General features: G+C 35.0%; 1 protein-coding gene across 1 annotated transcript; it reads left to right on the forward strand.

The window, feature by feature from the left end:
• Positions 1-4,229: 4,229 nt before the first annotated feature.
• On the forward strand, positions 4,230-116,835 carry LOC129949999 (tyrosine-protein kinase Drl). The gene is made up of 11 exons (XM_056061757.1): positions 4,230-5,241; positions 34,778-36,399; positions 72,626-72,753; positions 73,207-73,444; positions 73,633-73,801; positions 75,912-76,075; positions 76,293-76,435; positions 106,582-106,934; positions 106,997-107,137; positions 113,899-114,195; positions 114,258-116,835. The coding sequence occupies exons 2-11, from the start codon at positions 36,288-36,290 to the stop codon at positions 114,367-114,369; spliced, it is 1,857 nt and encodes a 618-aa protein (XP_055917732.1). The 5' UTR covers positions 4,230-5,241; positions 34,778-36,287; the 3' UTR covers positions 114,370-116,835.
• The last annotated feature ends 27,344 nt before the right edge of the window (positions 116,836-144,179 follow it).

Here is a 144,179-nt window from a genome sequence, read left to right on the forward strand (position 1 = left end):
TTTGAGCCTATTAGACCATGGGAAGAAACAAAATAAAACATAATTCCCGAAAACTATTTAGATCATCTTGTAGGAGTAAACAGTCGTCAAGTTAATCAGTACGTTTGAAAATTTTAATGTCATCAGCGTAAATTAAAACAGATCAGTGTTTTATAATAAAAGCTAAGTCGTTAACGTACAAAATTAACAGTCAAGGTCCTAAGTGGCTACCTTGTGGTAGGCCAGAGTTTGTATACAAATATGATGACCTCTCATTCCTAAAAACTACGCTGCATGATTTATTATATAAGTACGACAAAAACCAACTAACAAACATATCGTTAAAGCCTTGGGATCTAAGTTTGGAAGTTAATGTTTTATGGCACAATTTATCAAAAGCCTTACTGAAGTCCGGAAGAGACAGTCAACTTGTGTCCGTTCTCAAACGAATCTAAACAAAAGGAACTAAAATGAAAGAGGTTAGTAACTGTTGACTTGTTTCGAACAAAACCATATTGACTGTCATAAATTATAGGCTTACAATTTAACGATATGACTTTACAAATAATGGACTCAAATAACTTAGGGATGATGGACAGTTTTGCAATGGGACGATAATTTTTATTTCATTTTTACTACCCTTTTTATGTATCGGTGTTATGTACGAACTCTTCCAAATTTCAGAAAAAATTGAAGATTTGAGCGTTTCATTAAAAAGAATATGAAGAGGATAGGATAAATAGGATGGGCATTTTTTTTAAATGTAAAAAGGTACACCATCTGGACCAAGGCTATAACAAACGTCAAGTTCTGAAGCTTTTTCGAACGATTTTATCTTCAGGAATCCAAAGACTAATTGAATTCAAATGAGGGCCCTTTTATGAGAGAGCCAATGACTCGGGCGTTTGACAGGAGTTCGCTACTTCAAAAGTCTAACGTTGATTTCTCTGACCTGAAGCCACATTGGTACGTGTCGGTCGATCAAAGTGTTGAAGAAAGGTTTAAGATGCTCACATATTATGTGGGACATAGACCACTCTTTTTAAGATTTAGCATATTGAGCTATTGACCAGTCTTCGGGCAAACTTTCCTCTACCACACTAGGTTGATGAGCTGGTGCATGGAACCTCACATCCATATTGGAAAAGTTCCATGGTAGACTGTTAACCTCTTCGATACTGGGCGCTGGAACTCGATCTTCATTGACTGGTCTCATGGCTCTTTTCTCGTTTTTTTCGTCTACATGATGCTATTCAGCAGCTATTGGAAGTATTTCGATTCCCTGTGCTTCGATGTCTAGATTTTGTGACTGTTTCAAAAATCCTACGTGACGGTTCTATAAACAGATGTTATTTTCTAGACAGCTTTGTAAAAGATGCGTGTATTGGTGCTGGTCTCCTAGAGATACCGATCTGAGAAGCTGCGGATGCTCTTTATTTTATCTTTGCACGGAGCTCCTCTCTAGCTGCTATTGCTTTCCGTTGCAGAACTTGTATTTGTGCATTTTCCTTCTCCTGCTTCAGCACCGCACATTAATCATTATTCCAAGGATTCTTTTTCTTTGGTGGCTGAAAGCATATGTGGTAGTTTTGGCCACTTCCTTAATGATATCGTGCATCTTTAATGATTGATGCATTTTTCACCAAAAATTTAAAATTGGTTCAAGGACCAGAATATCTTCACAAGAAATTCTTTAAACTTTAATTATTGATAACACATTTTTCGAAATTATTAAAATGACAAATTGTTACAATGTTAAATATAATTATTTTAAGACTCACCGATTTGAAATTCCCAATGCGAATCGTATCACTGCCTCCTGTAATCTTAATTCAAAGTCACGAAGCACTTGTGAAAACCCTGCATGTTTATAAGACTTCTAAATTCAACCTTTTTCATGTAAACAGCTGTAGAATCCTTACAGAATTTCAAAAAATGTTCTTACATTCATGTTGAGATAAGCCGCTGATACAGTCCTTCCATTTTAAATCAGAACAAGATTTAATCTAAAACAAAAAAAGCTCAAGAAACAATAAACGTATAAAAAATGTTTCATTATTCACAAAACATCAAAATTCTTCACAGATTTTGTCTTTTATCCTTTTTTGTTCTTTGTTGGATGCCTTGTTTAAAAAAAAACTCACCCTTTAAATCAATTTATTCCATTGAACTCCACCCATTGATCCTTAATTAGATGCTAAATCTACCAAAATAGGGTTCACTCCCAAAAGTCCAAATTCCTCTTTCATCGAAGCGAAACATCGTAGTTAAACAACAACATCTTATCACAACACGCACACTAAAACAACACAACACAGAACAAAGAAAAAAATATGTGTATAAGAAAACAACCCCCAACCCTGCACGCATTGTGCTATTAGTGATTTTATTTAACATCATCCCAAACAAAAAAAAAAAGGGACCCTTTGACGCGTACCATACGACGAGAAAGACGAAGGACGACGACGACGACGAATAGAGAATAAATTATACCAAATTACCGTTTGCTCAATTGACCTTTTCATGACAAATTTACTCCATGAAATTTTAATTTCCTGTTAAAATCGGTTCTTTTTTTCGTTTTTGTTGTTGCTTCTCCTAAATACCAAAAAATCCAACCCTTGCATAAATTGAAAGTCCACCGCCTACCGCCACACCCCCTGTGGGTCCTTTTTTGCTTCTATCTGTAATTAAGAAACTTTTAAATTCTTAATTGATTCCTGCCAATGCCAAAGATGCCCGCAACCAACATCAGAATCAAGCTAGAGAACGATGATTTTTAGCCCCCAGAAAGGGCTCTGTGTTGAATTCACATTCTTACATAGGGAATGTATACTTTTTCGTAGGAAAAAGTTTTCATATTTCTAATTTCGTTCAGTTGTGTATAGAAAAATTCAATTATCCTTAAGGGCCTTTGTAATCACATCGCAGAAAAGAAATGTGCAACCCTATTCAAACCCTTTGTCCCTATATTCATTCTGGAGAGGTTAAAAAACGAAGCGAACAAGCTTTAAGGATTCTCTGTCAACACACACACCGTCAACAGCGCCGCTGTCACTCAGTGATGTAACAATAAAAAATCTGTCACTTACACTGTGGTTAAACAAAGTGACAAAATCCTTGCCACGTGACAGAAAACTTAATTAATTCTGTCTGTCTGTCTGTCTTACCTTTGGTGATTCATAAAGGATCATATATACATACATATCCTTTATATAGTATATAGTATACCACCAACTAATAGCACTTTGAACTAAGTGGCAATGGTACGAAACGAAAGTCATTAAGATCCATTAATCCACCCCTAAGTACACGAAACACACCCATCATCGTCGTCGTCGTCCTCCTGTCAACCCATCCACCTACACCCGCTTTATTCATCATCCACCACCAAAACAAATCGACTGCAAATCCTTTTCTTCAACAAAACGCACATACGCTCAAAGTGCAATATTTCACACCAACCCTTAACGAATAACGGTGAACAAAAACAAAATAAAATAAAAACCAAGTCTTGTCACTTGAGCAAATAAAGAAAATCCCTGCCTCTTATCCAATGTAAACAAATCGTCTTACAATTGCACGTGCTATGGTCCTCTGACCGACGACCGGTTCTGTTGGACAAGCCAAGCCAAGTCAAGCTGAGCCCAGCCCAGACATCGGCCTCGTCTTTATTTTTTAAACAGTTTCTAGGTCTTTTACTAAAAACCTAATCTGTGTATCCTTGTTCTTGGATTGCTTCTTGAAGGGAGTGCCAGTCAAACGTGTAAATCAAATAAAAAAGTGCACTCGAATGCGAACTAAATCGTGCAATAATCGTCCTTCTTCACACTACACACACTCGCTCACTCACACACACGGATACGCATCCTGTTCGCTAACGATAAGTAATTCAATGGGGGTACTTGTAACAGCCCGGCGGTAGTAGCAGGGGGTAGGTTGCGAAATGATTGACACTCATCCCCTCGTTGAACGGAAATTAAAACTCCAGGAATGTTGGTCTTCTTCTTCTACTCAAAATGCAACAGTTGAATCCTGATGTGTAAGGACATTTGAGAGTATCTACAGAGAGCGAGAGAAAGTGAGCAACTCAAGGCCGCTAACAAAATAGAGAGACCAACTTCACAGCGCATGTGACCTCACTTACCAAAAAGGGGAAACATTGTCACTTCTTGAATCCTGATGAGAACTTTGTAGAGCCGTGTGATGACTATCAACTTATAACGGTTAATCGTTATCCACCCAAAGTTTCAGGATTCAGTTTGTCGTGAATATCTGCTCGAAACGGTTGTATAGCGCCAGTAAGTTCAAAAAATACAAAACAAATTACCCCCAACATAGAATCCCCTTTGCGACCAAAACGAACGAACAAACAAACGACCGACCCCCCTTAAACTCAATCTCTGGAGCCTTGTTTTGAATATTGTTTTTTTTTTTGGTGCAAAACTGACGTGCGATTATTTAACTTTTCAGTCCTTGTTCGTCCTTCGGAAACGTTCATTTGTCAAAATTTCCATGTCTCACGTGAAAGTTGGCAATAACGCTTAAGACCATCAAGTATTAGTGATGTGCAAAAGGAGTGTGTGATACTTCGCTTGTATAGTTCATAATATAAGTTCGTACATTCGTGTGTAGGTACGCCAAAGGTACCAACGTCGACGAAGACGACGACGAACACAGAAGAAGTTATTAATTAAGGATATTCATGCTATCATTCGTCATCCGGTTACAAACCACCAAAAATAAAAAGGATTACGTTTTGTGTGTTTAGATATACGAGTATTTTGTCCTGGATTTAATTAAGTGGGTCTTTAAAGCAATGGAGTTAGTGGTGTAATCCGAGATGTTAAAGTCCTTTTTGTTGTAGAGGTACGTCTACAACGACAAAGTCAACGTCAACGGCGGTGATGACGACGACGACGACAACGACAACGTGTGTTTAAAGATTGGTGATGAAAAATGATCCTTTAATGTTAAGCAGTATATAAAAGGGTGCAAAAAAATTATTATTATTAAAAGGATATACCGTATATATAGCTACACCTACCCCATCAAAAAATAAAAATGAAAAAGGCAGAAAAATAAAATCAAAGTGCGTGATATAAATTTTGTCGGTGTCAAATTGAAAAGGGATAACACGTTGTTGTTTTTGTTATTTTTGTCCGTTTGGTTTGGTTTTGATTTCGTTCTTATGGCAAAACAAACACATTTATATTCAAGCAAAATGGCAAAAGGATATAAAGGAGCTGGCAGTTAAAATGTGTAAGGATATTATACAAAATGTTGTTTTTTTAAGTTTTTTTTTCTCGAAACAGAAAAAGGATATTATGCCCACCCAAACAATTCTCTGTTTATTTTCATTTTGTTTGTGTAAAAGGATACTCTCTGACTAATGGTGTTAACCCATCACATCATGTCGTTGTCCTTTTTTTTAAGTTGTGTTTTTTTTTTAATAGAGACATCCATATCCTTCTTTGGGTTCATGAACTCTGATTTGAATAAGATTATTGGTCTTGACAAGATGATGATGATGGTGGTTTTTGCAGTGGGATGGTTTGAATAAGTTGAAAGGTGTTGTTCTTAGGAATTTGTTATTGTCTCTTGTTGGTATTAAGTTTGAATTTGAAATTTGTTTTGGAATTTTAGGAGATTATTTGGATTTAACCAAGAGTAACCAATTTGTTTATCGGAGTGAATGGTAGTATTTTGACTTCAACAGGTTAAAATACTAATCACAACTTTGGGATCGAGTTAATTTGACCCGTTGAAAAAAACAAACATCAAACTTTAAAAAAAAACTTTGAGGTAAAAGTCATCTACTCATACAATTATATCTAAATTATGAGAAAGATATTATTGTTGTTAATGAACCTCAATGTGCTTTCTAACGTTTAAAAAACTTGCACAAAAATACGTACTCTTGCATTTTCACAGGTCTTATCGTGATGATACAGACAACGTTGTATTTCTTTTGCATCAAACGATATATTAGAAGTCGTGAAGATTAAGAATAAATTTATGTAGATACATTTATGAAAAGTTAAATATTATAAAAAAGTGCGTATACGTACCAGTGCACTTTCTAGGAGATAATTTGATAACTTTATTCTAATGCTAACTTAGTCGTGAGTGTTTATTGTTTTACTTTAACGATCATATAGTCTTCAAAAAAACATGATTTTCATGGTACCATAGTAATAGGTTTTAAGCATAAACAAAGTTATGATTTTCTTTGTTATTCCTCCAGAGTTAAAATTTTTTTAAATTTAATTTCGTAATTCCCAATAAATGATTGTACCTTTTCTTTAAATGTTTTTCAAAATTTGACTTTATAACAACTTCAAAATGTGACTAAAAATAAAGTGTTTTGAAATCTTTCAAACAAGACTATAATCAATTTTTATACTCACGACTTGACTGATCAAACTTGACATTTTCATAGCAAGAAATACGATGAAATGAAATTCTATAATTTTGTACGTTTTTTCAGAAAGCGATTAATTTAATCTTTACTTAAATAACTAATCAATTTCACTAAAAATTAAACTACAATTGGTTTCCAAAAAAGGATATTTGCATTTTTAAAAATATTTATTGAAGATGGAAATTTTTCGAACAACTATTTTCTAAATAATTCGTTTTTAGAAGCCATAAAAAAAACACTTTCAAGTCACTACAATGTCTTTTTGAATTTCGATAGGAGGGTAAAAAGATTTTGAAATTTCAAATTTCAACGTTCGTCGTAAACATCTCAAGAACCACTTAAGACATTGACCTCAAATAATTTCTGTCTTACAGATAGTAACATCGAACGATGCAAAACGGACTTTCAAAAAATTGCGTGGTTGTTTTTTATTACTATAGTCATTTAAAAAAAGAAAACATTTTGGTCCACTTCAAAAAACTTAGGAACCAATATAGCGACTTTGATTATGTTATAATTTACGAGTGTATAATGAGACGTAATTCCAAATTAATAACGTTTAAGAAAAAATGCAATTAACGGTTTTTAGTATAAACCAAAAATAATATTTGTCTCTTCTAATATTTTACCTACAAAAAATTATATTAACTTGAAAAAATTGTATGCAATGGAGAATATTTTTCTTGAAATCTGGTAAAATTTTGAGAACAATCAAAGCAACTGTTTTAAAAACAAAAATAAGAACCTGAAAAAACTACTAAAAATTGTTAAACATTGCTTTTCGACACGAATATCTTGGCAATAATTAAAGATATTGCCTTCAAAATAGTTCAATCTTATATATGTAAAGATAGTTTTTAATATTTGTTTAAATTTTTAGAAATTTTCCAAAGTCAGTTTTATTTTCATAAAAAGCGTAAATCAGTAAAAATTGAAGTTTGATTCTAATACCTCGAAAACAGATAAAGATTTATAAATCTTTATCTGTTTTGTTTGCATTCGTAAAAATGTTCGAATTTGAGATTTTAATCAAGTCGAAAAAAGTGGGTCCCCCGATTCAGTCCGTATGTTTGCCCATGACCCTACTGCCAAGACCATTGACTAGATCGAGTTGAAATTTGGAAATTAAGGTTTTAAGACGATTGAAATTAACTAAAAATGACAATTTAAATTTTGTGGTCCTAGATCAAAAATTCGAATTTTCTCAGAAACGATACGATAGATTTTAATAAAATTTTCTCTTTTCTAAAATGTTCTTTTTAACTTCCCATAGGAAGTTATTGTAACGGGTCCGATTTTTCAAATTGAAAATTTTGACATTTCTCGACGTTTCAAGGTCCCTAGAGTCGAAACAAAAGATTTTTACAAAGATGTCTGTTCGTGCGTGTGTACGTACGTCTGTACGTCCGTACGTCCGTACGTTCGCGACGTTTTTTTCGTTGTCTATAGCTCAAGAACCAGAAGAGATATCGACTTCAAATAAATTTTGTTATGCAGATAATTAGACAGAAAGATGCAGAAAGGGCTCTCAAGAAAATTGCGTGGGTGGTTTTTTTACCATAGCAGTTTGAAAAAAAGGTAAAAATTTTGGTTAACCATAAATATCTTACGAACCAAAAACGCTAGAGACTTGAATTAAATTTTATATAATATAATGTAACGTGATACTAAACAGGTATATTTTTTGAAAAAAATCAATATAACGGTTTTTTTTTATAAATCAATAAAACTGAAAAAAAAAATTTGTCACCTTCAAAATTTTATGACTGAAATATGATATCTTCTCCAAAACAATTTTGTGCAACGAAAAATAATGTTTTTGATATCTGATAAAATTTTGAGAAAAATCTAATTGACAGTTTTTTTTTTTTTTTAAATAAAAATCTAAAAAAAACATTACTCAAAGTTGGTAAAAATTTAATATCGATTTAAATATCCTTTCAAAAACTTGAAATTTAGGCTTCAAACTTATTTTATCTTATAGGGAATATTGTTTTCAACATTTCGAAAAATTTTGAGATATATCGAATTTACAGTTTTTTTTATAAAAAATAAAAACCTAAAAAAAATGTGTATAAGTTATTAAAAATTAATTTTCGACTCAAATATCTCTTTAAAAATTTGAAATATTGGCTTCAAACTAATTTTATCTTATAAGAAATATTGTTTTCAATATTCGATCAAATTTTGAAAAAATTCGAATTGACAGTTTTTTTACAAAAAATTAAACTCTAAAAAAACAATTCTAATATTTGGTAAAAATTTACTTTCAATTTAAATAGCTTTTCAAAAATTAAAAATATTAGCTTCAAACTTATTTTATTTCACAGAAAATATTGTTTTCGATATTCAAAATTTTATATAAAAATCCAACAGTCCGTTTTTTCATTAAAAAAAAATCTACAAAAAAAAAATACGCAAATTTGGTAAAAATTGAAACGAGTACATATAGACAAACTTTTAGGCAAGACCAATCGACAGACTGGATGGGAAGTTATCAGTGTGGGTCGCATCCCAGCCTCTTTTTTAACTTGTCTTCGGTCAATAAAAAAAAAGAGGCTGGGATACGACCCATGCTGATAACTTTCCACCCGTCTATCGATTTGTTTTCTTTAGTAAGTTTTTGTGTTTTGTTAAAAAAGGTGTAAGTTAAATTATTTAAAAAATTATTCCCACAAATATTTTCCATATGATGAAATAGTTTGATTTCAAAATCTATTTTAGTTAACGAGATTTTCAGTCGAAAACAAATTTTTACCTATTTTAGTAGCATTTTCTAAAAGTTTTTATTTTTTAATTTTTTATGAAAAAAACTAACTGTTGGATTTTTATACAAAATTTACAGAATGTCGAAAACAATATTTTCTGTGATATAAAGTTATTTTGAAGTCAATGTTTTTGTTTTAATTTTTGGAAAGAAACTCGTGTCGAAAATAAATTTTTACCAAGTTTTATTCATTTTTTTAAATCAATTTTTACGAACTTATTAATTTTTTTAGGTTTTATTCTTTATTAAATCTTTTTTTAAATTGCTATGGTAAAAATACGCCCACTCATTTTTTTAGTCTTTTTTGCATTTTTCTGCATTATTAACTGCATAGCAAAATGTACTTGAAGTCGATATCTCTACTGGTTCTTGAGCTATGGACTACGAAAAAAACTTCCTGAACGTACGGCCGTACGAACACACGCACGCACAGACGTCTCTCTATTTTGGCTCAAGACACTTTGAAACGTCGAGACATTTCAAAATTTTCAATTCGACAAATCGGACCGATTACAATAACTTTTTATGGGAAATTAAAAATATGTACTTTCATAGAACCGTTATTTTGCATATAAGTTTTCTCAAGAACTAATGAACCAATTTAAATAATTTTCTCTGCACAAACTGGTTTAATAATGTTTGATGATCGAAAATGTCATTGTTTATTTTTTGGATTTAACAAAAAAACATTAAGCTCTAAGAAACTGCATACTAACAATATTTTTAAACTCAACACCAGCTGTTTTAGTGGTGCTCTGATATTGCTGTCAGGGGACTTCGTCGAAGATTGACTGTCATTCCTCGATCAACTGCTACTGATGAAATAAACGCCTGTTTGAAGTCATCAGTTCTCTGGAGATATGTACGAAAATTGACACTGAACATTAAAATGTGTATTCACCTACATAATGATGCAACTGCCCATGAGTTATCAAAGCAATTGTTAGAAATTGGTGCTGGCAAAATACTGATCGACAGTACCAACGGATTGATCTCTTTACCGAACAATTTTTGTACAATTGCGCAATCTATAGATAAGTTGATTGTATTTCTCCGAATATTCTTCAGAATTACAGAAATCATGATTGGTTGAGAGAACGCACCATTTTAGCACCGAAGAACATTCATATCAATGCCATTAATTTTTAAATTCAAGCGAAACTGCCAGGTGTAGTCACGATATATGAATCAATTGACAGTGCTATGAATCAAGATGAGGCAATAAATTATCCAATTGAATTTTTAAATTCATTGGAATCGGCTGGTATACCACCGCATTGCTTGAATCTGAAAATTGGTTCTTTTATTATATTATTGCGAAATATTAATCCACCAAAACTGTGTAATGGCACAAGATTGGCAGTGAAAAAGTTATTACCAAATTTGTTTGAAGCTACAATCTTAACTGGAAAATCAAAAGGAGAAGTGTGTTTGATACCGAGTATCAGTATGATTCCAACTGATATGCCATTTGAATCCAAAAGATTTCAATATCATGTGCGTTTATCATTTGCGATGTTCATAAATAAAGCCCAAGGGCAAACACTTCATGTTTGTGGTGTCAATTTGGAGGAATCATGTTTTTCACATGGCCAACTTTATGTTGCTTGTTCCAGAGCCGGACAACCAACTATTTATTTATTCATGCTCAAAATGGAAAAACTAAAATTATTGCTTATCTAACTGTTTTCGACTAACCCATATAGACCCCTCATAATATGAGTAAACAATTCGTTTTTAGTTTTTACTCTTTGCTGATAAATATAATATAAACAATATATCATTTGTGTAGCAATTTAAAATATTTTTTTGTTTGAATAAATTAACCTAATAATATTTTTTTTGTTAATATGCCTTATACGTAGCGAAGCACGTACCGAGTTACTAGTAATATATAAATAAAACAAACGGTTTTGGATATCAATTAAGTTCTTTATATCTGTGAAAGTACATTCGATGACATTATGTATAAAAATCGATTTCTTTTGCATGGCCAACACAGGCACTCTTGCTGAAGTTTAGACACTGAACCCAATTTACGACGGTTTTCAATCATAGATCGCCCTTTACTGGTGCAATTTCACGTTCAATATTCGTACGAAGTTTATCAATCATCACTGGTTTATTGCCATAGGCTTGACGTAGCCCCCCAGGAAATAGTCTTACGGCGTCAAATCGCACGACCGAGGCGGCCAAGTGACTTTACCATTTAGTGAGATAACACGTTCTCCAAATTTGTTTTCCAATAAATTGATTGTGACATTTGCTGTGTGGCTTGTGGTGCCCTCCTGTTGTAACCACATGTTCTCCAAGTCCATATCATCCAATGGGGGACAAGAATATTCGGTTATCATTGAACTGTAGTAATTCCTATTCACAGTAACGTGTGGTCTTGATCATCACGGAAGAAGTACGGCCCAATGGCAACGCTGGCCCATAAACCACACCAAACCGTAATTTTGTATTGATGCAATGTACGTGTGGATTGCAGCCTGACCAATACCGCACTATTTAGTTTATTGGCAAAGCCATTCAGCCAGAAATGAGCCTCATGCTATTACGAATATGACGACCCTAAATTGTTCGTAACGCTCTTAACGTCGAGGCCACTGACTCCGAATTTAGCAAGTAAATTTTAATAATTTTGACTCATTGTTGGCTCGTATATCTTTCTATCATAAAATGGCAAACCTTACTGAATACTAATGTCAAAAGAGCTTCAAAATTTATGTCGTCGTTTGCTGTCCCTGTTGCTCTACTTTTATAGCGTCCCTGTTAAAAAACACTGTATTAAAAATAAATGTTGCTCCAAAATTTTAATAAAGCTTCTATAAATTTAGATAGGTGGTGTTTTAGACTTGGGTAAAAAATGTCTTTAAAATTTTGTGTCATTAATATTTTAAAATAGCTTTTGATTCCTACATATTTTTGTTTATTTTTAAAATTTTAAAATAAAATCCAGTTTGAAATTCAAGTACAAGTATTTTTGAAGATTCACTTAAGGAAAATTAATTCTAAAAAAAATTAGGAAGGAATTAATTAGACATTTTGCCTTACTACTAGGTGTCATCTACGTACTTACACTTTTCTCTTCCCTTTTCTTCTAAATACATATGAAGCTAATGTTTAACGATTTTATCGCTATCATTTTGTTGACTTACTTAATCTTTAAAAAAAAGTTCTTCATAGCAAGGGATGTGACAATATTCACCCTTGAAGCAATCAATACATAAGCCTATAAAATTATTTCTAATTTCATCATGGAAAAATGTTTATTTTCTTGAAACATTTTAAATGAAGAACCGAACTTAAAATTAAAGTTTAAAATGTATATAAACTTAAATTCAAGCTTTTTTTCAATAGCTTCGTATTATTTGTCTGAAAACAAAATTAAATCCCAACATTGAAATAATAAAAATATCACAGCAAAAACAAACGACCAATATTATTATATGTATATACTTCAATTTTGTTCTCCATATACACATCACATACATATGTATATATTTTCACTAATATGTATACAGATGTATGTCCTGTCCATATCTACGTATGTGTCTAGGCACCCTTTATCTTTTTGGTTCTCCATTGTGAAGGCTTGAATTTCATTTTAATAACCAAAGGCTATAAATCAAAATTATTATTGCATCTTTCCAGTGATATATTTATATTCTGGCGGGTGGCATAAGGGGCCTGCCGTCCTGACTTGGTTCTGACTCTGACTCTGACTCCGACTCCCACTCACTCTCGGGTTCTATAATGTATGTATTTTTTAATGTATACATCTCCCCGAACGAGTGACGACGATGACACAAAGGGTCCTTGGAGGGGTAAATTTTGAGCCTCAAGTGGATGCTGCCGGTGGTTGTGGTGTCTGCCATTCCACGCCATGCCATGTACCGCCACCGCCGCCATTGCCGTCCAAACTGTTGATTTGTACCTTTTTGCTCCTGATGATGATGGCTGGGATCATCTTTCTCTGGAAGGAAGGTAGGGGCATTTTTTTGAAGCTCCTGCTTTTTGTTGTGATTTATGTTTCCACCAAACACACACCACCTGTATACACTACACACATCATTCGTCCCTGATGTTTTACACTCAGTTGCAAAGTCAATAGGGAGGATGATGATGATCCTGTTTTTTTTTTGTTGTATTCTCTCAAAATTTGTGGCAACAAAATGTCGATTTATTTTAGGACAACCAAATTTTGTTTAGGTTGCGACACGGGGGGTGGAGGTGTCAAAGTGAAGTTGTGGCTTTAATAACATGATTTGGCTTTAAAATTATTTTCACATAAATATTCAGCAGGAGCCGTACAACATTCCGCATTATTGTTGTTGCGATGATATTTTGTGAGTTTCAACTTGTGGATGGTTTTTGGGGAGCTTATTGTTGAAAGGTTGTTTGAGAAGACAGAGACCCCACACCTCCCCGGAAATACTGAATGGTCGTTAGTTTTAATTTATGAAAAATTTATTGCATAATAATTTTATGACTGAGAGAACTTACTGTTTCCTGGCTTTGTGTTTTTGTTCGTTTGTTATGGGTGCCAGGACAGGACCCACAGCGCATTTTGCTCCCCATTGTATTTGTGCGTGTGACAATATGCACCTGGTCCTGGGGTTTTGCAACCCCATATAATATTCGAATTAAAGTCACAGGAGTCACCAGACTTCTCGGTTTTGCTACAATTTTATGAATTTTATAAAAGGCTATGGCGATGCCAGTGGGTGGTGTTATAAATTTGTTGAAAATTAATTGAGATTAAATCAGAAGAATGGGGTATTTTAATGGGCCTTTATAAAATGCACACATTAAATATATATACGTGTATACCGTTGGTGAATATGTACCTTGCTAAAGGACCATATAACTATGTAAGTCCAGTAAAGGCAGTGAGTCGTGAAATTACCATCAACTGCGAAAATAAGCATTTTGGTGTCATTTATGTGAATGCCATTCTCTTTCTCTACAAGGCTCTTGGTTGGCTTGGCTTGGCTCTGAGCTCTGTTGATGGTGCTGAATTTGGATGGAGGTATTTTTATGACATTTAATGTTCTCAATTTCAATTATAATGACCACAAACAGGATGGGAAAAGTCGTGAGAATGGGTTGGGTATGCTTTATGGACAGATATTATTATTATTTTCTTCTTTTTTTTAAACGGGATGTTTACAAAGTGCATTGTGAACATAAAAGCCCCATTTGGCTGTCCATTCTTTTGGGTAAAATGGTTAGCATACTTATATACTGTATGGAATACTTTCTATGAAAAACCACTAATGGCTTATAATGGTAAATCAATTTTGTTTTATATTTGCGATAAATATTTTTTCCTTAGAATATAATATTCATAAATTAGAGAAGAAGTATAATTTATGTGAGTATGCTAATATTTTATCTGGGAGAAGAATCAATAGGAGAGTAGTTAAAGTGAGTAGGGTCCTCGATTGTTGAACATTTTTATAGATTTGAATGAAAAAAAGTGATAGTTATTATTTCAAAAAACAGTGTTATTGGGGTTTCTTTATGAAGCTAAAATTCAATGTTGGTTTTGGGAAACTTTAACATAGAGTGTTTCTTAGCGTCACGAGAATTTTTGATGGTCTTTTCAGAACTATCTCTTTGAACATGAATAATTTATATTTTATTAGGAGATTATTTGATTAAAGCAACTATCATTACCAGTCCCGCGGCCGGTCAGCTCGCACATGTTCCGCGGATCCCGCTGATACCAACATATTTGCAAATACCTTTTAAAAGGTTATTTAAGGAAAGAGTGCTTTTCCCACTGGCAAATGTATGTGGCACTTTCTCGAGTAGGATCTTCTGAAAATCAATACGCTTTGTTGCCAGCAACCAAAATCTCAGAATACGTAGTGTACAGGGAGGCTTTAAGATAAGCATATAATTTTTCTAATTAAGTGATTCGTGGTTGTTTTAATTAGCATGCTTATAACTTAAATATCTGTACCTATTACCCGTACGAACCAGGGACGGGTCGCTAGTACGTATATATTTTGTATGGGGCTTTGCTAAGCTATATGGCCTATGCCAAAAAATTAACAAATTGTCAAGGATTTGAAGAAAACAATGACAAAATTGTGTGATATGCAACTCGAAGCCCCTTTCCAAAGATCGGTGCAGTCGGGAATATGCAGAAAATCATATTTAATAAAATAAAAGGGTGGTTACATTTTAAGGCCGATTTTGATTTTGAACTAAAACAGATTATTAAGGAAGTTATTGTCATTCATCTTTATTATTATAATATTGGTATGGTTCAAATATGTATGGAAAAAAATATTGACTAAATAGACGCCGCGGTCTTGGCGACACACCTCCATTCGATTATCCAAACTTTCGATGACGCATGATTGAGATTATATGCCGTGAATGTGCCCAAAAAGTGCATCCTTTAGCTCTTGAATTATTGCTGACTTATCGGCATACAACTTTTATTTCAAATAACCTCAAAGAAAGAAGTCCAACGGTTTCCAAGCCCATTATGTTGACGGCCCAATGACATCGCCACCATGTGAGATAACATGGTCATTATATTTGTCACCCAAAAAAAATGTTGTTTCGTAAGTTGTAAAGCAAGTGGCACCGTCTTGTTGAAAACACATATCGTCCACATCCATATCCTCCAAATCGGGCCATAAAAAGGACGTTATCATATCACGATAGGGAACACCATTCACGGTATGGCATTATTTTGGAAAAAATACGGCCCGATGATACCGCCAGCCTATAAACCGCACCAAACAGTCACTCTTTGGGGGTGCATTGGTTTTTCGATAATCGCTATTGGATTATCATTCGCCTGAATGCGACAATTCTGATAATTGAGGAATCCACTAAGGTGAAAATGTGCTTCTTCGAAAAATGATCATAAACTGTTACCATTTCTTGTCACCATTGTGACCATTGACAACACTTGAAATGATCAAGAAGCTTTAGTTCTTGAGTCCATTGCTCCTTGTCGGTGTGTTAATGCAAGATATTATCCATAACGTTTATCAACGACAAGCATGAGAGGTGCAATTGTTGAACACGATGACGAGTTGAGGTGGCCGGCACTTCAGCCGCGAACAGAAGCAATATTTCCTGTAGTACGACCTGCACAAGACTTCACTGGTGTTTTCATATCTCTTAAGAACCTGGTTTGATCAAATTTGTGCACGATTTTTCCATATGCACGCACATTAGACGATTAAATTGACCGAAAAAAACAGGAATTGCACTATATATATTTTTTGAATAAATTTCACTCATTGTTGTGGAGCTTTCCATTGTTTAAATTGATATAGACTGAAATAGAGAAATATCAAATTAAATGCAGAAAAAAAACTTCACGTTTAGGTGTGGTTCACATTCAACATCGGCCCTTAAAATTTACCTTTTAATTTAAATGTCATTTCATCTCAGAAAAAAATGCTGATTTATTTCAGTTTTTTTTTTCGAAAATCGAGAGGTTTCAATTTTTTAAAATAGTTTTTGTATGCAGGCCTTACCATTAGGTAAGGTTAAAGTGGCTTAGGCCAGTTTAATGGACCATTGTGATACCACATGAATCTTGAAGCTTCCTCCTATAAGCTCAATGGAAACAGTTTGAGCCCCTTACGAAACGTGAGAGGCTGATTAAGCTGATATGATTTAGATCGTCTAGATCCTTAAAGAAGAACTCTCCTAGTTAATTCTTGAGTTTTTGACCTAGAGCAAGGCATGTACAGAGAAGGTGAAAAACTATTTCCTCCTCCTCGCCCATACAGCTTCTTCAAAAGTCATTTGAAAATACGCCTATTTTCCTATTAGCTTTTAAGCGATCTGCTTGAGAGAGCAAGCACCTTAAACCCTTTAAATCTAGTGTTGGCCAGATGTTTTCCGCGACCTGACAAGTGGTGATGTTGTTCCATCTGGTGATTGCCTTCTTCATAGCGTCTTGCATTAGTAACAGTTTACAAGTAGCGATTAGTATGCCAGTATGTGCCTAACGTACCGTTCCTGGCGAGTTTATTTTCCTTACGGTTACCTGGAATGTCTCTATGGCAGGCACCCAGCAAAGGTTATAGTAAAGATCTGGGAGGTATAAAAATCTGGAAATTTCTATCGAATTGCAGTTGGGGGATGGTGTAGTCTGAGTGCTTAGGAATTTATTCTAAATACCTAAGAATTACTGAGGGGCCAATTTTGTGCTAAGTCCACTGCGACGAAGCTTTGAAGCGAATAGCGAGCTTGTAGCTATTTGTTTGCTAAATATGTCCAGAGGTGTTAGGTAGAGTAAGGTCCCCAGTGCCGCAGATGGGGTCATGTAAAGCGATCCGCATATACATAGGCAAGCTCAACGTTGGACTTTATTTAATTGTTCGCGGTTTAAAGCTTTCTTTTAAGCAGTCCACCATACTGCCACACCGTACATTAAAATCGGTTTGATTACCGATGTGTATAGCCAATGCGTGATTGTGGGTTGTAAACCCCCTTAATTACCAATAATTTCTTTTGCAAGAAAAGAGAGCTACAGCTTTTTTGACTCTTCCCTGTACATTGCGTATAAAGTTTTAGCATGCATGCCTTTAAAAAAGCTAAACTCAATCGACCTAATGGTTCAGGCTGTAGGGGTGAGGACAGACAAACAGACAGATGCACGTAGAGAATCACTGGACCCACGTTTTCCAATAAGTGAAGAGGTCACAACTTCTTCCTTGACGCTGTTAACTTGTCAGTAGAACATAGTGAGCCAAATTATTAAGCATGATCTTATAAAAAACATATAGTCAATAAAGGGTTTATAGATTAAAAGGTTTACTTCCAATAAATGTTAAATAATGCGGAGTCTCAATATTTCTTAAGCAAAATAAGCATTCATCAAGCCGCTCTTTGTTGTTTTTTTTCCAAATGATTTACTTGGAAAGTATGATAAAGCCTTAAAGTGCATATAAATAATATTTTGGTGATCTTTAGCCCTGAGCTAATACGTTTTACCAACAGCAGGGTTTACATCTTGTTCCATATTATTTTTGTCTTGTTTTGAAACGAATAGATGGAATAGAATAATATTTCAAAATCATATTAATTTATAACCCCTTACTATACAAAAGTCTTCATCTATTTCTTCGTTTTGTACATTTTCAAACTCCTTAAAATGTTCATATTATTGTCTATTTTCAAAATAAACAATTCAAAATGATTATTTAATTGACTTCTAAATAGTTCAAAGGACCCAAAAACCATTTCACTATATTGTTAAATTTCGCATCGAAATTAAGACCCTTAAATTCCTCCCCCTCTTACAAAATACAAAACTATAAAGCACTCAACTTCAAATTGAAATTGGCAAAGTTTTCATCTCTTTGTGTTGAAGAAGACTTTATTAGTCTTTCTATTCATCTTCCAATCTACCTCCCCCAATCCGCACTAAATATTTAAACAGCAATATTCCTGATTCAGATTGATATATCAAGGAAGAAGATAGATACATCATCTCTTTCGATGAATAAATAGATTCATTGTTGTTTATGCGACATCACACAGATACTTATTATCCTTATCCATATCCTATCCATGGCCTGTCTGATGGGCTGACATCAGAAAGCACAGATGGCCAAGCCAGACTTTGTATTTGTCCTTCCCCAGTGTTTATAGTTTTTCTCTTCCGGTTGAGTCGAAATGAAAACTCCAAAGGCTCAGAGAGCAATAAATAATTCTTCCTTCGATATAACTGCATATAGATACATAACGTACAGCATACATAAATTACGACTTTCAACATGAGTAAGGCCATATTATACAAGGGTCGGCTTCCGAAATGAAGAATAAGTTAGTTTTTTTCTTTCTTGTCCTTTTTTCAAATCAGCAGCATCATCATCAGGCACAGGCACAAGCACAGGCAGGGTTGAAGAGCATCCCCCAATGGGATACATTTCGCTCTACTGCATTCCCGTTTGTCTAGTCCAAACCATTTTCCAATAAAAAGTTGATTTTGCGTTCTGCCAGTGATGCTCCATCTCCAACTCCAGCTCCATCTCCAGAACTAAGTTCGACGAGGCAACAAGGCCCCAAGTGTAAGGACAAGAACTACAAACAAAAAAGCCGAATAAATAATTTGCCCACGTTCCTAGTCTTCGTTGTCCTCGTCGTCATCCTCGTCCTTGTCGACAAAGTTGCCATCATCATGGCCATCACCACCAAAGTTTCTATACACAAAACGGGCGAGAGAGACTTCTCCTAGAAGAATGATTTTTTTAATTAGTTCCTCTGGAACGGTGGGTACTTTCGCGATTTATTCCCCGCCAAACTGAGAAAACAACGGCTCCTGCGACACGAACGCGACGCGACCTTAAATCTCTAACAACACTGCAAATAATACCTACCTACATTTCTCGAAAAGGATGACAACGAGGACTCGACGCGACGAGACGCATGGCGCACGGCGGCCGACGAAAAGGATCAGACACAAAGAAAAACAATGTAAATAAATTCACTGTGAGCCAAACGGAAGGACGCAACCTTAACTATTCATGGCGGCCGGATGTTGATGGGAGAAAGAGCTTCTTTAAAGTGGGCCGATCGATTACTTAAATTTCCTCTGTTTTGTTCAACAAAAAAAGAAAAACTTCCAGGAAAATGTTTTCTCTGTTTATTTAAAACACGGTTGTCAACCTTCACAAATCGTTTTTGACATTCGTATCTCCTTTTACAACTTTGTCCTGTCTATCTGTGTACCGTTTTGTGTTGTTGGTCAGTCGTGGGAAAACCTTTTAGTTTGGAGAGTGAATTTTTGAATTTGGCTGTGGACAAAGTTGAGATTTTATAGCTGAGAAATTTCAATGGGATTCTAGTATTTGTTTTGGAAGAGGGTCGAAACGGATAAACACATAAATGTCATCAATTCACCGAGAACAATAAAACTTTTTATTTTTGTTTTATTTTTATTTTTATTCAACAATATTGTCGTCCTTGTATATTGCGGTGTATAGAACAAGGCTTAAACAATATCCCAGACATTTTTTGAATGTAGGAAGGTAGCAAGGTGCATTATATTCCATTGTTTGGATGGTGTTTTTAAATTCAAAGCACGTCCGTCGTCGGTAGGTCGTCGCTTGTCGCTCGTTGTCGGCAGTCCTCGTCAGTAGTCAGATTGGTCCTTGAAAAATGTGACCGGAAAATCATATACAACCTACCTTCCTCCTTTCTACTTTCAATTCGACTTCCAGTATGGATAGGCACTTATTTTGTATTAAAAAAAAGGTATGTCAGAGTTAAAATGTTGTGCCACTTGGTCTGCTATATACTCGACTCGTATATAGTTTCGAAAATAGTTTGAGTGGGAAAGTTTGGAATTTTGAAAGTTTTGGCTTTGGCTTAGATTGCGTGATGCTCTGATAGAAAATAAGTTTTAGAATTATTGCATATCGAAAACTTAAAGTATGCATTTTTTTTGTGTTTTGTTGATAAAAGATTTTCGGAAGTCGAGTAAACTATGGGTCGTCGTTAATAATTGTGTTTTTTTTTTGTTGAGATTTATGAGGAAAACTCATTTAAGTGATAATTTTTAAGTGAAAACTTTTAAGTTTATTTGTTAAAATACTTTTTCGAAGCTTATGTTTTTGTTTATTAAAATTCCAAAAGTTTTGATGTCCTTAGAAGATTCACACATATTTGGGGCTAGCGTAAGCAAAATTTTTTTTAGAAGTTATGACAAAAGTTCGTAATAATATTTTCAAATACATATTAAAAGCAATTTAGAATGACTCACGATAAGGTCATATTTTTCAAAGACTCATGACACAAAAATAGTTAGAGGATTTTTTCATCATAACTTAACAACGTCGCCGAAAGATGAACCTTGTATAGCAGTAGTTGTGAACGACTTTATCAATTTTGAAAACATTTTCAAGAGCACAAAAAATATTAACACATAAATTGTAGATTAAAGTTGCTGCAACAATCTTATATTAATTTTGTTTTCTATAAAGAGTTTTCTGATAGGGACTTCTGAACTTTCAAGTAGTAGTTGATAGGCACCATATTGTTAAAACTATATATATGTCGAATTGGTTTCTGTTTCTCTATTAACAACACGTAAAAATGATAAAAAGACGTCAACTAAATAAAACTGTCTGTTTTTACAATGTTCCAATTGCTTTTAACATCATACGGTCCCAAAATTCATATAACTGAGAGCACAATTTAAAGAGTACCATGCCCAAATTTACAGCCTCAGAATCAGAAGCAATTGGACTTTGAGCAAGATTTTCATCGAAAAAAAATATTTCATCAATGCTGCTTTTGGGTAAATGGCTACCTGCACAAAAGTCATGTGATTTAAGACACAGTGTTGGACTTTTTCTTGCATTGGGTGTTTTTTAAACAGCATATAGATAGGTAGATAAGTTGGCATTTAATTAATAATTTGGAATGGCATTTACTTTTACTTGCGACTTAAAAGAACTAAATCACATTACAATGGTAGGGCATAGGTCAGTCTGTGTACCCTAAGCCATTGGGTTCATTGAGTTACAACTTTTGAATCAAGATTTTAAACATGTTTGAGTTAGGCGTTATTATAATTGTGTTCCTGACCGAAATCAACAGTAGTCACGAAACAAATTTTGTTGGTCAAAAATCTAAAACTCGAATGTTCTCAAAAACGGCCCGATAGATTTTTATGAAATTTGGAAACTGAATTCACAAATATAAACAATCGTTTTTTTTTATAAAAACAAGCTCTTATATTGTGGATGTATAAAATTAATTGGAAACACAAAAACCTCTAATAATTTTCGAATAAAAATTGATAAATCAAGATTTGTTTTAAAAAATCCATAACCATTTAAATTTTTGAATATAAACTAATTTTGCAGGTTTATTTTTTAATTTTAGATCCTTTTTTTTAGACAAACTCTTGGGATACAAAAACAATTTGGTCATGCATTTTATTTTCTAAAGATTCAGTTTTGCCAGTTATTTGGTCTTATTTAAATTTGTCATTTTTTAAAACCTTAGCCATTACTACAAATTGAAATTGATACACGATTCACTTAAACATTAAAAACTAAAAATTCACTACAAAAATGGAGCACATTTTGGAGTCACAATTTGCAGTTTTGTAAATCACGATTGGAGATCAATATTTTGTTATTTAACATCTTAAGAATTTGGTTGGGGTCACAGGAAAAACTAGTATATAAAGGGTTTTTCAATTGGCGCGGGTAGATTTTGGCGCCCTGTGGTGGCCTTTTTGTTTTGGTGACATCTGTCAAATCTTTTGTTTATTAATCAGTTTCTTATCCAAAATCATCATGGCAAGTTACACGATTGAACAGCATGTTCAAACTTTATCGTCAAAATGAGTCTTCGTTACCGCAAACTTTGCTCGCATTGCGCCAATTTTAGGGTAGACGTGGTGGCCCGTCACAGTCAACTATTTAACGTTTGAAAACCATTTGAGAAGACCGGTTCATCTGACACCCGTACGTTGAATGAAAGCAAAAGCGCGAGAACATTTCCGCGGTCCGTTCGCAGACTTCAACTTGGGGAATTTTGCGTCGGGACTTGAACCTGCACCCGTATCCAAATATCCAACTGATTTAGGCTTCGAATCGTTTGGAAGAGCGCAGCAACTTAGACTGAAAAATCATCTTTAATGACAAGGCGTATTTTTAGATGAATGGCTGTAGTAACAATCACAATTGCCGTATATGGGAGACAACAACCCACGCGAGGTTAACCAGGTGATAATGCATCCTCAAAAAGATACCGTTTGGTGTGAATTTTGGTCCGGTGGCGTAGTTGGTAAGTACTTTTTTGAGTTCGACGTTAGTAAGACGGTCACCGTTAACAGCGAGCGATACATAACAATGATAAGTAATTTCTTATTGCCCAAGTTGAACCATATATACCTAGACGCCATGTGGTTTCATCAGGATGGTGCTACGTGCCACATAGTAAACGCCATTCCATTCCATTTTAACATCTACCCGCCCTTATTAAAAAAGCTTTTACATTTTTTGAATTTTTATATTTTTTTAAATTACTATTTCATTAATTTTTTGAAGACTCATCATTTGTTCAATAGGGGCTGAGTTCTGTCCACCCTAAAGAATTGTTGTATTGATAGCTTGAATTGCAGTTTCAGCCATTATTCTGGGAGCAGAAGTCATATTTCCAATGCCTTCATTGGAACAACATTTTGTTGGAGAGAGTTGATATGGATTCTAGACCGCGTGTTAATTGATGCTTTCAGGTCGGATGGTAGAAGCTACCAATATTTTTTGATTAGATCTGCCTGCAATTCATCTGATGCTTTAGATACAAAAACAGGTATAACTAGGGTCCTTGCATAAGTTTAACCTATCAATTGGTTGATGTGATCATTCCAGTTCAATGTTCTAGATTTTTACTGGAATTTACGAATTCTAATGGGTTCTCATTTAAAATTATGGAAGGAAAGTATGTTTGGTCTAATTCTTTTCTTGATATAATAAGGTATTTGCTTGCGTTGAGAATCAACACATTTCAAGACGCCCAGTAAGATATCTTTTCTAGTTCTTGATTCAATCTTCAAGTATACCATATTAAGGACAGCTTTCGTAAATTTGAATGTCATCGGTATAAAAATGTTTCGATACTTCATTTATAATGAAACCGATTTCATTCACATATAATGCAAATAGAAGAGGGGATAAAATTGATCCTTGGGGAACTCCTTGTTGAATCGGAATAAAATCGTTGAGATTTTCATTTAAGAAAACAGCTTGCTTTCTATCATTCAAAAAGAAAGAAAGTAGTTCAATAGTTTCTGAAGATATGTTGAATTTGCGATGCAGTTTATTTAAAAGGATCGAGTGCTTCAATATGTCGAATGCTTTTGAAAAGTCTAGTAGGACTAAGAAAGTTATTTTGTCAATATCGAGTTCAGTCCTTATGTCTTCCATCATTTTAGTTAGTGGGGTAATACAGCTATGGTGTGAACGAAACCCCAATTGAACATCGACTAAAAAGTTGTTGCGACTGAAGAAGCTGCTTAATTGTTTTTGCATTATCCTTTCACAAACTTTAGATATAAAAGGAAGTATTGAAATCGGTCTTAATTCATTACAAAGCGAGTTTTTGGGGATAGGAAATATTTTTGCTTATTGATTTTTTTAATTTAGCATTTAAATTTTTGAAGATAAACCAATTTTGCAGGTTTATTTTTAAATATATTGTTTTTTTAATAAGGGCGGGTAGATGATGTGTGTTAGTGTCATGGCGTTTGTTGTGTGGCACGTAGCACCGTACTGCTGGAACCACTTGTCGTCTAGGTCCATATGGTTCAATTCGGCCAAATGAAATCAGTTATCATCGTTATGTAGCTCTCGCTTTTAAAGATGACCGCCTCACTAACGTCATTTTCAAAAAATTACGGACCAATTACGACACCGCGCATCGCCGGCCGGCCCAAAATCCACACCAAACGGTAACTTCTTGGTAAATCTAGCGTGTTTTGGTGTCGTCCCATAAACGGCTTTTTTTTCTTTTTCACATGACCATTCATCAAAAAATGAGCCTCATCACTAAATATGATTTGTTGGCCATAATTGGGAATTTCTTCCAAACGATTCGAAGCCCAGTCAGCGAACAAACGACAATGTCTATGGTCATGAACTTTAAGCTCCTGGGTCAGTTGGATCTTGTACGGGTATAGGCCTAGGTCCCGATGCAAAATTTGCCAAGTTGAAGTCTACGAAAGGCCGAGTTCTTATGCACGGCGAGGAATAGACTGCTTCGGGTTCTGCTGTGCACTTTCACGGACCACGGCGATGTTCTCGGGTGATCTTGCGTTCCTTGAACGTACTGGTGTACGTTGACTGAATTTTGTACTAAACCGGTCGTCCCAAATTTGGCCACCAAACGTTGAAGAGTCGATTGTGAAGGACCACCACAATAAATTTGGTCGGAAATATGTACACTCTCGTAGATTTTTAAAATTTTTAAATCGCAAGTTCTCGTAGTTTTTGAAAACACAACATTTGTTCAGTGTAGTGGCTGAGTTCTGTTCAGCGCATAGAATATCTGTATTGAAAATTTGTTTATTGGAGTTTCAACCCTTATTTTGGAAGCATTAATGATAAATTTTCTCATTGTTATAAATGGTTTCGCGTACCCAATGCCTTCATTCGGAATGGATTTGTGGACAGACATTTTATTTAAGAGAGTTGATATGGATTCTAGACCGCGTGTTAGTTGATGCTTTGAGTTCGGATGGTACTAAAGTTAGCTCCTCTTCATCTTACCAATCATTTTAAGCTACCAATATTTTTTGAACTGAATCCGCCTGCAATTGCTAGCCAAATTGCATTTCGGATATAAAATGCTTTAATTTATAATTCAAGGTCGGATTCCTCACATCTAACTAAGATTGCCAATAGACCTTTTTTGCAGTGCAGTGCCGTTATCACTTATTAATTCCCTATCTTTTGGATGAAAACGAGTTTTATGGAAAGAGTAAGAAAGCTTTTGTTACAAATCCTTTCGAATTTTAAAAGAGTCGTACCTAAAATACAAAAGACCGTATACAAAAAGGACCTACATGTGGACGGCTAACTTTTGTTGTTTTGTTTCATCGGAAATATTTTTTAAAAGATTGCTAATATCATCCAAGTATTTGTATCTTCCTTGAATACAACAAGCATTTAATCAAAATTTTTGGAAAATCTTTGAATTAAAAATTTTCCGACTAAGAAAAGCCTAACTTTTTTAAAACCCCACCGGGATTTTGAACTGACGATTCTATAAAACCTACAAGATTTTTGGTGGGTATAAGTTTACAGTATTACAAGGACTCATCAGCCTTAAAAATTTGATTGGGGGCCAAATCAACATATCTGACTTCTTCTTTATAGAATTAATCTATAAGCTGTTGTTTATTGAAAGCCTTTCTCCAAAAGTTTTCAACAGGTGATTTTTGTGTCTCTTTCTAAAAAAATTGTTACTTAACTATTTTTCGCACTAAAAGATCCTGGTCACTCTTTAATTTCTTCATGCTCTTGTTTTTAGGACTTCGCTGGAAATGGAAACATTTGCTTTATTTCATTAAGGAATCATTGTTTTAAGCAATTTCAACCTTAGGGTATTCGCCAAATTTTAATGTAATCCTTCTTTCAGATCCACATTTAGCATGGTATAAATTTAGCTGTTGTGTAAATCGGAGTTGCGGTAATCAAGAAAATACTGTAATTCTTAATAAAAAGTGAAGATTTCAAAATTAATGACTTCAGACCTCGGTGTTTAACTTTGAAGTACAAAAACAATTGTACTTATTTTTTTTAGAGTATAATTACAATTGATTTCAACTTGAACTTGAAAAATGTAACTGCTAATAAGTTCCTGGATTTTCTATCTCTCAATTAACTTCACATTGTTTAACAGATTTTGAGTTCTACAGAAATTAAACATATGTGAGAATGTATTTCAGCAAATAATACTTTGCATCAGCTAAACAATAAACAACAACTTAAGTTGTGACAGTTAATAAATATGCTTACAATGGGCCATTAAACTGGCCTAAGTGTGTCCGTTTCCATCTTGGACAGCCACTATAACCTAACAAATATCCTAGTAGTCGAATTTATTAATACCAAAAATACTAACGACACAAATCTCAAAAGAAAAAAATATGCTTAACGCAATTAATATACAATTACACGTCACATATATGTAGGTTCTTAAAATTAAAACAAAAAACACCCCTTTAAAACCCTTTATTTGAGTCGATATTAATTAAAATAAATCATCTTCATTTTTCTAATCAAATAAATCAGCATAAATTCTTCGATTTTTTATTTCTTTTTTGCTTTTTCTCATTCCATAAAACTAATCATCATCATCAGCGTATTCCTTTATGACCCAAATTCACAAGCTTATGCATCATCAATTAGGGAATATTTGCCGCATCTTAATAACCCATTACCCCATTTATCTTGTCAAGTCATCTTCTTTTTTTCTCTTGTTTTTAGGTTGATAGAAAGAAAAGATATCCCAATGAATAATTCTATAATTTCACCAAGAAACAAAAGCAACACCAACAAAAAATCTCAGTCAAATCTCTGCCTCATTTTTCCCCAAAGACAATTTTTCAGAATTGGATATTTTCCATCAGGGCTCTAGGGGATGTATTTGTATGTGGGACGAGGTTTGGATAAATAGAAAAAAGCCGAGACAAGATTCTCCTTAATCTACAAAAATGGCAGTAGACAGAGCCAATATGATTCAATTCAATCACGAGATATCACCATTCCATTGTCTTCGCTTGCGAAGGATCCATCAGTTCCAAATCCTCTGTCTAAATACACCCCCCAAAGCGCACCCTCTACCATATTAGACCCACAATCATTACACAATCGATCATCCTTGTCACACATACACAAATATAAAATAAAATATAGAAAGCCACCCCTTCCATCCCTCCCCAAAAAGAAAAATGATAAAGAGGAAGCCTCCCGTACTCTGCAAAATTTCATTAATAATTCAAAAGACAAATTGCACAACCATCGGAGCCAAAGCTAAAGCCAAAGCCAAGCAGCAGACCCTGAGCCTTTATTCTCATCATCCATTTTATAACGTTAACACAAATACCATCATAACGAAAACGAATACGAACCCTGCTCCTGTGTCCTGAATTCACCGTCGTCGTCGCGTCGCGTCGTTCGACGGTTTTAACTCCAATGAATTGCGGAACTTTACCATCAACGAAGCTATTGATTAACCATTTAGGACAGCACTTGCAGTCTTTAATTATCTCCGTGGCATGGCGCACAGTCTGCTTTCGTTGGTGATGGTTCTGCCAAAATTAAGGGATGAAATAAAATAATACCGGCACGCTGGTTCTGGTGCTGGTGATATGATGTGAGCAGTGGTCTGAAGGGGAGGTGAGGTAGGAGTATAGAAAATTCCAATCCAATTTGGTTACTTTTAGCAGAACCGAACTGAACTGAACACAGAGCAGAACTAGAGAGGTAGGTAGGATAGCTTGATGCAGAGTGAATGTTGCAAAAAGCCCCCTGGGGGTGATATTAAGCGTTTTGTGTGTAGGCTTAGTACGTATAGTGTATAACGCTCATTTATGCATGACAGTAGCTCATATGCATGATACCAACAACACAAGAACACAAAACGAGCAGGGGAGTCCTTGAAGTTTATCGCTTTAACAACTCAATGAACTGCTCGAAATTTGTTTAAATTACTTTGCCGGCATTTTTGGAAGCGGATTTTAATTGAGGAGGGGAGATTTTTCAGTCGTGGTGGAGAAAGGGTATGTATAGGTAGAACTATTATGGGGTTGCTTAAAAGTAAATGGGTTGCTATAAAGACAAGGTTACAGCCTCTAGACAAAAACTGGGAATACTCCTTTGCACTTCTTATATGAGGCAGCAGCAGTTCCTGGAATTGCGCAGGGAAACGCTCTCAGTAAATTTTTATATATACCATCTCTGTTATTACGCTCAGATCAGTTAAGTCGGTTCTTCTTTTGTTTGGTACTGGAAGCTGCGGTAAGGCCTTGAGGGCGTCTTTCATATTTCTTTAATAGGATGTGGCGCATCCTTATACGGTACGGTACGTATATAGAGTTGTCCTGGGTAACTCCTGGGTACACTACGTAGTGATAATTGAGATATCAACCCTGCGGTGCTTGCAGGTTACTAGTCGAATGTTGCAGACCTGGCGGATTTATGACTGCGTTTTTGGGTGAAACTCCACCATATTCATCTGGCATGGACGCAAACAGAGTGCCCCCAAGGACTTTCGAATGAGGACATCGTGCAGGTTGTAGGACTCTATCCATCTGCACTGTGCGTTCCTATTACTGGGGATGCTTATTCCTGGAAGAAGAATTTATGTAAATTGTTGTTGATTGCAATGAAGGATGTTAAAATGTATGTTTGTGTACTTTGCAAGGACTCTTGGGTTGTGTTTGGTTTTCGTGGACAGGACAGAGGGAGAAAACTCCAACTACGTGGAAATCTTCTTTCTTCTGTTAGTGAAGTGTTTTATTTTTCTTTATTTTATTCCCATTTTCTTTTTTTTTCGTTACTCCTCCTGCCCCAGGGGTTAATGATGATGATGATGAAGCAGAAGGTAACTTTTTCTCTTTTTGGCCGTGTTCATTGCTCGGAAAAAAAAACACTTCTATAAATAAGCAAACAAAAGCAAAGTGTAAAATGCCCTTTTGATTTTTCTGTTCAACAGTTAACTTATTGTTGTTACTTTTGATTTATTTTTTTCCTCATTTTTTTCCTATTTATACTATTTTCCTTTTTCTTTGTTAGGGTGTGTGTGTTGGGGTGATTCTGGATTTAGAGCAGGGTTTTGGGGACACGATACGAAGCGAAGGACTCTGACAAGTGCTTATTTTCAATTTAAATGTTGTTTACTTTACTTTTATTTTTTGTTAATTTATATTTTTCTTAAGTTTATTTGTTATTTGTTGTTTTTGAGTATTTTTGTGTGAAAAGTTTTCTGCTTATTCTTTGAAAATTGATGTCAACGCATTTCTCAGACAATTATTCTTCGAAATAAATATAATTTATATTTGTTTGTTTGTTTCTATTTTTTTTTTTGATTTCTTTGAACATTTTTTAAGGTGGGACAAAGAAAAAGGAGGACTTTTGTTTGCTTTAAGAGGTATACAATAACATAAGTCTTGGGTGTTCAATGAGAATATTATTGGAAATATAAAAGACGAATCATTATTTTAATGACTTGCAAAGTTCTAATGATGAAACGTTTTTTAACTTCAAAGAAACACAAATTCGAAGAAATTCTTTTGAACATTTTCATTTGCACTTCAGGTCGCTAGACGCATTAATATTGTACTTTACTAATGATGATAAAGAACGCATCAATAACGATTTTTCTCAAGTTGAGTAAGAAATGCTAACAAAGCGAAGGTACCTATTTGTAACGAATTAATTTACAATAGAAACTTATAGGGAAATATTATAACTTGGGCATTTTTTTAATATTGCTCTTGAAAATTTCTTGGTATAGACTTTAAAAAACTATGTTTTTTTATAGGTTTGAGATATATCTTCTTTGTTTACATTAAGGACCTTTTGTCTTCAGCTTCTTATTAATTTAATTGTTTCGCTGACTTGTTCAAGGTTTTTGAACAAAATCCAAAAAAGAGGTTTGAAACTTTTACATCGTTCCAATACCGTTGCAATATTCCATGCACTTTTGCATCCACCTTCCGTTGTATGTACTTTCACAAATGCCTCTAATTTTACCTCAATTTCAAAAGAAAACACTACTGCATGTCCATTACATACCCACATAAAGTTTCTGAAGAAATATGTATTGAATAGCTTGCGCCATTTGATGCCTGCTTTAAGTTCACAGTGACTTTTAACAGAATGTTTCATATAGGGAAGTTACATTTAAGCACACGAAATACCCTTAGTTAAAATACCAAATTCTTTTGCTATCGACTCTTTCTGAGTGCATGACAGATCAGCTTAGGCCACTCATTCGTTTTGCTGTTAAGGGAGGCAGGTATCACGTACATAGCTTGTCCTGCCAGTCTGAGCACCGGTTATCTTCTGTTTTGCTGTTAAGGGCTGGAAGGCTAATGCAGCCAAACAACAGGCACGCAAAGCGGGGCTGCATAAAAGGACGAGAGCTGTTCATGAACTCTATGAGCAGAACAGGTGAGAAAAACACCAACTTCTCAGACAGAAAAAGAGAGGGCATGAGAAGCGTGCGGTCGAAGATGTTGAGAGGTTTAAAAGCAAGAATGAAGTTCGAAAGTTTTATGAACAGGTGAAACGAAATTTACAGGTACATAAACCTAGAATCCAAGGCTGCAAAGACGAAAGTGGAAACATCATAGTGGAACCGCAGTCAATGCTGAGGATATGGAAGAACCACTTCTGCAGACCGTATAACTGCGACGACAAACGAAATTCCACTGTCAGGCAGGATGATCCATTCAACATTGACGACGAAAGCCAACAATCCCGTCCTCCCGACTTAGACGAAGTAAAGATTGCCATATCTATGCTGAAGTCTAATAATTACGCTGGAGCGGATGGCTTGAATGCCGAGCTCTTTAAAGTAGCTGGAGATAAGTTGGTTAGGAGCACGCACTAACTTATCAGTAAGATATCGTCAGGAGAAAGCATGCCCGATGAATGGAACCTCAGTATTGTTTACCCGATCAACTATAGAGGAATCAGTCTACTTAACATCGCCTATAAAATCTTCTTTGCCGAAATATGTGAACGTCTAAAGCCCATCGTCAACAACCTGATAGGTCCTTATCAGTGTGGTCTTAGACCAGGAAAGTCCACACTCGATCTAATATCCACATTACGGCAGATTCTGGAAATCCCCCAAAAACACCAACCATATTTTCATCGATTTCAAGGCCGCATATGACAGCATCTACAGGAACGAGCTGTATAAAGCCATGATAAGTTTTAGCATCCCCGCAAAACTCGTCCTCATTGAAAACATTTTAACAGAACCTTTCGATGTCAAAAAAGGTTTTAGACAAAATGATGCGCTGTCATGCGTGCAGAGCTCACACGTCAACACTAGAGGCACTATCTTTCAAAAGTCTATGCAATACTACTTCGTCTACCTATAGGCTCCGCTGTAAAAGTGGAAAACAACAACAGCGCTGAGATCAAACGCAAAATAACTCTTGCTAACCGCTGTTTTTCGGGCTAAGAAAGCAATTGAGTAGCAAAGTCCTCTCTCGGGGACCAAAGTGTCGCTATATAAGACCCTTATTATAACCGTCCTGCTATACAGTGCAGAAGCATGGACTATTACAAAATAGGATGAAAGCACGAGAGAAAATTCTTCGTGTGATCTACGGCCCCGTATGCATCGAAGGGGAGTGGAGGATAAGATGGAACGACGAACTGTACGGGCTGTTCAGCGAGGTAGACTTAGCCAGAAGGGTAAATGTCCAACGACTTACATGGCTGGGTCACTTAGACCGCATGGAAACCAATGCTCCGGCCCGGAAAGTCTTCGAATCCACGCCCACAGGACAGCGCAGTAGAGTCTTCCTCTAGCTAGGGACCGAGCTAGATGGAAAATTGTATTGGGTGAGGCCCTAGTTCACACAGGACTGTAGCGCCACCTTAAGTAAGTAAGTGAGTGGATTCTTATAAAAAATATTACGGAATTTCGGAAACTATATTTTTAAAAGAAATTAGTTTGCAGTCAATATTTTTTTTATTTTTGTAAAGATATTTGTTGAAAGTAAATTTTTACCAACTTTTAATATTTTTTTTAACCTTTTTTATATTTTATAAAAAAAACTGTAAAATCGATTTTTCTTAAAATATTACCAGGTGTCAAAAACCTTATTAATCGTTGCATACAATTATTTCAGAGATGTGGTCATTTTTTGTTCTTTAAATATTCGAGGGGTTTGTTTTTTTTGTAAATTGTTTTTCCAAAAAAATGCGTCTTTATTATCACGATACATTGTATTTTAAAATACAAAATTTAGTTGAAGTAGATAACGTTATTAGTTCGTGAGTTATTTTGGGCCAACCAATTTTTTTTTAATTGCTGCGGTTAAAAAAACACCCACTCAAATTTTCAATTGGACAAACCGGACCGATTACAATAACTTACTATGGGAAGTTAAAAACCACTGTGGATACAAATTTTTCGTCAGCTTTGGTCATGCAAATTTTTTTTAAGTGTCAAACGTGTTGGTGGCCCTTCACAGTCGACTCTTCAACGTTTGGTGGCCAAATTTGAGACGACCAGTTCAGTAAACACTCATTCAACAACCTTAGCCAAGATCAGCCGAGAACATCACCACGGTACGTAAAAGAGTACAGCAGAACCTTAGTCTATTTCTCGCCGCCCACAAAAACTCTGCCTTCCGCTAGACTTTTTCCTGTGAGTTTTCTTGAAGTCACAGGTCTTCGCAAATAAACCAAAACTGGCCGAATCCCTAAACATGAACATAACACAGGCCATTGCTCAAACTCAACAGGATCTATGCGGAATAATAATTGAAAATTATTCGGTTCCGTGCCACCGTAAAAAGCGAAGGCGGGCATTTGAACTATGTCATACTCTTACTTAATGGCATACATACATGCGGCTTTCAAATAAAAAATAATTGTATTAATACCTCACACACAGCTTGTTTTATTCCATTTCAACAACTCACCCACCTTTATTGAAAAAACTTTTATAAATTTTATAAATCAATACAAAATTAAATAAATAGAAGAGGTCCCAAATGGTAACCTTGAGGTACTTCCATTTTAAATGAAGCTGGTTCATTAATTAACTGTACCAATGCAATTACATTGACCTTTGTGAATTAAATACAACTTAAAGTTAACAACAACAAAGTTAAATAAGTTTGATTTCAAAATTTGTTTTTGTTCCGGAGAAATGTTTGTCGAAAATCAGTTTTTACGCATTGTTTGGTCGATTGTTATTTTATTTTACCAAATGTTCATTACAATGTTTTTTTTTACATTGAAAATAACATTTTTCGTAGAGCTACAAAATTCACTTCATAAGTTGTTTTTTCGTTGGCCTAACGAAATTTCAATTTGGGCAACAAAGAATTGAGTAATTTCGGGAATTTAATTAAAACTTTCATAATTTAATGATAGTTATTTTAAGATTTTCAAATTTCATACGGTAACGAATACTTTTCAATGTAAAATTTTATACGGGAACGAAGAATTTTACGTCGTTATTTAAAATAAAGTTGCTGAATCAATGTATAAGCTAAATCATTTACGAAGCACTTCATTGGTGTATGAAACCTTTTTCATCAATACAACGAAGGTTTTCATCGGATTAGAATTTATTAAACATTTGTTGGGCCAACGAATTTTTTCGTTGTATTTTTGTTATGATTTGAGTCAATGTGGAGAATCAAATTAGCTTGAAGCCAATTTCATACATTTTTGACTTAACATTCGATTCGAAAATCAATATTTACCATCTTTTAGTAATCATCTTAAAGGTTTTTAATATTTTATAAGAAGACCGTAGATTCGATTTTCCAACAAAAAAAAAAATACCATTTGTCACAAACGTTACTTTTGGATGTTTTCCATTTTTTTTAAGTACATATAATCATTTAAGATAAGATATATTTTTATTCATGCTATTTCTATCTGATGTCAAAGCATATGTGAAAAGATCGATTAAAGTCGATATCCGTATTGCTTCTCGAGATATTTGGGGTCAACCAATTTAGTTTTTCTTAAATTTGAAAATTCAAACCAATTTAAATAACTTCTAAAATCATGCTTTTAAAATAAACATACAATTTTTAACCTCTTCTCCGTAGAACTTTATGTATACAAAATTCATCTAACTTCACCTTAAAATTGTTCTTTTTTGGCATGATGTTAACTCCACCGCTTTATTTCTAAAAGATTTTGTATTCAAAAACATTTAGATTAAACCTTGTGAGTGACAAACAATTTAAAAATTTTGATGAACTTCCAAAACCCATCCTTCTATGCAAATATGTATATTGTACATTTATATTTACATCTAAGCTTGTAAAAAATAAAGAAAAATAAAATAACAACTTTTCTATTTTTCTCCCTTTTTAGATCGTCAACACTGATGCCAACATAAGGAAATCATTAAAATACATGAAAAACATTCATCACAACGCTTTTTGAAAATGCTAAACCAAATAATCCCATTGCTCCTCTCACTGACAGATGACGTGCCTTCTTTAAAAAACTTAATAAAAAATACGACACAAATACAACAAAAACGACAACTCAAACATAACACACACACTACCAAACAATAAATACAAAAGTAAAAAAGTAGAAACAACAGCGAGCGACATCAGAGCAGCAAGCAGAGATGAAAAATTGCAAATATTTCAAAAAATCCCAGCGTGTCCAGTGGTCAGACAGACGGAAAGACTGCGGTTGTCATCCGTGTCAGTGAAGAAGATGAGGTGAACCCTATATCCAACTGCCATATCCAGGAGAGACAAATCGAAAAAAGGAAACAAAAAGAAAAAAAAATAAACGACAACAAGAGCAACTGGAAAAAAACATCCTTCCAGGATATACACAGTTTTACATATGATGTTTGCACGGACAAAATTCACAAACAAGCACCACCGACACCATATCCAGCCATTGCCGGATGGCCTGAGGATATTGCGAAATCAAACGGAACGAACCCCAAATTTAAGCGAGACAGAGGCAGAAATAGAGTCAGCATCAGACTCAGGATCAGAGGCACAGCAACAGCATAGCATCACTAGGCAACCGTGTTCAACGTAGGAAGGTATACGCTTCCTTTACCTACCAGAACTTGTGTGGGTCAATAAATCGCAAAAAGATATCCACTGCTGATGTGCATATCTGTAACTGTATTCCTCCTGCTCTAGCCAGAACCAGGACCAGAACCAGAACCAGAGAAAAGTGCAACAAAATCAAACGAACAACTTTGACAAAGAAATCAAACCGTTCCTAGAGCTTAACCACGCTACACAACCACCACTGGCTATCTCTCCCAGCCAAGCTGTATCTCTATCGATATCCTTGCAGTAACAGTAGCAATAGCAACAGAAGTAGCTGTAGTGAGAAATGTAATTCCTAAGTTTATAGAGGACGATATTTATACACACACCCACACACACTTACTCTTATACTCACTCACATTCACATACGTATGCGTTTGTATGTATGTACGGTGCATATATTGACCATAAGCCAGGTGGAAGTGAAACTCAAATAGCACAGCAATCCTGCATCCTGCTAAAGTTTGTACAAAGTTTGAATCAGGACAAGCGGAAGGATAAACAAAGGAAGAGCCTTATCGTAAACCGCACACATAAGCTCACACTACCTATCCTATCCTATACTATCCTATCCGGCGACAACGATACACATAAGGAATAAATTGGCTATAAAGCTCATCGGGCTTCGTCGTCGGTCGTCGGTTGTCTATAGTTTATAGTCTATAGTCGTAGTCATAGTTTAAGTCATAGTCGTAGTTATAGTTATCGTCGTCGTGTAGTCTCCATCGTCTCGTCGTCAGTGCATCGTCATCGTCATCGTCGATTAACTATATCAGAAAACCCTCCTTGCAAACATGACCAAATTCTGGATTTACTTTTGGGGAACCATGGTAACGTGGTATCCATGCTTATCCAATGGATATCTTAACGTGTTCATTAGTCACAAGGAGGTCATGAAGCTTATGGGTAAGTTTTTATTTTTTGTTTTACATTAGATTCTATCTATCTATCTTTCTATCTATACATTGGTAAGGCTTTTTAAGAAAAAATAAAGACTAAGCTTTAACCTGAAGCTAAATGCGAATACTCAACCTAGAATAATATTAATCCTACATGACCGCCAGAACAATACAACTTTATTTTATTGCGTACTCTAGCGGTTAAAATGAATTGTCTGCTGGCCTTTAAAAGAATTCAAATTAATCCTTATCCTTAGTAAACATGTTGAGAAAGTCATCGACAAAATATGACGTATACGTCAACATCTTGTGGATGTGAAGTTTGCTCAAAAGTGGGCATCTTCTTGTTTTTGAAAGAAAGTTCTAAAATTTATAAATGCTATTTTAAGTTCTATTTTTTTTTTAAATCATATGACAAATATGATGGCATGTGAAGTCCCTTCATGAGCACCTTTCTGTCAGTACTTTTTTAAGAAAATCCTTAAGGACTTGAATAAAAGAATCACTTGTATATTACGAAATTTAATCGAAAAATGTCTACTTTCCTAAAAAAAAAGAAACATAATGGGCTTGATTTGAAGTTTCAAAAATTATTGCAATTATTGCCTTTTAGTTGTTTCTAAAAAAGTGATTTACCCCGTGTTTGATTGATGTCAGGGATCGAGGGGACCTACAATCTTAAACCGAATCCAAACGGCATATTAAAAAAAGCACTTTTCATGGCAAAACCTACTCTGGGAATATTTGTCAATTCTCAACAAGAAGCAGAACCCTTTAAAAAAAACTTTAAGTTGGCACAGGCAGGAATTGAACCCAAAGCATCTTGTCGGCAGTCGCACGCACTAACCTTAATTTCACTTCCTTGAATTTGAGCAAGTTATTATGTAATAGCTTTGATGAAAAGATTTTTGTATGTATGACTATTTTACTTGATGGCTTAAACTGTTGTAACATAATTTTGGTTAGTAGTGTTCCAATTTATTTCACCATTGTGTACATAGCCTTAAAGTTATAGATTCGGAGTAGGTAATAACAAATGTCAAATTATTATGAATAAATCTCTCTCTTCTCTGTAAACCATCAAACGAACTGGACGTCTTTTATTTCGAAGCTTTGGTAATCTGCATAATATAAAGTAATCATATTACTTTTACAACAGGTTATGGGCCTATTGCACCAAAAAAATATTAATTAATTCATTCAGATTAATATTTTAAGATTTTTTGCTAATTTTTATATAATTTTCTTAAGGAGACGGGGAAGCGTCTTGGAAGAATAATTCTAACGTGAGCAAAAAATGGGAAAACCAAAGAAGCTTCTAGGCAGAAGTAATTTTGATGAGTGGAAGGTGGAAGCCAAGGCCTATCTTGCTACAAAAGGCCATTGGAAGTGCTTCGACGGGACAGAGTTAGATGTTGATAAAAACTTTTTGGCAATACAAATGCTTAATTTGCTACTTTCGTCCTCGCTTTACACGTACACAGAAAAGTGTACAAGTGCAAGAGATGCTTGGGTGTCAATTTGTGCTGCATTTGAGGACACTGGCATTGGTCGTCGTGTCGATTTGCTAAAGCAAATGGTAGGGCTTAGGCAAACAGACTGTTCTTCAATGGAAGAGTATGTGCATAAAATGGTCTTGATGTCCATGAAGGTCAAAAAGGCTGGTCTGGAGATAGGAGACGAGGTTGTGGCGGCACTCATGTTGGCTGGTTTGCCAGATGAGTATCGTCCTATGGTAATGGCTATAGAAAATACAAAGGACAAATTAACCCTAGATTTTGTTCAAAATCGTTTACTTCAAGAAGTTACTTCTAAAGATGAAAGTGTAGATTCTGCTTTTATTGCCAATAAGCGTAACAATTTCCAAAGGAAGAAACCTCAGGTACACAAAGTTAGGGGGAACAAATCTGTGACGTGCTATGTATGTGATGAAGTTGGTCATTTTGCCAACAAGTGCCCAAACAAAAAGAAAAAGCAGGATCAGCTGTTTCTATGTTCCTCTTTGCCGCAAGATAAATCTTCACAGGAATGGTATATAGATTCAGGTGCTTCGGCACACATGACGATGAATAAAGCTTTTATGTTAGACATGCGCCAACCAAAACAAAGGGAAATCGTTGTGGGTGATAATTCTCATTTAGCTGTTGAGCGCACTGGGGACATTAAGATATGCATTGGAAACGACAGCTCATCTTATAACCGAAATGTACTAGTCAAAGATGTTTTGCACATTCCAGAAATCTGTGCGAATTTGATGTCGGTTAGTCAGATGGCGAAGCATGGTAACACATTAGTCTTTGACAAAGACAGTTGTAAGATCTTTGATGCAAACAAATCATTAATCGCAACGGCACCACTTATCGATGATTTATACAAACTAAGCTGTTTAACGGATCAAACAGCAGTTGCCATGGTGGCGGCTGACAAAAGTTTGTGGCATCGGCGACTGGGGCATGCAGGTGAAACTAGCTTGAGGAGGATAAAAGAAGCGGTGAAAGGTGTAGATTTTGTGGAGGGTACTGGCGAGAAATGTGTGACATGTGTGCAGGGAAAACAAGTTCGACTTTCGTTCGGAACCAGTGAAAATCATGCACAAGAGGTGTTGGAGATAATCCACAGCGATGTAGCGTTTATGCCTGTGCGTTCGTTTGGTGGTGCAAAATATTTTGTTACCTTTATTGACGACTTCAGCCGTAAGGTTTTCTTATACCCAATGAAGAACAAAAATGAGGTATTTGGCATCTTCAAAAATTTTAAAAATTTTGTCGAGAACCAGCAAGGTCGCACTATAAAATGTCTTCGCACAGACAATGGTACAGAGTACTGTAATAAACAATTTGATCAGTATACGTCAGACCATGGCATCTTGCATCAACGTACAGTCCCACATACACCCGAGCAAAATGGGATGGCGGAACGCATGAACCGCACAATAATGGAAAAAGTTCGTTGCATGCTTTTTGATAGTGGTCTAGGTAGTAGTTTTTGGGCTGAAGCTGCCGTAACTGCTGCATACTTGATTAATCGAATTCCATGTCGATCTATATTATATTATACACCAGAAGAGCGATGGACGAAGCAAAAACCTGACTTGTCTATGCTGCGTGTGTTCGGCTGCCAGGCTATGGCACATGTGCCAAAAGTTCAGCGTAACAAACTGTCTCCAAAAGTGACTGAGTGTATTATGGTCGGATATAGCGAAGAGTCGAAGGGGTATAGATTATATGATCCAAAAGCTAAAAAAGTTACTTCAAAGTCAATTAACTCTTCTGTTTCTTCCTTAAAGGTTTCAAAGGGTCATAAGGAAAGTTGTCAAAACTTGGCTCAATATGATTCCAGTGATAATAGTGACTCAGATGATGAATCCAGTGAGGCTGTTCCAGATCAATTGACTGAATTGCCAATGGATGCGGTACCAGAACAGAGCAATTCCTTAGATGATTCCGTGATTTTCACAAGTCAGGAAAACAAGAATACTTCCTTAATAGAAATCAATGATGACATGGGAATTAAACATACCGAATTCAGTGAGGCAGTGAACAACGAGAATTCGTCATATTCATCTGTCAATGAAACCGATTTTGGTGTTGCTGCTAGTGAGTTGTTGGTTGTACCCTATCCAGTAACACATAGTGAAAGTCATGCAAGTACAAAGTGTCCTTCCAACACGAGAGTTACCCACAGTTTATACGCTATGTTAGCAGAGGCAACTAAAGACGTGAGTGAACCCAGAACCTTCGAAGAAGCGAGGCAGTGCGAGGAGAAGGCGGAATGGGAGAAGGCGATGAAAGCCGAATATGAATCACTGAAAGCCAACAATACTTGGGAGTTATGTGATTTACCTGCTGGTCGAAAAGCGATAGACAGTAAATGGGTGTTTAAGGTGAAAAGAAATGCTTCTGGTGTTATCGAGCGCTACAAGGCTCGACTCGTTATCAAAGGCTATAGTCAGGTAAGAGGGATAGATTATGACGAAACATACTCGCCTGTAGCACGTTATTCGTCGATTCGGTTTCTGTTGGCAATGGCGGTCAAGTTTAAGATGATAATACACCAGATGGATGCAGTGACAGCGTTTCTTCAAGGCGAACTATCAGATGAAGTTTATATGCGTCAACCAGGTGATAAATCGGCAAAGGTCTGTCGTCTTAAGCGAGCTCTTTATGGCCTAAAGCAATCCAGTCGAGTCTGGAACGATAAACTTAATGATGTTCTAGTGCGAGAAATGAAGTTCAAACGATCTTCCATCGATCAATGCATTTATTTCAAGCACTCGTATCAAAACACCATCATTCTTGCTGTTTGGGTTGACGATAAAATGATATTCGCGAGTAACTCTACTATGTGCACGAAATTAAAAAGGGATTTATCCAAACATTTTATGATGAAGGATCTAGGTGCAGCTTCATCATTACTAGGTATGAACATTACATACAACATAGATGGATCACTTTCAATTGATCAGCACCACTACATTTCTACTATTATCAAGCGATTCAACATGCAAAATAGTAATCCTGTCTGCACACCGATGGATCCAAACCAAAAACTGTCAGAAGAAATGTGTCCCAAAACAGATGCGGAATATCGAGAAATGGCTGATGTTCCATATCAGGAAGCAGTGGGGTGTATTATGTATGCTGCACAAATCAGTCGTCCGGATATATGTTTTGCCGTTAGCGCTCTTAGCAGATACAACACCAATTATGGCAGATCACACTGGGGAGCTGTAAAAAGAGTGCTACGATATTTAAAGGGTACCATCGGTTATAAGCTAACTTTTTATCCAAAGGAAGATCATGGACTAGTTGGTTTCTGCGATGCAGATTGGGCAGGAGATCTTGACAAGCGACGTTCAACCACTGGTTACGTGTTTCGAGTTCAGGGTGGAGCAATTTCTTGGGCAACTCGTCGTCAACCAACTATTGCGTTATCTTCAACCGAAGCTGAATTTATGTCAATGGTATCAGCTATCCAAGAAGCACTTTGGTTAAAGCGCTTCGAGTGTGAAATATTCTTAGAGGCATCGAAGAAAATTACTTTGTACTGTGACAACCAAGGAGCACTCCACTTGGCAAAGAATAAAAACTATCATGCTCGAACAAAGCATATTGATGTGCGAAAATATTTTATCCAAGAGCATTTGGATCGAAATGTCGAAGAAGAAATTGGTCTGAACTTGCAGTATAAGCCAACAAATCAAATGATAGCAGACATCTTAACAAAGTCGGTAAATTCTCTAAATTTAACTAAATTTATATCTGAATTTGGATTAGGCAATTGATTGATTTTTTATTTTTATTTTGAGTAATCTTTTTAAGTATATACATATGTATACAATACATACAAACATTTTTTTTTGAATTTCTTTAATATATTATTGTAACACTAGTGAGGCTGTTGTAACATAATTTTGGTTAGTAATGTTCCAATTTATTTCACCATTGTGTACATAGCCTTAAAGTTATAGATTCGGAGTAGGTAATAACAAATGTCAAATTATTATGAATAAATCTCTCTCTTCTCTGTAAACCATCAAACGAACTGGACGTCTTTTATTTCGAAGCTTTGGTAATCTGCATAATATAAAGTAATCATATTACTTTTACAACATAAACGCATTTGGCAGAGTTTTGCCATTAAGCTTTCTTATCATAAATGTGCACATTTAGTATCGATAATTGCCTGTTTCATAATCTTAGAAATAACATTTAGGAACGTTTAATATAAGTTGTATTGGACTTTTTCAAATTTGATACCCACAAAGTAAAAATTGGCGTGCCTCAGGGTTCCGTTTTGTCTCTTACACTCTTACTTACTTTTGTAAATTATCATTTGTCTTAAATTAATGACAGTACCCTCTGCTTTCCTTATTAGTTTTTAACTCCCGTCCTTTGGATGTGTGTGAATTCTAGGAAACAAGAATTTAATACCTTGAAAACTTAATGTAACTAAAGGCGTAACCCTACTTCAATGCCACTTTCTATTTGTGGTACTTGCATTGAGGAAACTAAAAAGCTATCAGTTCAGGGCACGTGCATCACAGAGCATCTTTCACAGAGTGATCACATATTTAACATAGCCAAGAATGATGCTAAGTGTTAAGTTTGTTGGACGAAAGTACAGCTCTCATATTTCGACAAGTTACCCAATAACCCACTGAGACAGTGACTTAAACACTCTCTGAGGTAAGTGACTCGAACACGGCGGTAGATTTTATTCCTGTTCATTAAATTATAGCTACATAGCTAAATAGTAACTGGCATTTTTTACCTCAAAGAATTCAATCGTAAAACGAATACTTTTAAGAATGCTTATCATTTTACCCTTGTGCAGAACTTTCGACGTACTTATAGGTACAGATATTCTTTTTTGGCCGCACTACACGAATGTAGAATACTTAACTAGGTTCAATCATAACCCGACAATTGCTATGAGCAGACATTAACACCGCCTTAGGATGCTTCGAGAGAAAAATTCTTCGGGTGATTTTTGGTCCCGTACGCATAGATGGAGAATGTAGGAAAAGATATAAGGACGAACTGTACGGGCTGTACAGCGGCACTGATCTAGTTAGCAGAATTAAAGTCCAACGGCTGAGATGGCTAGATCATGTAGAGCGGATGGACATCAACGCTCCAGCCCAGAAGGTCTTCGAATCCAACCCCGAGGGACGGCCCAGTAGAGGAAGACCGCGACTCAGGTGGCGCACCCAGGTGGGAGAGGACCTCAACCAACTTGGCGTGTGAAATTGGAGACAGCTACCTAGGGACCGAGCTGGCTGGAGACGCTTGTTGGTTGAGGCCCAGGTCCGCCCCGGACTATAGCACCACCTTAAGTAAGTAAGTAAGTAGACATTAACACCTGGGTGCAATACACAAACAAATTATAGAATTTTAAAATTTTGGATGAACTCAATGAAAATATACAAAATTTCAAGTAAGCCTCAATTTAATAACACAAAAGTCTTAAGTCCAATTTTCGACCAACTTAGGGAACAACTTTTTGATTTAATTGTATGTCTTCGAATATCAGTTTACCGGTAAGATCTGTTTAAAGTACTGTCAAGTATAGAAAGTCGTTTTTCAGCCACACACGAAGAAATTGGGACTTAAACATACTTACTTAAGGTGGATATACAGTCGTCGGCAGACCTGGGCCTCAACCAACATACATCCCTAGCAAGCTGTCTTTAGTTTTGCACGCAAAGTTGGTTGAGGTATTCACCCACCTGTGTGCGCTAACTGAGTCGCGGTCTTCCTCGGTATTGGATTCGAAGACCTTCCAGGCTGGAGCGTTGATGTGCATTCCTCTACATGACCCAGCATCTCAGCCGTTGGACTTTAATTCTGTTAAATAGGTCAGTGTTGCTGTACAGTTTAGAGCCAATACATTTCGTCGCTGTATCTTCTTTTCCATCCTCTATCTATGCATACGGGACCAAAAATCACCCAACGAATTTTTCTCTCTTATCCGCTTCCGTCACAATGCTCAAAAACGCTCCACTGACATCACGCTTTGTTCTTCCAATTATGTCAATATTATCTGCGTATCCAAATAATTGGATAGACCTTTGAAAAATTGTGCCTCTAGTGTTGACGGTTGAGTTTTGCACAATTCTTTCCAGAACGATGTTGAAGAAGTCACATGACAACGCATCGCCTTGTCTAAAACGTTTTCAAAAACCTTTCATCGGTGAGATCTTTTCTGACCTTAATAGAGCAGCATGCATTCCCCATCGTCATTCTGCACAAACGGATAAGTTTGAAAAGGATGCCAAGACTAAACATTGCTCTGTAGAGCTTTTCGCTAAAGACGCTGTCATTCCAAGATCTACCGTAATGTGAATATTTGGTCAGTGGTGGACTTTCCTGCTCTGAACCCCACTGATAAATTACTTATTAGTTTGTTGACGAACGGCTTTAGACGTTCACATAATCCGGAAAAAAATATCTTATATGCAATGTTAAGGGGACTGATGAATCTGTAGTGGGCCTTCCTTTCTTATGTACTGGGCAAACTATGATGAGATTCCACTCATCAGGCATGCTTTCTTCGGACCATATTTTGCAGATGATTTGCAAATCCGAATTACCATGTCATCGCCTGCTGCTTTTTATAATTCTGCAGCTATGCAATCAGCTCCAGCTGACTTCAGTTTAGATGTAGCTATCTTGAATTTGTTGAGGTTGAGTAGACGTAATTAGGCGTCATCGTCTAAATTGAGTGGTTCCATCTTCCCTACAGTGAATTAAGTTCGTCTGCGCTGTTAGACCTGTTAGACGTCGAACTGCGCTACTTTATGCATCTTTCCCATTTTGCAAAATTTAAAGTTTAGATTCATATATTAAATCATTCGTAATATTCCTAACGCTTTTTAAACATTACAACTTAATTGTATTAAATTTTAATGTATACTTTAAAATGACAACTCATTCCGTGAAAAAAGTAAATTTGTGTAAAAATTTGAAGAACCTTTTGAAAAGATTGGTTCACTTCTTTTCATCCAACATATAATCAATTTCAGTGAATCAAATCATGTGAATCACCCCTACTTAAGCCTTTAAATCCTAGAATTATGTATCTGAACCCATGTACTTCGTCATAATCACATAAGAATGCCCTACAAGAGCTTAGTATATCAAAAGTTTTCTTTAAGATCACATCCTCACAATTAATTGTTTCCTTTTCATTATTACCACTTTAAACTTCCCTATTATCCTTATTTCAAATCCAAGTAACGTTCCGACATTAAAACACTTATTCAACTACAAAATACCCTGCATCCATATACTCGAACGTATCATTAGAATAATTAGTATTCCAAATGTGAATCCTTGGAAAAGTCAAAATGCTAATCGATTTGGTTAAAACGCAAAGTTTCATCAAACTCAAACCATCATCAGCACACTTCTCTCATATAATATTATTACCAACAGTGTTGAAGTTGAGTTCATTCATTCAGCTCAACTTGTTTTCCGATATCATTTCCAAGATAAGTAGTTTTCCAAATCCCATAACATTTTTGACCCAATTTCTATGTCTCTGTCTCTGTTTCCGTCTTGTCCTCTCTCCGTATAACGTAATCACCGGTCTTTTGTCACGTATCAGTAATTAGCTAATCACAGTTATACATAAAACAACACATACAGGACTTGAGAAACCAAACTAACATCCTAAGGGTGGGTGGTATAAATAGCGTAAATAAATTAGCAGATAGATTTGGATTTGCTGAGATTTTACTTTATAAGTAAAAATAAGAAAAATGTAGAAAATTTTGATTAAGAAAAAAGAATTACATGTGTTTGTTACGTTACTGATGATGATGCACTCGCACTATATTATATGTGAACTCAAATCACATAGAGTACACTTTCTTATTTTGGTATTGGAAGAAACTTTTTCCCTGGAAGAAAAGAATAAGAAATTCTTAAGCAGATAATTAGAGTAATCAGAAAAGTTAGAGGAAAGTTACTTAGCGTTAGCGCGCACTCCAAGATTAAGTTTCTGTTGAGTACGAAAGTATATGTACTCATAGGGATATATTTTATAAGTTGGTGTCTCTATGACAACAACACTTGTTAAAACATCCATGGAACACATATTCATGTAATATTTATATGGATAAGGTGATAAAAGGTGTTCGTTCTATGTTACATTGAAGAAGATACAAAAAAAGTAACTGCAACTCCCGAAAACACTTTTACTTAAAAGCTTAATTGGAACATGAAAAAGTTTCTTAAAACACCTTAGGGATTTATGAGAAGTTATATATGAATTTATTTCAAGGTATAAAGATATACTAGCTCATAATTTTGTACTTATAAAGGTGCGTGGGTATATGAGCAACGAAAATTTATACTTGGTATATATCAACTTGAAAAATTTAATGAACCACGCAAATGCACGTAATTGCTCTATAAATTTGAGTACGTACTTAAAGTTAGTAAATTTTGGAAAAGCACACACACTAAACATTTAGGGAACATATTTCGTGCAGAGTGTTGTAGAATACTCACTGCAAAAAATTCTTTTGGCCATTTTTTTTCGCTGGCCATATTTCAAGAACGAATAGCAATATCAACTTCAAAATATGCTAAGTTGTGCAGAAACGGTTCAAGACATCAGAAGGTGTATCTTTATTATATTTAATTACTTGAGCTACTATCCTGTGTGAACTAGGGCCTCACCGAACAAACTTCTTCATCCAGCTCTGTCCCACGTGTGTGTGCCACTTAGCCAAGTCTACGTTACTATACCATTCGTGCAACTCGTCGTTCCAACATCTCCTCTACTCACCTTCTATGCATAAGAGACCGTAGATCGGAAGAAGAACTTTTCTGTCAAAACTACCCAATGCGTTTTCATCCATTTTTGTCATAGTCCCAGCGGTTAGCAAGAATAATTCTTTATTATTTTAATCCCAGCTCTGATGTTGTATTCTTCATTCATAGCGAAGCCTTAATTAGCTCAAAGTTATTTGACGTGGGAGTTCTGCACTCTTCTTTCAAGTATGATGTTAGAGAAATCGCATAAAAGCGCATCACCTTGTCTAAAGCCTTCTGTGACATTGCTTCTGTTAAGTTGGTTCCCACAGAGCGAATGCTCCTTAGTCATCCTGCACAAACAGACGAGCTTGGCAGGTATGACAACATTAGACATGGCTCCATACAGCTTGTCTCTGTAGATGCTGTCATATGCGGCCTTGAAATCGATGGAAAGACGGTGGGTGTCGATTTTATATTCTAGGGTTTTTCCAGGATCTGCCGTAATGTGAACATTTGATCGACTGTAGACTTTCCTGTCACTCTGATAAGGACTTATCAGGTTGTTGACGATGTGCTTTAGACGTTCACATATTACGTCAAAGAAGATTTTGTAAGCAAAGTAGACTGATTCCTCCATAGTTAGTGCAGTTTAAAGGGTCTACTGGTCTTAAAAATGACTATGAAAAAATATTGGATCCTGTCTACTACTTCCATGTAATGAACATTGATTCTGTTGCTATCCCATCGCACTTTATTGATGAAAACACTGATGCAAGGTGTTGTGATTAAAAGAAATGGTTTAATACTTTTATGATCACAAAGATTTATTTCAATTAATAATATAATTTATAATTCAGGAAAAAGCAAAGAGGTAAGCTCGGGTTTAAGGTTAGAAAGGAAGTGACTAAATATAATTAGATGACAGTAAAATTAATGACAATCTAAAAAGGCAAACACTGTTGCCAACAAATTATTTAATGGTGTTATTACATCACTCCCTCAGACTTAATTTGGAAAGAAGACTGGTTTTTTCCTTATCCTTCCCGTACGTCTGAGTGTAGGCGTAGCTGTGGATTCATTCATCTGCGCTGTTTTTTTCTGCTGTTCAATTTGAAGTCCTGGTATCTGACTGCCCGATGCCATGGGGCTGGAACCACTTCTTACTTCGTTGTCTAATCGAACATCGCTGTATGAAGAGCTGTCGGGTGACGATAATGAGTCTGTACGCAAATGCAAATCGATGTCGAGATCGTCAGTGTTAACGTCGTCTCCGTTTTCTGTATTTTTTCGTGCTCGCAGTTGATTTTGGTGACGTTTGACGTTGCCTCTAGATGTTTGTACGATGAACATCATCCGACCGACTACCTTGGTTATCAGTCCAGCGATCCAACGATTACCTCTGATATAAGATCTTGCGTACACTTTTTGGCCGATTTCAAATTTAGTACACTGATGCTGACTTTGGTGATTTTCTGGAAACATGGCCGAAAATATGGTGCGAGGCTGGCGGCCGTGCAAGAGTTCCGATGGTGATTTTTTTGATGATTGGATTGGTGTCGCTCGATATGTGATGAGATATTTGTATAAAGCCTTCTCTCGGTCATTCTCCTCCTGCATTATTTTTTTGAAAGATTCCTTGAATGTCCGGACAGCGCGTTCAGCTAAACCGTTTGACGCTGGGTGAAATGGTGCTGTTCTCACATGTTCAATGGAATTTAGCTTGCAGAACATTTTGAACTTGGCTGATGAGAACTGCGGGCCATTGTCGCTAACGATTGTGCTTGGCAGTCCCTCGATTGGAAAAATTTTTTGTAAAGCATAAATTGTAGATTCTGTTGTTGTCGATGACAGCTCAAAAATAAATGGAAAACTGGAAAAAGAATCTATAACAATTAGCCACATTCGAGAGAAAAAAGGACCTGCGAAATCGATGTGGATTCTTTCCCACGGTCCAGCTGCCGCAGGCCAGGATGAATATTGTTGCTTCGGTTGACTTGCATGTAGACCACAGTTTGAACAAGCTTCTGAACAATTTTTAATCGCTTGATCAATGTTCGGGAACCATATATACCTGCGCGCTAGTTGTTTCATACGAGTTTGGCCCCAATGACCCTCGTGAAGCATTTTGAGAACCTGGTCTTGGAGCGATTTCGGTATGACGACGCGGGTATGCTCTGTTTGCAGAAGCAATACTCCACTCTGCAGAGAAAGAGCAAACTTTCGATGAAAATATGGAATTAAATTTACCTGTGATTTAGATAGCTTCTGTGGCCATCCGTTTTGAATGTAATGTATAACGCGACTGAGAGTTTCGTCTGTTTTAGTATGTGCTGCGATGATTTCTGCGCTTATTGGAAAATCTGAGATAACTGACTCATAAATCTGGTCAACTGTAAACATTTTTTTCTCTCTGTTATCAAATTCAATGTCATCTCCCATGGGTAGGCGTGATAAGACGTCAGCATTTGCATGATTCTTTGTGTTGCGGTAGTGAATCGTATAACTATAGGCCTGGAGAATAATTGCCCAACGTTGAAGCCGATGAAGAGTCATAACCGGTAGTTTTTTTGATGGGTGGAAAAGAGTGACAAGTGCTTGATGATCGGTGAGCAAAATGAACTGTCTGCCATAGAGGTACTGATGGTATCTCGTAACGCCGAAGATAATTGATAAGGCTTCTCTTTCAATTTGAGAGTATTTTGCCTGATGCTCGTTCAAGGTTTTCGATGCGAAAGAAATTGGCTTTTCTGTGCCGTCTGGATAGCGGTGTGAAAGAACAGCTCCTATTCCCGTTTTTGACGCATCAGTTGCTAACACGAGCGGAACATTTTCGTCGAAGTGAATTAATTGAACCGCATTGATGATATCGTTTGTCAATAAATTAAAAGCTGTACTTTGTTCTGTTCCCCACACGAATTTCTTGTCGTGTCGTCTAAGTTGATTCAAGGCTGAGGCCTTTGACGAAAAATTTTGAATAAACTTGTTGTAATAATTTATTTTGCCAATAAATGATTCTAATTCCGTTATGTTTTTTGGTTCTGGCATTAACTTTATTGCTTCTATTCTTTTTTCAGTTGGTCTAATACCTTTTGCATCGATTTCGTGGCCTACATACTCTAATTTGTCTTGCGCAAGGTGACACTTTTCTTGTCTACATTTGAGTTATGTGCGGCGAGCCTGTTTAAGAGTGTTTCGACATTATTTCGGTGTTCTTCATTATTCTTACCAGTGACAATGACATCATCGAGGTATACTGCGCATCCAGGTATACCAGCTACTACACCTTCCATGATTCTTTGAAAGATGCCAGGTGCACTCGCAATTCCGAATGGCAATCGTTCAAATTGGAAAAGGCCAAAAGGAGTGTTTATAACCATCAGCTTTTTTGAAGACTCTGTGAGTTCTATCTGAAGATAAGCGTCACTCAGATCAATTTTAGTGAATAACTGGCCACCGCTTAGTTTGTGAAACAACTCCTCGATTCGTGGTATCGGATATCGATCAATTTCAATTTGTGGATTTACAGTGACTTTAAAATCAGCACAAATTCTTATCTTGCCATTCTGTTTTTTTACTACCACAATTGGTGCGGCCCATTCACTCGAGTTCACTGGCTTGAGGATATTCTGGGATACTAATCGGTTAATTTCAGTGCGGACGTCTTCATAAAGTGCGAATGGTAGATTGTAGGGTTTGTAAAACTTTGGTTGAGCATTTGGTTTTAATACTATGTTAGCCTTATACGTGGAACAGAGTCCTAGTTCGGATGAGAATGTGGACTGAAATTTAATTTTAAGAGCTTCGAGATCTGCCTTAAGAGATTTTTGGTCTACTTTGAAACATTGAGGGGTTGAAGAACTGCACTCGTTCATGTTCTTTGGCATTTGTATGCCGAATTCCAGTTTTTGAAACCAATCCATGCCTAGGATGTTGGTTGCACTGGGACTGTCAACGACTGTTAAACTCAAACTTTTATGATATGACGCTAAGGCTACGTCGACTAATATCGTGCCTTTCAATGGTAAGATGTTACCACCGTATGTTTTTAAAATCTTTGTTGTGGGTAAACACAATAGATTGTTCAGTTGCTTCAAACCTTCAAGACCAATAAGTGAACACGACGCACCTGTATCTATTTGGAACTTAAGAATTTTCTCATTGACGCTTACATCTACGAATAGCTTATCTGAATGTATAGGGCTACTATGATTGACTTCGATTTGTGACACAAGTGAATCAAATAGATCAACAGTACTTACGGTTTCAAAGGGTTTTATCTGATTTATAGTTTCATGATTTTTGCTCTGCCACTTTGAGACCTCTGGTTTCCGATTGTTTGACTGGGATGATCGATTATGATGAGTTGAATTTGGGACTTTTGATGACATGCATACTGCAATGTGCCCGACTCTTTTACATTTCTTACAGATCGATTTTTTTTTATAATGGAAGCACTCCGATCGTTGATGAGAGATGTCGCATCCTGGGCACGACTTATTACTTTGTCTAACTACATTCTTACTCCCAGTACAATAGTTACCTACCCGCTTACCTCTTGATCGTTGATGTGTTGATCGGTGCACAGCATTCACCTCTGCTTCACTTTTCTGCTCACCCTTAAGCTCACTGCATGTTTTCATAGTTTCCTCGTAGAGTTGTGCAATTTGAATAACCTCTTCCAGTGTTGGGTTTTCTTTTTGTAGAGCAGTTGACCGAACCTTATCATGTGGAGTATATAGGATAATCATATCCCTAATCTTCGAGTCTACGTATGATTCTCCACATCCTGCTTTTTCACAGACAAACATGCATTCTTTGGCTGTTCCACGCAATTCTGCAACCCAATCCGAATAAGTTTGGTTAGGTTGCATGAACGTCCTATAGAATTTGAATCTAGATGCAAGCATGTGAGGCTTTTTTTCAAAATGATTAGTGAGTTTTTCAATTAATTGACCGAAAGATACTTGCGCAACCTTTTCCCCATAAAATTTTTTAAGTAAGTCCAGAGAGTTGCCGCCAATCCAGCTAAGCAAACAAGCTCGCTTTGTGTCGTCTTCAATTACGTTGTTTGCAATAAAGTGTTGTTCCAGCTGAAGAAGATACGTGGCCCACGTTTCTTTAGATTTGTCGAAGGATTTGAAAGAAGAAATGAATGATTGTTTTACGGGTTTTTGTTCCAAGACGCTCTTGAGGAATTCTTGATTGGAGTCCTGAAGCCTCTTGAGTATAATTTCGAGAGTTGTAGCGTCCATACTCGTGGGGTTCGTTCTTTTCCTCGTCGCCAAATGTTGTGATTAAAAGAAATGGTTTAATACTTTTATGATCACAAAGATTTATTTCAATTAATAATATAATTTATAATTCAGGAAAAAGCAAAGAGGTAAGCTCGGGTTTAAGGTTAGAAAGGAAGTGACTAAATATAATTAGATGACAGTAATATTAATGACAATCTAAAAAGGCAAACACTGTTGCCAACAAATTATTTAATGGTGTTATTACATCACAAGGGGTGGAGGATTAACTGTACGGAAAAAGATGAACATTTTTCTGAGATACGTTTGTGATCCAGGATTAAAAGGTGGTGTTGCCAACGACATGAGGGCTGAAAGAAGTACCGTCAGTAAAACATTTTCAAGTGTATTGGATGAAATAGTGTCGAAGATTGGATTAAATTTCCACGCACTATTGAAGATATGGATCAGGACAAGGCAGATAGGGCTTCAAAATTTCGTACTCACGTACATATTATGAAACCTTCGGAATGCAGCGACGAGTATGTGAACAGAAAAGGAAAAACATCAGTAAACGTTCAGATGACTTGGGACGCTAATGAAAAATTACAATTGTGGACGCTCAATGGGATTTGGATTTGGCGAGAGAGTGGAATTCAAGACGTGGCGCGCCGATATGATGGTGATGCTTGGCTCCTTGGTGATAGCGGATATGGAATTACTCCTTGGTTATTGACTCCTTTTGACAAACCAAGAAATGCTCGTGAGCGGAATTACAATTCGGCCCATGCTCAGGAAAGAGTAATAATTGAACGAGTTTTTAGCCAGATGAAAAGTCGTTTTCACATACTTTCCAGCCAAGTTAGAATAGCAGTCAAAAATGTTCCCAATTTAGTAATAAGTTGTGCAGTGCTTCCCAATGTAGCAAAACATTTGAATGATCCTTTAGAAGTGGAAGACGGAATCGAAAAGGGTGTGGCTGAAGAAAATGTACGTCTATATAATTTAGATCGGAATGAAGTTATGAATAGGCGACGAAGTCAGCAAAAACCATTAGAAATTAGTAATAGTCTGATGATGTAAATACACATTTTTGACATGGAAAAAATTTAATCCTATTTCCTTTAATCAAATTGCAATCGCATATGTGAAAAAATAAAATAAAAACCACAAACAAAATTTTTTTTTAAAGAAGTATGTCATATGTGCGCATGTGTTGCATGGGTCTACAGTATTTCAGGTCTAACATGGCCTGCTGGAGCCCTCCACCGGTCATGCCATACCCGACAAATGATGCGTAGTCTGTGTGGCACTACAAGTATTTACTTGCCTTTTTTATGAATTCAGTTGTCTCGCGAGTAAATACTTGCTAGAATAACCTCGGATTGAAGGGTACACTGTCACAAGTAAACTCGACGCTTTATTCACATAGGCTTACTTGGAGTTTAAATACTCGTTACACTTTACTTGTAAGTAAATACTTGTCGTACTCGTTTTTATTTACACCGCTCATTGTATCGAAGTGTGATAAGACGCCTAGAGTTTACTAAGAACTGCAAAACGACTTTCCGATTAATTCAAACTTTATGTCCCCTCAATTTATTCCGAGTACTGAGTATGATCTACAAATAATCCCCCATAGGTTTTGGAGATACGTTTATAGTAAACGTGAATTTGACGGATATCCACCTTTCGAAATGCTTCCAGCCATCTTCCAGAATCAATTTCGAACATATTCGCAGATTATTTTAAGATTTTACTTCTGCAAGCAACTCTTCTAATATTTCTTCTAACTTTTTGAAATACAGACTTCTTACAATTAATCAATTTTTTGATTTTTGACAGCTCTAAAATGAATCAAGAAAATATGATCTAAAAAAAAAAAAAAAAAAAAAAAAGCTCCCAAATCTGTGGAAATATTCAAACCAATAAAAAAGTTTCTAACCATTTTGAACAAAGAATCAAGTCGATTGCATCTTTACAGACTTTCGCAAGGCATTTAAAAAAAATTAAATGTTCTTTATAAAATAAGTAAAATTATATTTAGCGACAGTTTCGTTATGTTGATTTTGTCACATCGTATAAATTTTATATTATAACGTCATGCTCAGGAGTAACATTTCCTCTCATTTTAAAGTCAATTCTGGTGTACCTTAAGATAGTCTCCTTAGTCCATTGCTATTTATTTTATTTTATTCATTAATGATTTGCGTTCTGTTTCAAATAGTTCTATATCACTAATTTATCCAGTAGATGATGTTGAATATTTTTACATTTTGTAAAGAGCTACAAGAAGGTCTTAATAAATTTTTGGAATGGTGTATAAAATATTGTTTGATTTTAAATATTGACAATTGTAAGACAATTTGTTTTACATGCAAACTTATTAAAACAAGCTTTGGCTATATTTTAATTCGTCACGTTTGAATATAGAGTTTATTGCCGTTGGTTAACGTGAATGTGACCGACACTGATAACTTCTTATCCTGTCTGTGGATTTGTCTTACTTAAAAGTTTGTAGTTACTCATGATAGGTTAAAAAAATTGTCAGTTGAATTATTCTTAAGAAATTTAAAATTGCCAACAATATTTCCATATAAAGGAATAGTTTAGTTTGAAAATTAAGTTTTGTTAAATAGATTTTTAGTCGAAACAAATTTTTATCAATTTAAGTAACATTTCTTTAATTTCAAATTGAATGAACTATTTTTTGTAAGAAAACAGTCAATTAGATTTTTCTCAACATTTTACTGAATTTTGACAACAATATTTTTTAATAGATAAAAGAAGTTTGAAGCCATAATACCAAATTTTTGAAAAGAAATTTAAGTCGAAATTTAATTTTTACCAGCTTTGAGTAATGTTTTTTTTTGGATTTTATTTTTGTTTATAAAAAAAAAACCGTCAATTCGATTTTTCAGTTTTTTTTTTGATTTATAAAAAAAACGTTAATTGTTTTTTTTTTTCAAAAAATGCACTTGTTTAGTATCACGTTACAGTATATTATATAAAATTAAATCCAAGTCTCTAGCGTTAATGGTTCGTGAGATATTTAGGGTTAGCCAAAATTGCAACCTTTTTTTTAAACTGCTATGGTTAAAAAAACCACACACGCCTTTTCTGCATCTTTTTCCCTTATGATCTGCATAACAAAATTTATTTGAAGTCGATATCTCTCCCGATTCTTGAGCTATGAACGACGAAAAAACGGCCGTACGGACGTACAAACGCACGCACAGACATCTTTTTAAAAATCTCTTATTTCGACTTTAGGGAAATTGAAACGTCGAAAAATGTAAAAATTTTGAATATGACAAATCAAACCCATTACAATAACTTCATATGTGAAGTTTTCAAAATTAGCAAAACACTTTTTTTTGTTAAAAGATTCGACCGAGACTTCCGTTTTCCAAGTGTTATCAAAATTCTGTATGTTCTTGTGTTTGTCGGGCCGATTCTGGAATTGATTTATAACTGGTTTATTGAAGTTAACGATATCATGTTCATGATATTTAAATCTGAGTCAGGCCAGCTTAGAAATTTTTTTAGCAGATCGAACTAAGGCGCTAACCGTCCTCTTAATGTAATTTAATAGATTTAAGTAATATCGTATTTAATAAATATCAACTTGAACTGCACATCTACCATGTTGCCTAAATGGCTAGACGTCAAACGCTTGGGTTATTCTTACGTACAACTTTATAAACACTTCCAAAGAAAGAAAAAATTTACTGAATTTAAAAGAAGACCCTTTTTGTTCCTTCTTGAATAATAGATTCTTGGCCTCAACACAATTTTAAACATTTAGTTGTTCCGATTTGGTACCTAAAGATCTAAATTACTTGCGAAAAACTCCATGTACCTTAAAACGTCAAGAAATGTCAACATTTTTAATTATCCAGATCAAATCGATTACAATAACTTCCAAAAGTGAAATAACTCATACGAATTTCAAACTAAAGTTGTGCTACGAAATAAGACGTTTTTTTTAATATTTGTTGATTTTTTTTTAAATCCTTTTAGTTTGTAAAAATTCAATCTAAACCAAAAATATTAATAAATTAGTCTAATGTCTAAAAAACCTCGACAAAAAACCTAAACATTTATTGTAAGCTGCTCGAAATTTGTCAAATAACCTTTTGCTTTAACGAAATTATCAGATGCAAGTTCTTAATACCACCAATATGGGCTGGATCCGAGCCCCTTTTTTTAATGTGTATTAAAGCGGTGCTCTGTTTTTTTTTTAAATAAAAATAAAATAACTAACATAGTCCTCACTATCCAATACTTTTGCCAATTTTTGGAACTACAGTTAATGAAGCTTTCCTTTCTATAAAATACTTACCCAGCTTTTACCTTCAACAGAGGATACTTTTTTTTTGAAAATATAAAATCGACTTATAATGAAAGACCTAATTAAATTTAGATTTCGGTTTCAAAAGCTGGCCTAACAAAAGCTATTTTTAAAGATACATTCTATCAAGAACTTTTTATGAAAAAGATGACTATGAATTTAAAATCTCCTCAAAAACGCCTTTAAAATTACGAATTAAAAACAAAAAAAAAACAAAAACTTCTTCCTATAAAAACAAACATCAAAACCCGTTTAACACACAATTTAAATCGCCTTATAATTCCCTGTAAACCTTTAAAGACCACTCAATTAAAAACTCCCGTAACCCAAAACATTCCGCATCGTCCAGAAAGGATTCTTTTAATTTCTTTTTTGTTGGTTGTGTTTTTAATCTCAAAGTGTTTTTCTTTACAGTCGCCATTATTTTTATTTGGTCTAACAATAGCCTTGGAAACTTTTTCATTCAAAAAACTGTTCAGTTAATTTTTTCCTACTTAATTTTCACAGGAAAATATTTACCGTTGCAACACTACTAGTGGTGTACCTATGGAAAATTTCCTCTACGGTTCTTTTTGAGATATTTTCGCCGTGGCACACACACAGAAGAAAAAGAAACCATTTATTATTCATATAATTATGTTTTCATAATTACTTCTTCATTTAATTTTTGTACAAAAGTTTGCCATTTTTTTGCGGAGAGGTTAAGTTTTCTACCTTACCTATAAAAGAGTTGCTTTGGCCGTAATATTTTAGAAGGTTTGATGCTTTTTGCACTCGGTGTTGTTTTGTTTTTTAAAGGTATTTCAAACAATTTGTATAATTTCCCTTGGGGGTGAATCGTCTCCCTTTTTGTGTAACGGTTCTTTTCCGATACAATTTTTTATTTGTTTAACATCTCCTTTGTGAGTCCTTTGAGCGGAATGGGTGCGACATCAAAGGAAATAAATTGCGGCCTTACTTTCTAGGCAATATGACTGTGACTGTAAAATCGCTTAGATGGACGCTTTTATAAACTTACATATATATCAAACATTCCTCTCGGATCATTATCGATTTGTTCCCTCTTCCGATTGGCAAATAATTACTTTGCAATCATTGCACAATTTTAATCCTGACGACGCACGACGCGACGCGACGACTGCTATGACGGCAACGAACGCCGACAACCAACGACGACGTCTCAAGAACAAGAACATTACCTATAGAGAAGAAACTGCCTCCGAATAGAACTGCAAGGACACGTTCCATTGCTTTTCTTGCTCCGGTTCGGTTTCCATTGACAATCCCCATTTTCGTCCATTTTTCTTTTTTGTTTCCCTCATGACAAATAGAAAAAAGGAAATTGTTTGATTTTCCGCAATCTGCAAGAAATGTATGAACGTGTATAGGCATTGAGTTTGTTCTTTCCATCATCATACACACAACTTCCCTTGTATTTAATGGGAAATTATTTCCTGCATCTTGGGACCACAGACTTCCGCATATAGGTATTCGTATATCCTTGAAGTCCTTGGCGTGGCGCGCGTTTACTCAAACCCGCGACAACCGACAACTGACGACGAAGACGACGACGCTAATGTGCCGTTTGCTTTCATGTCTTACACCGCGCGCCGCCCAGGAACAGGAACTTGTGTCTCTTGTTCTTTGGTTTTTCTTCAACTGGATTCCATTTTTCTTCTTCGCTGCAGGTTTTCCTAGGATCCTTTTTCATATATAATATAGATTGAGATTCTTCTATTCCTCCACCCTTTGCATGTTCCTGCTACTAAATACTTATATTCCTTTCCTATACGAGTATATTTGAAGTGGGTACTTATGTGTGCAAAAGTTCTAAGGGTTTTCGGGTTTTGAGTGCGGAAAACAAGGAGCAACAAACAAAATACTGTATAAATATTCTATAAGATGTATAATGTGTACTAAAGTCTCATCCCCTAAAATGAGCAGAGAAGTGGAAGAGTAAGTGTTATGGCAACATTATTGGTTTAAGCGGAAAATATTGAAAACATGTTTTCTGTGTCACTCACGAATGTTTATAGGGATATGAAAAAGCTATACCTTCAGACTCTACAGGCAGAGAGATCAGGAAAGGACATACAAATAAGGTGAGAGGAGGAATAGGATGTTATGGCATGCGAAATGCTTTTCTGTGTTGGGTAATTGGATTTTAAAATTCCACCGAAATGAATATCAACCAAAAACGAAAAAAGAAGTTTAACAGTTGGCACGAGCTTATAGGTATGTAGAAAAGAATCCTGCAGGATGTTTTCCTTTGTCAGGAATGGTTTATGATCCCATAGCATCAGTGAATGGGAATAATTCGCCTCACTTGATGACAAAATGTAAACAATTCTTCATAAATACCCCTACGTTTGAGGGTTGATGTTTTTCCGTAAAATCGCAATTGAATGGAAGATATATGGTTTGTCGAGGAACAAGTGGGCGGGGCTGTTAGGAAGGAGCAAACAGATATTTTATGTAAGAATTAAATTTACTTTATGAAGAAAAATAGGTTTTCAATTGAATAATCCAAACTTTTTTTGATGTTGAAGAATTCAATTTCTTTTAATTCTTGGAGCGCTTTATTGAGGTATTGATTCATTTTTGTAAAAATTTAGCTTTAATGCTTTATTACTTTTGACATTCGTTTTAAGTCTATTTTTAAGAACGAAAATCAATATTTTTTTTCAAATGTCAAGAATACTCTCCGAATTGTTTAAGACGATATTCCTAGAACCATTTCTTAAGGCAGGATTTAAAGAAATATAACAAACCCACGTATAAGCTTTTTATATATTTCTACTTATAGGATTTCCCAAAATAGCTCAACACTGGAGTAAACATTAGACAAAAATGTTTACATTAATCCACCATTCCCTTAAATTCCTTCCAAGTTTCTTTGGAAAATAAGGGTAATAAGTCTTAGACTTTAAATTTTCGCTCTGTTTTCAAGATATGTTGTTCAAAATCAAACATTTTGCTTTGTATCATAATCTCAAAATCAAAATACAGCAGAAAAACAACATTTCAAAACCACGAAAAATTGTGAAATTTTTGATAAAGTATTAAACAAAATTAAGGCGTGTTTATACAATAGATAAAATACTTTTTCAAATCTTATTGAAATGTTGACATTTTTGCAATGAGTTTTCTCGATTTTATCCATTCGGAATTTTAAGTTTTCTAAAAATTGTGTTTTTTTTTTGGGTTTTCATAATTTCTAGATTTTGACTTTTCAAAAACTTCCCATTAAAAATAATTGTAATCGGTCCAATTAGTCGACTTAAAAATGTTGACATTTTTGCACGTTTCAAGGTCCCTGAAATCTACATAAATTAGTCTTAGAGAGATGTCTGTGTACTATCGGGATAACTTCTTTCGTCTGCCATATCTCAAAAGCTAGTGGACATATCGACTTCAAGTAAATATTTTTTAACAGATAATAAAATCAAAAGATGTAAAAAGGACTTTTGAAAAACATGAGTGCTTGGGTTTATTTATGAAAACAATTTAAAAATAAAATCTTACTTATTTTTTTAAATCAAAACAGCTGATCAAAAATATGAAATACTCGAATGTTTTAATAACAAATGTTATTACCTTATAAACAAATGTATGCATCGAAAAATATGGTTTTTGATATTTTGTTTAAGTGCTTTTTCTAAAAAAATAATTTTAAATATCTTTCATTTGATAAAATTAAAAGAACTTAATATGGGAAGTTTAAAATAAAAAAACATTTTTGTTAACACTTATTGATTGTAATAGAAAATTTCAGTTGAAATCTATACTAAAATTATGAAGAGTTTGTTTCTTTGTTTGCTTGCTTCTTTGTTTGAACGCAGTAATCTCACGAAATCCTGGTCCGATTTGATAAATTCTTTTGGTGTTAGATAATGCATTTTTTGAGGAAGGCTACCTTATATCAATCTAAGTTTTATACGTGCGGAGCATCAATAAAATCCTTTTTGAGAGCTTCCGCTGCGGAAATGTTAAAAGTTTTACTAAAATAATGAGTGACAGAATTGTTTCCCTTTAATAGTTCTACAAAAAATCCGCATATGTCTATTATCTAGAGTTGGGTCACTATAACCTTTTTCATGTTAGCCAAATTTGTTTTTAAAAAAAAGAGGCTGGGATGCGACCCACACTGATAACTTCCCATCCCGTCTGTCGATTTGTCTTGCTTAAAAGTTTGCCTATATGTATTTTTACCAAATTTGCGCACTATTTTTTGTAGATTTTATTTTTTATGAAAAAAACGGACAATTGGATTTTTATATAAAAATTACTGAATATTGAAAACAATATTTTCTCTGAAATAAAATAAATTTGAAGCCAATATTTTTAATTTTTGAAAAGCTATTTGAGCCGAAAGTAAATTTTTACCAAGTTTTAGTAGGTATTGCTTTTTTAGAGTTTTATTTTTTGTAAAAAAACTGTCAATTCGAATTTTTTAAAAATTTTACCAAATGTTGAAAACAATATTTCTTATAAGATAAAATTACTTTGAAGCCAATATTTAAAAATTTTGAAGAGATATTTGAGTCGAAAATCAATTTTTACCAACCTTTATACATTTTTTTTCAAATTTTTATTTTTTGTAAAAAAACTGTCACTTCGATTTTTCTCAAAATTTGGCCTAATGTTGAAAACAATATTTCTTATAAGAAAAAATTAGTTAGAACCTATTATCTCAAAGCTTTTAAAAGATATTTGAGCCGAAAATCATTTTTTACGAACTTTTGTTAATTTTTTTTTTCAGTTTTTAATTTTTTGTACAAAAACTGTCAAATCGATTTTTTTCAAACTTAAACTGAATCTTGACAACAAGATGTTTTGAAAGATAAAAGTAAATTAAAGCCAATATCTCAAAGTTTTGAAAAGATATTTAAGTCGAAAATCAATTTTTACCAACTTTTATACATTTTTTTTTAGGTTTTTATTTTTTGTAAAAAAAACTGTCAATTAGATTTTTCTCAAAATTTTATTAGATGTCAAAAACATTATTCTTCGTTGCACAAAATTGTTTAAGAGATGAAATCATATTTCAGTCGTAAAGTTTTGGAGGTGACAATTTTTTTTTTTTTAGTTTTATTGATTTTTAAAAAAAACCGTTGTATTGATTTTTTTCAAAAAATATAACTGTTTGGTATCACGTTACAATATATTATATAAAATTTAATTCAAGTCTCTAGCGCTTTTGGTTCGTAAGATATTTAAGGTTAACCAAAATTTTCACCTTTTTTTTAAACTGCTATGGTAAGAAAACCACCCACGCAATTTTCTTGAGAGCCCTTTCTGCATCTTTCTGCCTTATTATCTGTATAACAAAATTTAAATGAAGTCGATATCTCTTCTGGTTCTTGAGCTATGGACGACGAAAAAAACGTCGCGAACGTACGGACGTACAAACGTACGTACACACGCACGCACAGACATCTTTCTAAAAATCTTTTATTTCGACTCTAGGCACCTTGAAACGTCGAGAAATGTCAAAAATTTCAATTTGACAAATCGGACCCATTACAATAACTTCCTATGGGAAGTTAAAAAAGCATGCTTGTATCGTCGCGGAGCACAGCTCGCTTTTTTATAAAAATACTAGCTGACCCGACAAACGTTGTGTTGTCATATAATTAATTTCTAAAAAATATCTTATTTCAAGTGTGTATATAAGTGTAAAAGCTATAAAGCACTGTAAACGGTGACAAAATATCAAAATAACAAATCACGAAACAATTTGTTTAATTCATTAAAATTATGTAAATATTGCTAATTATGACTTTACAACCAAAAGCGATGTCAATCCCTCATTGAACATAGTGTACAATATTTTTTGTTATCCCATCTTTCGCCAACATAAACAAAATGGATGGTTTGCACACTCGAGAGCACGCCACCTATAATTGTCTGCGTAAAACATTAAGTGCTCAAATCTAGGCCGTAGACAGACATCGTTTGGCCTCGACACTTATTGATAGCAAATGCCAATATAATTGGAAATTGAAGGCGTTCAAAAACTCAGTTGGATATTTACAGCTTTGATAGCATCATAAACTATATCAATAGATTTGTAGGACACCAAGTTTCCTGCTAACAAATGTTGTATCTTGGGATTTAATTCGTTGACATCCAAATTTTTCGCTGCTAAAATTGATTTTTCTTCCAGCCACTTATGATTTGTATAATGTTTCTGTACATCGTTAAACATCTGGTCAATGAGAGCATCTTGTGAATCAATAATCTTGCATAAATCGACCGGTAATTTTTTGCATCTAGTTTCATCTGTAGTAACTTGTCCGTCGGCTATATCTAACCGTAGTTTTGAAAATGTTTTGATGGATGGATCTTGAAGCATTTGAATACGCATATTTACTTTCAGTTGAACTTTTTCAACATTACGCCACAGTGGCGATGATTTTCAAATGCCTCAAGCAAATATTTGAGTGCCATAGTGCATTCATCCCAGATGATAATTTTACACTGTTTCAGCATTGTGACAATGGATGATTGTTTTTTTACCACGTCTGGGTTATTTTGAATATTTAGTGGCACTTTAAATACTGAATGAGCTGTTCTGCTTCCATCCAATAAAGTTGCCGCCATTCCAGAAGATGCAACAGCCAAGGAGAAACCATTATTCGATATTATTTTAGCAGGAATTAGCGAAATAAGAAATGTTTTGCCAGTTCCACCTGATGGTGCATCCAAAAAAAAAAAAGAATCCGCTTTGTTCTGCCGAAACTGGGAGCATGGTGTGGTCATAAATGCTTCTTTGTTCTTCATTCATTAGTGGGAGCATTGCGAGCAACAAACGTTGCCATTTCTACAGCATTGTATTGTAGTCCACGTGGTTTGGTAATTGCAACCGAAATGACTGAGTGGTCAGTTGGCAATGATAATGCAAAGACCCTCAAAAGCAATCAATTCTTTATTGTACATAGCGTCACTGAATATTATAGTAAGATCGTTGCACCGTATACGATGGTGATGCAATTAAACCATAACACTTACGAACATACAAAAAAAATCAAACTTAAGTCACACCCATTAAGTGGTCCCTATTTTAATTCAAAAAAAAAAGAATCTGCGATGCGACCCATACTGATAACTTCCCCTCCCGTCAGTCGATTTGTCTTGCTTAAAAGTTTGTAGGTTTTAATGTTGAGTTAAAAAAGTTGTCAGTTGAATTATTCTTAAAAATTTTTAAATTATCAACAATATTTTTCATATAAGGAAATAGTTTAGATTGCAAATGTTGTTTTATTAAATAGATTTTTAGTGGAAAACTAATTTTTACCCATTTAAGTAGAATTTCTTAAATTTTTACAAATTGGATGAATGAAATTAATTTGAGAGATATCAAGAACTGAACATCAATTTTTACAAAATTTGCTTACTATTTCCTGTAGATTTTATTTTTTTATGAAAAAAAGGAATGGATCTTTATAAAAAAAAATAACTGCATATCAAAAACAATATTTTCTGTGAAATAAAAAAAGTTTGAAGTTTTTTATTGGATTTTCCGAACAAAAGACTTCTCAAAACTTAGATTACTAAAATATTGGACTTAGATTACTAAAATATATTAACAAAAATATTAAAATTTGTCTAGGGGGTTGTACCGACCCTCAAAATTTTGACAAATTGATATTTTTATGCTTTTTCCCTTCCTTAATTTCGGTTCCTGAGCTACTATTTATTATAAAATACTAACTTTTTGATCTTATTAGGTTAAGAACATATTTGACGTTTTGATTTGCATGCAACAATACGTTTTTTTTGGCGCATATTGATATTATCATCACTTTCCTGGAAGTTAAAACCACTCCTCTATAAATCTGACACAATTTGAATTAAAGAACAAAAACTTAAATTCAACGGAAAGGATCCTTCCCATGTTTTTAAAGAAATCGACAATATTTCGCCTAAAGCTTCGATTCCAATTGTAACTAAGGAAAGAGTTATTTAATTACTTAATTCCTGTTTCGAAAGGTACAATATTGTGAAGCGATACCCCAAAAGCAAACAAAGTGCTAGTTTCGAAAACAAACTGAAGTGTTTTTTAGAGTCATCTGCGAAGCTTTTCGACGTTGCTGCTTGTAAATGCACTTCATTTGAAACTTGTTCGTGTTTAAAACCAAAGAAAGTTCCCATCCATGAGAGAAGTTTTTTGAAAGGAAAAAAGAAATGAAAGGCGGGGTTGACAAGAAAGAAATAAATATCTTGAAGAAACTACAGCAGAGGCAAATCAAAGACTCAAAGAGGGAAGCAAAAAAATGGTCTACGCAGGAAACGGATATTGCCTCAGGAAACTGCAATGAAGAGTTGGTGCGTGAATCTTCCCGAGAAACACATTCGGTAACTGAGGCATTCCCAACAAACCCCCTTTTGACAGAGGCACCATCGACTTCAAGATTGATGTTGCCAACAGTTGCCAAGGTATGTTATCGATACGGTTTATTCACGCGATCTGCTGCTGCTTTCGCTTCTGCTGTTTTGGCTGATGTCGGCTTGGTTTCTTCCAAAGATTCAACTCTCTTAACTGACCCTACTTCTAGAGATGGCTTTATTAAAAACAAGTTGAAATCTCGTGCAGAAATGCCAAATTTTGGAAAATAAGTGTAAATTCTAAGGTTATGTCATTAATTAAAAATTATTTCTTGCTTATTTTGTTTTTATTTGATTTGTTTAAATAATATTAATAATAAAATACGTTTAAAACTTAATTTGTTTATAGTTTTATTCAAACGGTTAAAGTATGTAAAAACATGAAATTTAAAAAGCCCGGTACTACCCCCAAGATAACATGTTCTTTAAGTTTTTTGACGTTTTCTTTATCTGTGTAAAATTACACAAATTTTGATACCCCTTTTGATAGTGTAGCTCGAAAAAAAAATTCTCATACATCGGCGGGACACCCTAAATTGTCGGACATGCGGACGTACGTACACACGAACGTACAGACACCTTTCTAAAAATCTTTTATTTTGACTCTAGGGACCTTGAAACATCGAGAAATGTCAAAATTTTCAATTTGACAAATCGAACCCTGGAAGTTGATAATTGTATGCGTCGAAGAATAACATTACGTTTTTTTTCTAAAAAATAACTCAAAATATTTTGCATTTAATAAAATTAATGAAACTCACTATAGTAATTAAAATAAAAAATTTTAAAGTTTATTGATTACCATAGAAAATACCAGTTGAACTCTATATCAATATTACATAGCTGAAGAGTTTGTTTGTTTGTTTGCTTGCTTGTTTGTTTGTTTGAGCGCGATAATCTCAAAAACTGCTGGACCGATTTGAACAATTCTTTTAATGTTAGATGGTTCATTTATTGAAGAAGGGTACATAATGTCACGCTTAAACTTATACGAGCAGAACGCCAGTAAATAATGTTTCAGAGTCTGGGCTTATTTCCTTTTTGCGAGTTTGCAATGCGTGAGCTGTGGAAACGGTTAAAGTTTTGCTAGAATAATGCTCTTTAATAGTTCAAAAAAAAAAACAGTGACGGGATATGTCTATCTTTTTTGTCTATAACCTTTTTAAATCATGTGAGTAACGCCGGCGCAGATAGTTCGTTTGTAAACATAATAACCGTTAAAAAAAGCTTCTATTTGAATAAAATATCTCGGGAACAAATATAAAGATATACAAATCAAACATATTGCATCATGTGCATAAAAAAGTTGTTAACATTTATATAATATTTTTGGAAAATCTATTTCATAATTTTAGTACAAAAAACGTAAAAAAAACGTAATTAACAAATAATATTTTTCTTATCTTACACAAAATGTAAATAATTTTTGTCTTCATATTAAAATTTCATCTAAAAACACAAAACTTAAAATTAACAATGAATAAATTCCTTATACTACTCTAAAATTATAATTTCTTAAAAAACAAACTATTGAATTCACTCAATTTCAAAGCAAAACTTAACTCCTTGATCCATTTTTTTTCAAAAACACAAGAATGTAAGATGAAAAAAAACTAAACAAGTCAATGTTTTAACTATCATAGTTTCTGGAAAATTGAAGTTATACGAGAAAGATAGTCATATTAATCCCCCCCCCACTCTTCCATTCCTCTAATGGAAATCAAAGACAGTCAATTGTTCATCCGTTTAAGTTCATATTTTAATATTTGAACCTACGAACAGCATAATTACACCTTTGCCAATCTGCATCTTTTTTGATGGTATTAAAATTATTAAGCTTTCAACGGAACATCAAGGTTATTTCAAGTAATCAGAATCCATTTCAATTTACTTAGCTGGCAGTTCATTAATTTTTTTTTCTCTTTAAAAAACATCAGCATTTTGAAATAAATTTCAATTACGTATAATGACACAAGATTTATACTTAAGCCTTGATTAATTTGAAAAAAGGTCAAACTGCCACTTTTACCACTCCCAAATGTCATTTATACATATTTCACTTTTGAATTAAGGACCTTACTCTCTAATATAAACTCCAAAAACGCCCACATCCTTAATTACATGCAATTCCCGTTCGCTTAGATTTCACAATCTACTAAATCAATTAATCCCAGCGAGAGACTTCTTCACCTACACACTTCTCTAATTCTGTATTTTGTCACAAAAACATATAATTCACTTTCAAACCCAACACAATTTTTCTCAAACGAACAAACCCAACACAAAAAAATTAGAAAAGTGAGGGTTTGAAAAAGAAAGAAGTCAGAACAAATTAATATGTCATCCTTTCTCAGGAGAAGAGGACGAACTTATGTATACGTATTGTAAATTGAACCACCCTATACCTACCAAGCCAGGAACAGGACTGGAGGAGGATGTTGATATAATATAATATAATCGAAAAAACATTGCACAGTTCCGGGATCAAAACAGAAAGCCGGTGCAACTCACCGATCAACGAAGAATTACGGTTTGAACTCAGCATGAGAGGAGGCGAAAGGGGCCTTACATTATATAAACATAGGTTAGGTTAGGAAAAGGGTGGAACATGATGGAAGCAGTAGCAGGGAATTTATACTTAAAATTCGCTTAAGTCACAAAGTACAAAAAGAGTAGAGTCACGGAAAATCCATTAAACGATTTTCAAAGTACCTTCCTAATGGAACGAACCCAGAACCAACATCACAACCACTGCTATAACCAACCAACCGACCGTACGACCAACCGAAAGGACGTACACCAACCTCACAACTCAGAACCGAACCGATAACAACGCAACGCACTGCAGAAAAAGTGGACGTGGGCGTGAGTACGCCCCCTCGCATTCGATAGATTGAGTGGAGAGTAAGCCAGCAGAGATGAAGGAAATGTTGAGCTTGAGGTTCTATCCACTTTATACTCTTTAGTCATTGAAAAATAGAAAAAGAGTGTAGGTACAACGTACGAGAGGACTAAGACTAGGACGATATGCGTTCACACAGCATCACATCAAGCGAGGCGAACGCCGCTGCCGCTGTTGCCGCCGCCGCCGCTGCCATTCAAAAACTTTTAGCCTTAATTTTGAGGATAATAGGATGCCACAAAAAAGCTTTTTCTTAAGTTTAAAAATTTGTTTTTGTTCGTTTTTTGTTATTCTTCTGGTTCTTCTCTTCCGATGTGATGTGAACTTTACAATGCACTATACTCAACCTAACTCTGGCTTGATGGGATTCACTATGAGAATAAAGAACAAGAAAAGCAAAAAATTCAGAGCAACAAGAACAAGAAGTAGGAGAAGAAGTAGAAGAAAAAACCTTTATCCAAGTACATAATCAAATAAAGTTGAAAGGAATATATACGAGAGGGAAAATGGTAAAAAAGGGTACTTTAAAATAGCATCAGCTTTGGCTAACGAACATAGAGTACATCTAGGATAGCAAATAGGTAGGGTATAAGAGTTTGATACATCGCATTTGGTCCAAAACAGATTGTGTCTTAACCTCTCAGCGTGAGAGCTCTATGGTAAAATAAAAATCAATTGTGTCTTTCACCATCACCATCACCATCAGCATCATCATCCTTATCGTATGTCAGAACAAAATAAAGAAGAAGTCTTATATGTATGATTGGATGAAACAGTCAGTAACAAAAGTTTACTTACCACTTTTAGATTCGAGGGCTTATGTTTTTAGTTCCATCAAGTAAGACTTCTCGCTGAGTGACTTTAAATCTCTCAGATTAAGATTGAGAAGATTTGAGTAGTACCTACCTAAAGGGTACCTGAAGCAAGACTGAGCGATTATAAAGCTGGAGGCAGGATTGAAAATGTATTGAGGTTTTGCTTTAACTGGAAGCTTAAATGATGTTTCACAAAGAATAAAAAAAAGTTGACTATTACAAAACTTTTAAAACTCTACAGTTTACAGAAACGGTTTCCACTAAGTTTGTTTAAAGGTTCCTTGTATGGGCAGTAAATTATAGAATTATATGCTTGGTTTCAAAGATTCAGTGTTATCATAAGTTCCAGGGCCTCTAAGGACGATCAGGGGCAAATTTTAGTAGAATAGCAGTTTGTGTTGAGAATATTTAAAGACCAATTCCCCAAATTATATAACGGCGATGACGAACCGAATTCCGCTGTAAGGAAGAGAGAACCACTCAACCTAGGCGACGCAGATCAACAATTTCACCAACCCGACCTCCATGAAGTGAAGATAGCTTTATCTAAACTGAAGTCAAACAAAGCTGCTGGAGCTGACGGCGCGCGTAGCTGCTGAATTAATCAAAGCAATACCAACTCATCTGCAAAATATGGTTGGAGGATAGTATGCCCGATGAGTGGAATCAGCACAGTTTGCCCAATACATAAGATAGGAGACCTCAACAGATTACGCCAACTACAGAGGCATCAGTCTCTTGAACATTGCATATAAGATCCTCTCTGCAGTATTATGTGAACGTCTGAAGTCGTTCGTTAACAAACTGATAGGTCTTTTATCAGTGTGTCTTCAGAGCAGGAAAGTTCACCATTGACTAAATATTCACATTACCGCAGATCTTGGAAAAACCCAGGACCTTCAAATCGATAACCAACATCTCTTTATCGATTTTAAAGCCGCGGATGACAGCATCTATAGGGAAGAGCTCTACCGAGCAATGTCTAGTTTTGGCATCCCTGTCAGACTTATCCGTTTGTACAGAATGACGATGGAGAATGCACGCTGCTATCAAGGTCGGAAAAAATCTCACCGATGCATTTGATGTCTAAAAAGGTTTTAGACAAGGCGATGCACAGTCATGTGACTTCCTTAACATGGTTCTGGAAAGAATTGTGCAAAACTCAACCGTCAACATAAGAGGCACAATCTTCCAAAAGTACATCCAATTACTCAGATACGGAAATGATATTGACATAATTGGAAGAACAAAGCGTAATGTCAGTGGAGCGTTTTTGAGCATTATGATGGGAGCGGATAAGATGGGTTTAGTGGTCAATGAGGCCAAGACCAAGTATATGCTGTTATCAAAAAAGGGCATTGATCGACGATGTCTTGGACAAAATGTCACCATGGACAGCTATAACTTTGAAGTAGTTGAGGACTTTGGCTACCTATGCACCGCTATAAATTTAGACAATGACACCAGCGCTGGAAACGAAGAATAACTCTTGCAAATAGCTGCTTCTTTGGACTTAGAAGGTAATTGAGTAGTGTAGTCCTCTCTCGAGCATCTGAAATCACCATCTTTAAGACACTCAACCGGTTCTCATTTTTGGCGCTGAGGCCTGGACCCTGTCAAAGAAGGATGAGAGGATCTGAGTATGCTTCGAAAGAAAAATTCTTCGGGTAGATGGAGAATTGAGGAAAATACACAAGGACGAACTGTTCGGGCTGTACAGCGACACTGAGCTGGTCAACAGAATTAAAGTCTAACGACTTAGATGTTTGGGTCACGTAGAGCGAATGGACATCAACGCTCCAGTCCGGATGATCATCGAATCCAATCCCAAGAGACGGCGGAGTAGTGAAAGATCGCGACGAAGGTGGCGCACGCAGGTAGATGACGGGCTCGATAAACTTGACATGCGAAACTGGAGACAGCTATCTAAGGACCGAGCGTCTATTTTTTGGTTGTTTATGAACCTGAAAACAAAAGACATTTCATTTAATTTCCCTTAAAAATAATTTTTTATCTTTGGTCAAACCTCTTGGAATTTTTTTTGCTAACTCTTCTGAATAACACCTTAATTTTTTTCTTCAAAATATTAATTTTTAAAAATGTTGTTGATTTTCTTTAAGCTAAGTTAAGCTTTTGAAAGACGCATTGTGGTTTTGGTTTTACCTAATCTTAATCTTTTCCCTATGGACTTATTTGTTACGAAAATTGTCCGAAAGTATGCACAGGATTTCACAAAACAAGTTGACAGCTAAGGATTGGATAAAATAGAATTTTACATAAGGAAGACTGATAGCTATCAACAAATAGCGGAGTATTTAAATTGTTAGTACATTTTTGGAGTTTCAGACATTATTCCTTACACATCATCAACATTTTTTTTCATCCGAAGGAAATTTTCAAAAGACCCTCAGTAAAAATTGGTACCGACGTGAACGATTCTTACCACACTAAAATCACCCCTACCATTTAATCAAAACCAATCAATGATAATAAGGAGATACTACCTACACAAAGCTTTGAGACCATCCACTCATGTGGCTTGGTGCGTCTCCAAACATTATATCGTAATCCCTTTCAGAAGTTGGTGTGACTCTACTGCAGCTAATTGTCTGATACATCGTATTTTTTACCGTTTAGTTTATTCTGAAGAGATAATTGTCGAAGAATTGAAATCAAAACTCAAAACCAACTATGACTCAAATATAGCACGTTTCAGAAACCACTATTGTTAATTTTATTCTTTTGATTGCCAATAATTTTTTCAGACTTTAAGGGGTTTTTCAATAATAAATTGACAACTTGCAAAATTCGAGAACGTAAATAGCTTCACTTCAATGCCATCGGTCTCAATTCTAGAGTAAGCGTGTATGGGTGTATATCAAGTCCCTTACGCAAACTACGCCGTAAAGTGCTCTGAGAGTGAGAGTTGCCCAAATATTAAGAACACCTGCTGAGGAATTGACTGATTTGAAATTTGAAATTTCAAAATATTGCGCTAAACTTGCTATTGTCTGTCTACTTAAGCAAGAATTACGATAGAGTTGCAGTTACCTACTCCGAATTTCAGTAGAATAATTGTGGATAATTTGCTCATTTTTGAATTTTACCATGATAAAAATGTTGAGTTTTATTGAATAAATTTACAATGACAGTTCGATGATAAGTGAGTGGGTGCATCCACAAACTAAATTCAGAGCTGTCAAGTCCCTATTTGAAAATTAAATATTATTAATCTCTCCAGTTTTTTATCGAATAAAACTTCGAAAAGTTTTGATTTCGTTAGAAATAGCTCCAACGTCTTTCGAACATCGATCTTTATAACTAAAGTATTTGACATTCGATGCAATTAGTTGAGATTTTTTAAAGAATTTTATAGAATTCGTAAACGATTTATCTGACCTTATTACTGCAGTATCATTAGCAAAGGTGGTAAATGGCCGTGATAGCGTTTACGTCAACTGGAATATCGCTTGTATAAAACCGATGAAAAGTTGGCCCTAGGACACTTCCTTGTAGTACACCGGCTTAAATTTGCTTAAGATGTGAGTAATTTTGGTCCTACCGTACACTTACGATCTGGTTTGTAACGTTGAACTTCAGTATTTAATAGTGCTGACTCAGGATGTCCAAGCCCATGTGAAGCTTGCACTCAAATTCCAAGAGTCAAACCTTATTAAAAACTTAGCATTTTAGAATATAAAACATCCGTAATTTAAAAGAGACCTACTTAGACTACTGTAAGACTGATAATTCGGATTAAACCTTCTTTTTTCTATACTTTTTTTTTTAGCCATGATTGGTATCATCGATATTAGCCTGTAAGATGTTGGTAGCTTCCCTTGTTTAGGTATAACAATGACTTTTAAAAAAAATATCTAAATTCAAAAGTATTTCGGCGGGTGTTAAAGGTTTATAAGATATTCTGAAAGAGAACAAAAACAACATATTCTTTCTTGTTCGAATAACGTACACATCTCCTGTGAATTTCTCAAATGCATGTATGTCCTATTTTTTGTATGCGTCTACACGAGTGCCATATTGTTCTGTTCTTTTGAGAATACTTGAGAGACTTAACCTTAATGCAAAAACATTCGTTGAAAGAAAATTAAACCAAATTGCGAAATAATATTTTCATTTCATTTAATTTCACAAAATTCTTTTAAAAAAATAAGGAAAGAAAACCAAACATATACTTGTAAAGATATCCTTTATTATTCTGTTTCTTTAAATGTCTATATATATCTATATTTTTCTATCTCTCTCTTTCAACAGGCCTTGAAGCTGATTTATTTTATGTTCACGAGGGTGCTATAAACACATATGCGATGCACTTCACAGTACCTGTTCCGGCAGATGTGCACGACCTGGAATTCTCATGGCAGAGTCTAACGACATATCCGGTGAGTATTTCGACCCAGAGCAACTCCCTTCTTTAACCCTTCCGCACCTTCTTTGGCATTTGTGTATACATATTTATGTATGTTCAGGACGAAAAATAACAACAACAACGAGAGAAAAAACAAACAAAATAAACACACACAGTATGATGCACTTGACAGGAAGCACCACACACATAAAGAGAGATACAAGTGCTCCAAAATCATATGTCTTATGTGCCTGTGTGCCAAATTATCCTGCTTTCAAATCCATTTGTACAATTCCCATCTTCCTGACACACAAACATCCTCTGTCTCCTTGCACCCATAAGCCATCACCCATGTTGCTGCTGCTATGTTATATATGTACAAAACATACATACGTGAGGGATAACCCTTGTTTCATAACCTAATTTGCTTTCTCTTCTTCTTGCACGCTTCCCTTTTTCGTCCTGGAACTGTTGGAACATCACTTAGCTGCCATACATAATCACCATTGAGTATAAATCCGACCAGGGGGCGCTGGCAGCGCCCACCCTTAGTATACCGCCCAAGGGCTATGTTCCACAAGCTATCGAAACATTCACCGTACATCTGCCGTGCACGGGAAATGCAACCGATCAAGTACCACTTAGCATCAATATGCATGTTCGGGGTCCACCCAGGACGAATGACACTAAATTGGGTTTCAAGCGCAATAAAATTTGCCTAAAAGGTAAGAATCTATACCTACCTACTCCTATATTCATATGTACATTAAGGATGTTGCGGAACCCGGTGCTTTGGCTTTAGCTTTGACTCTGGTTCTGGCCCTGGTTCTGGCTTCAGCAACTTTGAGGATTGACTTAATTCAATTTGTTTGTCTGTTTTATTTTCATTTCTTTTCGTTTCTTTTTTGTATAGGTCTGTTTCCAGCGCCCAATCAGTCTCCGGCTCCAGCTCAAGCCCCGTCACAGGGTCCGGCATTGCTAGGTGCGGCTGCTTGTGCTCTTGGTTTGGTTCTGGTTGTTGGACTGATAGCCAGTGCCATGTACGTTCGGGCGAGAAAACAAATTCGTCAGGATTCTTTGCAGTGAGTATTTTTAATTGGCACAAAAAGAATGAAAGGTGTTGTACCTATAGATCCTTTAGACCTATCTATGTTTATAGACGCGATAGCTTTCTAGCTAGGTATAATTTCTATTTTTTTGAGACAAGATGTTTCCCATAACAACGGAATGGTTTTTGTGTAGGTAGCTCCCTAAATTAAAAGGAATTCCAGCAATTTCGTTTAAATGACTTTGTTGCTTCAAAAATAAAGAGTTATGTCAAAAAGGAGAATTTATCCAGTTATGAACTCGTTTTTAAGAAAGAAAATAATTGACAATGGACTTTATTAGAGCTAATTGTTTATGAAAAACAATTTTTTAATGAAGAGATACGTTCATTTGTATAAATAGTGCAGATATTTGAATCCAGTAATAAAATACTTCAAATATTATATAAAGAAAATGACTTAAATGTTTGCATAGAATCCACCCATTTAAACGCCCACTTAATGGGATTTTTCTTAAAAAATCTTCTTAAGAAAATAGATGAACAGGGAATTGCTTAACATCTTTTAAACCTTATATTTTCTTAAAACATAAATCATTTGTTCAACCCACCACCACGCCCACTTATTGTTTAATTACTTAATACCAAAAGGTATAGAGTTGAAAGTATTTTTAAATAAAATCCCCCATCAGGTCTTACAAACTTATTCCTGCAACCCAAGAAACAATTTAAATGGCATTTGATTTCTTGCCAAACCTTGTAATTTCGAGTTCAAACTTTGTTAGGAATGCATTACTTGACATATAGATCCAGTAAATTGCCTTGCAGCTAAAACATAAACAGTGACCTTGATGAAAGCTTCTTCTGGGCAAAATATTTTCTTTTATAAAAACAAATCTTTAAATAAATTAATATTCGATTCCGGTAACAAAATTATTTGAAATATTTTGAAATTTTTTGTAAGCGAGAGTAAAACTTAAATAAAAAGTGATTATATTGAATCTGAAATAAATTCCACCCATCGCCACCCATCACCACGCCTACTTCAGAGATATAATGCCAAAATCTCCATGAAAACATGAAAAGAGAATTGCTGAACACTTTTTGTTAGTTAAATCTATATTTAATATTTTATTATACAATGAATTAATAATTCCACCTACCACCACGCCTACTTTCTTGTATTACTCCTTTAAAGTTTCTTGTAAATGCACGAATATGAAATGATTTTTTAAAAATTGTGGATCTTTTTTGAAACAATTAATAGATCATCGAGATTTGTTAAGGACTATTATTCAAATACGGAATCCTTCAAAATTATTATAAAAAAACTATTCATACTAAGTATCTGGTGAAATTCACCTCAATTTTATGTAAAGTAAAGTGCATTTAATATTCATGGTGTTGCTCTTCCTGTTACCGTTGTATAAATACCCTCAATTAAACCGGATTTCTTTCGCTCAGCTTCTTCTGCTGATAGTCAGTCACGACAACGACAATAGATGGATGAGTCGTCAACGTCGTCGTCGTTGCTCGTCCACGTCTACCTCCCGCTACTGTTCCTAAATGGCAAGCGGATACGGATACACAACTATCCAAAAAAAACATGAAGGACGTGAGCGGAAATTTAAAATTCAAATAAAAATGCTGGTTCTTCAAAAAAAAATATGTTACACTTTTCGGCGGTGAATTTTCTTCCTTATTTTGTGTAGTATTTGCCTTACCACATCTCCCTCTACCACCAAAAATGAATCCTTCCTTTTTAACTCTTCATTTTGACTATAAAAAGGATTCAAAAAGTACTATGCTCGGCTCGTATATAGTCGTGTCGTAGAGCTATAGTTGTTGTAGGACATCATGTAATAAAGTGTGCGAGGAAATCAGGATTTAAATTCCTTCTCTGACACCTTTACAATGTCTGACAGGTGTATTTTTGGGCAAAAAAGGAAAAATGAGATAAAAAGTTTGTTTAGCTGACAGGCAATATACCAACAGGAAAAAGAGATAGGACCAAGTCTGTTTTGATGGTTTTGCGTGTGATATAACCAAGAATCCTTTTTTTTTTGAATGTAGACACAAAGAAAAGTCATTTGATTTTTTAGTTTATTTTTATTACTATTTTCTTTTTTTTTTGCATATATCCGCAGTACAAGCTTTACAACAGCTGCCTACGGAAGCCACCAAAATGTGTTTATACGATTGGATCCTCTGGGACGGCCACCGAGTGTGAACAGCGGATCATATGCGACGATTGCCAGCCTGAATAAGTTCCCGCTGACAGAGTCAAAAAAGTCATGTAATATATTTGATAGTAGGTGGTCCTTTTTTTTCATACATACACACAAATAAACGAAGTGAAAAGTATGCGGATGTTTTTGGAGGAAATTGAATATTTCGCTTTTCTCTCGTCATCCAAATCCCGTATGCTATTCGCAGGATATACTACTTCTATACATACATACAAACATACATATAAACATAAATAAAATTCGAATGTGTCACTATAAGATGTGTGGTTTATTTTATAGGATTTCGTGGTTCACCTACACCATCACCATATGCGACAGCTCTATTGCCAATGGGTGACCAGATAGCAGAGACGATATACTCAAAACCCGAATCAGTGTGTCCCTCGAGGATTTCGTATTATGCTTCATCGCAGCTTACTCAGGTGAGTTTTAATATATTTTGTTTGTGTGTTATCCTTTTTTTAACAAAAAAAATGGAATATCATTTCACTGTGATTATGGATTAAGGATGCAAATAAAGGGGGTGTTTTGAAATGAGTGTATGAATTTAAACTTGAAATTTCGCTAGTTAAATATAAATTTAGTACCTATAACTTTTTGGGTAATAGATTGACCAATTTCTATTCAATTTTTTAAATTGAATTTAAGTTTATATAATTTTAAAGTTTCTTAAAAATTAAGGAGGAAATTTGTGTTGAATATCAATAATGCTATGATTTCTGATTGAGAACGGGGGCCTATAACACCTTGCAGCTCGAAATATGAAAACTAAAATTAGATCTTCACTCTACATTCATTTAAAGACAAAAATTTAAATATGACATAATGTAAAACTGTTATCAAACTTCACATCAAAAATTAATGTCATCGTTTTGATTTGCTGAACTGAAAAACTTGACATTTCTCGACGTTTCAGTGTCAATTGAATCTAGATCCATGATCCGTATGTTTAAAATACATTTTTTTCGTCGGCCTCTTCAATTCTCAAGAAATTGATATGAAAGTAACAAAAATACAATTGAAAACTTTATTATAAATAAAAAAATTATATTTCCTCAAGAATAATGTATGTAACAGAAAAACAGCGTTTTTGCAATGAGTTTACATTTTTCCAAAAACCAAATAAACCATAGCTTCTCATTTGTATCGGTGTGTCGATTTATCTAAGACTAACAAAACAAAGGGCGATTAAATTTCAAGTTCCGTTGTTAATTTTAAAAAAGAGGCTAGGATGCGACCCACACTGATAACTACCCATCCAGTGTGTCCATTTGTCGTGATTAAAAGGGTTTTTAGTTTTTCGGGTTTCAGTTGAATGTTTTAGTCGAAAACTTATTTTACTCATTTTCGTAGCAAGTTTTTATTTCTTGCATATACAAATACAAATTGGATGAATGAAATTAATTTTAATTCAATGTCTTCTATTATTCACGATTTGTTCATTATTTTACCAATTTTGAGTACTTTTTTTGTAGATTTTAATTTTGTATGAAAAACTGACTGTTTGATTTCTATTAAAAATTCACTAAACATCGGAAACAATATTTTCTGTTAGATAAAATAAGTGTAAACCCAATATTTTTAAATTTTGAAAAGATGTTTGAGTCAAAAGTAAATTTTGTCCAAGTTTTAGTAATGTTTTTTTTTAGTTTTTTTATTTTTTGTAAAAAAAACTGTCAATTCCATTTTTCTTAAATTTGTATAAAATGTTGAAAATAATATAATAATCTTAATATATATAATTGTTCTGTGAGTGTGTATGTCACTGAACTTCTCTTAAACGACTGGACCGATTTTGATGAAATTTTTTGTGTGTGTTCAAGGGGATCTGAGAATGGTTTAGATTCACAATTTTGTCCGCTGGACACTTGCAGATGCAGCACTGAGCTCATCTTCACAACAAATTCGTCAATTATTTTCAATAATATTGACAAGTTTTCCGTCGGATGCATCTGCTCTCTGGAACAAATATAAAGACTCAATGAGTGAGGATATTTTGCATCGGACTAGAATTACTAATCAAAATCTTAATATTGAATTCTCCCGAAATATACAACGAGTCATTAATAATGATTGAGGATATGTGTATTCTTATTTCAAACATGCCGCTCATCCATTTTGGAATGCCAGCGCCGAATCGCCCAGCAGTAGACATCATCAACAGCGATGTTCAACGTGAACACCAGTTCAATAAGACTTTTTTGACTACTTTTGTTGCGGAAAATGAACAATTGCTTACTTCTGAACAACGAAATGTATATGATCAAATTAACATTTCAATTGCAACACAACAAGGTGGATTCTTTTTTTAGACGATCCAGGTGGCACTGGTAAAACATTTCTTATCGCACTGATACTTGCGCGGATTCGATCTCAAAATCATATTGCATTGGCCATTGCTTCATAAGGCATTGCAGCAACGTTACTTGATACTGGACGGACTGCGCATTCAGCACTTAAATTACCTTTGAACGTTCATAAAAATCCCGAAGCAATGTGTAACATAAAGAAGCATTCAGGCATGGCTGAAGTTTTGAGAAAATGTAAAATTATTATCTGGGATGAATGTACAATGGCCCACAAGCATTCGCTTGAAGCTCTCGACAGATCCCTGAAAGATATCAAAAATAATGCTCGGCTTTTCGGTGGTGCTTTACTGCTGCTGTCTGGTGATTTCAGACAAACATTACCAGTCATTCCACGCGCGACATATGCAGACGAAATAAACGCATGTTTGAAAGAATCTTATCTATGGCCAAATGTCACTAAATTATGCCTTACTATTAATATGCGCGTTCGACTTCAAAATTATCCATTAGCGTCAGGATTCTCTGAACAATTGTTAGACATTGGCAAAGGTAAAATTCAATTGTATGAAGATACACAATATATTCGACTTCCAGAGAATTTTTGCAACATAGCGGCTACCAAAGATGAGTTAATAACAAGTATCTTTCCAGATTTAAGACATAATTATACTAATCATGAATTGCTGCGAGAGCGGGCTATTTTAGCCGCAAAAAATTTAGATGTTGACGCCATCAATTTTAAAATACAACAGTTATTGCCTGGTGATGAAATTGCATTTAAATCGATTGACACTGTTGTTGATCCTGACGAAGTTGTCAACTATCCTGTAGAGTTTCTAAATTCACTAGATTTACCTGGAATGCCACCACATAATTTGCGACTGAAAATTGGCTCACCTATAATTTTGCTTCGAAATTTAAATGCCCCAAAATTGTGTAATGGCACGCGATTAGTTGTAAAAAAAATCATGGGCAACATTCTATTTTGAGTGGAAAATTTCAAGGTGAAGTTGTACTTTTACCACGGATCCCAATGATTCCTTCAGATTCACCTATACCATTTAAACGTTTACAATTTCCAATCCGCTTGGCCTATGCTATGACTATAAATAAGTCACAAGGCCAAACAATGACAATTTGTGGCATAGATTTAGAAAACCCATGTTTTTCTCACGGCTAATTATATGTTGCGTGTTCCAGAGTTGGAAAACCATCGAATTTGGGTTTAACCAAAAATAATGTACATCCAATGGCATTACGATAAATTAAGTTTTTGTAAATAAAAAAATATATTTTTTAAATAAAATAGTTTGAGTGTAAGCTTTTTTACCTTTAATTAAAACAAGTTGAAGATTTCATTACACATACTCACACGCTATCGATTAGTCTAATTGTAATACATTTATATGTAATGACTTTAAATATTGTCATAACATTTGAATAATAATTTTCATCAAAATGGTCCAGAATGTTTTAGCTTATTAAAAAAAGTTTGAAATTTTCAAATTAAAGACGTGTAGACAGGACAACGTCTGTCGGGTCCGCTAGTATCTATATATATAAAAATCAATGCCACTTTGCGTTGTAATAAAACTCAACAATGTCTTTACCGATTTGGCGTACTTTGGTCTTGAATTATTCGTGGAAGTCCAGAGAAGGAAGAGAAAATTTAAAAAAAAAATCTTGAAAAGGTCTAAACTCAACATCTTTCTATACTCCCATATACAAACAATTTGTACTAATACTTAAAGAAATCCCGATTTGTTGATTACCTTGGAAATGTACAACGAAGCTGTAATAATAATTGAAGATATGTTTCTAACGATTGCAAATAAAGCATTAGCACAATTGGGTGTGACCGCACCAAATCGTGAGATACATGATTTTTTTGATCGTGAATTGCAAAGTGAGCAGGAGTTCAATTCTAATGATTTACGTTTATTTGTACAATCGAATATAACCGAATTGACTATTCAACAAAATCATGCGTATGAAACAATCATGCAAGCCGTTTCCAATAATACAGGTGGATTATATTTCTTGGGTGCACCATTTTCATTGATCTTAGCGACTATTCGATCGGAACAGAAAATTGAATAGGCACTTGCATCTTCGGGAATTGCTGCAACATTATAAGAAGGTGGTCGGACCGCATATTTCTGAATTAAAATTGCCATTGAATGTACGGGCGATTGAAACTCCAACTTAAAATATTTCGAGAAATTCTGCAATTGCAAAATTTTTGCGATTAACGTCAATTATTTTATGGGATGAGTGCACATTTAATCGTACAATGCGAGCTTTACGCGGTAATCAGCAGCTGTTTTGGTGGTGCTCTGATATTGCTGTCAGAGGACTTTCGTCAAACATTGCCTGTCTTTTCTCGATCACCTACCTACTGATGAAATAAACGCCTGTTTGAAGTCATCAGTTCTTTGGAGATATGTACTAAAATTGACTCTGGACATTAATATGCGTATTCACCTACATAATGATGTAACTGCCCATGAGTTATCAAGACAATTGTTAGAAATTGGTGATGCCAAAATACCAATCGATTTTTGTACAATGGCGCAATGTATAAATGAGTTGTTCTTCGTTATACTCCTCTTTTTTATTTTTTAGTTTTTACTCTTTGCTGATAAAAATAATATAAACAATGTATCATTTGGGTCATTTGGACTTTTAAATAGCTAGCAATTTAAAGTAATAGCAAGTACTGAGCCACTGGTATAATATTCAATTTAATTCAAGTCTCTAGCGTTATTGGTTCGTGAGATATTTTGGGTTAATCAAATGTTCACCTTTTTTTAAATAGCTTTGGTAAAAAAAAAAAACATCTACTCAATTTTTTGTGAATCCTTTCTTCATCTTTCTCCATTATTATCTGCATAATAAAATGTATTTGAAGTCGATATCTCTACTTGTTATTATGCTACGAACGACGAAAAAACGTCATGAACGTACGCAGGCACAGACATCTCTCTTTAAATCTTTTATTATGACTCTAGGGACCTTGAAACGATAAATGTCAACATTTTCAATTCGACAAATCGGACCGATTGCAATAACTTCCTATGGGAAGTAAATTAAATACAATTTTTTTTAAGAAATTAATGTTATTTACTTGTATAATAATAATATTGGTATAGTTCAATTATACATTGAAAAAAATATCGGTCCAATGGCTGTCGCCATCTCTTCGGTACACCTCCATCAATCTTCTAAATTTTCAATGAAACTGAGGTATAAATAAGGTTCTATGCCATTAAAGTGGCAAAATTTCTCATCCTTTAACTCTTGAATTGTTGATTTTTTATCGATGTACACTTTTTCTTTCAAATAACCTCAATTAAAGAAGTCCAATGGTGTCAGATCATATGTTCTGGCGGCCAATTGACATCATCACCACGTATGCCATGGAATCTTTGTCGCAAAAGAGCTGTGTGGCAAGTGGTTCCATCATGTAAGAACAAAATATTGTCCATATCCATATCTTCTTATTCGGGCCATAAAACGTCCGTTATCATCTTACGGTAGTGAACACGAAAACGCACGAATTACCTAGGAGAATTCTTCTGTAACAATCTAAGCGATATAAATCCTATTAGCATGATCAGCCTCTTACGTTTCGTAAGGGGCTCAAACTGGATTCATTGAGCTTAGGAGGAAGCCTCAAGATTCATGTGGTATCACAATGGGTTATTAAACTGGCCTAACTGTGTCCGTTTCCATCATGGACAGCCACTTTAAGCTAACCTATACAACGTGTTGACTAGCCTCATTTAGGAAAATGAGGCTGGATGATGCTGCCAGCTTATAAACCGCTCCAGTCTTTTTGTGAGTGCATTGGTTTATAAATACGGAAATTCTGCTTATTGACGAATCACTGCCTTATCACAGAAGAAGATTTTCTTCGAAAATTGATCATCTACTGTTGCCATTTCTTGCCACTATTCTGACCATTAACGGTGCTTAAAACCGTCAAAAAGCTTTAGTTCTTGAGACAATTGCATCTTGTAAAACCGTAAATGCAAGTCCTAATGGAAACTGTTCATAAACGACGAGCATGAGAAGTGCAATTATTGGGCATGACAACGAGTTGAGATGGACAGCTCTTCAGATACGCGAACAGCAACACTATTTTGTGCAGTACGAGCTGTATGAGCAAGCACTGTTTTCCCATCTTCTGAAGATCCAATTTTGTAAAAATTTTCCAAATGTACGCATATTTGGACAGTTAAATTGATCAAAGAAATCACGAAGTGCATGACACGTATTTTGACTTCAACACCCATTTTCATAATAAGCCTGAATAATTTCAACGCTTTACTTAATTGACTTTTATATGAATTAAATTGAGTAAATCTGAAATTGATAAATATCAAAGAAATTGATAAATATAAAAAAAACTTTAGTTGTGGTTTATGTTTAACATCGGCCCTTAAAATGTAACTACCCTTTAGAATCGTCATTCAATGTCTATCATTTCTCAATTGAAAAGTTAAATGTCTTAAAAAAGAAATAAACATTTTTGAATATTTATATTCCAATTTCTTCGAATATCTTGAATTTTAATTTGATAAAATAATAATACGTATACGCCCTGTTAATGGTAATTGTTTTATGTTCGTTTTGTAGATGAAAATGAAACCAAGTTACATTTGTAGTTTTAGATTACTAAAGAGTAATTTTGTAACTTAAGTTTTCAGGTTAGATATTAATAACGTATGACGAACGAATTATCACAAACTCAGTTCCTAATTACGATTGCTTCAGATATGAACTTCTGTTTAACATATTTACTTCTTAATATCACACTGATATCGTTTTGTTTTGGGATCATTATTAAAATCCTTCCTGTTTTCATATTCAAATGAAGAAGCTATAGAAGCATATATCTTATCTATCATGAGTTTATTTTGCTGACCAAAGGCTACCTACTGCTGACTCTTGAGAAGGATATTTCAATTAAGAAAACAAGCAACCCATATATCCCTACTAGTATATACTTTAATTTCAATCTTTGCATATAATAGGTAGGCACTTCTACGAAAGCAAGAAATACGAGCAGGTTCTTAAACATTATTTTACCTTAAAATATATTCATACGAATATACGAAGTAATTTTGCTTACGACTTGAATTAAGCTTCTTGCCAACATAGATTTTATATCGCTGTAATTTGGTATAATACAATTATATTGAACTAGTTTACCAATATAATAATTCCAACAATATTGTGCATCCGTTTATAAAGGCTCTTCACAATTAAGTGGATACAAGCAATTGGAAATATAATATCAAATATATGTTAAACAAGACCCAGACCTCAGATTAAGATTTCTGCAAGCAATGATTTAATTAAGAAGCAGAGATAAATTTTAATGGTAAAGGGAAATTTAATTACTGAATCTGAGTTTTCTAACTTGCAAGTTCATTAAGAGATATTTGCTAAGTGTTATGATGTACGGTAAAATATTATACAGGAGTAAAATACTTCTTTAAAGTTGAAGTAGATACTTGCTTCGATAGGCTGACCAAGATCAAAAATTTGTCAGAAGTAGTGATAAGTTTATGTTGAATTTCTTTTCTATTCACCAAATTTGTGAATTAAAAATAAGAATTTTATTTTTTGTTATCTGTTTTTTTTTTTTTTTAAAGCAGATATTTATATTCGTATAAATAAATAAAGTACGTACTTTTTTAAAAACGGTGCTGGCCAATAAGTTTCAGTCAGTGGTTATGACTATAAAGCCATGAATAATGACTTTGACTCTGAGATAATAGGAGTACACATCAAAGTATATGCTTCGATAGGGACTCCCCAAGGTGGTGTCTTTTCTCCCCTTCTTTTGGTACTTATAATGAAAACAGCAGTTATGAGACTCAAATACATTGTAGTTAATGTAATTGGATACACAGACGATTAAGGATTAGAAGCACTAGTCCTTTTTACGAACAGAAGGAAAATAACACCTCAAACAATCCGACCACACGAAGTATCTTTGTATAGTCTTGTATAAAAATTGAATTGGAGTCTAAACCTTCAAGGAAGAACTAACAAGGCCATGTTGATGTTCTAATTCTGCAACAAGATTTTTTGTAAGACATGTTGACCAAACCCCGAAATTATCAAATGGATGCTTACAGCCATAGTTAGACTTATGAAATCAAGGTTTGGTAGAATGCATTGAACAAAAACAGCAACCTTAGAACCATAACCAACCTACAAAGAATGGCATGCAGTGGTATCACAGAGGCCAGAATAACTACACCCAATGCGGATCTAGAAGAAATACTCGGCCTAAAACCAATGGATCTATTTGAACAATAGCGGTTTGTGGCTAGGCCAAACTAATTACTAAAAATCCAGTGCCATTGGTCAAGTGGTGATTCTACAGATATGCACGGGTTGCAAAGTATGCACTGACTATTTAACATCCCGTTCAGACTTCTACAACCAATTTACAATCTTTTTTCTCAGTAGAGGCGATCAACAAGACTTTTACTTTTCGACCGTTGGCGGTAATATTAAACACCGTTGGCTCTAATATGGATATTTATGTTAGGGCAAGATTCTTTTTAGAAAATCTTGGACAAACCAGCTCATTTAGACTTCCAAATTCCAACAGTGTCTTCCAAGCTGAGGTTTTGAAAGGGAGCACAATGATGTTCTACGAAATGAAAAAGCTCATTAAATTTCAAGAAGATAATCAATATTTGACCAAAATTAGGCAGACCAACCCTTTAGACCGCGCTATGTAATCTTAAAGATATAATCGAGGGCCATATTATTGACCAACCAAATTATCGACCTAAACACTATGGCCAAACCCAATTAAACAAATAATCGAAAGCATCATCCAACTGAAAAACATGATCTCTATTCTTGTGAGCGTTGCCATGGGGCACAGCCAATTGGGCTACTAAAAGAAGAAAATCAAACTCCATACGGACAACTTATGCAAAGGTTATGGTGATGAGAATGTACATGAGAATAATACTCAAAACGCCCTGCCCCACGCTATGCCAATTAAGAAACAGCTTCCTCGGAACCATTACAACTCCCAGCATTAGAAGCAGAAACTTGTTACGAAAGATTTTTTCAATAAGGGCGGGAAGATGTTAAAATGAAAAAAGAGGCTGAGATGCGACCCACACTGATAACTTCGCATCCCGTCAGTCGATTTGTCTTGCTTAAAAGCTTGTCAATTTTTACCGAATTTGGGTACTATTTTTTGTAAATTTTATTTTTTTATGAAAAAACGGATTGTTTTCAAAACATATACTTCTTTAATATCACGTTACAATATATTTTATAAAATTTAATTCCAGTCTCTAGCGTTTTTGGTTCGTAAGATATTTAGGGTTAACCAAAATGTTCACCTTTTTTTCAAATTGCTATTTTAAAAAAACCACTTGCTCAATTTTCTTGAGAGCCCTTTGTGCATCTTTCTCTGCCTTATTATCTGTATAACACAATTTATTTGAAATCGATATCCCTTCTGGTTCTTGAGGTACGGACAACGAAATAAAAGTCGCGAACGTACGGACGTACGAACGTACGTACACACGCACGCACAGACATCTTTCTAAAAATCTTTTATTTCAACTCTAGAGGCCTTGAAACGTCGAGAAATGTCAAAATTTTCAATTTGACAAATCGGACCCATTACAATAACTTCCTATGGAAAGTTAATAAAATAAGCTGTGTGTGAGGTATTAACAACATATTTTTTTTATTTGAAACACGCATGTAGTGCCATTAAGTGTGGAGTATGACATCATTCAAATGCCCGTCTCAGCTTATTACGGTGGCAAGGATCCGAGTGGTCTATTTTGCAATGGCTCTTGCGAATAGATCCAGCTGAATTTGAGTGATGGGCTGTGTTATGTTCACCTTTAGGGCATTGGTCGATTGTGGTTTATTTGCAAAGACCTGCGACTTCAAGAATTCCCACAGAAAAAAGTCCAGCGGTGGGGAATTCACATAACCCCTGCGAGAGATAACCTTACCCTCAAATCGTTTATGCAAAATATCAATCGTGGCGTTTGGTGTGTTGCACGTAGCACCGTCCTGCTGAAACTACTTGTCGTCTAGGTCCATATGGTTCAATTTGGAAAATAAGAAATTAGTTATCATCGTTATGTAGCGCTCTCTGTTTACGGTGACCACCTCATTAACGCCGTTTTCAAAAGTACGCTGCCGCCCAAAATCCACACCACATGGTGACTTTTTGTCTTTTTTTTTGGCTTGTTAACAAAGCCATTTATCCAAAAATGAGCCTCGTTACTAAAGATGATTTTTCGGTCAAAATTGGGGTCCTCTCCCAAACTATTCGAAGCCCAGTCAGCGAACAAACGGCGTTGTCTATAATCGTGAACTTTGAGCTCCTGGGTCTGCTGGTGTAGGCCAAAGGCCGAGTTCTTGTGCACGGCGAAGAAAAGACTGTCTCGGGTTCTGCTGCACAATATCACGGACCACGGCGATGTTCTCTGCAGATCTAACTTTCCTTGATTGTTTACTGAACCCGTAGTCTCAAATGGCCACTAAACGTATCAAAGTCTAATTATTTGACAGATGTCACTAAAAGTAAATGGCTGCCACGGGCGGCAAAATCTACCCTTGCCAATTGAAAAACCCTTCACTTCGCAAAAACTACTAAATGGCTTTAAAACTCTTAACACCTATCGGTCTAGAATACTAACAGGCTGGGAATCTCTACTTTAACCAAACTTTAAATAAAACTCAGTACAGGACGACAATAAAAGTACGGATAAAATGTCTGCAGTGTTGACAGTCAAAGGAGTGTAGGCATTTAGCCCATGCACCAGTCCTTATAATTCCTGCTTTTTACATCATCACAGCATTATTAAGCCAACGTGACCTTACTTAGCAGATCTATACACCGGCTCATCAAACCCACCCACCAGGCGCTATATAGTGCTTTTTGTTTTACGGGCTGGTGGGGTTGTGTACCTTTTGGTGGTAAAGTAGTGAAACCAGCCGGAGAAACTGAAGCATTTACTCACTCAAGTGATATGCCGACTGATATCTTTAATCAATTTTAGACTAAAGCTTGCAGAAACTACACCAACGCCTTTGACGAGCTCTGGCATGGGACTCTTATCACAATTTTTTCATGTAGGGTATCACAATGGGTCTACATTGATCTAAGTGTGACGGTAACAAGACTAACCTACAGTCCCCTAACCTAACCTAACCTAAACTAAGTGTGGCTTACCCTCGTTTTTTTTAGGTTTTTTAATGTTTCTTACTAATTTGAGCTTTAAACATGCCGAATATTTCATTGATTTAATTTTTTATTTTGTTGTTGATAATTTAAATTTTTAGCTAGACGCTTTGTTTCTTCTTAATTAATTTATGATTCATAAATATTAAAACATAAAAACACAAAACATGATAAACAAAGCCCTGTTGGCCCTTTCAAACACTCTTCGAAATCTAGAACAAAAAGTTATTATAGAACTTCTTAATTTAAACAGATGTATTAAGTTATAAGACTTTATTCCTACTCTATATACAAAAGATAATCTTATCATGAAACCTCCTTCAAGATTTAGAACAAAAAAAATAAATTTCAAGGCAAAGTATCTTTCCATACTTGCTCAATTCATTTCTCTTATAAACAAAATAAATACAAGAAGAATTAAGTATAATATTAGAATTTATCTAAATTTCCAGTCAACCAAAAAGTATATTTCGTAATTGATTTTGCCGCTTTTTTATGATTTTGCTGCTCCTGTTTCCCATTATAATTTTTTTTCTTTACGCTTCAAGTAATTCTCCTTGTGGGAATAATACTGAGGTTTTATTCTTATAGAAGTATATATGCGTTCCAAAACAATAGGTAGGTAGGTATAGCCTATGTTTCCAAATGGAAATTCTAATTACAAAACCCACAAAAACAGAGATAACAAAGAAAAATGGCCTACATTTCATTTTAACCTCTCAAATAATGCCCCAACCCCTCAAGACACACGACGACGACGACGACGAACGATGACGATAACTACGACGAGGACGATGAAGACTCACAAAAACCAAAGCCAAATGGAACAAAACAACAATAACAACAAAAAGAAAAAAATATTATTATGCCGATTCATAACCTAAATAAACTGCGGCATCGCAAGCTTGGATCTTGCATAGCATTAGTCCTAATTCACTGAAGCAGCAGCAGCAGCAGCGATTCCTTGGAAAATCCAATTAAATTGTTCCCATGAGGGGTGGATATTCGGGTGGCGGCGCGGTGGGGGTGGTTGAAGTGGTATATTCTAGTGCCTAGTGCGCTCCAAGATGACAAACACCCTTGCCTCACATATTTTTATTTTACCCACTTAAATAAATGAATGAACAAACTCGCAAAAACAACAAAACAAAAGGACTCTCTAGTTTATCGTGTATGACGAAGAACTCGAACTCGAAGGTAACATAGCCTCAGTTTTAGCCTTAGCATCAGCATCAGCATCGGCAGCGCATCGCATCGCATATCGCAATTTCATCAAGGTAAACCTCTCCGACACGCCAAGTTAGCTAGATAAAGGTATCCAAGGAAGGTGACATTACAAAACGAATACTCGGTCGTAGATACATATAAACCTGGAAAAAAGATAGATAGCAGATACGAGTTCAAAGATAAATCCCTCTAAGGGAGATACGAATACTTCTGCTTCTGGCTCAAGATCGCATCATGTATAAGTATAAGAGGTGTGGGTTGATTCGGGTATAGTAGATCTCATGTTATTCACTATGTAACTGAATGCCATGTGGTGAGAAGTAGGCTGATGATGTCTGGAACATATATCGCATCAGGAATAGAGGATGTAGAATGTACATAGGAAATGAAATACGGGGATGCTTATTCCTTATTTCCATTAAATCTAACTTAACACACAGGGAGAAGCAATTGTTTTAATGTACCAAAGTACACAAAAATCCTGTATTTAAAGGGGTTGAGTGCAATTGGGAGCGAGGTCTACCGCACCGGAGCTTTCTTTTCAGTTATGGGTTTGTTTGGAATTGTCTTTTCCCCAAGTGGGTATAGGCAGCATAGGGTGTTGTTAGGTTTCATTTATACTTACAGAATGTGAGCAACCCCGAGGTGGGTATTTTTGTTGTTAACGCAGTTGAAAATATTGTTTTTGATCTTTTTCCATATGAGTGATAAGCCCGTAAATATAAAAGGAAGGTAATTATTTTTCAAAGGGTATTCCAATCGGAACTTATGAACTTTGACAGTATACTTATCTGTCATACGCAAATATAATTTGCTGTTATTTATTTAATCTACTTTTTTAAACTAGTTCACTGAACAAATTTTTCCTTTCTTTTGGTGAAAGTAAGATTATTGCGCTTGGTATAATATTTCAAGAACATAAGAGGTTTGAGGGATTTGTTATCAAGCTTTCTTATTGAAAATGCGTGATTTTGATTCTTCTTTGTTGCGATATAAAAATCACCTTTATTATTTATTTATTTATTTATTTATTTATTCATCAATATGAGATTTAAAAATCTACAATTAGACTACTAGATAAATATTTACATGTTTACAATTTATTTAAATAAACTTAAACTAACTTAAATATAATTAATATCAGAAGTATAAAAAAATAAAATATAAATTAAAATATATAATTAGTTCGTTCATACATATGATCAAAATATAAAATCAATTAAAATGAAAATACAATAATAGTTTACTTTTCAAAGAAGATCTAATAATTATAATGGCTCAATACAAGTCGTGTTGGATGGCTTTAATTCTGACGCCTTCCCATGCTGGTGTGCCTTAGGGCTCTGTCCTGTCCCCTGCACTCTTTCTCATTTTTAATATTGATCTAATATATCTGAAACTTGTAATCCTCTTTTAAAATCCACAGCTTTTCATATTCGTTTTAAGATTGCATGCACTGGCTTTCAAGGATAATGCATGATACTTACTTACTTAGGTCTTCAGACCTGTTAAGACTTTTAGTGGATCCCCCGTTCCACCGTGTAAGGTTTTCAAAGATGTGTTTCAGCTGCATCCAACTCCTTCTGACGCTGATTCCTGAGTGTATACGTTCCTGACCTGTTCTTCTATGAAGGACCTCATTTGATAGTCGGTTTGGCCAGAAAATCCTTAGGATGTTGCCAAGACATCTCTTCATGAAGGTTTGCAGCTTTCTTGAAGTAATCTTCCAGGTGCTGCACCCTTAAAGAAGCACAGTCGGAGCTTTGTTCTTAAGCTGATAAAGTTGTTCCTCCAAATTTTCGACAGTATACCGAACGCCGCTTTTGTTTTGCCGATGCGGCAGTTTTCGTCTAGTTCGTTTCCGCCTTCAGAGACAACACTTCTAAGGAAAGCTCTTTTTCCACCGGTTGTGAGGTAATGTTTCTTTGACAAAAACAATATTGACCACAAAACATAATGGCAATTAGTTTTTCTGGAATGCTTCTCCTCCGCAAAGCTAACCAGATGTACTCCCTGTGGGCGCTATCAAAGGCCTTCTCGAAGTCGATGAACAGCAGGTGTAGTGGTGCTCGTTATTCAACTCACTGCTCAATAATGATCAGCAGGGTGTTGATATGATCAATACAGGAGGATCCAGCGCGGAATCTCTGATGCGTTTCAGTATGCTTTTTGGTACTATTTTGGCCACCGCAGGTAGAACGCAAATTATTCTCCAGTGTTGACACTTTGTAAGATCGTCTTTTTTTGGGAGCATGATCATTCCCTTCTTTCACTCATCGCGGAAGCTTTTCTTGGTCCAGGCTTCTTTTATGAGCGGAAGAAGCAGTTAGCTTGATGACGTTGGCGCTGCTTTTAAAAGCTCTGCGGGAATTCCATCAAGTCCTACCGATTTGTTGTTCCTAAGTGCTTTAATTATCTTATCTCTACTAGGAGGTGCGGAGCGGATTCGGGGATTAGTTTGTTCGGGTGCTTCAGAAGGCTTCGGCTGCACGTTATTTTTAAACACTCGGTTTAAGACCGAGGAAAAGTATTTTTTCCAACTTCTGACTTGTTCATCCACCAAACTTAGCAATGTAACGTCTACTTCTTTCACCATGCGTTTGAACTGTATGCACCGCTCAGCTTATTGGTTATTCTGTTAACGGTCCTACTGTCGCACAAGTTTGCAGCATCTTCTGATTCTTGCTCTAATGCGTTGATATAGTTACGCTTGTCACGGCACACAATGCAGTGAACCCCTCTATTTTTTATGTGGTACGAGGATTCCAGCTAATTTCTTTCTTCCCCTTGTCTTCGAATCCTTCACTATTTGAGTTCTGTATGATAAGTTCATCAAATTCTGACTGAGACCAATTTGTTAAATGGAGAATCAAAAATAGAGTGAATTTTATTGCAATGCTTCCTAGTGCCTTCAAAGCTCAATTTACCACCTTTGCCACTTCCGATGAGGGAAACTTGGATCAAGCAAACTGGACTTCTCGTAATTTCCGGAGTGCATAACACTTACATTTTGTGGAATAATCACAGATGCACTGACACCAAAATTGACGTAATTGGGTTTCCTGAGGCAGAACAAGAAGTTTGTTATCTATAAGACTAAAGGCTAAGGCTTGTATATTATCGCGATCACTGGGCTGGTGGCCCTTGCCCAACTTATTAAGTCTTTTAGAAAGTATTAAACTTTTCAAATTGATTGGAGATTGGTATCATGAATCACTTGCGTCACTTGTAAAACGTCTAAATGATTCTTGCTTACCCTTTTTATCATTATTTTCACTGTAAAAGCAAGATACATTCCTCATAACAAAAAGTTTATTCGTAATACTCGCACCTCCAAGACTGCTTATCAGTATACCCTGTAGTCCAACTTGAATCATATTGTCAAATACAGAGATTCTTTCTTTAGACGTACTTTACGAATGTGGAATTCTTCACGCCCCCATTTTTTAACAGTCATCGCAATATGCTGGAGTTCAAAAGCAAGGAGCCCCGACACTTCCATTTAAACTCTCTCTTTCCCTTTTATAATGCTCACACCGTGCCTTTTGCATTAAGAGAGTATTTGAAACCCTTATATTTAGCGATGAATCCTATTTGTGATCAAAAGTTTATAGAAGATGATACAGACGTGTGATTTTCAAGGGAGCCCTTACTACTTACTACTTATATTTTTTCTAAAGTCACAGGTCAAAATTAGCAAAGCCACCAACCCTTGTGTTCCCTTAACCTTCAATAACCCACGTCATACGCCAAATTAAGCCAGACTTGTGAGCCACTACATCAGATGGCTCATCGAACTTTTTAACAAATGATATATATTGCATACCCTATAATGAAAGACCCTGAAAAGTAAACCAGTAAAACCCGCTTAATAAATACGACCATATATCACAGTTATTTGTTCACATACGAATACTGATAATGGAAGAAGAATATGCTTGAATTGATTGGGAAATAAAGTTTCATTTAAGCGGGTTTATTATTTTGCTTAGTAATACAAAAATATAATTAAGTATTCCCGTTCACTACTTGGCCTATATAAAATCTTCTTTAAAATCCTGGGCTTGGAAAACTGTTACAATATAATAAGATTTTCCTCCCAATCCAGTTTCTATTAACCGGGCTTTACTTTTTCTTGAGAATTCCATAGAGGTAGATAATTCTGATGAATCGCTTTATCCTTTTTATATTTTTCTCTCTAAAAGATAAATTAAAGAAAAGCATCTACAGATATTTAAAGTCAACTCGCTTGGTTTCAAATTGATGATAAAATAGAAGAAGAACCGCACCGGGGAAACTTCGCCACCGCTGCTGCTAGGGGCATTAGATAAATTAATTTAACGAGGGATGAAAACTTTCCGTTTGTCATCGTACAAATAAGAAGGGTGGATTAGTTGTGGAAATGAATATGTACTACCTAGGTGATAGAGAAGGGGGAAATCGAGGAGTGTGCTATGTGTGTGCAGCAATCCTTTTCACACCAACTTCGGCAACAACTTGCATCCGTTTGTTGTCGTCTATAACTAGTTTATACGTCGATCGTGAATGTACATAAATGAGGATTTGAACTTCTCTCTATACTCAAAGTCGAATCGACTCCAAACAACTGTCTTTATAGAAATAGTACCCGATTTATGCAACCCTTTTTCGAAATGTGTTAAAACCCTCTTCGCATCAGTAGATGGTGGAGGTAAGGTACTATTCCGAGTCATGTTAGAGGAAACTTCATTTTTTATTTCTATATCCGTCTTTTGTCCTGTAACACTATACGACCAACCAACCGAAAGACCGAACAACCGTCCGACCGCCCGACCTCCCGACCGACACGATGAGAAGAAGATTTATACTTATACGATACGTCGACGAATGTGTGGTTCATTGTTTCTTGGAATCCCTTTTTAGGATAACGACTATTCCTAGACGTCCCGCTTAAGTCGGTTCTATATTCTATAACATCGCATTCATAGATATGTACATCGGAATTCGGAAGGGAAAATATTGGCCCATTATTATGGTCGAGATATATTTACGGAAACCATTAGATGGACATGAAGTAATTCTTCCTTATCCTCTGCCATACAAGTTATTGTGTCCTCGTTGTCGTTGACGTCGTCGTAGTTGGTCAGGCGGTTGGGCAGTAGGACGCAGGCGGTCGGTTGTCCAGAATCGGGACTCGGATACATTTATGTATTGTAGGTACATAAATATACATGAGGTGGAGGAGGAGGAGGTGGAGGCGTATGGGGACATGGATTTAATGGTCTGCCCTTGGTTTTTGTATTGTTGTGGCTTTTATTGTCACAGAGAGCTCTTCGTCTGGACATATATAAAAGCCGAAGCCGGCTTCTGGGCTTCTATTGCAGGCGGTCATCCATGATGATCATGATTATGATGATGACGAAGGACGAGTAAAGGACGTCGACGATGATGATGATGATGGTGATGGTTTTCTTGTTTTGTGGTTTGTTGGTCGAAATTGAAGTGAGCGACACTTTTACGATTGACCCCAAACCATATCAACCCGGTTAAGGTCTCACCCCAAAAAATTGACCCTGATGATTTTAGTGTATAGTTGCTTGTCAGCTATAGGGCCAGGAACTTTGTTAGATTCTTCTCCCCCCATCAGCTTTTGCCATCAGGATGTGTGTCCAGTGTGGTGAATGTGTTTGTTTGGTGTTGTTTTAGCTGCCGATGTCATTGTTATAACATGTAGACCGCAAAACTATGTGTTGTTATAGTGAAAAACATGATTTTGAGGGTGACAAATCTGCTGTTGCTCTGGGATTCTGATGCTGTAGCTGATGCTGATTCCGATGTACTGGCTGAAGCTCTGATGGTTATACTGGTGCCATTTCTGGTTGCCAAAGAGACACGACACTATTCAGGATGCAAAGATGACAAAGAGTCCTTAGAGACGTGCAAATATGTAGTAAGTTTTGATACAATAGACAAAAAATTGGGTCAACGACAGAGGGTTGGGGGAGTGGTGTGGACACCAAATGCCGACAGTTTTTGTTCTTTATTCGATTTGTTTCCTACTTTGACAAATGAACAATCCAGGCTATAGAGGAAAGAAGAAAACGGATAAGACGTCTCGCCGAGAGGGTTTTTGTTTGAAAAGTCTCAAGTAGTTATAGTGATGGGTACTTAGCACACAAACTTATACCTTACCACGCACAGCAGTACTAAGCTGCGCTGCGTCACCCACCGCCGCCGTCTATACGCCCAGACAATTATTTGACAAATTCAATCCAGTTTTGAAGAAATGGGAGTGAGAGTGATGATGATGATGATGGTTCTTATAAATGTACACAAAGAGCAATCTTTTCTTTTCAAGGAGTCTGACAGCAGGTTTGATTGTTTGGATGGATCTATGTATACCTATTATGGTGTCATGGAATCTTTGGAGGAAATCTTTTTGTAAACACATTTATATAAAAGGAGGAAATGGTGTTTTGTTTTCCTAAATGTAATTGCTCAAAGGAAAAGGATATTTTTATACTCCTTAAATTCATGACTTGAACAACCTTTAATCGGGTGATTTTGATGTTGAATTAAGTAAAAAAAAAAAGCAAACATTGAAGAAAATTTGTGATTCAGAAGCTGTTTTCCACATATTCTAGAAATTGGTGTTGAATTTAATAGTGAAATATTCAATTGAATTATTACTTTGAAATCACTTCATTTTTACATCATTCCAAAAATTTAAAACATTGAAAAGAAAAAGTTAAAGTCATCCATTTTGATTTATCAATACAAACGGACAACCAATGTGATAGATGCAGTTTCAGCAATATGGCCGCTAGAAGACTTAATTTATTACATTGTATTGAATGTATTCTAATAACTCTTTTTATAAATGTTAGGAGATTAAATTTTCACGACTATCAAGTTTTCCGATTGAAATTTCTACTGTTTGCTACTTAACTTAAGTTAAGATTTTTGGATTTTACCACTATCGATAACTTCCTATTCGTGCCCACTTGATTTGTATTTCTGTTACAAAACAATTGTTTGATATTAAACTGAAATAGTTTGAAGCATTTAATTTATGCAAGAAACATTTTCTTTAACTATTACAAAATATTAACAGAAATTGAAGAGATGGAAGGAGCACTTCTATACATTGCTAAACGATGACTACTATGCAAATGCAAACGCTAATGCAAATCATCAATTGCCAAACATACATAGATCCACCAGACGCATTAATATTGACCCCCCCGACATGCACAGAAATAAGAACCGCTCTTTTAAAGAACAATTCCTCAAAGCAGACCCCGACTTGGCTGCCGGAATTTTGTTGCCACTTCTTAAGTCTGTTGGGAAAACGAAACCTTATCCAGGAAATGAAAGAACGGGTTAATCGTCAAGCTACCAAAAAAGGCGATCTTAAGAACTGCAATAACTGGCGTGGTATCACCATTATCACGAGAGGATAAAATATAAGATCGATTCTACGTTCAAGAGGCATCAAGGGGGATTTCGCAGTGATCGATCATGTGTGGACCACATTAACACCTTACGAATTATTCTTAAGCTTCGTCGATTTTAAAAAAGGTCTTCGATCGCGTTAGTCGTGCTCGTGATGTTATCTGGAGATCGCTTTTTGCTAAAGGCATTGCTGATAAAATTGTTGCTTTAATAAAAGAGTCTTACAACAACGCAAGGTTTTGCACAATGGACAGCTTTCCGAGGCATTTGAAGTGCGACAGGGAGTGAGACAGGGTGATGTACTGTCACCGATTCTGTTCTTGCTTGCTATTGATGATGTTATGACTGCTACGGAGGGCGAACACGAGAGACTGGGTATCAAATGGTGCCTGAAGGAAAAATGAAGCCATTTGGGCTATGCTGACGACATATGCTTAATGGCAAACAGAAATGGAGAGCACAGCCAAATGTACCACTCTCTTCAACAAACTGGGGAGGTAGCTAAAATAAAAATTGGGCGGCGCTACAGTCCATTGAGAACGAGGGCCTAGTGACTTACAACTCTCAACCATTTCTGTGTACGAGTAATGTTGTCAGGAATGGAGGGGACCTACAGTTTATATGCCGTATCCGAACGGCTAATTTGAGAAAGCTTTTTTTCATGACAAGAGTGACTCTTAGAGAATTTGTCAATTCCTCGCAAGAGGCAGTACCCGTGAAAAGACTTTAGATGGCATAGACAGGGATCGAACCCAAGACCTCTGGCATGACAGTCGAAAGCAAGGTAGCTGGCTTAAGGATTATTGCCACTAAGACTAAGTTAATGCACACCAGCCGAAATCAACAACAACAGGTTATTGTGACACAAGTGGCAGTAGAAAAGATCACCCAGTTCAACTATCTGGGAAGCTATTTGGCACACGATGGTGGAACGGACCTGGATGTCACCAATAGAATAAATAAAGACCGTAGTGTATTCGGAATTCTTTCTAAAGTGTAGAACTCCAGGAAAATATCGCTCCGTACCAAGTTAAAGTTGTTTGAGTCCAAAGCAAAATCCGTGCTGGTATATGCCTGCGAAACGTGGAAGTGCTCTGCTGACATCTCAGAAGGTTGTAAACTTCTGTCAACCGCTGTCTACGTTTCATCCTGAACATCCGGTGGCCACAAACGATGAACTATTGCTCAGGACTGGGCAAACAAAAGTGGATGTTGACATCGCGCAGAGAAAGTGGCGCTGGATTGGCCATATATTGAGGAAGCCAGACGACAACATATCAAGGCAGTGCTTTTAATAGAATCCTCAAGGTAGAAGGCGGCCGGGAAGGCCAAGAGAAACATGGAGATCATCTGTCCTGAAGGAAGCTCGGTCCCAAAACTTGGAGACGTGGTCCCAGCTGAGGAATTAGGTATCGTGCTAGGAGTAGAGAAAGATGGAAGGAACTGCCGCCCTATGCTCCAGGAGGAATTAAAGCAGTAGCCGGAAACGAAGAAGAAGAAGAAGATTTTATGTTGTTAAAGTTGTAGAAAAATTGACAGACGGTTGCTTTAGTTCTAAAAATCTCTGTTATCGTTTACTTACGCTATGCCAAACAACCATATTCCTTAACTTGATGAACCGATATCCTTGATTGAACTATAAAATGTTTTGAAAACAATTAAGAACAACAAAGCATCGGGTGCTGATGGAATCCCAACGGAATTTTACAAATATTCTACTGCTTACTTCAAAAACTACTTAGTGGACTAGTTCAACCAACTTTATAATAATGATTGCATACCATACCATTATTTACGCTATTTTCAAGGGAGGTGAACGGAGTTTTCAAGAAAACTATAGAGGCATATCTACTCCCTTTAAGAAAATTTTAAACTCTATTCTTTACGAGAGGCTAACGAGATGGATAGAGACAAACAACCGCTTAACTATCTTTCAAGCTGGGTTTTGACCCGGGTTCTCAACGGTAGACCAAATTTTTGCACTAAGAAGCATAGCAAGATATCGTTTGGAGAAAAAGAAAAGGCTTTACAGCTGCTTCATTGACTTTAAAGCTGCTTTTGATACGGTCAATCGACAAGAATTGATTTAAAAACTATCTTCTTATGGCCTTCCGACAAAATTTTTACTTTTTATTCTAACTTTCTGAGTTCAACGAAAGCCTCAGTATGGAATGGCAACAACATTTTGTTTAACCTTTATATTGATGCGGTTCGTGAAATCCTACCGGGAGGTGTAATATTTGGCGAATCTTTGATTTAAGTGTTACTGTATGCAGATGATCTGATACTTTTGGCGGATAACCCATTTTCTTTAGAAATTCAAATCAATAGACTTAAAAAACATTGCGAAGCTTGGTTCTTACGGATCAATACTAGAAAAACCAAGGTTATAATATTTGAATCTAGGCGGAATGCACGACTTGCTGAAGAATCATGGAACCTCAGTAACAAGCGTATTGAAATTGTGAGTGAGTTTAAATATCTAGGTGTATTGCTGACCTATAACCTTAACTAGAGCAATCATGCGAAAGAGAAAACCAGGGAGACCAAACTGGCCCTAAACATGATGTGGCCCAATTTTTTTTAGCAACCAACTTATCGACATCTTATCAAAGTACAGAGTCTTCAAAGCAACAATAAATACTTGCTTATGTTACGATGTCCAAGCCTTTGGATACGCTCAAATAGAGGAATTTGAGACTTTACAAAGATACTTTTTGAAAAGACTTTTGAAACTGCTTAACGCTACACCTACGAACGCCATACATGTTGAATTGGGAATAGCACCGATATATATTAAGAATCTGAAACGTCATTCCGACTATTTAGCTAAGGTTATGAAAATGGGCTTCATTAGACGATCTTGATAAGACTGTACAAATACATCTCCCTTCATAGAATGGAACGCGATTGCTGCAAGGTTTGATATAGAACCTTCCTTAACGGGAAATTATGTAGAGGAATGGCAAAATATGTTCGCGGTTTTGATAGCTAAAATTGATGAAAAACTTTATTTAAAACACCTGCAAAGTGCATACTCATCGGCAAGCAAAAACATATACAAGCGCTTAAATCATCAATTGTCATCAACTTCAAACTATTTTTGAAAAGAAATGACTCTGGAAGCTATCGGCACCATTTTTAAATCTAGAGCCAAGATCCTTAATCTCAACTTTGTCCCCAATACATATATCGGACCTCCAACAAATTTGCACTCTCTGCAATAGAAGAGATGTGGAGGATATAAATCATTTCATAGTTTGTCCAATATTACAAGAAATACGACGGCTATATTTCCAAGTGAGTTTTTTGTCTATGGACCAACTTATTGACATTCTTAACAGGCTGAGGGTTCGATGAATCTGTTTAAATTTTGCAAACGTGCTTTAACTTATAGAAGTAGCTATTTAGCGGTAATGTATAAAGATATCGAGCCCTTCCCGCAAATTTATCGTAAGCCCCAAAATAAATTTTATCGTAAACGACAAATCAAAAGCTTACTGCTGGTTCTTGAAACAACTTGTACCCGTAGTCGGTATTGGAAATTTTTAATTATGCTTAAGGTAAGAAATGACAAAAGCCTTCAAGGCTCTAAGTGTTATTAGCAAATTTTAATAATTAAGTTTTCATTTTTATTGAAAATGTCGCTTACGATAAAATGGCGGGAAGGGCTCGATATGGCGGTTAAGAATTTAATATTTTTTGTGTTTCAAATCACGGCAAAATTGATGTTTTAAGTCTCTAATCACTGCGAATGTAAAAACAAAAAAAAAAAGAGGCTGTGATAACTTCCCATCCCGTCTTTCGATTTGTCTTGCTTAAAAGTTTGTCTATATGTACTCGTATCAATTTTTACCAAATTTGTTTGTGGATTTTATTAACTTCCCATAGGAAGTTATTGTAATGGGTCCGATTTGTTAAATTGAAAATTTTGACATTTCTCGACGTTTCAAGGTCCCTAGAGTCGAAATGAATTTGTAAAAAATTTCATTACATGAAACTTGGATAATATTGAGCCAATATATATAAATGCGTATAAAATCCAAAATGTTATTCACTTTTGTACATTTGCATACATTACATTAGTTAATTAATTTTCATTTGCTTTTTCTTCAAAGATTTTAATCGCTTCTAAATACAAAATTCAATCTCTTAAACGTGTCCTTAACAAATCAAATATATTTCAAGGCAAAAGCTGACTTTCTACCAAACTGACTTTCTGATTAATCTTAATTCTTTGCCTTTTCCATATTAAAATCTACTAATCCCCCCTCTCCGTTCCCCCTTTCGACACTCCTTCTTTTAACAAATAATGGTTATTCATATATTAAATTCCCCTTTTTCTTGACACAAAACTTAGAAAAGCTTGAACAAAAAAAACAGCCTTATAAACGTTTATTCGAGTTTTATTAAATGCTATCCATTTATGCGTTAACGTTCTCGAAATATAATAATATGTTCTTGATAGATATGGTTGGTTTTGTGTATAAAAGCTAATATCCTTTTGCTCCTTTGCTACGAGAAGGTATAAAATACTTAAGTAGAAAATTGTAGATGGTTTTTGGTAGGTGGTATTATAGTATTGAAGAAGAAACATTTTTCGCCTTCTTCTATCGTTACATATAAACGAACCTAAATACCTAACGCCACCGAGCGTTTTCGCCACCCGAAATAAGAGCACGTTTCCTTTCTGCAGGATTTCCTGCTTGCTCTACTAAATCAATTCAAATTTATTACAATCTTATCCCCGAAAATTAATCAATACAAACAGCAATAAATCACGGCGGGCGGCTTAAAATTACACTTTTCTCTTCTTCTTGTTCCTCGGAGTATCAAGGACGAGCCTTTTTCTTTTTCTTATTCTTTGTTTTGTTTTCCTTAAAGTCGTTCCTAAATTCAAACTGTGGAAATCCGAAACCGTTCCCACGCCCGTTACAGTGACAAGCACTTATGCTATGGAATTAATTACATCGGGGCCTAGTTCTCCTTTTCTCAACAAAATAAAACAAAACAAGGAACAAAACAAAAAGAAAAACAATGGCGAATAAAAAAAAGGAACACGAAAAGCTAAAGCGGAAGAAATAAGTCCAAAACATTGACAAGAGTTTAATTTATTAAACATAGAACGCAACCACTATATGGAGATTTATTTGCGTTTAACCGCACCGAGCGAGCAAGCAATTGAGGGCGGATGGGGGGTTGAGGGGGGGCTGGTTTCCTCTATAGCCCAAAGAATGAGGGGGGTGGTAAACGAAACAGTGAAACAGCTAAACGCGGAAAGCGGAAACATCAAACAAAATTTTACCCCCAAAAGCAAAGAAATTTTCAATTAAAAGCGAAACGTCACTGCGCTGAACCAAAGCGATAAATCTTGTTCAGAACTAACACATAACGGAGCAGAGCAACATAGAGAATAATCCCACAGTGAGTTGAGTAGGTCTAGGTATACGGTATAGTATGACGACGGACATGGAGTGGCATTCCTGTTATCCCGCGTTGCACCAAAGTATAAAGTGAAGCTCATTTTTTGTTGTTGTGGTGTGTGTAGGTTCGTCTAACAGGATGCTTTATAGTGCTATTTCTGCTGCAGCGGAAGTGCATTTTCACGACGACAATAACGACGGACGACTGACGACGGACGATGACGGGAAATTTGAAATTCCACCCATTTACCGACCACATCATACAGAAAGGAGAACAACACGAACACGATTCTATGCGACTGTATAGAGGACAAGGATACAAGCGGACGAAACAGTAGTACAGTAGTAGTATACTGGAACCGGGCACCGGGACCGGGACCAAGTGACAATTAAAATTCAATAAATCAGTTCTTTATGCAAGCACACTGGTGCTGTTTTCATTTTCAGTTATATCTAGCTAGCTAGCCTATAGCCTCCAGCTCAGCTGTATAGCTTCAAAATCCTGCGATGGCATTGTGTTACACGTTTTCTGAGGCTTTCAAATGAATGTTTCCCTAGCGACCGGAACCGAAGCCTGTTGTTTCAATTTGAGTAGCATGTCATATAGGCGGTGCAATTTGACGACGAACGACAACGGTGACGATGAACGTGATGCGAACATTGATGCCTTGGTTTCTATGTGCTAAAGCATCTCTCGATCGAAACTACATCGTCAGGCAGCAAGAGCCAGCTTTAGGAAGGATATACATTTGACGACGATGATGATGATGAAACTTTCCCAAGAGATGCAATGCGAGCGCAGCTTTTAAATAAAGTATGTTAAATGCAATCTCTGCAGAGCATGGTTGCCAAAAGGAAGGAGCAAGGATTTGAGAAAAGTCACATTTGAGCATCACATCAACGCAGTGAACAATCACAGTGGCTACTGGGAAGGGGGTACTCCATAATGAATATATCAACGTTTTTGTTATGATACTTTGGAGTTGTTAAAGTTCTTGCTAAGTTTCCTTTTGATTTTCTTCTTTTTTGAAATCCTGTTCTCTTATTCTTGGAAGAGTAATATTTAACTTCGACTCCGAAAAATGTACGATTCTGTTTCTTTAAATGGCCAATTGGCGTCCCTCAAGGTTGCATCGCGTTTCTGATCATATTTATTAATTCTTTAAATAATCTCTTCCCAAAAATGTCTACAAAATAAAAGCTATAACTCACCACACCACTTTTTAAATTGCTACACACCCACGTTGGGCGCCAGTCCAGCATTGTATCTTCGATTCGGTTTACATTTATGATGAACTATTTACGCCAACTTCTTTCTACATAAATATTTTGTAAATTGCAACAATTTTCTTATTCAGAAGAAAGCAAAATTATTTGAAATCAAAGATTTGAAATTGGGATGAACCCACGTTGGGCGCCAGTTCATCATTGTATTTTCGATTCAGTTTATAATTTTGAAGATCTCCCTTCGCCAAGTTCTTAATACATAAATATTTTGCAAATTTCCATAATGGCCTCATTCAGAAGAAGACAATTCTAACTAAAAATTCCATGTTGGGCACTTTAAAGAAACGTTTTGCCTGACAAAACTAAAAAAAAGCATAGTTATTCCATTTAAAGACTTTAAGGACATTGTTTTTTGTTTGTATTAGTCACCTTACTCGGCAACCACGTTTGTTTTACTCTATAACTGACAGTACATCCCAATTAAAGTGCACTTAAGAGCGTCAGTTGATGTGTCCCATGTCCGATTTTGGTGTTAAAACATGACACAAGTACTTGTATGTCCTTGTGTCTGTGTTGTATGTAGGTGGGTACTTATCTTGTTAAAAAGTTTCATTTAGGAGCTACAAAAAAGATGACATGCCACCAAACCAAAAACGTATGGTATTTACCACTGTCATGGGTATGCGCCATGGCACGGGCGGGCTTCTTAGCCATATGAAGTGTAGTTTTATGTGTGATGTTTGAACGTTTAACACGAAGTGTCACTTAGGTATATACTCTCGTGCAGACTATAAAAACAACAAGAAAAATCAAATCTCCTTCAGGATGTAATTTCTAAGGAGATGAAAGACGATAGGAATGTTATTATTGAATAACAAGGAGGTGTTTTCATCTTCATCCTTCGATGTCAATTATCACGTCTTTGTTTTTATTGAGCTTCAAGTTCTTATAAAATTCACATCTTATAAAGAAAGTTAGTTGTATAGGTACGCGAGTAATAAGATGATAAAATCTTAAGAATTTGTCTGTCTTCTATTCCCCTTTCTTCTCGAGAATTAGAAGGACGATGTAGACTACGATTGCGAATATATAAGAACGACGAAAATGAAAACGACGGATGGCGAATGACGGCGTGGCGTGGCAGATGAATGCTTAAGAAACAAATAGTTGATCATTCTTTTCGTTCAGATTAGCTTAATGGACGCAATTAACTTCTCATCCCCCTCCCCTCATTCCCTTGCTCCACTTTTCCACTCCACAATCCATGTTGTTTGGGGGAAAATTATGCCTAGAATTTATGGGAAATACTTGAATGTCGAAGGAAAATCATAGGAAAATTATTTAGCTTTTTCAACTTGAGTTATATCTTAGGCAATTTTGTGTACGAGTGAGTATTTATTTTTCATTTGAATTCCAACAAGTTTTTGGCGTTGGAATGAGATAACAAAAAAAGTTAAAAATATTTTGATGGGCTTTTGGAATTTTTCTCCCTAAAAAAAGAAAAGCCGTTGTCTTGACGGCTAGCCGTCTATCTTCTTACCTTGTTAAGCTTTCTTTAGAATGTACCTTATATTCTAGAGTATAAAAAAAGAACTTGTAGTTGAGTTAATAAATTAGAGTATTGTGTTGGGATTTTTAATGTTTTTCAGAATTTTGAAGAAATATTCTTTCCCATACCTGGCATTCTATAATATTTTTTTTTAATAACAAGGCCTCTTAAAATAGTGTGTTTATGTGTGAAATTTTAAATGAAAAAGCTCTGATCTTTTGAACTTTCGAACTTTATGGTCATCATAAGGATCTCGTATCCAAAATTCGTACCACCGGTACTGCCTCTGCAAATAATTGACAAATTCTCCAGGAGTAATTCTTGTCACGAAAAGTTCTTTCTCAAATTAGCCGTTCGGATTCTGCTTAAACAAAACTGTAGGTCCCCTCCATTAAAGAGTTGTAAATCACTAGGCCCTAGTGCTCAACGGCCTATTGCGCCATCTAATTTATTTTTTTTGAAACTACCTTTCAGACCCTTCAATACAAGTAGTATTGCAGATGGGTTCAACATTGCACAAAATATATTCTCATATGCCTCAGGGTGCTGTCCAGTCCCCGACACTCTTTCTCATTTCTATTATACTGATTTCTTATATGAAACTTAAAATCCACGATAGTATCCATAATATTTCAAACTCGTTTTCAGTTTCACAACTCATAATGTCAAGTATAGAGATTCGTTCTTAAGCCGTACTTTACGAATGTTGAATGCCTTACTACACTCTGGATTCAATATCCAGTGTGTACCAACACCGTCTATCTCACAGTGTCTTGGTATAATAAGTCTCCTTGTGTGTTCCTAACCCCAAACTATCAGCTGTGAAATTGATGGAAATGGCTTAATGATCAAATATTTGCAATTAGACTTTGGAAAATATTTTCTTTTAAACTTTTGGGTCTCTTAAAATTCCTTAAAAAACTTAAAATCCTTTTCTACAACTTTAAGCAATTTATTCAATATAATTTTCTCCTCTCCCGATAAATAATATAACCTAGGGCAAAATTTTAGCAAATTGAAAATAATTTCAATCAAACTGAATATAAACTGTTACCCAACAACAATATTTTATATAATGCATCACATTTATAAAATATACAAATACATATTGCCCTAGGGAAGATCCTACGAAAATGTTTTCTTAAGAATCCTTTTCACTTTCCCATTCCATCCACAGAAACCATCAACAATCCCTAAAGTCCAATTTTTATGTGAACCCAATTCTCCACTTTGCACAGCAAATACCCTTCTATTAAAATTACCAAATTAAACCATTCAATACCTCATTTACAGCGATATCTATTTCTATGTATATATAGAACGTATATGCAAAATCTATATGTATCAGTTTTCTTATGAATTATTCACATTTCACCCTAAAGAAAGAACGATGAAGATGACGATGACGGACAAATAAACGAACCCCAAAAAAAAAGAAAACTCTAAACTAACCCGCAGGATACAAATGTGAAAATTTCCTTCTTCCACTTTTATTATGGGGGTACAAGTCTCGTACATGACCATTTTTGCCTGATTCTGTGAGTATTGAAACCCATCATTTCCATAGTTCGAGCTTTGGGTATCTTCTATAGGGTGCAAAACTGCAAATCAATGATAAAAATGATAAAAAATGAAAACATTTCTAAAAAGGGATTATTCCATAAATCTTACTTCTTCGTCTACTTTTGTGTTAAATTTCTAACCAAAAGACCTGAACACGAAAGACGAAGAAATCCCTCGAGATTCCAATTGACATTCAGGGATTGCTCGAAATTATAAAGACACCAAATATGTTGAACTCTTTGTTCGCATCCTCAAGGAGTAAAGTGAGTGTTACTAAAAGATGAGGTGTGAGAAACGAACATGTGTCAGGCAAGGGGGAAAATAAGAAGAATACGAAGAAGATTCAAAGTCTATTTTCACCCTCACTTGCATTTGTGATGTTGATGTCACTCTAACTACACCCCGATTATCATAATTTTATTTGACAAGGAAATCGCCCTCCTATGAGGGCACCATATCATCCATAATATCAGGACATAACACACCCTCTTTTTCGTATAACTCTCTATATCCTTAATGGCTTCTATGGATGCAATAATAAATTTTGACAATTCTCAATTTGTTTGCAATTTCATTCCAGGTGTATAGCATGTCAACACCGAAAAGTACTCGGGGTAGTGCGGGTAATGATTCAAAGGAGAAACTTCGACGGATTCCGAGCGTTCAGCCGGGAACTCTTCTTTGTCAGCATTTGATCAAAGAGGGAACGTATGGCCGGATTTATGCCGGCAGAATAGGCGATTCCTGTGATATACTTATAAAAACTGTTGTAGATGGTGCATCATTGACACAAGTTGCATGTCTACTGCAAGACGCATCGATGTTAATTGGTGTGAGTCATCAGAATATTCTGGCACCAATGATGGCGAATACTGAATTGCCAGGCCCACCTGAAATAGCTTATCCCAATCCAGCTAAGGGCAATTTAAAAATGTAAGTTTTAAAATTAATCTTTCAAAAATATGTAAGAACTTTCTTGATTTTTTTTTTTGTAGATTTCTTCAAAAATCAAGAGAAACAAATTCCCCACTCAGTACGCGAACCCTTGTGGAGTTTGGATTGCATGTTACTAAGGGCTTGGCCCATCTACACTCTTTAGGAATCTTACACAAGGATATAGCTACCCGAAACTGCTAGTAAGTATTTTAAAACATAAAAACAAACTTTCTAATCATTAACTGTCAAAAAGAGTACATATTTACTAATTTTTGTCGGAATTTCTGTAAAAATTAAACATTTTTAAGTAATATTTTATAAATACAATGATGCATTGTTTTGAGCAAGAAAAATTTTAAGATCTCAATAAAATTCCGTGTTTTGAAAAAGGAAAATCAAATTTCCGAAGTCCCACAGGGAAGTAGTCTTAGACCTCTTGTATTTAATTGATTACGATGCATGATAACATTTGCGAGACATTTAGCAAATTTAAGTTTTTAATTTTCCAAAACGACGTGCAACAAACGTCAGTTTTATATTTAAAAACCTGTTAAGTAAAGGGTGTTTTTTGTATGCAAGTTCCTGTCTATGGTTTGACAGTAGAGAATGCTGAATTCTGTTAACGTTTCCGTTCAATAAAGTTTGTCCATTTATAATAAATCGTTTAATGAAAAATCAATGCTTCCAAATTAGTGGTAAATCTTTACAAAAAAACTGCTAGCGAAGTTCATAGAGTACTTTGTCTTTTTTACGGTGTTAAGTGAAATTCTGGTTAAATGTCTCCGTCAATAAGCAAAATTACCATACATGGAGCAAGTACAATACTAAAACCATTCAGATATCACTATTACATCCATTAAATTTTACTTTTTGGAATTGGTGTGGTTTACACGTTTTCTACATGATCAGGGCTTATTTCTTTGGGTTTGAGGAAGAATCTGCAGTTACAATCAATGCTGGCTACTTTGTTTGTTTTCAAAAATGCATTTTCTAAACATCAACGATATCTGGTTTCAATTAGACGGCAAGATCAATTACAAACATAATTTCCAGAAGACGCCCGGTTTTCTGTGATCTTTGCTATTGCAACTTATCGCTTCTCAATAGCTTCGTATGGCCAAATTTTGGGTAATTGTTTCATGTCGAATTGAAAAATCACCGAGATTGAAAATGGACTAAAGATTGCCTACATCGTGTCCCAAAATTATAAAATATTGTAAATTTCCCACCATTTGTGTAAAAGTTATTTGCAACCTTTGGAAATAAAACTAATTTGACAGCTGTCATTTTATAAAAGGAAAGAATTAAAAAAGCTTAAAAACATTTTTCCTATGAATGACCTCACTTGAATTTGCCGTTATTTACTTAGTGAAAAGATGGCTACGATAAGAAACCATAACAAACACTTCAATTTGACATCTGTCAGTTAAAATAATTTAAAAGTAATATTGTCTCTTAATTAAAGTATTATTGAAATTTACCGTCAATTTTTAAGTGACTTTTTGGTAGGTAGGTAGATAGAAATGGTGATCTAGCCTGAAGTCCAATTAGGGCTGTAGTGCGCCGTTTTGATACCAAAACTCGTTTGAACTGTGATAGAAAGGGAAAGATTTATAGAGAAGGTTCATAGTGATTATAATAGAGCCATTTTGTCGCTTTCTCTTTGGTCACTACAACTACGGCAAAAGGTGTTGTAAGAAATACCCAACTTCTCCGCATGAACTCCAATAGGCCAATGTCCGGTACAAACCGCAACAATACTGGCTATGCCTTGCCTTGGCCTGCATTGTTTGTACGGGTTCTATTATAGGTGGGCCATATCTTCCTAGATATAATGCAGTTGGGTAAATTGCTCCACCTTCGGTTTGATTCAGTTTGGTAGATATAAAAGATTGTACCCTATACAGCACCAAGAGGAATGTTTACCATTTCCGCAAGTGAGCTATGAAGGGCCGATCCTTGCCTGGCTAGCTCGTCAGCCCGTTCATTTCCCACGATACCACTATGGCCCGGAACCCAGATCTGGGTGACACCAAAGTTGATATTCAGGTTCGCAAGCTCATCGCGATATTGCTGTACTAATTTAGATGAGCATGTGGCCGAGTTAATGGCTTTGACAGCTGCCTGACTGTCTGTAAAGATAGCCGCATTTTGGTTTTGGTTTGGGCTTTGTTTACGTATCTTACATGCCTCCCTTATTGCCAGCAGTTCAGCCTGAAAAACGCTAGCAAAGTCAGGAAGCCTTAAGGATTTAGCTACATTAAGGGACTCAGAAAAGATTCCATAACCAACTCCGCACTCCATCTTTGAGCCGTCAGTAAAGATGGTTTTGTCGAAAACTATCGACACGATGTCATCAACCTTAAAACCCTTACTTATGCTCAAAGTAGGAGTGCAGTTGTAAGTGTCTACCGAGATAATATCTGAGGCCAAGAGTTCATCCTCCAAGTCTGTAGATGGTTCTTTGTTTGTCATGTCTAATTCGTCCATTTTTTTTAAGTTTGTTGTATGTTGGTCCCACAAGTAGGTCGGAAAAAAAAAGAGGTCAGCCCCGGCAGAGCCGATATACTGGGGTAAGGCAGAAAATAAGACGGACCCTGCCAAGGCATACTTTTTGGTAACATTTAGAAAATTTCACAACTTTTAGATTAGTTTCGAAACTAGTTCTGCCGTAAAACTAGTTTTGAAGAAACTTAAAAATATATGGAAGTTAATGTTTTGTATAGGTCTTAATTCGTATGGCTCCATAAAAATAAATGTTGGTCCTGCTACGATTCGTGAAGCGAAGTGCTTGCAACCTTTTAAAATTAAACGATTTGACAGCTGTCAGGTTATTTTAAAAAATGATTTCAAATATTTTTCTTAATGTTGCGTAGGTGTTTGCTCAAATAAAAAAATAGGTGGAGAAATAGTCTATTGAAAACTAGGGCCTAGTGTCTTAAGACTCTCAACCATTCTTGTGTGCGAGTAATGTTGTCAGGGATGGAAGAGACCAACAGTTTTAAGCCGAATCTGAAGGGCTTATTTGAGAAAGCACTTTTAATGACAAGAATTACTTTAGTAGAATTTATCAATTCTTCGCAAGAGGCAGAACCAGTGCGAAAAAACTTTAAGATCACACTGGCAGAGATTGAGCCCAAGGCCTTTGGCATGACAGTCACACTAACCATCACACCACTGGCACTGACAAGCTAGCTCAAAATTCTTTTTAAAAACTATTTCTCAAAATTAAAGCATAATTTGAATTGCCCGTCATTTTTTAAAAGAAGTATTGGCAACCCTTTGAAATAAAACGATTTGACAGCTGTCAGTGAAGAGTATCCAAGAATAATTTTACATTTTTTTTTAGTTTCCAATAACTTTCTACCCGAATTAAAGCAAAGCTATTGAAATCTTGCTTAATTTTTTAAGGTTCACAACAAAAAACCTGCATGCTTGTTGAATGATGTCTAACTGACAGCCTCATAGACACTTCAACACCAAACATTATCCCACAAACTATCCTACTACTAAACAAGTGACAAAATATTGCACTGAAAATAGTCAGTACACTGTACAGCTCCTGTTTGTTTGTTAAAGATTGACATTTTTCGGTACCGCAATCGTGGGGGCAATTAAACTAAAATTGGCTTTTAAATAAAACTAGAACGAGCTTGCCCCTATCGAATCAGAGATAAAAAATATCAATATACCTGAAAAACTATTCACTACAACCCCGCACTACAGTTTGAATTCGACATTTTTTGTAGGACTATAGGTTATAGTCAGGAACCATCAGGGAGTTAAAAGAGGCCTCAATTAATGACCCGGTTTATAATAGTTAAAGCCTGTTAGTATGCACACAAAATTTAATATTGACAAAAGTTTTATTGATGGTGTGGAACTGACATCACGGTTCGAATGATTTCACTAATAGTCGACCATTGCCACCCCTACACAGCCTACATCCTGGTATAATAACCCATTTGTGGCATTCATATTATAGTTGCCTCAGTTCCATGCAACACACAAGTATACCTTCATATTGATAATATAGAAAAGGATTCAGGGTTGATTGGTGCGTAGGTTGATGGGTTGATATAAATATAGTCATATTGAAAATGGTTTCAATCCTTAGTTATTCTATACATACGGATAAATATATAGTTGGGGATAATCGAGGCCCATTTCGGACAGGACGAGAGAGAGGATAGAGCAGAGCAGCAGCGGCGAGAAACCCAGAGACTATCATCAGAGACCGGATAGGCAAATTGCGAATGGTCAGTCATTGGAACATATCAACGGGCACATAAATTTTCTCTTCTTCTCCTTCTTATTCATTTTATTCGATATTTAACATTTTCGGTTGATTGATGATTTTAATGGCATTTAATGGCTTCAGGGTGGTTTCGTAGTTGATTGTGATGGGCTGAGGGTAGTTAAATTGATATACTCGTACGTATATTGTGTATAGAATGTGTATGAATACATATTGTATATATGTATGTAGAAGAATAAGTGGAGTTGATTGTTAGTATATATACGTAAAGGACATAGGTACATAGCGAGAATATCCTGCGATTGATGTTTCCAAATTGTCTTCGATTTGTTTACACTCCTCGTAGTAGTGTTGTAGGTTCTATATTTATACAAGAATATGATATAGAGATAGAGAGAGAAGGGTGGTGGAAGGGAATTGGATACCAATATAAACAATATTGGAGCGACTAATTGAATTCGGGGATAATTAAGTGTCATTTTGTGAGGACATCACACAGAGAGGGTTCCATGGTCACATACATAGAGTATTATTAAAGATAGGTTGACGTTGAAGGTAGGTGAGGTGACTATACGTACGATGGAAATGTAATTTGGCAACATGGAAAGTGAATGTGTTTCCATGTATAATTAGAAGTTTGAACAGGTATTTCCGAGGACAGTATATTAGATAAATTTCAAAGGAAATGTATGTCCTTAAAAAGGTACCTACATTATCTATAGATTAATTTTATTAGTTTTTAGATAGAGAAGTATCTGCTTATCTACGTCAATGAAAAAATTAAATATAAGTATTCTATTTCTATAACAAATTAACGAAGACACGAATTTACAAACATACCAAATTCTTTTATTCTCGTTAATGAATAAGAAAAAATACTTTGTAAATGTCAAATTTGTTTAATGATTATTTATACAAAAGGTCAAGTGCCAAGATGAATCAAAATTTGACAGCAAGGTCCGTAAAATGAACCATAAATTAATTTATCGATTGTTTCCAATATATGTGATGGATATTTATTAAAACCCAACCTCGATATGAGCTTTTTTAATAAACAATTTTTATTCTAAAATCGTTTAATAACATTTTTCTAGTGGATTAAATACAAATTTCGGGCAAATATCAATTTTTTAGAAGTTTTTTTCCAACAGGTTTCGAAAATCTTGTACGGATTGAGGTATGGCGATATAGTTTCACAACTTTAGATATTTAAGTCACTCCATTTTTTGTAAGTTCATCAGCTTTGTAGTTTATTGAAATGTTTTTATGACCAGCCACCCGGATAAGTCAATATCACCTTTTCTTTGAGCCGAGAGAAGGATTCTTTAATGAATAACGCCACCAACTACCCCGTCATCAATTGTTGGATAAAAGTCAATTGTTTTATCTTTTCAAAATTACTTAGTTTTCCATAAGATAAGATAGAGCTGGAAGGGATTGATACTTGAAATTTTTTGTTGAATTGTGGATGAAGGGTTGTAGTCGACGATACAAGGTAGAGATCTGAATAAATTCAGGACATTATAAGTATTGATCTACTGTGAGGAGGCTTTCAGCCGAATGACTGTGTTAGTGGTGGATTGTTTACTGAAGATATCCAATGGTAGAAGACAGTGTAGAATATCAAGTGCAGCGAGGATGTACAACAGAATGCTCCACTTCACTCATATATAAACGGGTCGTTGCTGTATTAAGTGCAAACTGCTACTTCATATCTTAGGATCGGTCCAATGACCGACATGAATAGAATAGGACCACAGAGTCTTCGTTAAATCTCTCTTGAATATTAGGCTTCCAACTTAATTTTCTATCTATAATATGACCCAACTATTTAGCTTTACCTGAAAATATAAGAGGTATTTCGTTTGTATAAGTTGGGTCTATGTCTTGGTCTATGAGGCCAAGTTTGTTTTTTTGGGATAGATACCAAGTCCACATTGATCGCTCAGGTATCGATCTTATTTAAAGCAGTTTCTAGTAGTACCTTTAGTTTGTAGTTTGTGGTTCCCAGATACCGCTATGGCAAGATCATCCTTATAGAAAATCTCTCTTAGCCCATTTCTTTCTGCAATTATAAGAAACTAGCTTTCACTCGTGACTTCGTCCTCCTTAGATAGTTTTTTTGGGTAGTAATATGCGAAAAAAACCAGGGCTGTATTTTTTTATACGTATGTTTTAATTGTTATAGGTTAGATTCGTAAAGATTTTGTGGCTTTGAGACTCGTTAGCACGCTACATAAATTGTCCGTGGAAACATTTTTTTCCAAATTTACACCTGCAATTTTCAGAGAAAACTGCCCTCTATTAAACTAAAACGGCAAATCGGTTGGAATAATCTGAATGCGGGGAATTTCAAAATTTGTTTCCTTTTGCTATTCCAGTATAATCATGACTGGAATCAACTTTTTAAAATCAACTCCACTATTTCAAACTGTTATGATCAAGACGAGGAATGGAACTCTATTCAGTCCATAGGTTGTGCCTTTGTTTTCAGCCGCACATCAAGAATGTGCTTTATCCAACTCTGTTTCAATCCCATTTTGATATTACAACAATTTAAGACCAATGTAAAACAATGTCTCCTCCTAAATCGTAAAATTTTTCTTATCACCCTTAAAGTCCACAATATTATCAATATTTACAAATTCTACGTTATTTGCTTATTTTGAGCTTTACCCCTAAATTTTTTTTTTTATCTTCCAGTCTGGACTCGGAATCCTATGTGAAAATTTGTGATAGCGCGTTATCGCGTGACCTATTTCCCGATGATTACCACTGCCTGGGTGACAACGAAAACCGCCCCCTCAAATGGATGGCCCTTGAGACGTTACAGAAAAAATACTACTCCGGCACTAGTGATATATGGAGTTTGGGTGTACTATTCTGGGAATTGGCAACTCTAGCGACGATACCATTTGAAGAAGTGGATATATTTGAACTGACGCCATACCTTATGGATGGCTTTAGACTTGGACAGCCTATTAACTGTCCAGATGAGTTGTAAGTATAGTTTTTTTAAAGAGGGATTTTAAGTGAGTCTTCTATATGCATTTAAATTCTAGCTTCACTGTGATGTCATGCTGTTGGCTAACCGATCCAAAGCAGAGGCCTTCATTTCCTCAGTTGTTGGCCTATTTGCAGGATTTTCACGAAGACTTGGGAAAATATATTTAGAAAATCTAGAATTGGGTTTTGTAAAGTTTTTTTTTCGTTAAAGAAAAAAAGTTAAGGCATTACTCTCACAAAAATAAAATTAAATTAAAAATGTAAACAAAATAAAAATAATAAAAAAATATATTAAATGAAAATCGACTGATTTGTGCAGGCACTAAAAACAAATTAAACACTCTGCACACTAATTTGTTATATATACAAACAAAAATATGAATTATTATTAAGCATAATAAATTATACTCATAAAACATCATGAAATAAAGAAAAGAGTTTGGTCAAAAAAATTAACTAGATTAATGTTCAATTTAATTACAAAAAACAAAAATAGAATTGATCTTAATCAGCGAGCTAAGGAGGAACAAACAAAAAAAATACATATATATTTATTGTAGATTATAAAGTTATTAAGAAATATTTTTTATTTTAAATTAGATAGATTTACTATAGGAACGAAAAAGAAAAAAAAATATATTTAATATTTATATGAGCAAAAATAAAATAAATTAATTAAATGTAGTTACATTTTATACTTATAAGATTGAGAGTAAATTCTGTAAAAAATATAATAAAATTAAATAGTTTTTGGTAGAAAATTAAATAAACAAACAAAAAATTAACAATATTACGAAGATGAAGATTTAAAAACAGAAAAAAACAAACAAATAAATAATTTTAAAAAAAATGGTAGATAGGAGAAAATCAAAAAATTAAATAATAAAAATAAATTCGGCTGCAAAAATAATCATCTAACCACTGTTTTTATCAGATTATACATATATAAACAGATTTCTAGGTCATTAGTTCCTAAAAAATAGCAATTTTATTTTAACTTTATACGCGATCGTATCTACACCATCAGCTACACATGGATAGGTATATACAGATTTCATTTTTTAATTTCAATTACACATACCTGGCAATACTTTTTTTACTAATTTTACGTAAAATTCGTTGAAAAGTGATATTGAAGGCATATTTTTCGAGGACCTACAGTGGAAGCAAGGGAATGAAGGTCTTACTCCAAAAATTAGACTTCTAACGCATTATGCAGACATTTTGATACGCATTATAAAAGCAGTGTTGTTATAAGATTTCTAATTACCAGTGGATTTTATTGAAATGTTCTTTTAGTTATCAAAAAACTACCTACGAATATAATATTGCTATCCTGTTTAGTTAATGAACGTATATGCAAAATGTTTTGTTGTTAGTTTATATGCAACCATTCCTCTTCAAATCTTCATCTACCTATACCTATATACACATTTAAAAATAAAATAAAATGAATTTAACAACAAAGAAACATCAACAACAACAATATTTTATAAATTCTTACAACTAAAATCTTCAAACAAAGGAGGAAACACAGGGTGACACTTATGTATCTATGTAATGTTTATATTTATTTTTTTATAAAATTTTCTATTCTAAAATCTCGTGTATTTAAAAAAACAAAAAAGTTTATCAATAAAATTTTGTATAGAAAATATAATATACCTAAATAATGTGTTAAATGTTTCTGTTTTATTTTTATTTATTTCTATTTTTAATTAAACTATAAATTTATTGTTAAATGTTTGTATAGTAAACTGTATTTTTTATTTATTTTAATTTAAGATTTAACTTTCAAACTATAAAAACAATGTTATATAAAGGAAAACAAAAGAGAAGTATGAAAAAACAAACAGTGTTATGTCTGTGTATGTTTCAATGTCATTTTTACTATAAAACTAAATGTCTTTAAAAATAAAAACAAACAAACTGTTACTTAAAAATGTAGATGTTTTTCACCAAAACAAATTTGAAAATAAAATAAATTAAATTTTAAAAAACAACAAAACCGAAAAATCATTGAATTGATAAAATCCCAAAAAAAACTAAGAAAATGAAATAAAATTTAAACAAAAACATTCTTAAAATCTGTAGCTAAAAACTTTCTTATATTCTCCTAAAACAAAAACAAAATACTACATACATTAAATAATTACTAAACTATACATTCACTTAAACACTCTCTCTTATCCTACTCAATGTGCAATAGAAAACTCATAGTTTAATCGAGTACAAAACGAAAATTTAAACAAACAAAACAAATAAAACAAATAAAGCTAAACGAAAACATAAAACATTATATTTTGTAAATAAAAAACATGCAAATGAAGGAAAGAAAAATAAAACAAAAAACTAAATAGAATATACGTATGTAAATGTGAAACACTCAATTAATGTTTTTATTGTATTTTTCTCTTAAAACTAAAAACTAAAAAACTAAAAAAACAACAAAAACAAAAAACTTTTAAACAAAAATAATGGTTGCATGGAATTTGGCCCAGAATATCAAATGAGAAAAACAAATTATTATTATTATGATTATTATATATGTAAATGTATATGGTGAGGATTTAGCATTAAAATGGTTCGAATGAATAAAGATTATATTATTTGGAAAAAATCAAAAAAACAAAATTGTTTTGACTTGGATGAAAATTATTACAAATGTTTAAGAGTTAAATCAAAGAAGGTAAGTAAGGGTTAAATCCTTGCACCCGACCAGGGATGGGTTAAGACCATCTGAAAATGAAAATTTTTCATTGCGTGTCCTCTATGAGTATCTTAACGTTGTTAGTTTTAACTTGTATGGGTTTCAAATCAGCGACCACCGACCGCATCTCTATTAGACTGAGTTCAAAATGTACTTTATTACATGTGTCCCAAAATTAACGCAAGATTTGAATTGAATAGAAAAAGGCCGTTTTTTAGTCTTTTGATAGTTATATTTTTATTGACTCGTAAAGTACATAGGAAAGGGTTATGTATGGAGTAACACATCGGACAAATGGCCTCCACGGCTTTGCATGCACATGCGCACTCTTTTGTTGAAATTTTCCCTGACCATTCTGCATAAATGTGGCTGAATTTCGTTGATGCAGCGTTGAATCTCCTCCTTTAATGCACGGGTGGTTGTGGACTTGTTGACATAGACTTGTGTTTCAATTAACCCCATAAAAAGAAGTCTAATGGTGTTAAATCACACGATCTAGGAGGCCAATTTTGATCACCGAAACGAGAGAGTACACGACCTGGAAATGTCTCATGCAGTAATTGAATTGTTTCACGGGCTGTATGACATGTGGCACCGTCTTGTTGAAACCACATATTGGACACTGGACACAAGAACTGTGTAATCATGTCGCGATATCGGGCACCAGTAACAGTCACTGCTTGACCAGCATCATTTTCAAAAAAATATTTCCCAATTATGCCTCCAGCCCAAAATCCACACCATACAGTCACGCGTTGTGGATGCATTTGTTTTTCGACAATCACATGTGGGTTCTCCGAATTTTGGCGATTGACAAAGCTATCAAGATGAAAATGTGCTTCATCGCTTAGAATGATTTTGCTTGAAAAATCAGGGTCCATTTGTTGTTGTTCAATAATCCATTCAACGAACTCTTTTCTCTGTCCATGGTCATTAGGCTTCAATTGCTGTGTTAGTTGAATTTTGTAAGCATGAAGACACAGATCTTTGGTGAGTATACGCTGTAGAGAGGTTCTTGAAATTTGCAATTCTTGTCCACGACGTCGAATTGAGGTTCCTGGATTGTCAGCAACACTCTCACGCACTGCTTCGACATTCACATTTTACCGGCTTGTTTTTGGACGACCAGTGTGTTTGGCGTCTCCAACGGATCCAATCTCCATGAATTTTTCAATTAATCTCTTCACAGTTGACGAAATTAAAACACTATTCCGACCATATTTTGTATGAAATTTTCGAACTGCAGCCGCCAAGCTTTCACTATTTTTGAAATATTCTTTAATAATGAAGACAGGTTGTTCTATCGGGTAACGCTCTATTTTTAATAACCCTATACTGTTAGCTGTCAAATTGCTTTTTTTCAGGGTTGCCAACACTTCACTGCACAAATGGCGGCAAATTCAAATCTTGCGTTAATTTTGGGACACCCTTTACATTTTAATTAAGGGGACAGTCCAATTCCCTCTGTTTTGTGTGAGCTATAGAAATTTCAAAATTTGAAAAATAAGACAGAATTTTTTACATTTTTTTTAAATTACATGTTGAGAAAAAAAAATTGTTAAAAATAAGAATTTTTTGAGATCCGTATATGTCGCATAGAGTAGCATTTTATACTTGTCACGGTAAAAATTACCGCGACAAGAACCATTCTCTCTGTCATCAAAATACTTGTTCCTCCCTCCTCCATTCCTACAGGTGTTTCCTACAATCTACTGAGAGAGAGAGGGGCAGCCATGGTCCATTAGCCATCGGTTCACTCTCTCAGTACTTTGGAAAGAAACATAATCATTGATGTCGATTTTGCATACACAAAGTGGATAAGCTTTCCACTTTAACTAAAGTGACAGACAGTCCCCAAAGAATGAGCATAATTACCACCATAAGTGTCAGACGGATGGTCTGACTCCAGTAAACCAAAATTGGCACGGTCGACACTTGGTCTCCGAATGCCGAAGTTACTCCATGGGAGAATGGCTTCAAGCCTAACTTTTACACCCTCATTATACTTAAATGTACAAGATGGAACGATAACGTAAGTCCCTATTTCCCCAAATCTGCGCGAAAGTCAAACGAAATAACTTTAAAACACGTGTAGCGAACTTCTGCCACATTTCTCTTCCCACAATTGTTATTAATCGAAACTTACTAATTTCCATCAAGTTTCCACAACTATATTTGTTTTGCTGGGAAATATCGGTGGGGAAAAATGCAAAGTGTGAACAATCAAATTTCTTGAGTTCCAAGGTTTTTCTTTCATTCAAAATTGAATCGGGGATGTTAGGTGGCTGAATGCACCCACTGCATTCCCGCACTCTACAAGTCAGAGTAGAGCGCGCGAATTCAGGGGTGACTTGCATTAAGCTGGGGAGATTAAAGAGCAAGTAAGAGAAAACTACTGGGCTTGCAAATGCGTTGGCACACTCACGCAAACAAGCTGAGCGTTGCTGAAAAAATAACACGACCGAAACCCAAGTCACTGAGTTGCTGAAAGCACTGGGTTTTTGAAGAAAAAGGGTTCATCCAGGCTTGGAAAAAACCTGGGAACTCACTTTTTTGTAAGCTACGAAATCAAATAGATCGAAAGAAAAGTAAATTTGGAAGATAGAAATTTGATTAAAAAAAAAATTAATTTGAGGAAGTGTTTTGGAAATTTGAAAAAAAGGAGAATAATTTTGGAGATTTGGTAGAATATACTCTTTGAGATACAGGAGAGGAAAAGAAGGAAAATTGGTTAAGGAAGGAAGGGAAATCTGGCAGGAGAAATAAGCTGAGTATAATAGTTTGGTTTATTTGATTAAAAATTATTTCCGTTGAATCACATTATTTGGTTGTCGAGACATTGTTCAAAAAATTATCATTTGGCTTTGGCTGTTCGCTTTATTTCCGAAAATTACGGAACTCGTGACCCGCTTAAAATAAAACCGTTAACATTTTTTTATCGGTCCATCTTATCTTTTCTTGAATAACGATTTGTTTCCTTGTTTAAAAGATCCTGGGTTTTAGCCCTACTTAATTGCAAGGTTTCCCAGGCAATTTACTTGATAATAAATATTTTGAAAATTAATTCCAAGACTTAATCTTTTATTAAAACTTCTTTCACCGTCGGTTTCGCTCCGAAAGTTTGCAATTTCCTTAATTATAAAAAAATTGCTGGCGCCCTATTTCTCAATTTCAGGATAGACACCTCTGTGGTCACCGACATTTTTATATTCTGATCAATTTAATTGACCACCTACGATATCATTTCAAATAGGATATCAATTTATAAGCTAAGTGGCCGGAGATATTAGCATCATATGTGCTGAATGTGCTAAATTTTTCTACGACCTTCTTTACGTTCTAGGTTCTATTCTTCGTCGTGGTTTTGTTCGGGATTGTCGTGGTCGTAGTCGTGGTCGTCGTCGCGTCGCGTAGAAAAATTATAGCAACATACTGAATAAAAAATCTTTAGTTTAAGAAAATAGGTTAAAAACTTTTTTCAGTTTTCTTTCCTGCAAAGTGTAAAAATATGGGTCACTAGTAAGCTCTGAAAGTTGAAAACTTCTGATCCCCAACGACATGTACACTCTGACACACGAAACCACATATACCTTCGAACAGGTTTCTAAAACAAAAAAAAAACCGTTTTTGAAATGCAAACAGTTTCAAAAAATGCTGGTAAGTTATAACTAGGACAACTAAAAATATGTTCGAACATGTTTTTTGTTAACATCACTATCAACACGAGACTGTGATAGAAATGAGTTTCATTGAAATTTTTGTCCTTTTTTTGTAAATTCAATATAAAAACAAAGCATTAAAATAACAGAAAGACGAAACAAAAAATCTGGAAAAAAAATTAAAGCTTTATCGAGAGTGAAAACTTTTAGAGACATAGAACCTGGACTGGAATCTTCCACAAATAATCATAACGCGATGGGGGACATGGCTCGAAGCGGTGAACTACTACGCAAAGCATTTTGAAAAAGATTGTTCGGATTTGGTGTGCTTTTGACAACGAGGAAGATATTCTAAAATTGAAAGCCGACTTAATTTTTGGCATCTATTAACATCAATTTCAAAACTTAACCAAGTAGTTTATCGCTCAATTCCAGCAAACAAATCATAAGGTTGCGGTGCAGACAATCTACAGCATTAACAGCAAGGCTGTGAAATCATTGAAAAAAAAGAGAAAATGTAGGTAATGGAAAAAAATACTGGCTTTGAAAAACTAAAAATAATTGCAATGGCATACCAGTTGAAGACTATACAATTGCTAAAGAATTCAAATACGATTCGAAAACTTCTGTTGAAGTTGGACGCAGCTTTTCCATGCACATACATATGTATAAAAGTGTTTTTCGATCAAACAGACAAAGCTTCCTTTTCAAAAACTTGTATGAAATGTTAGTTATTTACTGCAACAAAAATTTTCAATAAATTTCCTTATTGATCGCTGACATTTCTTTCTTTATTCAAAAATGAATTTGCTTTGTTAACTTTTTTCTTAAATTATATGTGTGCAAAGTTGAACTATTTTCAACTAAAGAAATTTGTGGGATGTTTTTTGTTATCTTCAAAAAGTTGGAGTGAAGAAGAAGAATTTTGGTATTGTTTTTATTAATTCTTAAAGCGAATAACTCTTCTTTTAAACATCTTTTACATTTATTATTACATTATAAGGGCTTGAAACTTTATTTTTGGTTACCCTAGTTATAACATATCCATCGTCATCATTCCCTTCTTTCGTCTCTTTATCTTACACGGCCCCCAGACACAATGCGTTACCGACTGAATCTCCTTGTCTTTCTCAAATACTTCAAATTTTGAGCCTAAACTATAGACTTTCAATCTTGAATAGTTAACTGATTGATCAAGCAAAAAAAGCGATTTTTTAAAATCTTTTGAGGGGACTGGAAGCCCTCCTTAAATCGGTGAGAAATACAAAATTTTTGTCACATTCATTGCTTACAAGTTGAAGAAAAAAACAAGATAGTTACAGAGTTGAAAAATTCCGAAAATTTCAAAAATTCGAAAAGCTGAAATTCCTGAAAATTAAGATCCCTAAGACACAAAATCTCGTAAACAATTTTAAATTTCACGTAACTTTTTGGTTTTAGAAATTTGAGCTACGGTATTCTGATCACAACAATTAACACTTAAAAGTGTAGGTGCATTGTATTCCATTTCAATAGGGGTACCATCAATAATGTATGCAAGAAAGACGAACAATTTTCTTAAATTTTTGGTTCAGATTTTTTAAATATATTGAGCGCACACTGAAGGGGCTTTGAATACCCTCGTAATGATAAGAAACAGTGAGAGCAATTTGGAGAAAAGGATATGAAAGAATAGAATGGAAAAACTGATGCACAATGGTTTTGAATGTCTGTTCATTTAAATGAGTATAAAATTTAGAGCCTGGTAACAAATCCAAATTCGTGTAGTGTAGCTAAAGATAGAATCCTTGAATGTCTTGAGAACACGAACAAGTTTTTACTTTAAACTTTTTTAATCTTATACAAAATAGCTAAAAATAAAATTATTTTTATATATGAACATTAAAAAAAAGCTAATTGAATTAAATTTTTGATAGCATAGTTTTTAAAGTTCTTTAAGTTTTCATTCGATTCGGCTTCTAAAAAAAATCACTTAATACTTTTTAAGTTCACTTCTTCAAAAACAAAGAAGGTTAGTTTTAAAATAGTACGTTGACTTATGGGATAGACTAAACGATCCAAGAACTGAAAACTTTAGTAAAATATTGAGCCAACAAGATACGGGCTTCTGTTATTTAAGGTTGCATTTAGAATCTTTTTTCCGTTTTCTTTAAATAAATGTTTACCACTCTAAGTATTAGTTAAAAAATACATGAAATAAGCACAAATCTTAACCTCTAAATTTCGTATCATTTCGCCTTAAGAACTTGAGTTTCGGTGTTGGTTGATTTTTTATTGAACAGGTCGCTTTTAATTTGGCTTCCCAGCGCAAATTTAAAAAACATATATTTCATGTAAGATGTTTTGGAAATCATGTTAATATTAAATAAATCCAATCGAGAGAGAGAATTAAAAAAAAAAATAAAAATCAAAGCAAAATTTGGTAAACATTAATTTCGACTCAAATAACTTAAGAAATAAACTCCTGCCAAACATTTTTTTAAAGTTATTTAACTTCTCGAACAATTGATTTTCAACTTTTGAAGTTCTTTAAATTAAACAAAAATTTCATTTGCAAACCAACTTTTTTAAATCCAAGAACAAAGTTGGTAAGTTTGAATACAGTTAGCTTATAATTTCATACAGCCCGATGATCCAGGAATTGAAAACTACTTTTTATTAACCTTTTCAATTGCTTTAGTTTGGATTTGAGAATTTTTCTACTTTGCAAATAAATCTACACGTTTAGTGTTACAAAATCTCAAAATGAAGAAGAAAATTTTGCATTTGTTGGAGTTTCAGTTTACTGACCACAACTGATACATAAATATAAGTCAGTGTTATAAGGTGATAGATGCATCTAATTTTCTAAGTGAAGAGGAAAATTAAAATAGTACTCTCATCTCGATTTTTGTGTAATTTGCACAAAGTTTAAACGCCAGTCCAAACGATATAAAAATAGGGATAGATTTGAAAGGAGATACCAATGCAAATATTCTTGATGTGCGGTTCAAAATATATTGTCTAAATTTATGTAATTTCTAATCTGAGTAGAATTCCTGGACAAGTATGGATTTTCAAAAATTAAGTATCTTAAAGTTTACCTTTCCAAAAACTTGTTTTTCTTTTTATTTGATTGTGTGATTTGCTGATCTCCAATTTAGCCCAAGATTAAGAAAACTGGCTTTAAGTTTCGGTCAAGGAATTAAAGCTAACCGAGTTATAATGGCATTTTATTGGAAAATTTTATTTTGGATGAACACAAATTAATGACTTTTTTAATAATCTTCCAAAAGCTTCGTGTTTTTAATACAATTATTTAGTCCATATAAATATACAATTCATATTTGAATTTGGCAAATTTTGGCTCATCTTTAAAACATCGAGTTTTCTAAGAAAAATTATTTTTTAAAAATCAAAACAAAAATTTTACATTTTTGACCATCAACTTTTATCCAGACAATGCAAGGGTTTGTTAAAAAAATGGTATTTCTGAATTAATATAAGAATATGTTTATTTCTTTTATGGAAAGAAACCAAGTTAATAAAAATCCATTTAAAGAAAATTCTATAAAAATCTATCGTGTCGTTTTTGAGAAAATTCGAATTTTCGATTTTTGATTAAACAAATTGTCTGGGGAAGAATCAAAACCGACAATTAATTTCCAAGTTTGAACTAAATGGACCCAATGGTTTAGTGGAAAGGGCAGAAACACAGTTAGACAGACTGATGAAATCAGCAGATTCACTTAATTTTTTGACTTTCCTACCATTTTGTAATGATTTTACGAATACAATACTTCTCAATTTGTTTTATACTAATTCAAGAAATTAAAAAGGATTCTACCAAAAAATCTCTTAATTAACTTAAGTACTATACGACTCTAAAATATTCGAATGGAATATGCTAAACAGTTGTTTATTTAAATAGCGAAAAATGACATCAAAATCTTTTCTTACAACTTTGAACTCCTTAGCAGTTTTTTAATTTATTTAATATCTAACAACAATATTTTTAAGAACTTGCAAGGACGAAGAGAATACATATACCCTTTCGTTTCGAGTGTCCTTAAAAAATGAGTCCCCAAATGCAACAACTTCATCGACCCCAAAAACAAAAAGGACATTATGAAGATTCTTATCGTCTTATATAATATAAGGAGAGCTTTGACAATTCAGCACATCTGGTAACACAACAAAAGACACCATTAAGGGCCACAGCAACTATATCAGGACGGACCCCTATGCTATATATACTTACATTATACAAAGTGGTGTAAGCAGAGAACAAACCAAAGAAGTCCCATGCGGCTTTAATGGCACTGGCATAATTTCCTCAATCTTTTCAAAAACCCAAGGCTTTCGTATGCTCTGTTTGGCTTGGCTGGCTTTAGGTTCACTTGCTTACTCATATTGGAGCTTGTGTCCTCCTTATAATATACTCGTACATATTTATAAATTGTGACCACCTCGAAAGTCTCGTTAGTCGTTAGTATTAAAGTTCTATTGGAGAACTATACAGAATAAGGACATCGACCAAGAGGGACCATTTCGTGATTGTACGAGTCTACTAGGATATGCCTCTCAGTTGCTACTCTAGAATTGCCCTTGCTCCACATGTACTTAACTGCAGCGTTATTACTTTTATCGATATTTCCAATTAAACCCGTGGAACACATGTCCTGCCTGACATGGATGTACAAAAATGAAACCTTCGGTCGGACAAGGGACGGGACGACCAGCAGGCTAGGAGGTAGTGCTGCTTGTTTATTTCCTATGCTCTTCGACATGTTTGGGGGTCGCTGGATGGTAGTTTCGTTTAGATTTTTGTTTTAAAGAGCAATAAGGGTGCAACAACATGTCAACTTGTGACACAATAAAATCAACCCTTCTTCTGGGGTTAAATATGTTTCCTTCCTGTCGCTTTGAAAGTGTTTTACTTTTTTTCTACTTGCTGCTGCTCCACACGCCCGGCCCGGCTGGGAGTGACACGACGACGACGCTTAGACATGCGACTTTTTTTTCAATTACAAAAAAAAAGAAAGTAAAAACAATTTCAATCAATTTCCCTCTTCGCCCTTTCGCACGCGGAGTTTAGCCTTTTTTCTGTGTGTGGATTTGTTGTTTTTTTGTTTTATTTCTCGAGGCGATAAGTTGATACTCAAATCCACCCCCTGTTGCGTGAGGAATGGAATACTTCGACATAATGAGGGAAGGGGGAGAGAAGGTATAAAGTGGATCAGGGCGCACAACACTGCAGCGTGAAATTAATCGAAAACAATTGTGTCGCGCTGCGTTAATTCGAAGGACGTTGCTGCTTCGCGTCGCACGTTTACATTCATACACCAGCTCTAGACTCGCAATGCTCAACTCATATAAATGAAGCTCCAGAACAATATCTCGTTCTCCTTGATTCAAAGCGCGTCACAAAACCAAAAATAAAAACAGAACCAGAACAGAAGGGTGCGAACTTGGGGATTTTCATACAGCGCTCGCAGCCATGTTTTGTTGCTCTGTTAATTGTCGACTTAATGACCGTTTAATTAAATCGCTTGACTTTTAGGTACTGTTTAAATGTGCTCTGTGCTGCTCTGTTGCTATTGCTGCAATAACTACTTTGTTGCCTTTGAGTTAAGCGAAAGCGAGTGTGCAAGGCGAAGAGCGAAATTGAAGACAATGGTGACGACGATGGTTTAATGTTCGAGGGAATAGAAGATGTCAATTCCCAGAGCAGTGATTACAGTTTTAAGATTTGTTTTTAATCGAATGCTGTCGAAAAAGTTGTCAAAATGCATATTAAACAGTTATTAGTATGTCTAGTAGTCATTTTCAAACAAGTTTTATATTAGGAGCACTTTCGTTTTGAATTCCTGAATATAACAATGACTGAGAGAGAAAGAATGGGGTTAAGCATTCGTATTGTACGGCTAAAGAACAAAGCTCTGCTCATGCTGCTTATGACAGTACGACTGAAATTGAGCTCTAGGGTATAGCTATCGATAAGCATTTCTGGAAGCACGAGTATTAAGGTTGAACGGGAGGAATGCAACTGGCTATTTTTTTAGAGTATAATCTGTTAAAATAATGATTAAAAAAGGTGAAACAAGAAACTTTTCGAGGGTGTTCAAGGGACATTAATGAATCAACGATGATATCATTAATAATCAATTTGAATGCTCTTCGTTCAATACTGTCCAAGAAATTCATTAAAGTTGCGCGACCAAGAGCCCAGAAATGAGAATTATACCAAAACTTCGGTCTAGTACAAGTCTTAAGATAACAGAAAGATCAGAGGGGCAGAAGAACTTCTTGCATCGCCTTAGGATATCCAAACATTTTGTGGAGTTTTTGATGAAATCGCTTATGTGATAATTTTACAAGAGGTTTTTACGACAAAACACAGGATTGAGTTTTCAATGCATTAAATTTCACCGATTTCTGATTCCCCATTTAGTTATTACGTCATAATTTTGTTATTTTGTCATACATTGCTGCAAAGCTAAGGGTTTCAGACAGGAAATGTCAATTCCCAGAGCAGGAGATTATTAATACATATTATAAAGAGTGCCGGATATAGAACAGAGCCCTGCGGCACACCAACATTTATTTCGTGGTTCCCGAACTTGAATCCATCCAATACTAATTGTATTGAACGGTCTAAAAGGTAATTTGTAATCTATCGAACGAGGTATTCATCCAAATCAAAGGCACCTATTTTCGATAAGTAGGCCTGATTCCAAATGCTTTGGAAATGCAAGTTCAATAATCCTAGTGTCTCTAAAACGACGTTAATATTATTTATTTATTTATTTACCAAGCAGACTGTACATAATGTTAATAAGTACCTACTACATTTATTTTTCCTTATAAATTAGTATTCGGTTATGCAAGCGCTATTACACGTTGACTCGTGCCCCATGTCTCAAATTTGACAATTATTGTTTGCTTTGTTTTGAATGCTCCTTCTCGTTGGTTTTAATTTTGCGATAGTTTTTGAAGTTTAGTAAAATTTATAAACCAAAATAAATGGGATTTTGGAAATGGGTTCCGAAAATTTACTGAAGCTGACAGCAGTGAAGATGAGGCTGTTGTAATGAAATTGCTGGGTTAGTGTAATAAAACAGCTTTGGAATGTGAAATAGCAAAGCGGAAGAGGCTCTGGGTTAAGACTTGGAGAAAAAAAAAGAAGTGAACATAGTTTGTTCGGCTTTATTACAAGGGAACTTCGAACAAACGTAAAACCTCATTTTTTAATTATTTAAGGAAATCTGAAGACATTTTTCAGCTGCTATTTTGCATGGTCAGTAGTGACATAACTTAAAGCAACACTTTGATGAGGGACGCAATCCCACCGGCAGAAAAACTGGCAGCCATTTCCAGCACTTCTCTTTTCAACAAATCTTCTTCGACACTCCTCCTTAAAATTTGCTGGATTTCCCAGGACGCGTTTTTTTGGAAGAATGGAAGAATTCTTCCATTTCCAACATAGTGAGCCTACTAAAAATTTGCCCGAGACTCACCGGGCTATCTTTTTCGCACTCATGTGAGTCGTGAGGCATCGTGGAATAGCAGACTAATATATAATCTTGTAGACTAACTGTAGCTTTGGCTACAATGAAGGCGACGCGACGTGGGGGAAAAATTTAGTTACAAATCAAAGATGACACCAAAATTCTTGTTTTAGACAGTTTGAAGATTGACAGCATTTATTGAATAAGTAAAGTTTGATAATTGAAAGTTACGACGAAAGATTATGTGATCACATTTAGACACATTGGTATGTGGTGTGTAAAATACCAGCTAACTGAACTATCTAGATCTTTTTGAAGAACAATTCAATCAGATGGCAGGTAAATACATTTCTGTAATTTAATGTCGTCCGCAACTATAAGAAAAACAAAACATTTAATGATGTGAGGAACATCATTAATAAAACGAAGAAAAAGTAGAGGTCCAAGGTGGCTTCCTTGGGGAACTTCATAGGTAACAGATATTGGAGGTGATAAAGACGAATCTTTTGTGAAGTGTTGGGTTCGATCTATACCAAATAAGATTCCATCCATAACAAAAAAAAACTTGAATAAAAACCTAAAGCTGATAGTTTAGCTATCAAAATGTCATGATTGACTCCATCGAAAGCTTCAGAAAATCAGTGCAAGTAACAACAGATTGAAAACCATCTTCAAGATTACTTGTGATCTCATTGCATAGAATAGCTACTTTAGTTGCCATCGATCTTCCAAAGGCAAAACGATGTTGAAACGGCGAAATGTTTGATTATAAAAGTTAATTTAATATAAACGATTTTCTCAAATAACTTCGGAATCGTTGAAAGTTTAGTTATAGGTAGATAATTTGTTTCACTGTTTAGTGCGATAAACCATGAGATCTCTAATGGACTTATTGTGTCGAAGCTTTCGATCTTCGAGATATTTCTTAAACTGATAATAATTTATAACGATTGTCATGACCTTAAAAAGAAGGGAAGTAAATGCTATCGGTCGATAATTAGATTGGGAGGAGGGTACGCATTTTCTGAGTATGGGCTGGACAAATGCTGCTTGGAGGAGGATGCGCCTTTTCTGAGTATGAGCTGGACAAATCCTGCTAACTCTACTCTTAACCAGACCTGAAGAGAAGGATCGTTGAACTAGCTTACGCAGTGGTTTTGGCAATGTTGAAGAACAATGACTAGGATGGCATTCGGGTTAGCTGATTTGTGTGTGGAGATCTTTTAAGACTCTGTCTACTCAAGTAAAGGTGGAGGTATAACTCTCTCTCTCTCTCTGGGAACGTTGAATAGTCACCAAAATGGCTAACAAAGAGATCGCATCCCATCTTCTTTAAATGAAGCCGTTAATAATTTGAGGGTATACATACATATGTCAAATTTGCTTAAGCCTTTGAACTAGAAATGAGCTTCCTTACAAACTCTGTAAAAAAAGGAATGGCTCTGTTAGCTTTGCTAATCGATTTATTATTTTTAAAGTAAATTTTCACAACTTTGAAGCTTTGTTCCGCCATTAAACGATCATTAAGAACTGCAAAACGTTACTGAATATCAGAAATTTAAGATGGTTTGATATTCTAAACTGTCGAAACTTATCATGCAGCTAAAAAACCACCTTATGTGATAATAATATATAAATAAAGAGAATCTTTGAGGTGAAATCGCTCCGGTTTACCCAAAAAATTTAAATTCGTGATAAAAGCCTCAATTATGACATCCCTAGCTCATTGCTTCATTTGCGCAATTTTGAACAAAAACGAAAAATAAATAAAAGTAAAATAAAAAAAAATTGTGCAAAATTTTCAAAAACCCCAAACCAAACCAAAAATATACAAAAACTATGCCATCAACCAACACACAACATGATTGATTGTTATCGCTTTTAGTACGTAACGTATATGTATAGTCGTCGTACCGTACTTTAAAGTAGCAATCATGACCAAACAGAAAAATCCCTACATTATGTTCATCCACCATTCCATACGCAGGATATAGAAATACACACACTGTATTTTCGTACCAATGTAACATACCCCAAAAAAAGAGCATAGATGTGTAATCTTTAAAATTGCTGCAATTTATTTAAATTCCCTTGTAAATTCATTGAGTAATACGGATGTTCATCCTTTTTTCTTTTTATTTTATTTTTCGTATTTATTTTTTGAAAAATAAAAGAAAAAAAACAATCTCCATCATGAGAAAATCTCGGATTATTCAACAGAAAGAAAGAGATGGGGCGAAAAAAAGGACCTTCATCCAGAATATGTATCCTATATCCATGTCCTGTCCATATCCATTTTGTCAGAGAGTGTATATTGTGTTTCTTATATATGTGATGGGAACTTGGGATACATGCTAGAAATGGGCTATTCAAAGGCGCCTACCAAGCATGTAAAATTTTCCCTAAAATGGCCAAAATGGCAAATGAAACAACTCTTTGTGATGTCGCACACCAAACCAAAAATACATTTCTATGGTAAACGCTGCCGGATGGCTCCGACCATTTATATAGATAAACCTCTTCCGTTCCTTCCTCCCCCTCCACCTTGAACCACCCGCAACCTTAATGGTTAACCCAGAAAAATCAGCAGCTCCTCAGAAAGCCATTCAAAAACTAACCAACGTTTCGACATACCGACATACATAAAGGACCCCTCTATATCCTATACATTATATTGGTACAATGCGAATATATAGGAAAAGGTTCCTTTTTTGGACATTTGATTTTTGAAGTTGTGTTACAGTTACTTTACTTTCATTTTAGCGCAATCGTGCTCCTGTGATGTATATAAGTTTGATTCTTTGATTCTTTTGGCTACATCATCATCGTGGCTACAACAAGACCATTATCTCTAATCAAAGGTATTTTATCGCTGCTACCGCCAGCCGCCGCAGTTCTATAGAATAATTTTCCTTCCAAATGTAACCCAGAAACCAGTATAGTAGCAGAAAGTTACGTTAAGGTTTAAGGACGAAGGAGTTCATCGTTTCGTTCTGGATGTCAATGGCAAGGATTTCCGGAATTTTTCTCTTCGACACAATTCCATTGTGTGCGGGTGTGGTGTTGCTTCTTCGTTTCGTTTCGTCCTTTTTTCTTTCTTTACGTTTTTGCTGCTTTTCATCTACTCGTTTCTCTAGTACCGCTAACCAACATCGAATCAAGGATATGATCTCGAATTTTATCCGCAAATTCAATGGTCAAGCAAAAGTATTGGAATTGGAAGGGAAAGTAGGGAAGTACACAGAGGAGTGGAGTAGTGGAACAGCACAGTTATGGTTAGCGTTTTATCTATACTTTAGGTAGGTATATCCTTTTTTATGGATATGTTTCTACAGTCCACTAGAATAGGTTCTATTCAGCAGTTAGGTGCGGTTGGGTTTTGGATTTGGAGCGGGTTGGAAAAAGGACGTGTAACAATAAAGAGACAAATTTCAATGGACTACGCTTGAATGATTTTTATTTTTCAATCGACCTTTCGTCTGCAAGTCTTTGATTCTTTAATCTTATCTACACTTTGAGAAAAAAAAAAAGATTGATGGAATTTTTTTTTAATGTCTTATACCACCAATTCTGTTGACAGAAATTGTTTGAATATTGATTTTACTGAAATAACTTTGAAAAGGAGTAAGATAAAGCTTTTGATATGCTTTTTACATCACATATAGTCAAACTTAAATTTTAAATCGGCTGCAGTTCCTCAAAACCCCATATGTGGGATATTCGGGAAAAATACAATAAACTGAAAATTCTGCAACTTTTCTTCTGGAGATATGGTTTCCATAAATTACGACTGTGGTATTAAGTCTTATTTGGCAGATTGTTTGCAATTTCATACCTCTTATTGGGATATTACGACCTCACTTTTGGAAATACTCAACACTTTGCGATTTTTATGACCTCAAAAAGTACTTCCTAATCATACAATTTCTTAAGATGAATTTTATGAATTATTAATCATTCATTCTTGTCATAAAAGGCCTTAAGTCCTAAAAGGGCTTAAGACCTAAGAATGGGATATTCAAAAAATTACTATGGATGCAAGTTTTATGAATGTGGATATTAAGTTGAAAGAATCTCTCAGGACATCTTAAATATTAAAGTTTTCTTGAGACTTGATGTGAGGGATATTCAGAGTCGATTCGTTTCAGAATCATTTGTTTGTATTTCTTTAAAAATATGTAGGACGTAGGTATATTCAAAAAGTCTGATTTTGACAAACTTTTGGGAATTCTCTATTTTTTGTTTCCAAATCTTCTTAAGTATGTTATTTCTGTTTTAAGCATTTTAAAGTTCATTCAAATTAAAAAGCAGCTTGAAGGATATTCAGAAAAAAATTACATCGACAATAACTATTAAACTTAAGTTAGTTTCAGAATATGTATGAATTTTAAACGGGATATTTAATACCACATATCAAAAGACGCCTTCAAAAGTGGGTTTAGGTAATTTTTCATTTGTGGGATATTAAAACAAACTATTGGAATATAAGCACTGCAATCACGGGATATTCAAGAAGAGACATCAAGAAACTTAGTTAGCAACATGTTTCAGTATTTTGTCATTTGTGGGATATTAAAACAAACTTATGAGATATTAGCACTTAAACGATGGGATATTGAAGACTATATATCAAGGAACTTAGTCAAAAGTGTGTTTCGGTAATTTGACATTTGTGGGATATTAAAACAACCTATCAGGATATTAGCTCTTCAATTATGGGATATTCAAGGACATACATAAAGAAATGTATATAAGTTATATGAATTATTTAAAATTTTCAGGTTAGTACAAATTATGACGTGTTGTTAAATGGGATATTCAGAAATAAAATAGACTCGTTTATAGAAAATTTTAAATGTTTTACTGTGAATTCTGAGGACTATGTAAAGATCCTAACAATTGGGATATTCGTATCACCTTAAAAAATCTGTATTTTTGCAGCACAAAAAAAAACATCTTACATAAGTTCTACATCTTGTTTCAAAAAGGAGTGTTCTTGAATTTGAATACCTTAAAAAGTAATAGACCAGATGTATATCCTTTTTGCTTATTATAAATGTAGCATTTTTTACCTCTTTTATTGGGAAAACTAAGCAGCTACTCAAGTACGTAACAATGCATACCTGACAACATTTTTCAATCAAAAGAGTACAAATATTTACCTCCCAATTTTTTTTCTTAAAGTGTAAATCCCACATTCCCTTCAACAAATATATGTATGGTCGGTATGTGTGGACGAAGGACAATAGAAATGTAAATTCGTACAAATTTACGAGTAGAAAATATTTTCTACTCACAACTGAACATTCCCACATCACAACGAAGAGGAATCTTCGTTTTTCTGAGATTTATAACTTAGTGTGGATATGATTCTTCTGTAGAGATTTAGGTATGCGTAAGGACCTGCTATGTCGTCAGGACATCGAAGAAATACATTGACCTGAGAAAATATTATCTCACGTCGTCGTTCCGTTTGTCGTCTGTCCTCGTTCGCCATAACAATCGGCTGTGTTGATGTTGAATCCTTTTAACTCGCAACAAGGAGCAAAAAAACAAGAAATGTTTTTATGTCCTTGCGAGTATAGTCGCCAACTGTCATTGGAATTGCTCAATTGTACGTGATGAGGCGTACAGAATGATCTGTTAGTCCGATAAAATATAAACCTAGTATGATAACAGAAAAAATAAAAGAAGGCCCACAATAAAAAAAAACGCACAGAATATCCTGGAACAGCACACGACTATCTCTTCTCTTCGTATATTGTCAACGATTAAAGGAACAACGAAGCGATGGCCAAGGCAAGGCATTTCTTTGCGTATATAAACATTTAGCCAGATGATGCTCCTAGCTCTCCAACCATAACCGAACTCATCCCACGCACTTTGTTTGCATTCGGATTGAATGATTCTGTCTGTGTCCATTAAAGCGAGAACAACAACCTCCAACCGAAACGGACCAAAGAGCTCCAGATATACCCATAGATAGGTGGTTATATGGGATTTTGTATGAAAAATCCCAGCCATGGTATAGTTAATGCAAACAATGTGTTTGACAACATTTCGCTGTCGCAAAACATTGCCGATGATGATCCTGTGGACCATGCTCACTGCTCGTCCTTATATTTTCGTCCTCATCCTCATCATCGTTCTCGTCGTCATCAACTCAGCCATCCTCACTAACAGCGCGTCACATTGCATACGGCTACAGAGCGTTTCACATCCAACCTTTTTGCTAAGGTCTCACACCCTCCGATGTTCCCTCTGTCCCTATGCACACCCTTTCCTTCCCTTCATCAGAGACAGAATCGATTTTTAATAAATTTGTATAAGATGGACACAATGTCACTTGGAATGGGTATTTGTGCTTTTCTCCTGTTGAAGCTCCGACTCCGAATAGATAGATAGGTATTGAGGCGTGCATCAATGATGGGGTCTCCATAATATTTAACATAGGAAATGTTGGGTGATGGATGATGAACTTCCATGCTCACTGCTCTGCTCAGCTCATCTCTGGCCAGTTCATATATGAGAAGGTGGGGTTTGTGTGTGACATTTTATGAAAAGGATGTCCCTTCCGGATGAGTTAGCTTACCCCAAGCCAGCGTTATATCCTCATTAGGGAAAGTGGATTTCGATATATAGATACACGACGACGAAGAGTTGAATTGAAAACGTTGTCGTCCATCACCATAAGTTCATATATCCTTTATAGGTGTACATATGCACGTTGTTTAAAATATATTGATGGAATTGAAAGGTTTAGATTTTTTAGGATAAAAAGGACAATCCTATAAAGTAGTTGCTTTATGACGGATTTTGCGGCTAAATTAGTTTAATCATGATGATGATTCGTACAAAAAAGGGGTTGGTGTGTTTTCATGGTAGCTTCGCATATTTACCACATTAAAAAAAAATGTATGCTGTCCTAACTTTTAATAAAGAAACGGACCAAAGAGCTCTATAAGTTAAATTCTTTCAGAAATTTTATCGCACCTACATAAGGAAATTATAGAGGAGTAAGTGCCAAGTTGATTGTTTTCAATAATAAGTATCCATAATTACAATTTATTAAAATTGATTCTCCTTTTGAGATTACAACTTGACTTATAGGTAAAAGTTGTTAACAATTGTTAATAAATGAAACGTTGCAAAGAGCTTATAAGAAATAATTAAGCACTGCATTACTATTAGCTTGTTGAACAAATTCCATCGTGAGTCGTTGATAAAAAGTTTCTTTAGCTCAAAAACATCTTGGAAGCAATTCATTAATTTAGAAATATAATATTAAAATACATCAAACTTGTTTTCATACATAAAATATTTGTTTATATTTCAGTTTAAATAATTCAAAAGTAGCTAAAAGCCTTCAGCAATTTCTGTTTGCAGAAATAAATAATAACAATGGCGTTATAATGCTATTTCCGGCTACACACCACCATTTATTACAAAACCTTTAAACGCTGCCATCTAGTGTTTTAAGTAGATTATATCTTTGCATTTGTAGTGTTTTGTTGATAACTCAGACAGCAACCAACTGCAATCATTTTTCTAGTAGTTCTCACTTCCATAATGGTTTGTGTAAGAACTAAAGATTGGTAGTAGCCTCTAGAGGCGAGTAGTTAAACTAAATATACATAGCTTTCAGCGTTGCACGCAAGATGGATTTATTTTTAAAACGAATTAAAACCTCTTTAAACGACGTGACGTCATACAGTAAAACATTAAATGGGGAAAAATATTGGATAAGTTTTGTTAATTCTTTTTTTTTTAAATATGCTTTATTTTACAAGAAGTTAAAAGCTTTTCTTTTTTTATACCTACCTGAGTTTGCGTATTTGAAGACTTTACAAACTTGTAAGTACTTACTGTTCAAAAAAATAATTGCTTATGTATAGAAGTCCTTACGATAACAGCTTTTTCTTTAATGTTTCAAAAAATGAGTTTGTATTTTTAAAGCGAAATCAATTTCTTTCAAAAAGGAAGGATCGCTACGAATGCGGTTGCGGCGCCATATACTTTTCATGAAATTTTTGGATTCGCACGTTGCAAATTCCATCTTAAATCGAAAGTGGGAGGTTTGTCATACATATTTTCTTTGACCTGAAATATGAACATTTCGAAAGCGTTAGAGCAGAATCTTACTGTGGATGGGTTTTTGACATTTATACGAGTCTCGAATGGATTTATGTGATTTTGTTCTCAAATGTTGGTACGATTGATATTGCGTTTGTACCTCGATGGCTGTGTTCGTTGAGTAGTTGTGCATTTGGAATTATGTGTGTGTTTTCCATTGGGGCAACAAAATACATCTGTTACCTACTGTTGATATTATTTGATTTTGTTAATGAAAATGGACTAACTGGGCTTATTTTGCAAGAGAAAACAAAAGGAAAGATAATTAAGTGTTAATATGTTTCCCCCAAAGGTTTATCTCAGTTTACATAAATCTTTTTGGTGTTTCCACCGCACAAAAAGATTTAAAAATGATTAAGTATCACAGCACTTTCAAAAAAATACAAATGTGGTGTTTCGATGTTTTCGAGAGAGTATAAGAAAATCTGCTTCATTATTAAACTCAATTTTAAATCCATTCAAGCCCAATCACTCAGTAAAATCAAAAACACAAAACAGTTCTGGAAACTAGCAAAAGAAATTAACGATTCACACAACTCTATAGGCTTAAGTGTTTCTGCAGATAATCTATCGGAATATTTCAAAAATCTTCTTCAAATCAACCCAACAACTGCTTTCTCATACGCACAGCCGCTTGTTTGTGATGATATTGGACACAGTTATATCAGTCAGTGAAATACAACTTGTTCTTCAAAGAGCCAAGGACGGAAAAGCCCCATGTGAAGATGGGATATACTACGAATAATTTCAAAAATGCGCCCCTACTTTTTATAACCATCTACATATTTAATAAGATTTTTGATAATGCTCGATAATTTTTCCAATCCATAAGGAAGGTGATCTAAATGCAGTTGAAAACTACTGAGGCATATCCTTCATGAATGTCATTGTGAAGATATTTTGTGATATTCTCATTAACAGGCTTGAAAATGAGGTGGGTGTAAACAACATTCTTACAGAGGTTCAAGCAGGCTTTGCAAAGAACTATTCGACGGTTGACCACATATTTACCTTAGGTAACATCAAAAGTAAAAGAATTTCAAGCCAGAAAAAAAAGTATACACATTGTTTGTCGATTTTAAAGCTACATTTGATTTGGGGAATCGAAATGCTTTATTTTTGAAACTTTCACAAGTGTCGACAAAATTCATCCAAATAATCCGTTGTTTGTACACAGATACTGAAGTTTCAGTCTGGGATGGCAAAACATATTTCAAACTGGAGTAAAGCAGGGATGTCTACTCAGTGCTCTTCTATTTGCTCTTTTTATTAATGATATACCTACGCACAGCACATTCCAGCAGGTGTCCGAATTGCGGGTATCGTAATAAATGTATTGCTCTACGCTGAAGACCTTCTTTTGTTATCCGAATCAGCAGAAACCCTGCAATTGATGGTAAATCGTCTTACCATCAAGTGGGGTCTAGTCATCAACACACACAAAACTAAAGTAATGGTCTTTTCGCGTTCCAATCGGAGTGAAGTCAGAAACACATGGATACTTAATGGAAGTAGTTTAGAAATATCGAAAGAATACAAGTATTTGAGAATTTCACTAAATCCAACCCTGGATTATAACAAGCACCTTACACAAAAAGCAAAAACTTCACAAAGCTTGTTGGAACTTGGAAGATGATTTTCTCTAACGATTACATAAAACTTTCAACAAAACATAATATATTCAATGCAGTCGTGAAATCTTGGCTTAGTTATGCGGCACAAAATGTTCAATATTTCCTTAACAGCACCAAGCTATCTAATTTATTTGGAAACAGGCCTGCCAAAAATGTTTATTTTAAGTCTAAAGTTACAGGCTGATTATGTTAGATAATGATGCTCTACGAAATTGGGAATTAGGACTGTTGGCTGAAGACATGGGAAAACATTGCTGCTTCCTATAGAGAAGTTGTGCAGACCAATCTCAACAATATTGTTCAGATGAAAACGAAGTTCTACGAAACTATCCAAAAACTTGAAGAATTTAACCGAAATCAGATGATTGAAAATGCCCGTCAATCAAAGAGCAAATTACTCTATAGCCAGCTTAATTATAACTTGTGTGACAAGAACTACTTCCAAGATTCTTTCAAGATGCAAACTTCTACATTCAAATGGAAAACCATATATCGGAAATTTTGACCAATTTTGCAATTTACGTACGGTTAGGTTAGGTTGGAGTGGCTGTCCAGATGTCATTGACGCACTAAGACCTCAAGGGTCCATTGAGATACCACTTATGAGGTAACTCATGGGAGAGTAATGAACTTAAAGAAACCATTTTGTACTTCTAATAAAGTTAGAGAGACATTTTGTGTCTATCGTTGCCAGTTCACTGGTATTATCGAAGAAGGTATTACCGAGAAAGTTATTCCTTCTAATGAAGAGTGCTGGACATGTACATAGAAGGTGTTGGACTGTTTTCTCTTCCTCATCGTTCATGCAGCTTTTCCAGAAGTCATTTGTGTAGACCCCTAGCCTCAGAGCATGTCTTCCTATGAGGCAATGTCCTGTTATTACTCCAATTGTAGAGCTTATGCTTTGTCTACTCAGGGATATCAAGCTTTCTAGGCAGGTGGTACTCTGTGACCATCTAGCATTTGTTGATTCTAGAGCATATTGTTTGATAAGATATTTGCATGTAGCAAGTGGTGTTCCTATGTTATGTTTTTGTCTAACATTAGGCAGAATTGTTCCGTTTTTGGCGAGCTCATCGGCTTTGCAATTTCCCGGAATGTCTCTGTGGCCTGGCACCCAAATGAGGTGAATATTAAAGATTTAAGAGAGGCTAGGCTGTCCGAGAAGATTCGTATATCCTTGCAAGATAAAACGTTTTCTTTGAGACAGGATAATGCCTCTTTAATCGCCATTACTTCTACCTGGAATACACTATATTTATTGGGAAGCCTGTATGATAGACTGAGATTCAGTTGTTCCGAATAGATACCACTTCCAACTCCGTAATCGGTCTTTGTACCGTCTCGAAAGTTTCAGTTCGTTTAACCTAAAATTTTATTTCAGATAATTCTTTTTTCCGTTTATATTTATATGTGTTTGTTCAATACTAAAGGATACTCGAGTGAAAAAAAATGGTTTACTTTATTTTGAAAATAATTTAGGGCGAGGGGGCCTCCACTTCTTTACCCCCCCGAAGCCTCTGGACCTCTAAATCCGGCCCTGATTATATAGTGAAAGCAAAAGTATTAGTGGTTGATGAGATTATCTTACTTACTTAAGGTGGCGCTACAGTCCGGGGCGGACCTCAACCAACAAGCGTCTCCAGCCAGCTCGGTCCCTAGCTAGCTGTCTCCAGTTTCGCACGCAAAGTTGGTTGAGGTGCTCTCTCACCTGCGTGCGCCATCTGAGTCGCGGTCTTCCTCTACTGCGCCGTCCCTCGGGATTGGATTCGAAGACCTTCCGGGCTGGAGCGTTGATGTCCATCCGCTCTACATGACCTAGCCATCTAAGCCGTTGGACTTTAATTCTGCTAACTAGGTCAGTGTCGCTGTACAGCCCGTACACTGTACAGTTCGTCGTTATATCTTCTCCTCCATTCTCCATCTATGCGTACAGGACCAAAAATCACAAGAAGAATTTTTCTCTCGAAGCATCCTAAGACGCTCTCATCTTTCTTTGACAGGGTCCAGGCCTCAGCGCCATAAATGAGACATGTGCATTCAAGAGGACACAAGCATCCACAGGTTTTTCTCAAAACCCACCTCTGTCTATGAACTCCTACTCTCACCTCCCCGCGGTGAACATCGGGTGCCTAGTACCTCAACTGGAGATTGAGTTCCAACCCCAGTGGAAAGTTGTTGGGGGCAGCAATCGAGAGAGGGGGGAGAGGTGTTCCCACTAAGGCACCTCTCCTTATCCAGGCGGCAGCGGACGAATTCTCGAGATAGAATCAACGGTGGCGTCTACAGTTCCAGTAAGGTTGAACTACTTAGTGAACACCTTATAGGGCTTCTTCGACATATTCGGAGCCCAGGCCTGTAAGGAGCGGTTTATCCGGCTCCCTTTCCTTGGAGTTTTACTAAGGATCTGGCCCTCCAAGATGGGGGTTGTGCCGTCGGGGTGACTTCCTGGCCACGTAAAAATACCTTAAGTTTCGAAGCACCAACAAGCCTCGGATACGGATGAGATGAGATTATCTAGCTATACTAAAAAACAGCCATTGATTGTTTTTGAAAGTTCGTGAAAGAAAGTTTTCTTGAACGTATGGACCTACATCTCTCTCAAAACCATAGCTTAAGGTACTAGAGTCCTTGAAACGTGGAAAAATGGCAAAATTTACAATTTCGCAAATATAGACCCATTACTTTTCGAATATCAAATATTTTTTATTCTAAAAATCAATACTTAAAAATTATGAAAACCTCCTTTAGTATAATTTGTATGTATGGCTATTGTATAATATGAAAGATATTACTTCGTCAGAATAATTCAATCTAAAAGTAATAATTTATATAAAAGCCTAACTTCCTTTGTAAACATGGCAAAGCAATTTCAAAATACAAGTCAGAAAAAGGACCTGTTTCCCAGTGCAACTTCAAGTGTGAAATTTTCAAAAGACTTTTTCCCTGTTACAATTGGGTTTTCAACGTCAACTCCAATGATTGCATTTGTCAATTGAAATTTATATCCACTTTATGTTAAATAGGCATTATGTTATTTAAGCCCTCTTAAAATGTTATATGAACATTTTGAAGGTGTGATAATTGCAACAGCAATTGAAATTAAAAATCATGTTCCTTTCATAAGCATAAGACCTTTATATTAAGTCATCGAAAGTGGAAAATTAAACATTTTTGAAAAGTTGATGTTCAAAATCCTTAACATTTTTAATTATAGATTATTGGGGTTGGTTCTAATTGAAATTGGATATTTTTTTAAAGCAGACAAAACTAAATTGGAAATACTTTCATACTAGGACTAGGGAGAACTTATTATCCTATTTGTGAACTAAGGACACCTACCTTCTAAGGTATTATTTATGATATAAATTCATACAAGCGAAACCTATTTCAAGTGACAGGTTTCCGACTTCAATTGAATAAAATAAAACATGTCGATCATTAGTGAATAAATGGAAACAATCAAAGAAGAGAAACATCAAACGTGATATTAACTTACTTTCTATCAATTTCCTTTGATAATAAAGGGAAGACGTTTTTCCATTTTTCACCACACTTCTACAGTCCCAGAAACAGCAAAAAATATACCTTGCCTCAACTATACTAAAATATCTCAAGCCCAAAGTAAAAGGAAGGTATATAGTAACTTTTTTCTTAATGAGTTGAGCTGTCGAATTTATTATCTTTATCTCTCGCTACGCTACGTATAGCTCGTCTAAGTCAAGACACACAAAAGCACCCTGAAGCGAAAAGAATGAACGCAAATAAATATCCTGAAGGAAAGCAACATTAAAATGAATAAACTACTTCAGAATCAACATTTTCATTTTTCTCGTATTTCCTTCTCTCAGTTTTGTCCGCCTTTGTAGTCCGGAACGCGTAAAAGCCTCATTAGGGCGGAAATTCAACACTCATTTGCTTCACCCACCCCCTTTTTAGTGAACAAATGATTTCTTTTATTTTTGTGTTTATATCAGCTCGCTCTGTATACGTTTACATACCATAAGTACCCACCAGCAACGAGTACCAGCATAAAAGAGGGTAGTTTTATGTTTCTTCGACTTATTTCGAGTCTGAATCTGGAGTGCACTCGTTTCGTTAGCTGATGATGATGTTGGAGCTGAGCTGAGCTGGAAGCATGAATAATGGAAAATGCTTTCGAGCAATACCATATATAAGCCATATAAAATATCAACCCTTAAAGAAAATTATGTATGTAAGTATTTTTCATCCCTTATTTTGGCAATGAACACAAATAAAAGTATATTAAAGCTGAATTTCTGCGACATAAAAAGGAAAATCAGAACAGGAAGATGAAAAAAAGACGATCAAAGCGCCCTCTCTTATTGAGAGACCTTGACTTGTTTTTATTTTTGTTAAATATTTGTTGGTTTTTATGGCCAGTTTAGCCCAAATCCAGTTATCTACAGGAAATTGCAGCCCACATGGAAAAAGTGGATGGGTGGTCGTTTTTATATAATGTTTCATGCTAAGGAATAGTATGAAACTTTTTCTATGGTTTTATGGGCTGATGGCAGAGGATAATTTCGGAGTTTTAAATAAACAAAAATTGGAAGATATTTATAACCTTTTTTTATGGATTATTTTAAGATTTATTAGTGCCTCAAAAGTTGTATATTTATAGAAAAGGGATGTGACTTACTGGGTGTAAATTTTTCATAATGTCTAAAGCTGGAAAATAAATTGACTTTGTTATAAATAAATTGTACACAGATCTGATGAAGTTATGACAACCATAATTTTAAAATCTTTTATAAACCATTTTTAGGAAGGAAACAATATCATTTTCATATAAAATTGTTGTTCTCTTTTTAAAGTCCAACCTTTTTCATATTTATTCAATGGTGTAGTTTTTCCTGACATGAGTACTGAAAAAAAATATTATTTTGTTTTTAAATAACTCAGAAAAGCAATAATCCTCGCTAAAGGACCTTTTTCATGAATATATTGTAATTGTAAGTATTGTAATTGCAATTGTTATTGTTATTGTAATTGTAATTGTAATTGCAAGTTAAATGACTATATCGAGTATAAATGATGCAGATGCAAAATGTTTAAAGGTCACTTTGTCAGAAGTTAGATAAAATGTTTAAAGTCTTAAGGTGTAGAAAAACCTTTTTCCATAATTAATACTACATCCAACTACCTATATTCCCAAAAATATTTTATTTCTTGACTTTTTGACATCTTTGGTTAGTGAAAATTAACCTTCTTTAAAAAAATAATTGCTTAAAATGGCCTCGTTCATTAAAAATAAAAAAAATAAAACATTTTTAAAAAGTTCTTTGCCACTACACAGAACTGCAAACGAGCTTCTCTCATCATTGGATAACTCAGAAAATTTTGAACCGATTGGCTTTAGATTTTTAACTTAACTTTTAAATTAAAACACTCTTTGGAAGCGTGTAGAGTTTTTTCTTTTAATGTAAGTATGGTTGATTTGTAATCAAAAAATATCCGACGAGTTTAACAAAATTTGTCAAATTCGACAAAATTCACATATTGTAAAAGTCCTACATACTTCTATAGCAGTTTAAAAATAAATCGTTTTTAAGAATTATTCTAAGCATTGGTCATTAAATATAAAAACCCGTCTGTAATCTCGACTTGTGTATAGGGTTTAGAAAACAAATCTATTAAAGCTCTTACTTTTAAAAAGCTGTTAAAGCTAACAATAAATACACGAATACGAATAAGGAATGATATGACTTTATTTTCCAAGAACATAAACATAACGAGTAAGTTTGTAGCTCCTTCTTATGTCGCACAGCATCGAAGTTACATATTTCTCGTACCAAGAGGAGCAGATTTTTTGAACGTGGAAAGAATTCTTAAGGCACAATTGTTTTTCCCCACCAAAGTATTAGTATGATTGTTTCAAGTTATGGTTCTGCTAAGGCAAACAACTTTTTCAATTTCTCAACATACTCTAGGCAAAAGTTCCATTTAGCTCTACCGCAGAAAGGTATGACAAATCAAAGGTGCTACTTAATTTAAGAGGTATTCTAAATAAGACAACTTTTATTCATCACTCGCAAACAGTACCCGGGGCAATATTTCAAACACTTTTCACTTTGCAATTTTGCAATTTTACTTTGCGAATTACGTTTCACCAAACGCAAATTTGCAAAGAGGAAATTATTGAATTAATAAGTTTCCTCTTTCAAAATACGTTTAGACAAACTCAAATTTGCAAAGGTCATAGTCTTTTCTTAAAAATGAAAAGTTTTGCAATTTTGCATACCATTTGTACTTCGTGTTTCATTAAACATCAAACTTTGCAAATCATTTTTAGTGTTTTGTCATGGAAGTAGTTTCTTTCCTGATTCCA

This window comes from Eupeodes corollae, chromosome 3 (genome assembly GCF_945859685.1).
Source record: "Eupeodes corollae chromosome 3, idEupCoro1.1, whole genome shotgun sequence".
Lineage (NCBI taxonomy): Eukaryota > Metazoa > Arthropoda > Insecta > Diptera > Syrphidae > Eupeodes > Eupeodes corollae.

What these genes read in the sequence shown, in the direction of transcription:
- LOC129949999 (XM_056061757.1), top strand. Translation starts at nt 36,288, where the DNA reads ATGACCAAATTCTGGATTTACTTTTGGGGAACCATGGTAACGTGGTAT. An exon ending in GGAGGTCATGAAGCTTATGG is followed by an intron (nt 36,400 to 72,625) that starts GTAAGTTTTTAT and finishes CTCTTTCAACAG; the next exon opens with GCCTTGAAGCTGATTTATTT. An exon ending in AGAGTCTAACGACATATCCG is followed by an intron (nt 72,754 to 73,206) that starts GTGAGTATTTCG and finishes AACATCACTTAG; the next exon opens with CTGCCATACATAATCACCAT.